Below are 138,056 nucleotides of genomic sequence, written 5' to 3'. Positions count from 1 at the left end.
CTCCCGGTGCACTGCAACACGTGTACATACACAGAAAAACACAAACGGGGATAAATTACCTTCCGGGCAAAGCCTGAGGACTTCGAAATTGCTGAAAAATCAAAGCACGTTCCGGGGGGGGGGGAAACGTGGTAAATTGAAAGGGGAAAAATGAACAGAGAGGCTTTAAATGAAACCAGAGCCAGAGAGAGGGAGCTCAGAGCCCTTTCAAGATGTTCATGAAGGGAGTGCCAGCACAGCCCTTGGGGGCACAGAGGAGTTGATGCCCCCAGCCATTTTCCAGATGGATGTGGATGTCAAAGCCAGCTGAAATCACCCATCCCGTGCAGGGAGAGCATTTGGGGTGCCCTCCCGGGCTGCTGGAGCTTTCCCAGCTCTGCTGTTCTCTGAGCAAGGCAGGAGCCAGCCCTGAATGCAGCTGAGCAAGCCAAGGATGGCTCTTCCAGCTGAAGGAACAACAAAAAAGGTGTTCCCTAAATGAAAAGTATAAATCTAAAGTGCAACCTCAGCCTTCTCCACTTCGGAGTGATGAGGTTTTAACGCTGGAAGCTGGAAGACAACCAGCAAGTGATGGAGAGGAGGAGGCTCAGCTGAATTCCCTGTTGGGAACACGGAGCCCTTCCCACTGCCCTGGTGTCAGGACGTGGATCTGGGATCAATACACCCAGCGCTGCAGCCAGGGTGGCTGCAAAACGCTGGTTTTAATCACCCACCAGCAGCAGCACAACAGGCAGCCCAGATTAAAGCCCCGCAGCCTCCTGGGGTTGTTGCGGGAGCCTGGGAAGGGCCCTGGTGGCTCTGTCCCTGCCCACCCTGCCAGGGTCACCAGGAGCAGGGACCTGCACGGCTGTCACAGGAGCGTGACTGTGTTTTCACTCCAGACCCAGCCTGCTGCTGCATTCCCCAGCCAGCCACAACATTTTCCTGGCTAATGTCAGCAGAGTTGGAGTTGGGATGGAGATCGATGCGTGAAATGGAATATGTTGAGATACATTCTGAATGTGTCGCCGGGAGCGTTTCATGACGGGAAGGCAGCAATGACTCCAGCAGAGTTTTTTGTTTTTTGTTTTTTTTTTTCCCCAACCTCAATCTTGGCACACTTTGGCTTTTCCTCCCAAGGATCCATTAGTCACTGCCCTGAATATAAACCAGCCCAAGCAGCCAGATCCTTCAGTCTTGCAAAGATCCCCCACACTGTAATTCCAAAATAACACCACACTCCTTTAATGATCAATAGCAATTACTAAGTCATTTATATCCAATAAAGGCTCCAGCAGGAGGTCTGGGTGATATATTACTGTATAAATTCACACTATGAAGCAGATTAACAAAGCATTATGAAAAGCAAGCTTATTATTTGCATGAACATGAGGCTCAAGAGCTAATTGAAGCAATCCAGCAAAATGTCAATGACTTCTTTTGTATATGAAATATTCATTAAAGGCAAGCACTTATTCATGAGTGATTGTTTATTTATACCTTTTCATTTGCATTCTGCTATAAAACTGGCTGCCTTTCCATTAGGGCACAGCCAGTATCACTTTTCTTGGGAATCGCTGGGACTTGGAAATTGCCTCCTGTCTGCAGAGAGCACTGGGGGATTTTTCTTAGGCAGTGATGGATCAGGGATGGATGGGAGGGAAGGGGAGCAGCTGCAGAAGTGATGAACATCCTCGTGCTTCCTCATCCTCCCTCTGCCCTCTTCCCTCTTCCCTGCTGCTCTGGAGTGGAGGTGGCTTTGGAGGAGCCTCATTTGGACACTGCAATTCTTTACAGAGAGACCTGGGGGAATTGCCAGCCTTGTCACGCATTTTTCCTGGGCATTAATTCAATATTTTCATATTTATTATATTTTTATTTCTGTATTTTACATTTATTAATGCTAACAAGCAGTGTTTTCCCCGCTGTGGGGTGAGGGACCCCTCTGCTCCCTCCAGACCCTCCCTGGGCACAGCCCACAGGGATAAATCCACAGTTTTCCCTGGATTTATGTCCGCTGAGGGTGCTGTGAGTGACACCACGAGGTGCCACCCCTCTCTTGGCACCTCCCCGAGGCTGGCAGGGCACAGCCTTGAGAAGGATAACCATTCCCATTCCCTCCCCCCAAACCCACTGGAAATTATTGGAATTACTGGAAATAGATTTGGTTTCCATTCCCTTTGGCCTCGTGTCCAAACACCAGGGCAGCAAGCAGTGCTGGGGGTGCAGAGGGACAGCAAAGATCCCACAGATCCATAGGGGAAAGCATCCCAAAAAAAGGGAAGGACTCAAGCCCCCCATGCCCCAGGGAGAAGGCACAGTGGGATCCCGAGGCTCTGGGCACCCTTTGCCTGCTGCTTTCTCCAATTTAAGCCCCAAATGAAGTTTTTCCCAGCCCATCCATTTGCCAGGACAGCTCCTGGGCTACAAATCAATGCAACACCGCATCTTATTTGCTCTGCAGCCAGCTGAGCAAAACAATGTAGCACCAACAGAGACATGAATCTCCCTCATTTGTCTTCGGCTAGAAAAATTTCAAGGCTGGAGCTCTTTTTCTGGCTCTCTGGCAGCACTGTCAGGAGGGTGACGTGTTAGGAATGGCTGGATGGGGGCTAAGGATTTGTTTTCTCTGTGATTTCCTCGGTCTAAATTGCAGCTTTACTCACACAGGTCCCCAAGTACCAGAGATAAATGTTTGACCAACTGCTTAGGGCGGGACGTGAGGATCAATCTTGGATCCCTGCTCCGAGGGAGGCTGCAGGGGAGATGGAATTATAATTATAATTATAATTATAATTATAATTATAATTATAATTATAATTACACTGAGGGGAAATGCCTCTGAAAGACCCCGGGGGTGAGGGGTGGCTCTTGGGATTTGCTCCTCCACAGCACTGGAAGGTGCAGGGATGAATTTCCCTTGGGGATGAAAAGCCCCTTTCCCTGCCCCTGAGCAGAGTTCTTCCTGTCCCTGCTGTACCTGACCCCAAAACCCCCACCGGACAATCCCTGCCCGACAGCACATTTTGGGGACTGCAGCCACAGGCGTTTCTTGGGGTATTTTGCTGCTCCCCTGAGCTCTGTTCCCTCTGAGGGGTTGCCCAGACCCCACCCCACCACTCAGCCAGCCACAGAATAAATCAGACTCTTAGCTGAGCCTTCCCAAAGCTCTCAGCACCCAAGCAGAGCAGTGAAACCCCAAAGAATCCCATCGGGGACCCTGGAGTGTCCTCACAGGTGGGAGCAGAGCTCCCAGTTCCCAGGAAACCCCAAGCACAGCCACCCCCACACCCCCACCCTGCCCTCACAGCCGCTGCTGTTCTGCTGCCACTCGCTCAGCAGAGACTTCACTTCAATTCTGGGAGCACCCAGCGAGCCCTGTGCTCTTCCAGAAGTGGAACTGGGCAGGGCATGATGGAAAAATCCCCGTTCCTGCTGTGGGAGCCAAGCCCTGCGAGGAGCAGCCAACACCAGGATGCTCAGGATGAGACTGAGAGGATGCAGGGGATGAACCTGACAGGGAAAGCACGGGGTGAACCTGCCCAAGGATGGCCAGGATGCACAAGGCCAAGGATTTGGGGTGCCACGCTGTCCCCCGCGTCACCTGGGAGTTCCTGATGCTGTTTGAGGAACAGCGGTGGGAAGGGAAGGGAAGGGAAGGGAAGGGAAGGGAAGGGAAGGGAAGGGAAGGGAAGGGAAGGGAAGGGAAGGGAAGGGAAGGGAAGGGAAGGGAAGGGAAGGGAAGGGAAGGGAAGGGAAGGGAAGGGAAGGGAAGGGAAGGGAAGGGAAGGGAAGGGAAGGGAAGGGAAGGGAAGGGAAGGGAAGGGAAGGGAAGGGAAGGGAAGGGAAGGGAAGGGAAGGGAAGGGAAGGGAAGGGAAGGGAAGGGAAGGGAAGGGAAGGGAAGGGAAGGGAAGGGAAGGGTGTGGGAGCTGCCGGAGCTCCGCGAAAGCGCTGACAAAGCGCGCTGGCTGCGCCCTTAATGGCTTTTAAATCACGGAGGTTCAACAGGAAAAAAAAACCAACCCCTGATGTTTACTCACACTTGCGCAGCTTCTTATTTGCATATAATTGCTTCCTGTCACAACACTCCATCCAGAACCTCTTAATCCAGGCGATCAGATGAGCCCTGCGCTGGGAATGCCAGGAGTAAATCCTGGGATGTCTCAGGGGCCGTGTTCTGAGACAGGGACATCCCAGCAGGGGATGCATTAGAGAGAGGAACACGCAAAATAAAATCAAATACAATAAAATAGGCGGGTGAAAACACGGGTTTCCCTTGGGATTTGGGTATTTATCAATCCTGGGAATGTTGGGGTCACTCACTTGCCAGCACTGAGCACATCTCCCTCCTGCAGCCTTTTTTGATCCCTTTAACAGGTAAACCCCTGTCACCCACCTTCCAGAGCAAGTTAAAAGATCCCAAGAATGGAAAAATGGTTTGGGAGAAAGAATCACTTCCCAGAGCTGGATTTGAGGTGGCACATGGATGGCACGGGGTGGCTCAGGGGATCCAGGATGTCCCAACAGCCCCAGGTGCCCGGGGACAGCAGGAAGGAAACGCTCCCTGTGCCTGTCCTACTTTCCTGCTCATCCGATGATGCACTCACGATGCATTTTTTAAAAACCTCCGTCTGTCTGGAGGATTTAACTCCAGAGACACTTTCTGAGGAGGATGCTAGGGATGCTGGAAAACATGATTTCCAAGGAGGGCTGAGAACCAGCTGAAGCCAGCCCACTGTGGACCTCTGGAGCTCTTAATTAGACAGGAATTGACACCCTGGGAAACACTGGATTCCTAACAAGGGCGCAGCTCCCTTTCACTGGGATTAGCATCCCTTGGAGTCCTCAAGTTTTACATCATCCTCCAGTACACAGATCTGCTCCCCCACTTGTCCTGGTATCAGCTGCCTGTGCAAAAAAAAAAAAAAAGTCTCTCCCCATCTTTTTTAATCAGCTTTTTGTAAGTTCTAAAAGGCCCCAGTGAGGTTTTTTAGAGGATCTCTCAAGTGAAGCTTTGAAGGCTTGGGGTTCTCTGCGTGTCGTCTCTTCCAGCATTCCTCCAGTTCAGGGGAGGCTCTGTATTCCCTAGATCCAGCATTTCTCCTGACAGGCCACTGGATATGCACAGACCATGACATTTTAACAGAGCTCTGCGTTTTCCAAGGCACGCTCAGGTTCGGCAGAGCAGGACGAGGGCACGGTGGATGGGGCTGGCGAGACACAAAAAAGGGAGCAGATTTCAGCTGCCATGCTAGAGGAGGTTGAGACGAGTTAATTGAGCTCTTAGCAGAGGGGAGAAGTGCCCTATATTTTGTTTTATTCCACTTTACTTTTCCTCTTCGCCAGTCCCACGCTCTCCCCTGGCAGACCTCACTGCGGGCGAGCACATGTGTCGGCTCCCATGATTTATTCAGGAGCCACATCGGCTCTGCCTTCCACTCCAGCGAGCAAAAATTTCAATATTTCATATGGAAATCTCCAGCTCTCTGTCCCTGTTTCTGCCTAAAGCTGCTGCTCCTACCTGGGGTGCAAATACAGGGTGGGTGCAGAGCTCTGCTGCGGCTCCCAAGTTTTTCCTGAGTTTTCTGGATGCTGTCGAGACTCTCCCTCCTCTGTCCAGCAGTGTGACAGAGCATGCGACAAACCCGTGGTGGCAGCGTGTCCCCTGCCAGTGCCACCAGCCCTGGCTGTGCCCGTGGCTCATCCATGAGCCTGGAATTCCCCAGGATTCACCTGTTAATGACCATTTTTTAAAGTTCCTGGATAAAGGAATTTCCTCCTGGAGGTTTAAGAGTTCCTGCCTGGAATTCCCCAGGATTCACCTGTTAATGACCATTTTTTAAAGTTCCTGGATAAAGGAATTTCCTCCTGGAGGTTTAAGAGTTCCTGCCTGGAATTCCCCAGGATTCACCTGTTAATGACCATTTTTTAAAGTTCCTGGATAAAGGAATTTCCTCCTGGAGGTTTAAGAGTTCCTGCCTGGAATTCCCCAGGATTCACCTGTTAATGACCATTTTTTAAAGTTCCTGGATAAAGGAATTTCCTCCTGGAGGTTTAAGAGTTCCTGCCTGGAATTCCCCAGGATTCACCTGTTAATGACCCTTTTTTAAAGTTCCTGGATAAAGGAATTTCCTCCTGGAGGTTTAAGAGTTCCTGCCTGGAATTCCCCAGGATTCACCTGTTAATGACCATTTTTTAAAGTTCCTGGATAAAGGAATTTCCTCCTGGAGGTTTAAGAGTTCCTGCCTGGAATTCCCCAGGATTCACCTGTTAATGACCATTTTTTAAAGTTCCTGGATAAAGGAATTTCCTCCTGGAGGTTTAAGAGTTCCTGCCTGGAATTCCCCAGGATTCACCTGTTAATGACCATTTTTTAAAGTTCCTGGATAAAGGAATTTCCTCCTGGAGGTTTAAGAGTTCCTGCCTGGAATTCCCCAGGATTCACCTGTTAATGACCATTTTTTAAAGTTCCTGGATAAAGGAATTTCCTCCTGGAGGTTTAAGAGTTCCTGCCTGGAATTCCCCAGGATTCACCTGTTAATGACCATTTTTTAAAGTTCCTGGATAAAGGAATTTCCTCCTGGAGGTTTAAGAGTTCCTGCCTGGAATTCCCCAGGATTCACCTGTTAATGACCCTTTTTTAAAGTTCCTGGATAAAGGAATTTCCTCCTGGAGGTTTAAGAGTTCTGCCTGGAATTCCCCAGGATTCACCTGTTAATGACCATTTTTTAAAGTTCCTGGATAAAGGAATTTCCTCCTGGAGGTTTAAGAGTTCCTGCCTGGAATTCACCAGGATTTATCAGTTAATGGCCCTTTTTTTCAGTCCCTGGGTAGAGAAATTCCTTCCTGGAGTTGTAAGGGCCCTTTCCAGAGCAGGTGCAAGGGACAAGGTTTTGTCTTTTCCTGCAAGGATTTGCTTTGTGCCTGGAAAACCACGCTTGGGATTTGGGGGATGCCAAAAGTTCTTCATTCCCAGAGCTTCCAGAGGCTGCAGCCTGACTGCCCCAGCCTGGGACATTGAGCTGGGCTCTGGTGCCACCAGCAGTGACATTTCCCTGGGCTGGATTTGGGATTGAAAACTGCTCTGTGAAATCAGCACGTCCAGCCTGATTCCATCTAGGGAGAGGGTAAAAGTGTTAATTAATATTATTCTCCATTCAATTAATATCATTCTCCATGAATGGTTTTAATCAGCCTTGCCGAAACACTTGGCAGCAGTGCTATGTTTCCAGGGATGAGCAGCCCTAAATCCACCCAAAATCTGGGAGGAGAAATGGGATGGAGAGGTCAGGGGTTGCTGGGATGAGCTGGTTTCTGCCCTGAAAACCAGCACAGAGCCTGGCCCTGCTGCTGTTTCTGGCCCAGATGGAGCAGAGGGGCTGAGACATCTCCCTTCTTAGGCTGAAATTTGGGACTTTCTAATTTGAGAGCTGCAATACTCAGAAAATAAATCTATTTTCCATGCCCACCCCAAATCCTCGCTTGCTCCAGCTTTTGAGCTGCTCGGCACTTTTTAAACTTCTTGAACTTAAATTTGGGGTTTGGTTGGAATGAGGGATGTCAATCAGCTCGATCAGAGCAGGAGGTTGATGCAACTGCTGTTATCCCATGGAATATTTCAGGGATAAGGGGGAGCAGCACATGCAGGGGGTGGGGATGCTCTGGCAGCTGATTCCTGCTCTGCACTCCCATCCCACTGCATCCCACAGCATCCATATGGAGCAGGGCCCACGGAGAGGGAGATGAGAGCCACCAGAAAGTGATGGTTCAATTGGAGAGAATAAAGGAGACAACCGAGATGATAAATTCATTCCAAGAGGGTGGAAAAATTCATGTCTTTTACTGCTCTCCCAACAAAAACATGAAACACAAACAAATCAAAGGGCTGGAAGTGCTTCCAGTCTGCGACATGACCTGACTGAACAAGAGGCTTTAATGTGGAGGAAGCTCCCAGGAGGATTAAACTGCTGATAATAAATTATTGAGAAATATTAGGTGGTGAATGGGCCCGATGCCAGATTGATTCACAGCAACATCCGTGAGGAACAAATGGAAAAATGCAAAAAAAAACCCCCCAAACCTCAAAGCAAAGCAAAGCTGAGAGTTTGAGCTGAGAAAAACAGAATAAAAGCATCTCCCAAAGGCTGTTTTGGGGGTGCAAAAGGGATCTGGGAGAGGTTTGTGTTCACATGGAGGATCTGCAAATCCACCAAGGGCAGCATCAATTTTCCTCTGGGTTCTTAGTTTGGCTGGAAAACTTTTTGGGTGCCAGTGGTGCCTTGTACATCCTGGAGGCATCCTGGGATTGACCCTGCCTGCTGGAATGAAGGGAACAAAGGAGCCAGACACAGCCATTAAAGGCAGCTCAATGGCTTTAATTTAATATTTTTTTTCTGTTCATGCTATTAATCACCATAGGCACACGTCAGGAGCCTGCTGCATATTTAAACTGGGCCAGGAGCCAGTGATTTCTTCTATGCAATTTCCTAATGTTAATAATGTTTCCATTAACCATATTCAGGGAATCTGCCAGTTTTTGTCCTCTTCTGGCCCTTACTTTTTACTTTTAATTATGACCCAGTGTCAGCCATTGAATAGGTCGTCACATTTGAAGCATCTGCAAAGATTTCTTTTTAATAATGCAATTCCTTGGCTGTAATAGCCCTATAACAGGAGTAATTAATGAACCACACATCCAGAGTGCTCTCAGAGGCTGCCCATCCATCCACAGCAAAATTTGCTGCTGGAAAAGGTGCTGCAAACCAGGAGAGATCCAGGAAAAATCCAACAGGGACTGCTGCTACCTCCTTCTTCAGAACAGAAGAGCTGGGGGCCACTCGAGCTCCCTGCAGCTGCAAAGGAGGGGGTTTGGCCTCTTTCACAACCCCCAAACTCTCCAAAAATTAAGTGTCAAGGAAAAGTGGAGGCAGGAAAAGTTCAGGAAGTGACTCCTCAGAGCAGGATTTTTTCCTTTCCTTTGTAAGGATGTGGCAGCCCATTGCACTGATGGGACACAAGGAACTCCACCTGCCACTTTGCTGCTGAGAAAAACATCCAGGAAAACAAGAAAGGGGCAAAGGGAAAAGCTTGGGGGTTTGGGAGATGGGGCTGGGAGTTGCCAGCCTCAAATTGCCTGTGGGAGCGGCCCCTCCTTCCCTGCTTTTCCCCTTTCTCTCCCAGCATGAGCCGGCTCAGAGCAGCTGAGATCTGAGCAGAGATGATCAGGTTGTGTGGGAGAAGAAAATGAAATGTTAAAAGTGGCTGGTTAGGGTTTGCAGCTCTCCATGGCGTGAATAACACAACCCCAGCCTGGTTCCTGCTGGAGACTTTGCCCACTGAGCTGCAGGAGCTGCAGAATCAGCTCTGGGGGCTGACAACCCTTGGGAAATCAGCCGAGGTTTGTGCTGTCATTGCCACCAAAGTCACCAGCCAGGGGGACACCAACACATCTGAGCTGCTGCTTTCCCCAGCTCCGAGCCCACAGCAGTGCCTGGAAACTCTGCCATCCCTCCTGCCAGCCCTGATCCCACCGATGGGAGTGAGAACTCAGATAAAACATGATACAAAACCTGATAAAACACATCAGCTGTGGGGCCAGGCTGGGAGAGAGGCAGAGCATCCCACTGGTCCCTGCATCCCACCAGGTGCCTGCATCCCACCATCCCCAGCCCCCTCCAGTGGGGCTGATGGAACATGACAGCAAACTCAAAATTAGGCTTTGGGGAGCTAAATGGGGCTTTTGGAGCAAAGAGCCATGAATCAGCCTCCTTGTTGGGAGCTATTAGCGTCTCCCTTGCCCTACTTTCCCGTGCTCCGTGCAGAATTCCGTGGCTGGATGTGTGTTACTAAACCAAAAAGGACATTAATAAATGAGGAACGACGCAGACCCCCTGCCTGGCTTAAAAAGGAGCTGGGTTTGCAGGGCTGAGGTGTTTCATAAAATCCATCCCCAGCCCCTTGTCCTTCCCCTCTGTCCCCTGAGCCACAGCCCCATCCCCAGCAGGGCCTGGGCTCCTCTTGATGAGGAATTGGGATGAATCAGGCAATTAGCTCCAGCAGTGCCTCGGAGATGCTAGCACTCTGCTGCTGCCCCAATGCACTTATCTAATAAATGTTTGCAGGAATTTAAGTGTCACCAGCAGCAGAGACAGCGTGGGGACAGCTGGGGAGGTGCTGCAGGAAGATGCTGCCTCTCCCAGTGCCACGGTGGGGACAGGGGAAAAGTCTCCTCTGCCAGGGAGGATGGAGAGGCTGATCCTGGGTGGCACATGGGACATCCCATGGTATCCCATTTATCCAAAACACGGGAAAAGTGTCAGGCTCTCTCTTCCTTCTAGAAACAAAAATCCCAAGGGGAAATATTGAACCATAAGATTAAACAAAAATTCCCACGTTGCACAGTGCCCACACCCCCGAGGTCCCTCCTTCACCCTGGCAGAATCCAAAGCACGGGATGAGGAGAGGAGGGGGAAAACCCCACCCTCACTCAGCATCTGCCTCTGCTCGCGGCTGATATTAAAAAAAAAAAAGAGTGAGAAGGGGAATGAAGAGAGCCCTGAGAAGCTTGAAAGGTAATTAAGGTAAAACTCGTTAATATTTCAAGGCAGTGCTGTGCCTATTACAGCAAAAGGCCTGGCTGGAGCTGGGGAAGTGACGGGAAGAGCTTGTCTCATTGCATAACAGCACATTATGGGATCAAAGCAATAAAACTTAAGCAACCTGCTGAAAACCCTTGCAGGGTGATGGGGGGGAAAGCCTCTGGAAAAGCCTGGGAGAGCAGAAAATAAAAAACTGCCAGTTCTTGTTAGACATGAATAACCAGGGAGAAAAATTCCCTGCAATCCTCTTGGGATTTCTCCCGGCCTGGGATGATTTTGGGGGCCACGGGGAAGAAGTTCAGCCCTGGAGGCTGCAGAGCCACAGAGCAGTGGCTCCCTGGGACCCTGTCCTGCATCCCCCTTGGGTGAGGATGGGGCAGCACAGCCCTGAGCTGGGTTGGAGGAGCTGGGACACCAGGCTTGGAGGGCTCAGGGTTGGAGGGGCTGGGTTGCTTCTTGGGGTTGAAGGAATACAGTTAATTATGGAGGTTTGAGGGGCTCCAGTTAATTATCGGGGTTGGAGGGGTTCCATTAATTGTCAGGATTGGAAAAGCTCAACTAATTATCTCTCGCAGGCGTTGTTATTCCGGAGGCAGCGGGGAGGGCGGCTCGGCTCTCCCCGGCTCCATCTCCGGTTTCATCACCTGGAGAGGAAGCAAAATGGGGCTTTTCCTTCTGCTAGAGAATTTCCCAGCAGTCTCCCAGGCTGACTACTGCTCTAACACCCTCGGAGGAGAGGTGGCAGCAGGTCCTGGGGGTCCCCAGTCCCTGTCTGAGCCCACCCCGTCCCTCCCCAGGGATGGCTCATCCTTTGAGGGAAGCAGGAGGTGCCAGGAAAGCTCAGTGCCTTGGGCTTCCTGAGATCACAGCTGGACCACAGAAGGGTTGGGGCTGGAAACAGAGCCTGGAACCTCCAGGGGTGTGGATTCCCAAAGCTCCATCCAGCTCCTTGGGTGCGGGCTGTCCTGCAGTGTTGGATCAGGAGATGTGAGAGCAGGGACCTGGCAAGGTGAGGAGTGGATTCCAGCACTCCGGTGCTCTGCTCCTACAAATTCCCGTCCCAGATTTGCCAGGAGCACATGAGCAAATGTTTGCCTCTTAAACAAACCAACCAAATAAAAAGGAATCCCCCAAATTTCCCATCTCTGCTGCAGACGGGCAGGGGTGAGGGATGCCCACACCCATCCTGCCACAGGCACGCCGCGTGCAGAGCTGTGAACTCCCAACACAGCGTGATTTATTGATGCCACACATCTCCACTCTCCTCCTCTGCGGTTTCTCCGAGAGGAATGATTCCCAAATTAAATTGCAGCATTTTTCCCAAGCACCCTCTCCCTTGAACACACAAGGCGAAGGGAAGAACAGAGTTGCAGTGGAGGAATTACAGGATGGGGAGTTTATTTGTGTTTATTTGTGCTTTAAAACATGGGGCTGGGCTCTCCCCGCTCAGGAAAGCAGCACAGAGCTGTGAGGAAAGAGATTTGGGAGGAAACCAGGCAGACTTGGAAGAGGCTGTGGACAAGAGAACTTCTCAGGGAGCTTTTAGGAATGGAAAGAAATTTAAAATATATTGAAAAGAAATAATACAGCTTTAAGGGCTGGCAAAAGGGGACCATGAAGGAATTGAGGGAACAAGCAGCAGTCCAGGAGGGGAAACCCTTTCAGGATCTCCTTTCTAAGAGGGTGAAGGATCCAACCCTTTTGGCCTTAGCCAAAAGCAGGAAACTCATTTTCCTGCTGCACTGGAGATGACACTTGGAATATTCAACTTGGATCCCTCCAGCCTCTGCAAAAACCAATTTCCCTCAAGCCAGCAAAACTGTGTTTTATTAACAGCAATTTGAGCTCCCTGATAAATCCCAGACAGGCATAATTCCTTGGAAAATGGCATGTCTGCATTGTTACTACATCCCTGCTCCTTGCTCGCAACCATTCAGGACAACACTGACTTAACGGAGTCTATGAAGCAGGATATTCTGGGATGTACCACAGCTGCTTGTGTTAAAACCTTCTGGGGGCTGCTCATTTCCTGGGCAATGGTCCCGAGCAGCAGGAGCAGCCAAGAGCATTCCCATCATCCATCCATCCATCCATCCATCCATCCATCCATCCATCCATCCATCATCCACCCATCATCCATCCATCATCCATCCATCATCCATCCATCCATCCATCCATCCATCCATCCATCATCCATCCATCCATCATCCATCCATCATCCATCCATCCATCCATCCATCCATCATCCATCCATCATCCATCCATCATCCATCCATCCATCCATCATCCATCCATCATCCATCATCCATCCATCCATCCATCATCCATCCATCCATCCATCATCCATCCATCCATCCATCCATCATCCATCCATCCATCCATCATCCATCCATCATCCATCCATCATCCATCCATCCATCCATCATCCATCCATCATCCATCATCCATCCATCCATCCATCATCCATCCATCATCCATCATCCATCCATCCATCCATCCATCCATCATCCATCCATCATCCATCCATCCATCCATCATCCATCCATCATCCATCATCCATCCATCCATCCATCATCCATCCATCCATCATCCATCCATCCATCATCCATCCATCATCCATCCATCCATCATCCATCATCCATCCATCCATCATCCATCATCCATCCATCCATCCATCCATCCATCCATCCATCCATCCATCATCCATCCATCCATCATCCATCATCCATCATCCATCCATCCATCCATCCATCCATCCATCCATCATCCATCCATCCATCATCCATCATCCATCCATCCATCATCCATCATCCATCATCCATCATCCATCCATCCATCCATCCATCATCCATCCATCCATCATCCATCATCCATCCATCCATCATCCATCATCCATCCATCCATCATCCATCCATCATCCATCCATCCATCATCCATCATCCATCCATCCATCATCCATCATCCATCCATCCATCATCCATCCATCATCCATCATCCATCCATCCATCATCCATCCATCCATCCATCCATCCATCCATCATCCATCCATCCATCCATCCATCCATCCATCCATCATCCATCCATCCATCATCCATCCATCATCCATCCATCCATCCATCCATCCATCCATCATCCATCCATCCATCCATCCATCCATCCATCATCCATCCATCCATCCATCCATCCATCCATCATCCATCCATCCATCATCCATCCATCATCCATCCATCATCCATCCATCATCCATCCATCATCCATCCATCCATCCATCATCCATCCATCCATCCATCATCCATCCATCCATCCATCCATCCATCCATCCATCCATCATCCACCCATCATCCATCCATCCATCCATCCATCCATCCATCCATCCATCATCCATCCATCCATCCATCCATCCATCCATCATCCATCCATCATCCATCATCCATCCACCCATCATCCATCCATCCATCCATCCATCCATCCATCCATCCATCCATCATCCATCCATCCATCCATCCATCCATCCATCATCCATCCATCATCCATCATCCATCCATCCATCATCCATCCATCCATCCATCCATCCATCCATCATCCATCCATCATCCATCATCCATCCATCCATCCATCCATCCATCCATCCATCCATCCGTCCATCCATCCATGAGTGACACCATCTCATTTATGGGATGGACAGTGCTCTCACTGTCCCTCAGTGTCTCAGTCACAGGAAAATGTAGAAAAATCAGAGCTGAGCTTAGCAGTGAGAGTTTGGGGGGTTGGAGAAGAGAGGTGGGAACTGTGTGGGATCATGGAATCATGATTTGGTTTGGAAGGGGCCTTAAAATTCATCTGATCCCAACCCCTGCTGTGAGCGGGGACAGCTGCCACTGTTCCAGGCTGCTCCAAGCCCTGTCCATCCCAGCCTTGGACACTCCCAGGGATCCAGGGGCAGCCACAGCTTCACTGGGCACCCTGTGCCAGGGCCCCCCACCCTCCCAGCCAGGAATTCCTTCTCAATCCAATCCCACTCTTTCAGTTTGGAGCATCAGAGGGACCCCGCAGCAGCCCAAGCACCAGGCAGGCAGGGGGATGTGGAAAAAGCCCCTGGGTCACCCCAAGGGTGCTTCAGGTGAAGGAAAACTGAAACTGCTTCAGAAGTGAAGATTTGCCCTCGTTCCTTTTCAAGCTGGAAGTTCAGGGCAGGAGAACACAGCAAAGGCAGGATTCTCACTCCTAATCCACATCCTGAGAATTCCCTCTTCCCTTCCGGGGATGGGTGTGAGCTCCTGGATGAGTCCAGGCTCGTGGGAGGTGCCTGCTGCTGTCCCCAGCCACAGCAGCTCTGCCAGAACACACCAGCAGCACCCATAGATCTTTTTTTAATTTGAAGAACGAACAGTTTCCAGGAACTGCTCCAAAGTTAGAAACAATATGATGCTACTGGTGAATAAGTCATGAAGGCTGGAGCCTAAATCTACATATTTATGTGCACACTCCCTCATGCAGGGGGATGATTTATATAATTTATACCAGTGAGAACACTCCCATGACCAAGCACAGCTCTGCCAAGGGTCCCGCTCTCCCCGGGCTGGGCTTAGGCACAAAATCCAAGCTGCCACCCCAAAGTCCTGCTGAAAGCTGACACTGACCCCCCAACCTTGAAACCACTGCCTTGTGACACACAATCCTGCTCTCAGATCCACGTTTTCCACCTCCCAGTGCTGCCAAAGCCACCAACAGGATCTCTCCTGTTAGAGAAACTGAAAATATTTTCAGTCAATGACATCTCAGAGCAGGGAAGTCAGTAGAGATCTATTTTCATACACTTTCCATATCAACACTTATTAATTTTTTTTCTCCCTTTTTTTCTTTTTGCTTTTTTAATCATTGAAAGTTTCTGCTTCAAGAAGCTCCCCCGTTCTCGGGGGGTGGGAAAATTATATTAAAATAGGCTTTTTGCTAATCTCTGCCTTTTAATGTGCAGCAGAGCTGTGCAGTTATCCTTGGGAAAGCTGCATCCCAGAAACATCAGAAAGTCTCGTGTGCCTCCAGGGTCTGCCTGCCACCTCCCCACTACTTGAGCAAGCGAACCTAATTAAATTGTAAAATTGCAACCGGCACTTTTCCTTTATTTTTCCCTTTTTTCACTCAGCGTTCAGCTGTGCCTTTAATTGCCACCTTCAATTACGTGTCACTTCAAGGCCCGAGTCCCACTTTTGAAAATCTTTTTTTTTGTTTTGTTTCAGTCAAGGGAAAAAAAACCAAAAAACTGTGAAAAACACAGGGGGCATGGTACAGGTGTGGAAGCCCAGCTTAACTTTAACCTGTGCTTAAACATTTTACAAGGCTCAGAGCAGCTCTGTGCCTCAGTTTCCCCAACCACCCCTCTGCCCCTGGTCCTTTTCTTTAGGATGGCATCATCACTGCCCTGCCAGGACATGGCCAAAGCCCCTCAGTGCCCTGCAGGGACCTGCACAAGCGCAAGTTTGGGGGCACAGAGAGCCCCAGGTCGCTCCTGCTGGGGAAGGAGATCCTCTGTCCTCTCACCCCAGCAGCAGAAATGCCCCCCAGATGTTTTCCCCCCTCCCCTGGACCCCCCTGTGATGGAGTTTAATGCATTTTCCCGAGGAAGGGCTTTCGGAGAGGCGGCTCTCCGGGCAGGAGAGGTCTCACCCCGATCACAAAAACATCGAGGGCTCTGCTGGAGATCAAACACCTTCCCTGGCTGCGTTCAAAGGCGGCCGGGGCAGCGCTAAGAGCCGGGGCTGCTCTCCCAGCACGCAGCCTCCTCCTCCTCTCCTCCTTCCTTCTGAAGCGCCTCCGGGCTTTCATGTCTCCGGCAGTGCCCCCTCCCTGGCCAGGAAAATCCAAAAAGGGCATTAAAACCACTCGGAGACGCTGGTGCTGGTGAGGCAGACCTGCCTGTCCATGCAGGGAGGAGGGGATGGGGAGAAGGATATTTAGGGTGCCTTTCATCGCTTCCCTTCATGGGATGCTGAGCAGCAAAGCGTTCAGGAGCATCCCAAGGACATTCCCACACTGGGGAGGTGCAGGAAGCTCCTGGGTGAGCTGTGACTGTCCCCTGTGCTGGTGGAGGGGTGAGCACAGCCAGTGCCTGCAGGGAATCTGCTCCTGGGGGCTCCTTGGCTCCCTCTCAGCTCCAGCCCCCGTGGGAGATGGGTTCTCCATCCCAATCACCTTCCTCTGGAAAGCTCAACCCTCCCAACCCGACTGCCTGGGGCTGGGCACGGCAGGTGAGCAGATTCTACCTGCTCCATCTCTTCGTGTGAGATCTGGGGGGAAAGGTAACAAAAAAAATATTGTGTAAGGAGCAGAGAGGAAGAGAAAATGTTTCCTGGGAAAGAGTCCTTTATGGCAAAAGAGGAAGGGGAACTACAAGGACTAGCACAGACATGAAAATTAGGAGTCAGGAATAATTAAAAGAGCCTGGATCACCTCTTAGGTGCAGAAGAACCCCTGATAATGGTCTGGGTGCTCATTAAAGAGATATAATTAGGACTCTGAAGGCACTGATGAGCCACTCCACATCCCCAGCATCACAACGTCCACAGGAGCAGCTCCTGCTCCCCTCTCCTCTCACAGGCACACGGCAAATCCTGCACAGCCCAAATCCTGCAAGGGCCTGCCCAGCCCCTCAAAAACAGAGTAGGTTTAGATGGGTATTGGGGAGAAATCCTCCCCTGGGAGGGTGCTGAGGCCCTGGCACGGATTGCCCGCAGGAGCTGTGGCTGCCCCTGGATCCCTGGAAGTGCCCAAGGCCAGGTTGGACAGGGCTTGGAGCACCTGGGACAGTGGAAGGTGTCACTGCCCATGGCAGGGGTGGCACTGGATGGGTTTTAAGGTCCCTTCCAACCCAAACCCTTCCATGATTCCATGATCAACCCTGAGGGCAGCCCAGACCTGGCAGGGGCAGGTAACACATGGCAGAAATAATTGCTCATCCCCCAGCTCGACGTGACCCTTGGGCAGCCGAAAATCGGTGCCACAAAGCTGGGATGAATTGTTTGAACACACGATGAAAACCCTTGCGTGAGTTCAAACCCAACAGGGTGTTGTGATTCCTAATTAATTTATGTCCAAAAGCACTTTGAGGGCATCAGATGAAAGAGGTTATTATAGGATTGCACAGAGATCCTTTATCCCACAAGCTGGAAGCAGGAACAGCCCCGGCCATGCTCCCACTTTAGAGAGAGAGCACGGCCAATTAGCACAAATCCCACTGATGAATAGCAGCTATTTTATTTTTTCACGTTCTGGAAATGATGCTGCATCTTCTGGTGATGACACATTGTCCTGGCACAAGAGGACAAGGAGGAGGGAAAGCTCCTGGTGAAAAACAGGGAGCTAATTATTCCCTCCTAAATGCCTGCAACGAGTTAGGACCCAAATCCTTCTTCCCCTGCAATGCCCCTGGGAGAGTTTTCCTCTGCTCCAGCATCCCACTGAGCTGATTTCAGGTGTCTGGGGTGTTTCCAAACACTGCAGTTGTTCGAGGAGGGGTAAAAGGATTAATCAAAAGGCGAGGGGAGGTTTGAGGAGTTCTGCCTCACCAGACTGGGCAGCCCAAGGGAGCCAGGATCACATCCCACCCTACAGAGCCCCAGGGTCCCCTGAGCTCCTCCAGTTCCTCCACTGAGAGCCCCATCCCCATCTCCTCCTTCAGGGTTTTGGAGCAGGGAGCTATTTTGGATACCCTGGGACAGTGACTGCTACCACTCAGGAGATCTCAGTGAATGGCCAGAAATCAGGATTTTCCTGCTGGGATAAGAAAATGGGTTAGAAATCAGTGCCAGCTCCAGGTGCTGAGTTGTTTCTTCTCTGTCTCCTTCCTCAAGCCAGTGAGGGCAGGATTAAGCCCTTCCACATCCCACTTCGTGGCTGTAGACTTAGGGAATTACAACCTGCAGGATGAACTCTTTCCCAGACCCCCTCAGAAAAAAACCCTGTAGAATTAAACACACCTGCCCAAAGCATGCACAGCTCCCCTTGCTGTGCTTGGAGGGGTCAGCAGCAGCAGGAACAAAGGGTTTGAGTACAGGAGAGCTGCCCAAGGACAAGGACAGGGACAGGAGGCACCAAGGGGTGGGAGCTGCTCGAGTTTCCCTGCTGTTCCTCTGCTGTGATGCTGGCAGGATTTGTTTAATTGCAGCTACACGACAGAGATAATTTGTAGGTACGAAACTCATCCTGGTGGGCGTTCGTTTTTGTTGCAAACAAAAAACGTTTTGTTTGTGTGAACAGGCTGAGTTCCTCCTCCCAGGCTGATGCTTCCCAGCTGTTGAGACACCACAGGGAAGGCACCCATGCAGCTGGGAACATCCCTGCCCCACAGAGCCCACCAGGGCACAGGCAGCTCAGGGATGGATCCTCCTGCTCCCACTGTGCCAGGAGGAAAAGTTCCCCCAAGGACACGATTTGCTTTTATTTGTGCCCACTTTAATTTGTGGGATGGGGGATTTGGCTGTTTGGGGCCCCCCAGCACCCCACAGCGTGGGTTCCTGAGTGGGAAGGTGTCATAGATGCAGTTGCTATGGAAAATTAAAACCGCCATCAAGATGCAGAGGGAGCTAATAATTTACAAGTATATAACTGAAATATGAAAACAGTAGTTCTTGAAAACAAGAAATAATTTGGAAGTATCAAAAACGAAAGAGGAGGATTGTGGTGGGGTTTCTGCTCTGCTGTCTGAGTTGTGGAGGAAAACTGACCCCGAAAGAAAATAGATGGGAAAAGCTGGGAAATAAAGCCCACCTAAATCTGAGCTGGGATCGTCTGAGTTTTGTTTTGCTTTCTGTCCAAAAAGCAGAAATGGTAACTCCAGGACACAGAGGAAGCAAGAGCACAGCTCCCTCCTGACCCAGCTTAGAGGGCAGGTGGTGAGGGACAGGCTGCCCTTGCTCCTCCAGGATGGACCCACGGGATGGAGAGTTCTTGGGGCTCCACAGGAGCTTCAGCCACAACTGGGATAGGGCATCTGAAAACTGAGGGGACTCTGGGAGGGGACACTGGCAGGGGAGCACTGCCTTATCTGTGCCACTGTCACAGAAGGACCAGTTTCTAGAAATTACCAACATCCCCATGGCAAAAAGGCACCCACAGGAACACCAAGTGCCTCTGTGGGGTCTCAGAGCCAGCCCTGAGCAGGGCTCTGGCTGGACACCCCACTCCCCTGGCAGCAGAAGGCTCCTTCCCACCCTGCCATGGAGCACAGCACCAGATATATCTCTGCACCAATTTATGCAGCACAGCAACGCGCTCCCTCCATCTCCCCGAGACACCAGTTGGCAGATCTGTGCTGTGAATGTCACAGCAGTCTTTCATAACAACTTCTCCCACCATCCCATCAAGTGCAGGGAGATGGGAGTACCATCTGCTGGGAGCTGAGCACGTCCCTCCCTCGCCAGAGAAACCCTGACACCCTTCCCTGGGCCCACTCAGCCTCTCTCGGGGTGGAACAGCCACACTTGAGTCTCCCAAGTCTCTCCTTGGTGGGGAAAGCAGGTCCTTTTTGTCCCCCCAAATGTCTGCAGGGATGGTTCTGGGGGTGAGGGGGTGACCAGGTATTAAAGCAGCTCCTGGTGGGGGTTTTTAGCCCTCAGCCCTAAGATCATCTCACAGGGAAAAGCATCAATAGGATTGTCTCTGTCTGCGAGACTCCTTCCCTAAAACAAGGAGTGGCAGCACTTGGAGGTGTCAGGGATAAAAGACACTGTAATCTGATTTTCTCAGGCAGGAGAGTGACACTCCCCAGAGGACAAAGACCTGATCTCTACCCAGAGCCAATCTTTGGGACAGGGGAGCTGGATCACCTGGAGAGGATCCCAGCCCCAAGCCTGTTGCCTCTTGGGGCTGCACCTCCAGCCCGTGTCACCTCCTAGGTCATGTCCCCAGGGAGAGAGGGAAGGGTCTGAACCAGCTTAACCGAAGATTTATCCCAGCCTTACAAGACAGCCAGAGAGGAAGAAGCAAGAGGAACAGGGCATCTGAATCCACAGCTGTTGATGCAAGGAAAACCAGGTTTCCAAATGCTTTTCAAAGCTGATTCAAAAGTGTTTCTTGAAGAAAACACTTGAGCAGGAACAGGGATCTTTGCAGGAGCACTGAGCATCGCTGGGGTGCCAAAGCAGCAGCAGCAAGGCAGTTTATACCTGTGTTTGCACAGGGGGTGGGAAGAGTCGGGGCTGGAGTGGCAATTAGTGAGGGAGAGAAAAATCTCAGGGCACTCCAACACAATTTTGTTGATGCTGTTGTGCTCAGTGTGAGCTGGGAAAGGCCAGCGTGGTCCTTGCCCCTGAGGAAGGAACTGTTTCAGCACTTGGATAATGAGAAAAGAAGTGTTTTCTGAGGGAAAAGCAGTGAAATGCTTTTTCTCTCGTGAGGCACTTGCTTTCTTTAAGCTGCTTGCAACACTTTTCATAATTAAAATACCCCCATAACGTCACATGGTGCTTTTTGATGCTTGCTCTTTGATTTGGATCAATGAGAATGTCCTGGGAGCTTATGGCAACAGCCTCACTCAGCATTTTCTCCACTTGAAAGAAACCCAAGAGGAAAAAAACATTTGTGGCTCTGCAAGAAGAAGGATTTTCCAGAAGGGTTATTCCACAACGTGGAAAAAAAAACGAGAGAGTGATAATAACCTCACTCCTGAGTTTTCATCAAGGCTGATTTGCATAATTAACACTAAAATTAGTAGTTCTGTTCTTTAGGGAATATTGCAAAGGGAACGTGGCGAGAGCAGAGCTTTGCCCAAGGCAAGCTGGGTCCCCCTGGGGATGTCCCCAATATTCAGCCACAGGTCCCTGGCAGAACCAGGACTGAGTTCATGCCTTGAGATGCCCAACCCTGAAGGCAGCCAAAGCCTGGAATGGCCAGGCACTCCCAGGGTGCCCAGAGCAGTGAGAAGAACTGTTAGATTTGGAAACACACTGGAATCAAACCGTATTGGATTAGTACTGAAATCCCAGAATTGCCAGAATGCAGAGCTGCCCCCTCCAAGCCCTCCTGGCTTTTCAGCCGAGTTCTCTTTGGAATGTGCCCGTCTCCCAGCCGTAGCAATTGTGCTCAGGAGTGAATAGTTATGAAAAAAGGGCTTTGGAGCAAAAGCAAAAAAGAAAATAACTCAAGCCCAGCTCCCAAACCTGCGAAGCCAAGAGCTGCACTCACGCTCCGGCACACTCGGCTACACGAGGATTTTATTTCCCACTCCCCTCACCCCCACCCCCCCAAACAAAATGTCAAAAATGTACTTAATGAGAAGTTCTTCTGTCATAAATGAAGCGGTAATCTGTCAGAAGGGAAAATCTGCTGTAAACTTAGAGCTCATCCGCCGAGTCCGTGCCAGCAGCAGCGCGGCGCTGGCAGCCGGGCGGGCGGCGGGGCCGGAGTGCCACCTACAGCGGCCAGGGGGAACTGAGCCATCCCAAAACCTGCTGCTGCCCTCGGCTTTGGGGCTGCCGGGCGAAAAACAGCCTGGTGCTGCAGCTGGAAGAGCGCTGGGAATCGTGGCAGGGATGCAGGGCAGGTCATCAGCGAATTAATCGGCTCCCCAACAAAAATAAGAGTTTACTTTGCAAGTCGCACTCGCGGCGGAGAGTTCCAGAAATTAGTGCTGTGGGGCGTGGAAAGTTCCAGAAATTAGTGCTGTGGGGTGTGGAGAGTCCCTCTTGTGGTTTTTTTTTTTTTTTCATGAGGGTAAGTCAGGGCACAGGGCTCTGGTTCTGCTTCCATGGGCAGCACACGGCAAAACCCACCCTGGCACCGGGAGGAGGGGATCCAGTCAAAGCCACGCTGAGACAGCTCCCAGAATGATCTGCGGGAGAACATATGGTGTGGTTTTAAATTCACCCATAACATTTATTTAAAATACAGGCTCTAAAGCTTGCCAGCAAAGCTTAATAGGAGGAAAGCTTTCTTTATGCTGGAATGGCCGCGATTGTTTCGCTCAAATCATTAGGTTCGTATTTATTTGGGTTCAGGCTAAACAACTGGGGAGTAGTGCAGGCAGAGCTGCCTAGGATTCCCCTGTCTGCAGGATTCCAAATCCAACCTGCCCGGCTCAGGGCAGCTGCCAAACCCAGCCGAGCTCACTCTGCCCTGACGCAATCCCTAAACCAGAAACGTCCCTCTGCAGCGAGGAGATGGCTCCGACAGGGAACAGAAGGAGGAGAAGAGCATCCCCATGGCAGCGTGTGCCCTCCTGGCTGCCGTGGGGCGGGCAGAGAGGCAGAACTGCAGGTGGGAGCCGAGGTTCTGCGTGTGCCCGAGCCTGCCCGCTGTCCTGGCGATGAGTCAGGGCATGGCAGGCGGGCGGGGGCTCGAACACAAGACGATGGTGGCATTTGGGCTCCTCCGGCCTGCCCGGCGTGAAAGGAAGCAGCCGGATTGCCGCAAGGCACGGGGGCACCCCCGGGATCCGTCCCCTCTCCTCCGCCTTCCGCTGAGCTCTGCCAGCATCTCCCGCGGGCACTGCCAGGACTTGCTCTGCCAAGGACAGAAAGGTCAGGAATAGCAGGAGGCGGATTTCTCATCCCCTCGGTGCCACGGTGCCCACGGCTGGCACAGAGATGCTGCTCCACAGGTAGCTGGCGCAGAGCTTCGGGCAGGTGACGCGCGGCGGGATGTGTCCCTCCGATTTGTCCCATCCTGCCAGGACGCTGGGAAGGGGCCACGGGGACATCCCAGGGCTGGCTGCACCCCCAGTTCTGCCGCAGGGTCGGGGTCTGGCTGCGCCGCGGTGCCTCGGTGGCGCCCAAAGGCAGCTGCACCATCTAGAGGAGAAAGAACAGAGCAGAGCTCACAGCCAGCAGGCACGGGGGCTACAGGAAAAAGGGTGACCAGGGCAGCCTGGTCAGGACTGAGCTGCAAATCCTTCGTGGAGGCTCTGTGTGAGTGATTTCAGGGTCTCGTGAGTGAGCCCAGATGGCAAATCTATCCCAGAGAATGGGAACGGGGGGATAGGACTCACAGATCCTGCCTCTGCCTGCTTGACATGCTACTGATCTCTGCTGGCTGCAAGGAACAGGGCAATGGAGAGGGGAAAAAATAAATTAAAAATCCTCAGCCTGCAATCACGCTGACCACACATCCCCGAGCTGGGAATCGACAGCCCTGAAAGCAATTTCATCGCTCAGCTGGACCTGTATTACTGCTCTCCCTCTGAACAGATGTGCCAGTGACACTCGTGAATTATCACCACAGAGATTCGAGGGGGTGAGGAAAAGCCCTCCCTCTTCCCACCCTACGTTCCAGCTCCCCCTTCCCCATTGCTGAGGCCAAGCCATGGCCCAGCACCCAAACAAGTGGCCAACTTTTGATCCCTTGTGTTGGGGATATCTCCAGACAGAGATTTTGGGGACCAAACCCTCAGGTATCCAGAGGAAAAGGAGGCTGCACTCCATGGGGTTGGCTGTGCTGGCAGCACCCACCAGTCACGGATGGCCCAGCTCCCTGGGATGGCAGGGACTGCCCTGTGCCACCCACCAGCCTGCCCACCTCCTGCCCTGCGGCAGCTGGGTGAGCCCATGCCTGGATTTGCAAGGCGTGTGAGGGCCTCACCCTCCCCTGCAGCCTCCTGCAGCACAAGGGGATGTAGGAGCTCCATTCCCACCGATTTTTTATTTTCTGTTTGCACTGCTCAGGCCCCTGCCGGCTGTGCAAGTCACAAGGGAGCGATGATCATATCCCCAACACAACCACTAACACGTCTCAGCTCTCAATCTGCCTCGTTTGCTGACACCCAGTTTTCTCCTCCTCCTCCTCCTCCTCCCACCAGCTCCTCGCAGCCAGTTCCTTCATCCCAGCACGTAGGGCTCAAGCTGCTCTGGCTCTCCCGTCCCACGCAGGCACACACAACCCGAGGTGCTGCCTCCACACCTTCCCTGCCCTGCCCGTGGCTTTCCTGAGCCCCAGCCAAGCAGGGAAGCCTGGCTAAGGGTCAGATCCAGCCCTCACCCAGCACAGTGTGAGACGCAGCGAGGAGAGAGCAAAATGAAAAGCACCTCAGGTAATGGGAATGGGCTTTCTTGCCCTCTGATTCTTCATGGCTAGTTGGGCAGTGACAAGAATTTGGGTGTTGAGCCACATTTTGGGTGAAGGTTTGTAGCCCCACACTGTCTTCTCAACATCTCTGTGACCCAAGGAGTGCTGGAAGGATCAGAAAAGGGTTTGGTTCATTCTCCAAGGAACCAGGGAATTCAAGATCAGGATAAGAAAACACTTGAAAAGGACCATCAATGCCAGCAGCACAAACCCCATCCAGGAGAAACCACACAATTTTTCTTAATGCTTACCAGGACAGGATTTGATGTCCTGCTCCGTCTCCAAAGCTCTTATGGATCTGTTGTACTCAAGGCATTTGCAGTACCCAGTCAACATTTCTCCATCCATCACTGACAGCTCCGCAGAATGGGAGGGTGAATCTGACACTGCACTTAGTACAAAATTCCCATCACTGGCCATATGTCATGGCCCTAAAAGACCCATGAACAGCAGGAGGGCACGTGGAGGGTGAGCAGCTGCACCTTGCATGAAATTGGGGTGCTCTTGTCCTCCCCCTCTCCAGGTTGGGGCACTGGGAGGTGCCTTTGGCCCACTGGGAGAGCAGAATGAAGACTGGGGGAAAAGAAATACCTCAAATATTTAACTATCAGCCTGTTCTCCAACCAATGCTGTTGTGCTCCTGGAAGTGCTCCTGGGAGGTCCCATCACCCTGCAGAGCAGCAGGGAGGCTTTGGCTCTGCAGGCTGCTCTGCTGAGAGCGATTCACTCCGCGCTGCTTTGCTGGAGAAGAACCCAAGTCAAAGCATTGCACAAACCCCCAGCTCAGCGTGTTTTTTCACTCTGATGAAAATTCAAAACAGCAGTGATCTCTGGCTTGATCCAAACTTGTTTAAGGAAGCATTTTAAGCACTGAACCAAACAGGAGCTGTTTGCAAGTCCTTAATCAAAGCCACTTGTGCAAAGAGCCCTTGGCAACTGCAAAGGTGCTGCTGGATGAGGCTGTGCATCCTGGCCCTGGTGGGACTGGACAGGCAGCATCCTGTGGTGGCTCTGTGGGCTCAGCCTGCTCCACAGGGAGCTCAGGGACAACTCATTTCCATCGTGCTGTGCTTCAGAGACTTTGAACCCCTGCCAGCTGCCCTGTTGTGAATTCAGCGCAGAGCGGTTTCACTTGTTTGCAGCCAAGAGAGTCCATGGATGCTAAAAATGGAACACTCCTTGAAGGTGATCTGAAAAGCTGAAGATGCCTCTTAAAAACACCAGTTTAGAGCTAATGGGGGCTGGGATGGGGAGAAGGATGGCTCTGCTTGGGAATCAGGAGATGCTCCACAGAAGAATCCAGCAGCCTCTGCCTCAGAGGGGGCTACAAGGATGCTCCTGGGCAAGCAGCAGGTCAGGAAAAACATTCTGTAAATTCAGGACCTGGTAATTGCAGATGGACAAGTCCATGGCTGTGCTGGGATTCCTCAGCAGAGAGTCAGAGAAGCAGTAATGAGGGCAGCTGGAACATGTTGTGTTTTCTTTCCCTCCCCCTGCCCCATTAAAGCTCTCAGCAACTGCAGCACAAAGTCAAAGCAGACTCCTTTTGAAATACAAAGTGAGCACAGCATCTGTGTTCCACTCTGGCTTTTCTTCATGTAGCAGGGCAGGTATTTATCCCAAGGTACATCTTTGATCCTGCCCTTTAAATAAGCCATTTTAAGGCTCACAGACCCCTTTTCATTACCAGCCACCTCGGCTCATGGCACCAAATGCCCGTGTTTATATCCTGGCTCATGGCTGGAATCAAAGTGTTGCTGTGGGAAGCTGCATGTGGTTCATTAAAAAGTTTTTAAAAAGCCTGACTTTCTGTCCGTGAAGGAATCCCCACGAGTTCAGCTGTGCTCCCAAGGCCTGAGGTGCAGGAAATATTTGAGCACTCGTGGTGCTGACAGGGCTTGGTGCCGAGGCATCAACACTCAGTTCCAAGTGTTCATCCCAAAAGGAAGATGGACAAGGTGGGAAGAGGTCGGTCACTGCTCTGACAACACCTCAGTGACCCCACAGAGACAAGAGCAGTGTGAGGAGCTGTTACAATAGGAAGAGCTGACCTCAGGAATGCAATGAGAGGTGGCCTAAAACACAAACGTGCTGCAAAACCCAGCAGATTTGGGGCAGGAGCCGCTGCCTGTGGATGCTCATTCTGCAGCCCAGAAATGAGCAGTAGCTCTGGAGGAATCCCAGCTGGTAAAACCTGGGACAAAACCAGCACAGAATCCCCATTTGGTGGCCCAGTGAGCACCACAGCACCCAGTTTGCCATTTCTGGGTTGGACCCACAGGTGAGAGAGCATCCCAGAAAAGCCACAGCAGCTCTGGCTTCTCATAGTCTCGTGTTCTCCTCGAAATCCCAGGAACTGGAGGCTGAATCGATAAGAGTCTGACACCTAATGGGCACAAGCAGAATTGTGACAAGCACAGGAGCCAGCTGGAAGTGTCCTTGTGGGAACACTGACAGCATTGCCTCGGAGCAAAGCCGGCGGAGATGGACAGAAAGGAGGGATTTGTATAAAGAAAACTCTTAAAAGCCCACACAGCCCATATCCAGGATTGTAAACATGAAATATTTATCATTTAACCTAGATAGGAATGAGTCATACAAAAACCATTAAAAGGCTCCAGGTACAGAGTATGAAAGAGGGGCTGTCATTTCCTTTGATATTTTAGAGGTCTCTACCACATGGTAGCAAGAAAAGGTCAGGATTACAGTTAAAACTCTTGGCACAAAATGGTGTTTTTCATTTTGTGCTCTTATGCCAGATACACTTGGAATGAACAAGGAAAAGGGACATCTTCCAAAGCAATGAGCTCTGCCCCACAGAGACCTTCAGCTGCACTTTGTATACTGGTCAGTGATCAATGGGAAGTCCACCAGGTTTGATTCAAAAATATTAAAAGCATTCTGTAACCTGCCTCTGTGCTGTAATTACACTTTAATTTGCTTCATGGAGTCGGTTGGTTTCTTTCCTTACAAAGGCAAGACAAAGCACAGCTTCCAGGACTGAGCTCCACCAAAAACTGCCCTTAAACCTCCTCCTGTCTCAGGTGCTGCTTCCCTGGGCAGCATCCAGCCCTGCTAAAAGGAAGCTCAGAACATCTCTGCTCTGTTCAGAGGGTAAATAGAAATGTTCAATACCCAGCACTACTCCCTGGCAGCTTTCACAGGCATCTCTCTTCCTTTTTTTTTTTTTTCCTAAATTAGATCTTTCTATTACAACTTCAAGGCCTCATGAGTCTCCTTGGCATTTATTAAATAACAACTAAACTCTTCAATTTGCCATGTTACTACATGATCCAGTTGTTCTCCATTTAATAAATCATCTGAGATCAGACTGAAGGAGCTGAGAAGGGCAGGGAGGTGTTGGAGCAGGGCCAGGACTGAGCGTCCTGAAGTTCAGTGCAGCCGTGTGAAAAATGGACCATAAACAGTGAGGGTGAGGGAAAATCAGACTGGGCTCCATCTACCTCCTTTCTCCACTGGTTTTTCTCCCAAAAAACCTCAATGGTTATGGCAGGATTGTGTTGTCGTAAATCAGTTTTGCCCCAAAACCCAAAGAGCTGCTTGGGGAATGCAAAACTGCCCCCAGCAGAGGAAAGGGTTTGTGGAATCTGAGGTTATTGACTACCCTTCTGCCCTAGACATGGATGTGCCCTCAGCCAGCATCAGTTGTGACTCATATTCCCAAAAAACAGCAGCACAGCAGACATAGCTGGTCTTTTAACATAACTCCATGTAGGAATATTAAGTGGCCACAAAGCCACTGGTTATCTGATAACAAAATCTGCCCGGTGAGTCCTTTCATTCCTGCTAATTTGGTTTTAATCTTGTCTTTTCTCTTGCTGGGAAAAAAAAAAAAAAGAAAAAAAAAAAAGCCATCACCTGAGCTCTGATTTCAGGTTCTGAGGTATCCAGAGGCACCTGTAATGAGCCTACCCCTGCAAAGAGCAGCAGCAGGTCCGAAGGTCGGGGCAGATGTTTCATTTTGGAAACGTGAAGGTTCCCCTGCCATTGCAGCCATTCTAACGAGGGGTCCAATTAGTGCTGGTGACTTTGTCATCCATCCAGCAGGGACCGGGACCACTGCTCTCATTTCCGCCAAGATCAGGAAGACAAATCACCCCGGGGAGAGGCTCTGCTCTTCTTTCAAGTAAAAGTGGCACACAGAGCCACAAATGCCACCTCGGCTGGGGCCAGCAGAGCTCTCCAGCAGCAGCAGCCTCCCCCCTCCCAAGCAACTGCATGTGCACAAAACATTTATCAGGCTTCTGGCCACGGCTTTGACTTTAATTTTATTTTAAAAGTGCATTCACATGTAAATTGACTTGGCCCGGGAGGATACATGAATACAAGAGCCCTTTCTTTCCCCTGCCGCGGCATTAGGGAGGAATATGGTGAGCGAAGCAAAGTTTCCTCACCTCCAGGCTGCAATTCTGCAGTGAAGGAAAAGCAAGTCCATTGTTTCCTCCTGCACACAGATGCTGGCTGTGCTGTTTTCAGCAGTCTCGTTCAAGCGAGCCAGATCAGAACATAAAAGCGTGTTACATATCCCAGGGACAAGAACACACAGGCAAAATGTTTTATCGGCTCTGTTTTATCTGTTGTAAGAGCAAGAGATAAATTAATACGAGTTTGTAACTGTGTCTGGTGGTTTGAAGCATGGTCCTGCCCAACATTCCCAGAGTCAGACTTGGTTTGGTAGTAGAGCGTTCCTGGGGGTGAGGGAAAAAAATTAAAAACATGAAGCTGGAGGTGAGGAAAGGGCACAGAAATCCATGTGCTTCCCAAAACAAGAATCTCTGGGATAAAAGCGGGTGGAAATCTATTCCTTGCCATATGCCAGCCCCATATCTCGTGATGTGTTGCCACAGAGTGAGCACAAAAAGAATGCAACACTCTCAGTCACCCCATCTCCAGCCTGGGACCATCCTTAGCTGCTGTTCCACACTTGACATCAACGCAGCCTGAGCGTTTCCCCAGTGACTTTGATGACACCCAGCCAAAAAATGCTGATTTCCTCTGCGGCATCACAGGTGCTCCAGCCCCACGGGGAAACAAAATGCGCTGACCAAGTGAAACCAGGCAGCACCTCAGGCTTGAGGCACCGGGGTTTTGTCTGCCAGAGACGAGGAATGGGAATGCTGGTGCAGGTTTATAGACAGAGTTGTGACTCACTCTGTGTGTTTTAGGAATGAGCAGGTTCAAACGGGTGTCCCCAAAGGAAGCATCCCACAGGTCGGTTCCTGGAAGCACAGGGATGATAGAACAGGGTTGGCAGTGTATCCTCGGGGAAAACCCGCTTGCCAACAAAAAGGGGATGAATCAGAGCACTAAAACTTTGCTGTTTCGCTATGTGAAACCAACAGCTCCAGGAGCCCCGGCACCGACCGCTTCAGCTGCTGAAAGCGGAGGCCTTGGCTCTCTGCACCTCAGTTTTCGTTCTGCACCCCAAACTTTGCGCCTGGGACAGCCAAGTGTTGCATCCCGCCGATATTTTGAGTTTCCCCAGTCCGGCACTCCCGCTGCACCCCGAAGGGAGCGGATGGATCATTCACCCCCCGCCAGCGCACGGTTTTGACACAAGAGCCGAGAACAACCTCGCTCTTTCCGCTGCTGTTCTCCCGGTCCCCGGTGTGGAGCCCGGCCGTGCCCGCGGGGCTGCCGCAGGAGGCCGCGCTGTCCCTTTCCCCCGGCGGCCCTTCCGTTACGATCGTTAACCGAGCTCCCCAGCTCCCGCCGCCCTCCCGAGCTCCGCGCCGGCTCTCGGGGCCGGCGGCGGCCGCCGCCGCCTTTGTGCCCCGGCCCGGTGCGGTCCCTCCCCGCCTCCCCGCCGGAGCCCTGCGGCGCATGCCTCCCGCTCCCCGGGGGCAGGGAAGGAAGCGCCGCCCGCCCCTGCACCAGCGCGGCGGGCAGCGGCGGAGCGGAGCCCGGTGGAGCCGACAGCCCGGCCCGGGCGCCGCCGATCCCCGTGTCTCCCCACCCCTGTCGGCCTCCACTCGGCAGGTGAGCGGCGGGCGGGGAGCGCGGCCGGGCCCCGCCGAACCGGCGGCCGAGGGAGGCCCGGGCCCGGGTCCGGGGCGGTGGAAGGCGGGAAGGGGGAGCCATGGCGGCTCGGGCAGGGCCCGGCCGGCCGCGGGCAGTGGGCGCGGTGCCCCGCGGGCGGCGGCTGCGGGCGGCCCCTGAGGGTGGGGGGCTCGTCACAGCCCCTGTGGGTGCTCCCCGAGCTGGGGGTACCCTCGTGTCCCCTCACATAGCCTCCGTGGGTGTCCCCCTGCCTGGTGTCCCTTCATGTCCCCTCACAGAGTTACAGAGGGTACCCCACTCCTTCTGGATGTGTGTCCCCTCATTTCTCCTAAGATTCTGTTTGGGTACTGACCCTGCTGGGTGTCCCCTCACACCCTCTGTGTGTGTCCCCTCACGTCCCCTCACACCCTCAGTGTGTGTCCCCTCACGTCCCCTCACACCCTCAGTGTGTGTCCCCCCATTTCCCCTCACACCCTCAGTGTGTGTCCCCCCATTTCCCCTCACACCCTCTGTGTGTGTCCCCCCATTTCCCCTCACACCCTCTGTGTGTGTCCCCCCATTTCCCCTCACACCCTCAGTGTGTATCCCCCCATTTCCCCTCACACCCTCAGTGTGTGTCCCCCCATTTCCCCTCACACCCTCAGTGTGTGTCCCCTCATTTCCCCTCACACCCTCTGTGAATATCCCCTGGGTGAGTGTCCCCTCATTTCCCCCCCAGGCAGCACCCAGGTGTCCCCTCAGGGTTTCCATGGGTGCCCTGGGTGGGTGCTGGGACACAAAAATTCACCCCAATCCCCTGTAATTCTTGCAGGACTCCCAGTCCAGGTGTGGGATAGTGAAAGCACCTGCCCCTTCCCTGGAAACTGTGGAAATAGGTTAATAGGAAAAACGTTGGGGTTTTATTTTTTAATGAAGCTGGGAGCTAAAGTGTGTTAATTGCGTTGCTTCAAGGTAATGAGGTATCCTAATTTCTGTCTTTTTGATCCTTAGCTGCTTATTACAAGGGAAAATGTTTTTAATTTATATTTGCCCGAGCGAAGAGTGTTGAAGAATTGTCTTCCCCTGTTGTCTGTTGCCTTACTCTCAGTAAATAAATAGAATTTTCAAAGAGTTGAGTCATTAATGCTTTAAAATATTTAATGCCACTGATTAATTTGAAACCAGAACTAGAGAATAATTGACAAGTGCAAGGTTAGGGAAGTTTCAGAGGGAAAATCATGTCCCTGTACATTGGCAGAGTCCAGCACCACTGGAGTTGGGACTCACTGTGTTTGTGTGGAGCCTGGGCTTGAGGAGCCACTCAAGTGCTGGAGTTTTTGGGAATTACTGTCACCCTTGATCCTGCCAAATTATGCTTTGACCCTCATGGGACCACGTGAAGGTGGTGTACTCTTTGGGTGTTAACTGGAGTTTTGTGGGTGGCTTTTTCCACTCTTCCACAAGCCAAAGCTTCGTTCCGTCTGTAGTTTCTACTGGAACACAAAGAATAGCTCCTAATCTTCATCCTGCTTTTGTGCACTCCCCAAGATCTGTGTTTGCCAAGAGCTTTTATCCTGCAGTGAGGCCGGATGACTGATGTCTCGGGGTTATTGCTGTAGAGTATGTTTCAGGAAGAAATAAGTTCCCTTTCCTTCTCTCTGAGCTGCCCCACATCCCTCAGCTGTGTGTGTTTAATGCCAAGTCAGATGTAGGAAAAGCTGTTTTGGGATATTGTGTGAGTACTCTGCCCTCTGGGGAGGAGTTGGTTTGTGTCCCACCATCCCAGATGATGGTCCAGGTTTCTCCACATCCACCCGTCCTGCACCATGTGGACACAGCCAGTTGGAAAACTGGAAAGCTGAGCTGTGTGATCCTTAAAAGGGGCAGTTATGCCAAAGGAAGCAACGAGCAGAGTATTTTGCTGGGCTGTCCCCTCCCACTATGAAAGAATTCCTTAAAACTGTTCTTTCTCTCCTGCCACAAAGTTTTCTGCGAAAGTATTCAGACAACCTCAGTGCACAGGGGATTGCACACACCAGTGCACTGAATACCATCACAGTGGGTCTTTGTGGGTCTGGGCAGTGCATCATTATTTAGGAGCACATGCAAAAAGGACTGGAAAGCACAGCAAGAGTTTCAGAAGTGAATTACCTGAATTGGGTTGTGATTTTGCCAGAAAATACTACAAACCACGAATGATGAGTGCTCTGCCTTATTCCCAGTGGCAGTAGTAACTGATTGACCTGTTCAAGTGATGTTGAGGAGTAACTCTGTGATTATCTGGCACAGTTGTTCTGGGTGTTAAAAATTTACAGTTTATGTTAGCGGGGTTATTGAATTTTTAGAAGGCACACGCTTAATAAATATTTTCCTTTTTTCCTTTGTTTTAGGATGGAGGAGAGACCGGTCTGAAAATCTGTTCCATCGTGGACTTTGCTCTGGTCTGCTAGAATGTTCCTTATGGATGCTCCTCCTCTAGTAGCTCTTCAGACAAAATGGGAGTCCTTTGGACCAGCAAGGAATTATAGATACCCCGTTTGCTTCCCTGAATCTGACAGCAGCGTCACCAGAACCTCTGTGAGTGCCAAAGTTCAGATGATCATCAACAACCTGCAAAGCCAAGAGCCTGCCCTGGGTATGAACAATGAGTGTGCCTGTGTTATGCAGAAGAAACAGAAGGGAGAAAAAGGCACCAGTGCCAGAGTCACATCCAGCACCGCATTGCTGCGGAAGCATCCTCAGTACACCCAGTGTGGGTGCCCTGAGGATTCTGGTGACAGCCAAGTGGAAGAGAATGTAGAATTTGGGACTCTCCTGCTGGATTCTGACAGCGACGATTCTGTGGACCGAGGTATAGAGGAAGCCATCCAAGAGTACTTGAAAACCAAAAGCGAAAGTGCCCAGTCGTTGCCAAGGAATGCAGAGCGTTCTGAGAATGTGAGCAGAGACAAAAGGTTTAAGAGAGAATTCTCCCAGAACAAAGTGGCAAGTAACCTCCTCCCTGTGAAGTTTAAAGCCGAGATGCTCTCTGAAGAGTACCTGTCTGACCACCTGGGAATTGGGAAAAGGCTTCAGCCTGCTTCCCCTCAGAGCATCAGCAGCGATGACTCCTTTGAACAGAGCATACAAGCTGAAATAGTGCAGTTCTTGAATGAGAAGAAGCAGCAAGAAATCAGTAAATGTGTTACCGAGGAGGATAAAAAAGATTCCCGGGTGAGGTCTGTCCTGAAATGCAGCAAAGAAGCAACAAACAGAACAAACTGTAGTGCTATAAAGCAGGGTTGTAATGCACTGCTCCTGAGACACCATCCCAAGCTGCAGAAATCCAGCACCCAGTCCAAGTGTTTGCAATCAAATATCCAAGCAGAGCCCAGTGATTTCAGCCAGGTGAACCAAGCATATCTAGAAATGGCCACTGCCAGCCAGCCTTGGCTCGTGGAGCAGAAAGAGGGAAGTGGAGCTCATTACTGGGAGCCAAGGGAAGCACTGATCAAGGAGAGCATGCACACGTCTGACTCGAGCAGCGATGATGGCATCGAAGAAGCCATTCAGCTTTACCAGCTGGAGAAAATCAGGAAAGAGGCAGGTCGTGGAGCAAACTGTGTCCCTTTGCAGAAGGAACAATTTGATCCAAAGGGTATGGCAGACATTTCTGCCAGCCTGACAATTAGCGCCACAAAAAGTGCCTCACCAGAAATCCATAAAAGCCCTATAAGCAACAAGAGAAAAGAAATTAATTCCAAGTCAACGGGATTAGAAAGCACCAGCAATGACTTTAATAAGCTGTTTAAACCACTGCAAAAAGCCAGACATTTTGCACTTCCAGAAAACAAGATTGCTGCTTGTGAGCTCACATTGCAGGCCTCTTGCAGAGCAGACACATCTGCAGAGCTCATGTGTGCAGAAGCTATCCTGGATATTTCCAAAACAATCATGCCATCCCAAATGGGAAGTGACAACAAATCCCTCACTGCAGACTCCTTCTTTTCTCCCCAGCTTCTCTCGTCCTCCCGTTGTGAAAGTGACAGCAGCCATGTGGACAGTGATGACAGCATAGAGCAAGAAATCAGGGCTTTTTTGGCTCTGAAAGCACAGTCAGAAAACCTTGGAACAAAACCTCCCAGCCTGTCACGCTCCATCCAGATGCCTTTGCCTTCTGATCCAAACAGCCTCACCGGGACCCTTGAGCCTGCTCTGCCCAAAACACTGAAATTATCCCTGAGTCGGAAAAGGAGACTTAAAAGGGAAGGCAGAACAGCAAAACAAGGAGGGTCAAAACTACCTGAACAGCTGGAGATGGGACTTTTCCAGCCAGGTAACAATTCCAGATTCCCTGTGCTTCAAGATGAGCGTGCCCTGAGCAACCCCACAGAACTCCGGGATGCTCAGAGTAATAAAGACCCGAGGCAGCAGCAGCTGATGGCTCCCAAATTGTCTGGCTCTGATGGCAGCAGATGTGTGGCTTTGCACTCTGTGAACCCTTTTCTGCAGGTTCAGAGTAGCACAAGAAAACCTACAAAAAACCCCATCCAAACCCCAGAGAGGGAAGGGTCAGGTGATGAGAGCAGCTCTCTGGACAGTGATGAGGACCTGGACAGTGCTATCAAGGACCTGTTACGGTCTAAAAGGAAGTTAAAGAAGAAATCCAAGGATCAGAAGGCTCAGTGCAAGAAGAAAGTCAGATTCAGTGAGACAGAAACTCAGCTGCTGGATGAGTTCAGTAGCCTCCAACAAAACGAGTGGAAATGTAAAAATCCCTCGCTGCTGAAAAGCTGCCTCTCAAAACCTAGGAAGGCTGTGAAGGAGAATGCAGTCAGGAGCCCTCCAGACAACATCAAACTTCCAAATGACAAGCCAGAAACCATGAAAAACCTGGAGTTTAACTTACAGCTTAAAAAAGGCAATAAACCTAAACCAGTTTCAAACCAGCGGGGGGCTAAGAATAGAAAATGTGCTTTCCCAGCTGTGTCAGATGCCAGTGACAGCAGCTCAGTGGACAGCGATGACAGCATCGAGCAGGAAATCAGGAGGTTTTTGGCAGAAAAGGCTAAAGACTCTGCAAGCAATTCAGTGATGCAAAAAGGTGATGCAAGTCTGGACCTATTCAGAGCGACCAAACAAACTGGTAATAAAGGAAGAGCAAAGCAGCAGCTGGTGGAAAACGAGATTGACCTCGTGCTGGGTCAGAGTAAAAAGACTGAAGTAGCTCAGCAAACTGAGGAGGTGAAGAACTCTCAGAGAACAGAAGGGAAAAGTGCAATGTTAGCTGGCAGTGGAAAATGTGCTGCCTCTGCAGAGAATGTTTCTACTACTGGTCAGTCAAAAGCTAAGCAAGGACTGGGGGGGGTCAAAGGTGGTGGTGCTGGGGAGTTACCTGGGAATGCAGCAGGTAAAAGGAATGTCCGTAACACTGAGCCCCCAAAACCCAGCAGAAATGAAGGGTGCAAAGTAAGAAGAGTCATGAATGCAAAGCCCAGATCTAAAAGGAAGAATACCTTCCAACTCAAAATCTCAAGTAAATTTATTGCGGGTCTGAAATACGCCCGGGACAGGAAGAAATTGATGCTTATGAACAAAAAGCAAAAAGCAGAGTGTTTCCTCACCCAGAGCAGTGCCTTGGGAATGGAGGCAGCTTCCCAGGACACAGATGTACTTAACCCCTCTCCAAAAGGTGAATTTAATGGGGAAATTACACCAGCGATAAAAGCACCCAGTTCTTCTCAGAAACTCACTGTGGGAGGGGTGAATCCCCATGCAGCAGAAAGCTGTGCAGGAGCTGAGTGTCTCAAAGAGGCAGCTGAGGGTTGCAGGAAGGCTGATGCTCCAGGGGATCAGTCCCACTCCAACCTCCCCTCACAGGAGCAGAGTGTGGCAGCAGGAGAAGCTGATAAGGTTTGCAGAGGAACCTCCAGAGCTGACAACACCCAGATGTGGATCAAAGAAGGAGATACCCACCAAGGCAGCTGGGCTGACTCCTCTGCAGATCCCCTACGCCCTGAGTGCAGTGTGGGAAAAGCAGATAAAGTCAGCAGAGAGCCAGCTCAGCAGAGTGCTCAGGTGGGCAGTAAGGGAGGGAATAACCAGCTGGACAAGAGGCCAGATCCATGTTTAGCTTGCCCAAGGCAGCAATTCAATGTGGCAGCAGCAGCAGTGCATAATAGAGGAGGAGCTTGTGCAGATAGCAGTGTGCAGGTGTGCATTAAGGAAGAAAAGGTTGATAGACAGGAAGAAATTCAGGTGTGCAGCTCCAAAGTAGAAGGAAAAACACCTGTCCTGCAGAACAGGGAAGCTGCTGGTGAGTTACACCAAGGGCAGGAATTTTTAACCAAAACCTGTGCAAAATTTACTGACCTACCTGCAAGGGACTGCCCAGGTTCCCTCTTGGAAAAAAAAGTTTCAAATATGTAAGTATTTTTTTTTTTTTTTAATACTAGCAGTCTTTTTATAAAATAACTGTGATTGCAATTACCTTGATAAAGCTTGAGACAGGAAAGAAGAGGCAGTGGGAGATGCTGATACTTATATATCATACACACACTAATGTGAAAATAATTCTATTTAACAGGGACATCACGGATAGACATTCGTAGCTTTTGTAGAATTTTGTAAATTATTTAAAGCGCTCTAAGGAAATATTTTTTATAATGATTTTTAGGGCTGGCATTCCTACAGGATGCTGTAGTTACTGTAGATAAGATATTGGCTAATCACACTTTAAATTATGAGGCCTCTAATTGTCTCTCAAAGGGAAACCTGTTTGCGCACAGAATTTATTTGGGAGCCTCTTAAGAGATCCTAGGAAAGCACAGCCTTGGATACCAATGCAGATAGATGATCTGACACTGGCCACATCCGAGCTGCCTCAGGACAATCCTGTGGGGTGGGTTTTGCTGGGAGCTCAGTTTTCCCACCCTGAGGACTGTGGGGTGAGGTCCCTGAGCAGAACTCGAGTGCAGCTGTGGGTGTGGAGATCCAGCCTGCAAGATAAAAATGCAAATTCACATTCAGGTAAATCAAATGGATGGCTCTGTCTGCACCTCCTGTGCAAAGTGATCTCAGCACTGCTCAAAGTCCTTTTGGATATCCAGAACCTCCTGCTAGCAGATGATTCCAAGTACAACTGCAGCCCCAGACAAGTGAAGGAGTGTGTTCAGATTTTCCTGGATTTCCCTGGATTTCTGTACTGTCAGGCCTGCAGGGCTCAAACAATTCCTCGTTGTTCTCAACTCCCTCATTTTGATGCCCTGCAGTTACCTAGAGATGGCTTTTGGTTCCCTGAATGAACTTCCTGGAACTGAGTGCCCTTAACTATCCTTTTTCAGAAGTGGTTTTTAAAATGTTACATTTCTGTGAACTTTTCACTGACAATTTTGGTGCAATAAAGCAAAGCTGGGTTTGCTGTAGGAAGTCACAACACAAACGGATTTTCTTCAGCCACGGATATTTTCAGCACTGTTCTTTCTTCAGGCTTTTTCTCTGCCTCCGTTTCCAGCGGACAGAATAAAGCAATTTTTCACTACTATCTTTTTATTTGTACTGAATTTCAACGGGATTGAAGTAGCACATTGACATCACACACACACAGAAAGTGCCCCCACGCTGGTTTCCAGCAAATTCAAAAGGTGTAAATTTGAGCTGTTGGCTCTTTCATTTTCGTTTTTGTGTAGTCAAGTCCTTGGAGGAGTTCTCACATCTTGTCCCTGTGAATTGATCTGATATTCTCTTTGTCTGCTCTTCTGCAGAACTTCTCTCAGCCAAGCCACCACTTAGCATCACTTTGTTTCTCAGTCACTTCCGGAGTCTTCCTCCAGGCTGGCCTTAAACTTGCAAAATGGAGCAAAAGCAGCCAAGACTGGATCCAGAATCCCATGGTGTCCCTGATGTGATGCAGAATGTGGGCAAAATACGGTGTAGCATAGAGTAGTAACTGTGGCATGTAGAGAAATAAACATCCTTGGTGTGTTCATGCTGTCCTGCAGCTGCGTTTGAAACATGTTTCTAGTGCTCACTTGGCATTTCTGACTGTCCAACCCCCTTTTTGTAGCCCTGGGGTTGGTTGGCCAGGTTGTTTAAAGGTCAGTGTGTTAGCTCATCTCCATTTTGTGGTAGGATACCTTGGAAAAGTTGTTTTTCCTTAGCTCAGTGCCTGCACTCCCTCTCCACAGGTTTATCTTTTGCTCTGCCTTGATTCCGTTGCAGGATTTGAGCCTTTTGTTTGGAATAGGTCAATAGGCTGGTATTTTAAACTAGAAGTTTTCCAAGTACCTTGCTTTAAAAGGATTAAACTGTACACTTAATTTTCCTAGAGATGTTGGAAGCACTCTGTACTGTTTGTATAAGAAGCTGAATGTTTCTCCTCAAAAGTTTTCAGTAAATCCACATTAAGATTTCAAAGGTGTCTCGTGCCCCTGTTGCTGTGTCTGTGTCCTCAGTACCACTCGTGACCTGATTCACTCCCAGTTAAAATGCAATTCCAGTTACCTTGTTGCTTTAAATAAAACCTGATTTCAAACAGCACTTTTTTTTTAATTGATGAACTTGATTTGTATATAGGAACTGGTGTACATTGCTGAGTTTCTAATGTTTAATAAATGGGGTTCTGCCCATGGACTGTGAAACTGGAGTGCTCCTATGGTTTGTGTCATCATCTTCAGTGAGTAATAATTTTTTGTGTTCCCTCTTTTCCCTTCCTGACTGAGGATGCCATTAATTCTTTGTAACAAAAAAAAATGAAGGAGGAGAATTTACAAAACACAAAGGAGTGGCTTTTGGGAGGTGGGAATGGTGCTTGTGGTAGCAGAACCCCAAGAGTTTTCTTTGCTGGTGTTTGTGGTCAAGAAGTGGAATCTTTCCTTGTGTAATGAAATGTGTGTCAAGGAGCACCTCTGGAATTGGAAGAGCCAGGGCTCCAGTGGCAGTGTCCTCATCCCAGCCCAGTTCTCATCACTTGTTGAGAAAAGAGAAGTCTGGTGGTTTGGAGCAATAAGAAATACCTCTACACATCACTGACCACGCTGGGGAACAAAAGAGATTATACTGAGTGGCAATAAATTCCCACACGTGGTACCAAGGGACTGCAGCACAAACCTCTCAAGGCTGAAGCTGCATAAAAGCAGTTCCAAAAGCAGATTTTATTTCCTGTTTGTAGTGCCCATGACAGCCCCAGGGAGGGCAAAGAGTGGGCAGAGCCCTGTCCCCCCAGAGCCAGCTCCGGGGAGTGTCCAGAAAACTCCTTTTCCCTCCTGAGACACCAGTGAATCCTGTATTGCAGCAGGTACATGGAGCCATAAACTCAGCTCATCTAAAGCTTGTAAAGCTGCCCTTTATTTAATGACTGCTGGTTCATATCTTCAAAAAATACACAATGCTAATTCTTCTTTCCAGTCCGAGCACAAAACTTGTTAATTTGGATATTAAGTGATTAAAACACTTGTTTTTTGTTACGGCTCTGGTGAGTTACAGATCCTGGCTGCAGTACCACAGCTGTCAGATAAATAAGAAAAAGGGTGTATTGCTTCATTTTTTACCCCACTTACTGTTTTTGGGTGCTTTGGGAGCAATCTTCAAGGATCCTCAAGGGACAAGAAGAACTCCCTTAATTTTTTAGTCCCAGTTCTTTGGTGCTATTTTAAGAACATGTGTTTTGACATGTAGCTACTCTTTATACAAGGTAGAAACACATCATCCCTGCCCCCATTTCTCTTATTAATGCAGAAGCTTTTTAATTGCTCTCCCCTTGAGCTGGTGATAGTTCAGCCTCATATAATTTTATCTGCAAACATAAAAATCTGCCTTTCAAAAGACAGTAGAAAGAGATTGTTTAAGGTAGATCCAGTGTGGTAAAATGAGTCATTTTTAGGATGGTATTTTGAATTTGTACAGGTGTTTCTTTTAAAAAAATGTATTTGGTCTAACCTCTGAACACTTAGGTACACTACATGCCAAACTCTTCAAAGGAACTGGTTTCAAGAATAAAATTGAAAGGGATGAAATTGAGGCAAGAAAGAAGAGGTGGGTGTTTTCAGATGGAGTGGGAATGTATGTGACAGAATCCACTGTTTATATTTTTAAGAGGCAGCCTTATCCCTAAATCACGCCACCTGCAGAAAAATCTGTGGATAAAAATATATGTAGCATTGTCACAAGTATTTCTCTTCATTCAGTACTTTGTTATTCTCTCATTTCAGGAGAAGAAAGGGAAGTTCTAAGAAGCTCCAGCTATTGTCTAGAGTCTCAAACGAGAATCACAGCAAATGAAAGAGGGTTGCTTATTTATTTTCAGGTGTTAAATCTTTGAAATGTTAACTTTTCAGGCCCATTTCTGCTCAGTTCATTTCTCTGTTCCAATTTATTGGTGTGTTTGCAGCAAAGAGGGATCTACCCAGCTCTTATCACAAACAGGGAGTTATTTCTCACATGTGAAGAGGATCAATTGCAGTGGTGTTTGGACATAATGTTACACTCACTATTTATATTTTTAGCAAACAGTTTGAATAATATTATGTTCATTTTTAATGTTATGTTACACTTCTAAGGTGAGACTGTTTCTCATCCTTAAACAGGCAAAGTAGTTTCTCTTAAAAACTCATTTTTAAGCCAAAAGTGTTCAGGTGTTCTTTCAGTGCAGTCACTGTCCAACTGATGCAGTTTCTTTGCTTGTACCTACAGTTGTTTCAATAAAACTTGAGAAAAAAATCTTTTTGATTACTTGTCATTATTTATTTTCTTAAAACTTTGTCATTTTGAGAGAGAAGAAACATGAACTTTCTACAAGAAATCCAAAGAGTTAACGAATACCTCTGGAAAACTTGCAGACTGATTACTCATTAAACAGTAGAGAAGCAATTTAGATCTTAATTTTTAATGAAAGTGATACATGAGGCAAGAGTGTAAAAGATCACTAGTGACAGAGAAGGGGATAAACACAGAATTTATGTACTTTTAGTATTTCCACACCGCTGATAAATCAGGTAAAATGCTTCACACGAGCTAGACTGACACTTAACCACAGAAAAATCTTTTAATACATTACACCTAATACCATTCCCTGTGTAATCTAAGGGGTCCATTCAGTAGCAGGGCTGGCTGTGGCAGTCAGACAGGAGCTGCAGCGCTGTCCTGGCTACGGCGGCTGGTCCCTGCAGTGCGAGGGGCCGCTGGGGTTGTAGCTGGGGTGGAAATCCAGGTGCTCGTAGGCGGTGATGAAGGTGTCGGAGCCGGTGCAGTGGCTCTTCTCCAGGGACGTGTTCAAGCTATCGTTCCTGTACATGCCGCTCTTGGCCAGATGATCCGAAAACTTGCGCGGCATGGAGTGGAAGGAGTTCTGCGGATGGCGAGCAAAGGGAGTTTGGGGGAAGGGGGTGGGATGTTTTAAATACCGACACGGCCAGCACCTGCAAAACCCGGCCGCAGCGGGGATGGGCACGGATAATCCGGGACAGCTCCCCGGGTCACGTACCGGCAGCTCGTGCACCGTGGGGGCTCTGCTGCCGTAGGTCTGGTTGAGGGTCCGAAACCGGGGGTGAACCGGGGGCTGCCTGCGGGGGGAGAGCACAGGTAACGCGGGGAGCGGCGCGCCGGGGCCGCGCCGGGGCCAGCGCTCACCCATAGCCACGGCACAAGGTGAGCTCCTGGAAACGCCGGGGTATCCCCGGGCTGCGGCCGGACATGGCGGAACCGGACCGGACCGGACCGGACCGGACCGGACCGAGCCGAGCCGAGCCGAGCCGAGCCGAGCCGAGGGGATGGAGCGTTACCCGGCGGCGAAACGCGGAGAGCGGAGAGCGGTGCGAGCAACCGCCCCGGGGAGAGCGGAGAGCGGAGAGCGGAGAGCGGGCTGCGCTCCGCCCCGCAGGAAGCGGAAAGCGCCTCTGACCTTCCCCTTCTCCTTCTTCTCCTCCTCCTCCTCCTCCTCCTCCTCCTCCTCCTCCTCCTCCTCCGTGCCCTGCGGCGGGCTCGGAGCATGGCGGTGCTGCGGCTCCTGCGGGCAGGTGATCGGCGGGACCCGGCTCGGTTCTGTTCGGCTCGGAGCGCTCCGGGCCGCCCGTTTGACCCGCGTGTTTCTCTCCCGCAGCAGCCCCGCGTCTCTACAGCACCGTCCCGGCCCCGGCCCCGGCCCCGGCCCCGGTCACAGCCCCGGTCACGGCCCCGGCAGGCAGCCGGCCCCGCGGTGAGTGCTGCCGTGCACCCCCAGAACCGGGCACTGCATCCCTGGCATCCCGGCCCTTGAGCGATGCCCGTGCGGGGTCACCGCTCGTGGTGTCACTCTGCAGCCCCGGCTCGTCCCCCCAAGCACGGTGATTGTTTCCCCTCTCTCAGCTAAGGATGACAAGCTGCTGACCGAGCCTCTCCGCCACCCCGACTTCTTCAACCTGAAGGAGCTCTTCACCCTGAAGGATCTCTTTGATGCTCGGGTGCACCTAGGCCACAAAAAGGGATGTCGGCACAGGTGAGTGGTGCTTTTCATGATCCGGTTGACATCAGGAATGCTTCCCCAGACCACATTTGCTGGATTGGTTTGAACCTGGAGCTGCTCACACAGGACAGGTTACAGGGATCTCCCCAGTGTGGGCACTGAGAGAGTGTGAGACTGGGACAGACACTGGGTACGAGGGCTCTCTGCAGAGAGCACCTGGTATTCTGCTCTCTGCAGAGAGCACCAGCCAGCAGCTGGGGCATGGGATGGTTCCTGCGGGGCCCCACACATCCAGAAACTCTCAGTGCCCACACACCCCATCCCCGTGCCCCCTGCGCCGCCCTCCCGCTGCCCCCGCAGGTTCATGGAGCCCTACATCTTCGGCTGCCGCCTGGATCAGGACATCATCGACCTGGATCAGACCATGCAGCACCTGCAGCTGGCCCTCAACTTCACGGCCCACGTCGCCTACCGCGGGGGCATCATCCTGTTCGTCAGCCGCAAGCGCCAGTTCTGCCACCTGGTCGAGAGCACGGCGCGGGCGTGCGGGGAGTACGCGCACACCCGCCACTGGCAGGGAGGGCTCCTCACCAACGCCCACGTCCAGTTCGGCCCCGGCGTCCGCCTGCCCGACCTCCTCATCTTCCTCAGCACCCTCAACAACGTCTTCGAGCCGCACGTGGCCATCCGGGACGCGGCCAAGATGAACGTCCCCACGGTTGGGGTGGTGGACACGAACTGCAACCCGTGTTTGATCTCCTACCCCATTCCCGGGAATGATGACAGCCCCGCGGCCCTGGAGCTCTACTGTAAGCTCTTCAGGATGACCATCATCCGTGCCAAGGACAAGAGGCGGCACAGCGAGGCCATCGAGCAGCTGCGGAGCAAAGCCCAGGGTAATTAGAGCCCTAGGGATGGGCTCGCTGCCTCTGCTCCAGTTATTCCGTGGGACTGGCTCTGTGTCCAGAGCTTTTGGCACAGCTGGCTGGCTGGGGAAGGGACCCCGCAAGTCCTGTGCACGGCGATCCCACAGCTGTGGAGGGTTTCTAGCTCTAAAAAATTGTCCAGAGCAGTGCAAGGGAAATTGGAGCCAGGCCATCCCCTGCTCCTGCCCTTGAGTTTGTCACTGTTGCAGGGAGGTGCTGCTGTCCTGAGCTCCTGATCTCACCCGAAACCACTTGTATCTTGTGTCTCTTCTGAGCAAATAAAGGAATTTATCCCCATGATCCTTTCTGGGTTTTTTCCTTGTGGAATGGGATGGGGAGTGTGGCTAGGGCAGTCAAGGCAATGGGAGGGAAAGGATGTCCACAAGCTGGGGACATTTCAAGGTGGCTGAAGCAGGGGGAGAGGGTCCCCGCTGGAAGTTGGAGGGTCCCTACTTTGTCCCGGGACACATTGGGAGTCCAACCTTTGCTACCATGGGAGGTGGGGGACTCCAGGAGCAGCTGAGAAAAGGGATAGAGGGATATCCATCCCTTAGTAGCCTTGTGTCTCTGTGGGAGGCCCTAAAGTAGTCCTGGGCAGGGCTCCGTGTCCCATCCCATGTCCTGTTCTGTGTTCCATACAGTGTCCCGTACAATGTCCCATCCCGTGTCCCATCCCATTATCCCATCCCATCCCGTATCCCATCTCATGTCCCATCCCATATCCCATCCCGTATCCCATCCCATATCCCATCCCATATCCCATCCTATATCCCATGTCCCATCCCATATCCCATCCCCTATCCCCTATCCCCTATCCCCTATCCCATATCCCCTATCCCATATCCCCTATCCCATATCCCCTATCCCCTATCCCATATCCCATCCCGTATCCCATATCCCATCCCCTATCCCATATCCCCTATCCCCTATCCCCTATCCCCTATCCCCTATCCCCTATCCCATATCCCCTATCCCCTATCCCCTATCCCATATCCCCTATCCCATATCCCATATCCCATCCCGTATCCCATATCCCATCCCATGTCCCCGGCCGCAGTCCCAACCCCTCCCTCTCCCGGCTCTGGGTCCTCCTGCCCGCCAGGGGGCGCTGGCGGGCGGAAGAGCGCCGCTCGCCCGCGCCCGTTCCCGCACTATATAAGCGGGAGGCGGGAGCTCTGCCGCCCTTTCTGCGGGCGCGGGGCGGCGGGAGCGGAGCCACGGCATTGCCTCACGGGGACCGGGCCCGGCCTCGGCCTCTCCCGGCGGCAAACCCCGCGTCCCTCAGGGGCAGGAAGCCTGTGCTGGTTGAGGCGGCTCCGCAGCTGCGCCTTCCCCAGCCATGTTACGGCGAGGTTCCCTCAGGGCCGGAGCCGCTTCCCCCGGGCCCCGGCGCTGGGCGGCGGCAGGACACGAGCGAGGTGAGGGCACGGGAATGGCGCTTCCCCCTCAGAGCCCGCCCCGAGCGGCCCCGGCGCTCTGTGGGCTCCGGGAGCTGCCGCGTGCGCTGGAAATCGGGCATATCGTGGAATGCACGAGGAGATAAAAAAAAAAAATATATATATATATACACATAAACTATATTTTGGAGTGCACAAGGAGAAAAAAATATATACATCTAAACACACACTAACTATATATATTGTGGAATGCAAAAGCAGGAAAAAAAATTACATATGCACATTAACTATATATATTCTAATTAATTATATATATTAATATAGACTACTTTAGTAATTGTTATGTAATATATTTAAAATTATGTTGATATATAATTTTGTGTTATGTAAATAATATAGTATATGGAACTAATATATAATTGAATATGTAATATTTAATTATTATTTAACTATACTAATATTTAATGATATATTCATATATAGTACTTTAATATAAAGCATACACAACTATATATATTTTAATATGCCCTCCTGAAGAAAGGAAGAAAATTTAGAGCCTTCAGGAAAATGTTTTCAAATATTTCAGTAGCTAACATGCAGTAGCTATCCTTTTAGCTGTTGTAATTTTCTGGTTTTCAGATGAGTGGTGTGTTTCACAAATTAAAAAAAAAAAAAGGTTGTTGGGTAATTATTGACAGTATTTTTCCTGTTTCTTTCTTAGCCTGGCAGTGGACAAAAGCATGAGGTGACTTCAGAAATGTAGGGTGGTCCTTCAGAAAAACGCTGCCCAAGCAAGCTTCAACCTTTCTGACTGTAAGTGGGGTGCTGCATTGGGTATCTCCACGTGCAGCAAGTACCTTTGTGGCACTGCTTTTAATAGGTGATAAAAATCTTGTTTGTATAAATACCACAGAATCCCAGAATGGTTTGGATTGAAAGGGACTCTTTCCACTGTCCCAGTTTGCTCAGAGGAGCATCCACCCTGGCCTTAAATGCTTCCAGGGATGGACATCCACCCATAATTCCTTTTTTTTTCCCAGTCTTTCTGGGTTATTTGTGCCCCCCAGGCTGCCACTGGCGTTGCAGAGATGGCTGCTGTGGCATCTTTGTGTCAAAGAGTGGCAAGAGAGACCCAGGCTATGTTCTACGCTCGTTTGTTCTGCACCCCGTGAGCACTCAGAGTGATTGATAGCCTGACATCGTTAATCAGCCTGATGGGAGACTGGGGAAGAACTAACTGTGGGCTGCTGGGAATGTGAGATCTGGCTGTACCAAAATGGGAAGTGCTGCTCTGAGCAGCAGAGGGTTTTTTGATCCGGGAGTCACCAACTTTAATCCTATCAGAAAATCAAAATACACCCGTGCTGTTAATTGATATGTTTTAAATCTCTGTTTTCAGTGAAACAGCAGCGGTGTAACCAGGCTCCGGGGTGTGGCTAAACCCTGTCCATGTGTTTCCCACTTCCCCAGGGGCAGCCCTGAGCCCTGGCAGACCCGGAGGAGCCCCAGAGCAGGTGAGCTGCAGTGCTGGGAGCTGCCCAGTCCCAGTCCCTGCCCCAGCTCGTGTTGCAGGCGTGGCTGCAGTGCCACGTCTGTGTCATTCGGTGGCAGACAGGAACAGGCGATGTCTTCCCTGGTGCTCTGAGCCCTGTGAGCTCTCAGGATTGCTCAACAACCTGACACTGATTGCTTTTCCTGTTCTCTTGCCTTTAATGGGGAACGCTGAAGGATGGACAGCTGACACTGTCCTTAAGTCCTCCTCCTAATCAGGGACACTTTCCACTCTCCCAGGTTCCTTCAAACCCTGTCCACAGGTGTCCCTATATCCAAATCGTGCAGTGTGTCACTGTCCCTTCTTGAGGGACACCAGAAACTGAGAGCAGCTGTGGGCACACAGAGATTGTGACCCCGAGGCTTAGCAGTGGGTAACGATGGGAAACCTCATTAAATGGCCATTACAGGGCCAAAGGTGCCTCAGTGCTGCACAGTGAGCCCTTTAATTGGCAAAAGTCACTGGCTTTGGGAAGGAATGTTAATAAGGTTGTGGGGATGTGGTTATGCTTGAGGATGTGGCTCTTTTATTTAAATTTCTTGACTTCTTTTAACCCTGCAATGCGTGTTTGGGGTTTTTCATCAGGCTTTCCTCACTCCAGGAGTCCTGCATGGGCACTGAGTGCTAATGAGTGTCTCTTTAGAGCTTCCCTGTGTGAGGCCCAGCAGAACCATGAACATCTTCCTGATGGCATTTACTGGAACTGCCCTTCCCCAAGCAGCACTCCTGGGCCATGAATATTGCTTCACTGAAGGAAAAACTGGCTCTCAGCTGTGGAAAACATGAATGTTTTGCATGAAAGTGGTTTAGAAAGAAATTTAAAATCTTTCTGCACATAGTACAGCCCTTCATCATCAAGGACTGGTTTGTGTCATGGCTTTAAAAGCTGGAATAAACCCAGATTTTTTTTCCCTGCACTATTAATAGCTTGGCTCTGCACCAAGGTTGGCAAACTCACCCTGGGATTTTTAGGGAGTGATGGAATAACCCAGAGCAGGCTCCAGCTATCCTGCTCTTAAACTACCCCTTTCCTAAACTCCCCCATCCAGATATTTTTCCAAAATCTTTCTGATGTCATGGCAAAGAGCTTCTCTTAAATTTGTGCTCTGGACTGAAGGAAATCCCTGTCTAAAAGTTTCCTTGTGAACCCTGACAACAGAGCCTTAAAATGTGGTTTCATTTTATATTTTATCTTTATTTCCTCTGGGAGGTGAAAAATTGTGACACAATCCCAAGACAATGAGGGCACTAGAGGCTGGATGGCAGGAGTTAATTAGCTCATTAATAGTGACTTCATTTCTCCCTTTTCCTGCCTGTTTTTCAACTTTTCTGACATTCTGGGGCTATTTTTTTTTTTTTTTTATTTGCAGATCATTCCTTGAGCTGCAGGATGTGTGACAAACGTGGCAGCTGAGAACTGGTTGGCAGCATCCACGTCTGAGGGTTTGGAGATTCCTAAAACTTGATCATCTGTGTTTTCTCTACATGGTTAAGAAGAATTTAAATTAAAAAAAAAACAAAAACTAAATAAAGATACCACCTACAAAACTTAAAGGATTATGCTGTGTGTTTGTAGCACCCCAAGTAATGCTATTTTTTAACCATTCTAGTATTTAAGACTTGGTGGATATGAAAATTTAGGATTGTTTTAAAGCAATTAAAGGTTTTTACCTCCATCCCCTTGGGCACCAAGGGCATCCAGTGAGATCAGATTGTCAGTCTTGAAGTGTCCTGGTTGTTTTTTTCCATCTCCTGTGGGGAATCTGGAGGAATTGGAGTGTAAAACAGCTTTGCCCTGACTCATTTCTCTCCTGTATCCCGGTGTGGTTTGTAAACTGCACTCACTTTGTGCTTTTTTTATTAGAGACAAGCAGAATTCCTGGCAGCAATTCCTGGGAGTGTCCCGGGGACACGGATTAAAGGAAAGATTGTTGTCACAAGTGTCTTCACTTCAATTAAGCTGTCAGGGCTAGGTCTCCCAGCTACAGGAGCCACCTATTCATAAATATTTAGAGAGGTTCTGATATTGGGGAACTGTTTTCCTCTACTTTTCCAGGTGCTTTGAGGGAAGGGAGCAGCAGGGATTTAGTGGGAGTAAACCAAGGAGGGAAGGATGAAAAATGGCTTTTCTGACACCCTGAGGAGGGGATTTTGGCAGGAGGAGATGGATTTGTCAGGGGAGCTGTTGCCATGGGGATGCAGGACAAGGGATGAGGAGCTGGGGTGGCTGCCTGGAGCCTCAGTTCTGAATTCCAGTGAGTTCCAGCCCTGGCTTTCCCTCGCATGCAGCTGAACCTGCAGCTGCACAGGACCTTGGCAGTGTCCAAACCCAATCCAGGCTGAGGAACCCTTCAAACACAGAATCCTGACGAGTGCTCAACTTTTCCATGGATACATCACATTCCAGAGGCAGCTCCTCTGCAAGGAGAACTCTGGTGGCTCTGCTGGATACAGAGCACTCCTGACACCACAGTGCCCCCGCTGAGAGGTGAGGAGGATCCTAAAAACCAACAGAAGGAAAATCCTGATCTTTCTCCCCGAAGAGCTCCTAGAGCTGCAGCCCTGGTGTTGCAGTGTCAGGTGTATTTTTGTTTTGTGATTGCACATCAGCTGTGAACGCTCATTTCCCTAAGGAATTGTTGGCAGCAGAACCAGCACATGCTCCAGCAGCAGGAATACGGCTGTGCTGGGAACAGAGCAACCTTGGGGGAGTTTATGCAGCTCTTCCTCCCTGCCCAGAGCTGTAAGATTGCTATAATTAAGCGTTTCAAGGAAACAGCCATAGTTGGAGCCCTGGGAGTGCAGACACAGCCAAAAAAAAAAAAAAAAAATTAAAAAAAAATGTCTGGAGACCTGCTAAAAGGCTTTGCCTGGAAATTCATTTTAATAATGAGAGAAGCACTGGATTATTCTGGTATTAACCTTCAACTTCTGCAGGGCAAACCCAGCTTAGTTTTTGGAGAATTAGACAGAGGGGTTGGCTTATCCCTGCTCTGAGTGTGGCGGGCAGTGACACCCGGAGCAATGAAGGGGTCACGACGGTTCGTGTTTAGCCCTTTGCCTTTAAGCCATCCTTGGCCTCGGCCGCTTCCAGAGCGGACACGTGAGGGAATGGCTTGTGCTGCCAATTCCAGACTGGGGGCAGGAGCAGCTGCGGGGAGCCTCTCACAAGCCACGGCATCACCGTCAGGATCAGGCACTTAAAAACGGAACCAAAGAACTGCCACGATTCTCCACGGCGCAGCAGACAGCTGATCTGCTTCCTGTGTGACAGCTGGATCTGATGGCAGATGACTCAGACACTTCAGGAGACTTCTGAATGGGGAAATCTACCTTTTCCTCCTTTTTAGATCACAAACAAACTGGTACTTAACAGGCTGCTGTTTGGCTATTGATGGACGGGTGTGATTCACGTAAAAGCTGTTTATTTACATCAGAGCCGTTCCTCAAAAGGAGATGTGACAAGTACAGCATGAATGATTCATTCCCATCGCTTTGCTCTGCTTTCCTGCTCATCAAGGAACAGTTTGATGCATCCAGCTGGGCTCTGCTTCCTTTTCCCTTTCTGTGTGTTCTTCCTCCCCCAAGCCTGCTCAGCCCAGCTCCGTGTCCCAGCTCTGCTCCTGCCGACCCATCCCTGATCCTGCTGGCTGGTGGAAGTCACGATGCTCGGTTTTCCATGAAGGAGAAGGGGCTGCAGCTCTGCTGAACTCCCTGTGCAGGGTGTGTTTTTCCTGGGGGCAAGAGGATGGAGAAACAGGCCTTCAGCCCTTGGACCTCACTCCAAGCTCACAGATTGGAAATTCCAGGGCCATGCTTCCCCCGTTAGGAATATTTGGTGTTGGAAATCTTCTTCCAGAGCAAGGTCTTGAGGTTGTTGAGCACGAGGGAGTGGTGCACTTCCATCTGGCTGGCCAGGCCACTGAGGGTCATGCAAGTTCGGAGCTGCTTCTGCAGCTCTTCCTTCAGCTCCAGGGGAGCTCCATAGAGCAGATAGTCCTGCAGCAGCCCACACACCTTGGCCAGGTTGGGCTGCACCATGTCACTCTTGCACTGCTTCAGGAGCTTGTCGCACGTGGCCGTGCAGTCCCTGCCGTAGGTGCAGTCCCCGTTCTGCTCACAGTGCCGGCCCTTGAGGAAGCCTCTGATTGTCATCTCCGTCGCCACCTTCCGCAGGTTGACCATTTTGAAGTCGTACTTGTCGTTGTAGCCCACGTTCCTGAGGCTGCTCTCGCAGATGTAGAAGCTCCCGTAGGTCCCGTGGAAGATTTCCTCCACGAACTCCAGGAGGCCGATGGCGATTTTGGCACGTCGGGGCCAGGCCGGAGCAAACCACTGGTGGATGAGCTGGTGGCCGATGGAAGGCAGCAGGGACTGCAGGAAAGGGGGGACATCCACCCCGTAGAGGGAGGTGTGGGGGATCTTCTCGGTGACATAAAGGTCCCCGCAGTGCCCCAGCAGCTTGGCCGTGTGCTCCTTCTCGTGCAAGGAGAACATGAGGAGGAACTCGTTGAGCTGAAGCAGTGCCCAGATGGATTTGGCTTCTGCCAGGGACACCTTCCCATCATGGTTCACATCTGCCATGGTGATGGTCCGGCTCACCAAGGCGGGAAGAGATGGCTGATCCCCCAGCTTGGACTGCAAACAGGACAAGAAGTGGCATCAGACCCTCACAGCTCTGTGTGTTTGTGTGTCAGGTCACAAAACCCAGCTGAAGGAGCAAAGAACCGAGCTGGGGAGAGGAGGAAATGGTGACACTCCAGAAAATCCAGTGCCACACCATGTGTGGGCAGATCCAGCTCCAACAGAATTTTGCCAGCCTCAGGGCTGCTCTAGACCCTCCTGCCAGAGCTGCCACCCCACCACTGCTGCAGAAGCCCCAAGAGGGGTAAATACCAGGTCACCAAATCAGCTCTGCCCAGCACAGATTCCCCCCACAGCTGTGGCACAGCCACCTCCGGGGATGCTGCTACTGAAATCTCTCAGATAAGAATTCATGGGAGAGAATGGAGCTTTGGAGGTTTTCCTTGTGACACTGGCACCCAGCAGTGGGTGAGGGGCATGGGCGGGAGGAGCTCTCTTCAAAGGGAAGGAAAAACACAGCTGGTGTTTCTGGCTCACAGCAGCCATCCCAGGCCTGTGGGATCACACGGGGCCCTGCACTGACCTTCAGGAAGTTGAGGAGCATTTCCTTGAACTCGTCCATCGAGGTCCCCCGTGTGGGTTTGTCAAAGAGCACCACGTCCCTCCTGGGCACAGAGTCCGGGTGGCTGTCAGCCCTCAGGGCTTCCCCGATGCCACATTTGATGATGACCTCCCTGTCCCTCCAGAGCCCTCTGTAAACCTGGAGCACAGGGAGGGGGACAGCAAGTGGAGGGAGCTGGGTTCTGGTTTAGGATGGGCAGAGGGGGACATCTGCAGGGTTTGATGGTGGTGCCCAGCCCCTGGCATGGGTGGGGGGCATAGACCTACCTGCTGGCTGGGGGAGGAGGAGAGGCAGTGCTGGAACAGGAGGCTGCGCTCCTCACACAGGTCCTTGCACGTGGAGCCAGAAATGATCCCTTTCTTGTACTGGTCACACTGGGGAGGGCAAGGAGTGACAGGAGCTCAGCAGGGACAGATTTCTACCAGCACTTAGGGATGGCTCAGTGCCTTGGGTGTGGTGGGGCTGGGCTGGCAAGGATCCCTGTGCTGCTGGAGGGACCTTAGGGATTTGTTCCTGGACAATGCTGCTGCAAATCCAGGGGTTTGGGAGAACTTCCTGGGCTGGAGGAAAGGGCAGCGTGGTGTTGGGTGAGGATGCACAGGCTCAGGTCGCTCAGCAGAGCAGCAGTCCCTCTTGTGAACCAGGCTGGCTCCAGGCCAGGGGGTGGCAGGGACAGGGACAGGGACAGGGACAGTGGCTCTGATTTGTGGCCGGGCTGGAGCTGGAGACATCCCTGGGCAGGGGAGGCTGCAGCTCTGCAGCTCCTCAGTGAGGGTACAGCAGCCTCAGCTGGAAGCTGGAGCTGCAGACATTCACTGCATCTTTTCCCTTTTGTTTTTTTTTTTTTTTAATGCTGTGGATGGGAATTAACCCTTGGACCTGCTCACAGGGGACACAGCCAGACACGGTGTCTGGAAGCCCCAGCTCAGAGCAGGAATTAGCTCCCAAGACCCCGCGGTCAGAGTCAGGCAGAAAATCAAATTAAACGATCGTCGCTGTTGTTATGGCAATTCCTGCCTCCCTCCTCTGCTGCGGGATTGATCAACGAGGCTTGTTCTGACACAGCCCAGCTCCCCCTCCTCACCTGGGCTGGGCTGAGGCCTGCTCCCATGCCAGGGGCACACGAACACAGAACATGCACCCCCCTCCAACCCCGAACAGGGGCAAAACACACAGAGCCAGGCTGTCACATGGAGCTCTGGTGCTTTCCTTAGGGCTCAGCAGCAGTCACAGAGAGGTACCATGGACTGAGTGCTCCCCTTTTTCCTCCTGCTCTGCAGAGCCCAGAGGGGACTGGTGCGATGCTGTCCCTGCCCCGGCATTGCAGCTTCATCTGCACAGACATGGACCTGCCCACATCTGCCCTGGCTGCTTCCCTCTGGCATCTCATTAAATTGTTTCACCGTCATCCTGGCAGGGTAAGGTCACCCCTCCTGCTCCGAGCTCCGTGAGATGTCAGAGACAGCACCAGGGCAGCAGCTGCCAGGAGGGCTCCTCCTCACAGCTTTGGGGCTTGGGAGGCTGGAAATGGGGTTCCCACAGCCCCTCTCAGCCAAGCACCCCAAAGAGGAGCCACGGGGCTGTGCTGCCACTCACGATGATCATCCGGCAGACGTGGCCGCGGCACAGCTCCGAGTAGGATGAGTAGTGCATGTAGGCCACCCAGCTGCCCACAAAGATGCCCAGCCACACCACCAGCAGGTACTTCACCTTGATCCCCGGGAGGCGGCCCTGCAAGGGAAAAGAAATGCTTTTGAAACCCTTTTTGAAGGGCAGGGCTTTCCCCAGGGCAGAGGCAGCTGGCCAAGGACGGCTTCTGCAGCACAAACTGGCCTGAGCACTGGGGAAACCTTCAGCCTTTTTTATATATATTCATCAGTCTCTTATGCAACTCCTGCTGCAAGTAGGTCACTTAAAATTCCCTAAAAGCAGGGGGGATTACAGGGCTGGGCTGCAAGGAGCTGGATGCTGTGTATTCCCGGGAGCTGTGGCCACTGTGCTAGCCTGGGGTACCCCAGTGGGGCTGCAAGAGCTCTGCTCCTGTTTGGGGAAACCCCTTTTATCAGAATCCCCCTTTACAAAACCCCATGAGCAGGGGAAGCTCCCAACAGCAGTTCACGTGTGGGAGTGGGTGAATAACAAACCTCGTGGGTTTGAATAACAAAGCTCACGGGTGATGCTCTGTGAAAACAACTCAGAGCCTCTCAGTAGGATTTTGTTCTGTTGGGTTTGTTTCTTCTCCCCTGACCGTGCAGCACTGCTGCCATCTGGCCTCCTGCATGAGAGGCTGCTCACCTGGCCGGTGGAATGGAGCAGACCCCAGCAGTGCTAAAGGGCAGGAAATGAATCCTTGCATTAAACAAACCCTTCTGTCCCATTTCTGTAGGTAATTCTTGGCCTTTGGCCACCTCCAAACCTTCCTCATGACCTGCTGCTGGGATAGAGCTGGATCTGGCCGGGTGCAACACCTTTAAAACCTGCCAGGGATCCTTGCTTGAGTCTTGTAGCCTAAAACCACTCCCCACCTCCAAAATGCTCCTCATCAGCTCCTCTACAGGAGCTGTCAGGGCTCTGGGAGCCACAGGAATGGGCAGTGAGGGTGAGAGCAGGCAGGTCTGCCTTGAGATCATGACATTTCTCCTATTAATTGGAAACCCCAAAGTGTGAAGCTGGCCAGGGTGCCTGGTTTGCCTGTCAAGCAATGGCACAGCTAATTAATGTGAAATTAAATTAAAGAAAAGCCAAGCACAGCCAGGACTTGGCAAAAATGTAGTGTGGGTGGCTGCTCCTGTGAGCTGAGAAGCAGCTCATGGCCCTGAAGTCAGACACACTGAGACCTTGAGATGCCCCCCAGCACAGCAGCCTCCCACATCTGCCCAGGGTGGGTGCCCTCAGCAAAGGGGCTCTTCCAGGGATTTCCCACTAGACATATGTCTTGGAAAACCCAGGAACAGACAAAATGTCACTTTTTACTTATTCTGACTTAGAGTCCATCATGTTCCTGTGGCAGAAGGGGGATCAGGACTGCAGCCTGAGCTCTGGGGAGATGGGGAGCTCTGGCTTCATCATCCCCTAAATGATGGAAAGATGTGGGAGTGGGGGATGCATTTCAATGAGACGTTCCCCTGAGCTTTGCTTTGCTTACATTTTGGATTTTGAGGGTTCCTCAGCACCTCAGTCTCAAGGCACAGAGGTTTCTCTCTCCATTGCCTTCCCTGCACTGAAGGGTGTTACCCTGTGAGAGTTGCTGTGTTTAGTTCTAGAGTGACTCTGGATGATCTGGAAGTGACTTTGGGCTGGGGCTGGCTTCAAAGGCAAAATGGATGCATCATCAACAAAATCCCGTTCCATCCCTGCAGCTCCCCTGGGAACACGGGGGTTGTTTCACAGCAGTCCCAGCTCTGCACCCACCTCCTGCCAGCACCCTCTTCCCACTGGGTATCCCCTCCCGTGTCCCCTCATCCCCTCCGGGATAACCCCTCTGGTCCAGGATCTTTGCCAGTCAGGGTTTCTCATCTCGGGGCTGCAGAGAAAACACCCATTTCAGCATCCCTGACATCCCTGGCTTCAGCATCCTTGGAGATCTGAGGGAGGTGCCCTGTCCCTCGGAAGCTCAGGGAAGAGGAGGGAAAATAAAGAAAGAAAGAGAAGGAAGGAGCCATCCCTGCCCTGCTGCATCGGCGGCTTCACCCAGCGTTGCGGGCTGCCGGCTGTGCTGCCCCGGTGCTCCCAGGCTCCGGCACGGCGGAGAGCGGCGCGGGTTATGCAACCGCTGCGGCCCCCGGTACCGCTCCAGACCCCCGGTACCGCTCCAGACCCCCGGTACCGCTCCAGACCCCTGGTACCGCTCCGGACTCCGGTACCGCTCCAGACCCCTGGTACCGCTCCGGACTCCGGTACCGCTCCGGACTCCGGTACCGCTCCAGACCCCCGGTACCGCTCCGGACTCCGGTACCGCTCCAGACCCCTGGTACCGCTCCGGACTCCGGTACCGCTCCAGACCCCCGGTACCGCTCCAGACCCCCGGTACCGCTCCAGATCCCCGGTACCGGTGCCCGGCCCCCAGCTCCTTGCATCGGCGTCGGGGGTGACCGAGGCGGAGCGTCCCTTTGTGCACGGCCGGTGCCAGGATGCAGAGACGGGCATCCCCGAGCCCGCATCCCCCATCCCGGCGCATCCTCCCTTTCCGCCGCATCCCCGAGCCCGCATCCTCCATCCCGGCGCATCCTCCCTCTGCCGGTACCTGCAGGCCCTTGGAGAAGGGGCAGAACAGCACCAGATGCACCAGCCGCCGGATCCTCCGCATGCTGCGGGCGCCCCGCGGCCGCGGGCCTCAGGCTCCGGGGGGCATGGCCGGGGCGGCCGCGGCCCCCGCACCGCCGCCGGGGCCGGGGGGGTCCCGGGGAAGGGGGGGCCCAGCCGCGCCTCCCGCTCGCTCCGCCGCAGAGCCCGGCCCGGCCCGCGGGGCTCGGCGGCTCCGCCCGGCGCGGGGCGGTGCGGGAGGCGGGGGCGTTGCTCGCAGCTCCGCCGCAGCCCGGGGAGCCGGGGGGATGCTGCCCGGCTCGGCCCCGCTGGGTGGAACCGAATCCAGCGCTCCGCATCTGGGTATCCCAGCCGGGGATGGGTCTCATGTTACAGCCCGGGGGTTCCATCCATCCGCGCGTCCCACTTGAGGATCTCTTCCACCCGGTCGGAGATCCCATCCCCAGGCTCGCTCAACCACACGGCCCTGGTTTGATGATCCTGGCAGAGCAGGGAGATGCTGATCCTACCTGGCCCCCAGCACTCACAGCAACTCCAAGTTTACTAAAAGCCGTTTTGGGTGACAGACGGCCAGACTCCCTCCTTGTTACCCATAGCAGGTAACCTGCGAGCACAGCTCGGGGGCTGCATCCCCTCAGGCCTGAGCCCTGCCATCACTGCTGCTGCTCCTCCTCGCTGTGTCCTTTCCCCATCCCGAATCACAGCAGCAGCACTGGCTGATCGTCCCTGTTTGCACTGCGGCTGGGCAGGGAAACCTCAGGGCAAGACAGGGGCTGCCTTGTGTCTGACAGGCCGGGGACAGCCCCATCCAGGGGGATCCTGTGTGCACAGGCAAGTTAGAGCAAGGTGGACAGAGAGCAAATAATATGATGGGAAATTATCTGGGAGACTCCACTTCAAAAAGAAAAGATCAGTCACAAGGTCATTGTTAAGATAATTCCTTGCTTGCTATCAGCAAATCTTCAGATTATCCATTTGCCCCCTTTTCATAGTTCAGGTTGTTCCTTCCTTTTGAATTGGGCTCAAAATGACCTTTGAAAACAAACTGGTCTCTGAGAGCCCAGATCCCTGCTCAGTGTGAGTGCCAAGCACCAAGTAATCAGGGCCTAATGAGCAAAAACCTTTGCTGGATTAATCTGAATAGTGGTGATGAACAAGGAGCATCATACCAAACTGAATGGAACCTCCCAAATCCTGCAGCGTGTTTGCTGCCTGCTTTTAACCCCGAGGAGGTCCCTGCTGCTGCAGTGCTGTGCCCTGACCTCCGCGTGGTCTGACATTGCCCACGGCGCGGCTGCAGTGACAGGGACAGTAAACATCACCTCGGCCACCCACAGCCCCCCTCCAGGCAGGTTTTACCATCCCACTGAAGCCAGAATAGTTCTCTGGTGGGTTCTTATTTTTAAGAAGTGTTAATTAAGACAGGAAAAAAAGAAGAGCCTCTGAGATTTATTTTTGATGGTGGGGTTGGTAACTTGGGAAACAGCAGGGACAGGAAGGTGCATTCCTGGATGCATTCCATGCTCCCTGCTCACCCTGCTCCTGCAGCTCCTTGTGACTTGAACCCTCATTTTGGAGACCAGGACTGAGGGAAGAATCCTCGATGGAGATGGGAAATTACACATCTGGGCCAGAGCTGAGGGTGGCTTGAAATCCACAGAACTCTGCTGCAGGGCTCTGCAAAATTCAGGGCTGGGTTGTCCATCGGATCTAATTAGGAATGAGCAGACCATCCCAAGCTGTAATATGCCAAGTAATTAAGTGATTAGTATTGATTGCTAGAATGCCTAACGAGCAGTTATCACTGAATGATTAATTAATCCAATCAAAAGAGTAATAAAAATTCTGCAGGTGTGATGATACCTTATATTAAATGCACAAGAGAAGTGAGATCTCTCCCCACACTGTCCATCTCTGGTGTCCATCCCAGGCACTGGGGATGCACTGCCTGAGCTGCTGCTCCTGTGCAAGGGATCTCTCCCCTCCCCAAAATTCCCCTGGCAGTGCCAAGATGGGCTCCAGCATCAGGCAGGCACCCAGAGCTCTGTAGCTTAAAGGTGGGGAAAATGCACCCGCAGGCGCTGTCAGCATCCAGGAGATGCTGGGATCAGTCAGTGCTCATCTCCTCTCTGGGTATTCTTTCACTCACTGCCTTGATTAAGTCGCTTCAGTTTCTCCTGGTCAAAGCCCTGTTAATCCCAGCTAAGCCCACAGAGTGCCGCACGCTGGCCTCTGCTCACTTCCCTGCCAGGCGGTGGCTCTGCGGGCACGTCCCCAAGAGCACTGTGCCCTCGGGACACGGGAGCTCGCAAGGCAGCCACTGGAGCGGTCATTTGCTGGCCCGTAATATTTACCTGATTAAATGATAATGAGTAAATGATCTCCAGCCAGAGCTCTGGCAGGGACCTCCAGCCACACATCCCCTCGTCCCCTCCAGAGTGCTCTCTGCTGCCCGCTTTGCTCTGGGTGGGATGTCAGAGTTGGATGACAGCTGGGGACAGCACAATGCCATCACCTGCAGTGCCCAGAGCTGCTGCTCGGCAGCAGGGTGCAGAACCCCGAACCAAAATAGGGGCACATGCTCACACCCCTCTCCTTTGCCATCAGGATCGGCTTTGTAGCCACAAACCAGAGGGATTGCTGCCCCGGGTGGGCTGTGATGGCACCCGGCATTCTCAGGCAGCGCTGCAGCTCCGGAGATGATGGATCCAGGCTTTAATGCTCTTTTCTGTGTATCTTTGAAGGATTTGAGGCTGATCGCCCGCGCTTCCTGCGTGGCATCCACAGCTGGCTCTGCACAGCCCATCAGCTGCCTCTGCTGCCTGCCGGGCCCTGCGGGGCTGAGCACATCGGTTATAATTAGAAATGCTAATCAGCTCTTGTGTTTCTGGCTTGACAGCCCTGCCACCCCCAGCACAATCTTCCCTCCAATCTGTCCTGTGCTCGCCCCCTCCGCTTCCTCTCTGAATCCCTGCTACTTGTAATTAAGCACTACGAAGTTAAGAGGAGGTTGAATGGGGGTGTTGGGACTCGTCGGGTGCTTTGGGCCAGGATTGCAGCCCCTACAGAGCTCCTGGCTTGCTGAGAACTGTTTGGGGGTCTCACCTCTCACCCTTCATTCACCACCAGCCCCTTGGGCTGGGGACTCCCCAGGGATGGCCCTGAACTATGATGTGGAAGAGAGGGAAGCTCAAAGGCAGTGCTGGGGTTAAAGGCAAAGGGTGGTGGCTGAGGCTGGGAGCCCTGCGGTGCTGGCTCTGGAAGGGGAGCTTCTCTCATTGGGATTTCCATCATGTGCCAACCGTGGGTGCTTCCCAGCCAAGGAGGAAAAAGAGTTTGAAAAGGAGCTCAGAGAAGGGGGCTGAGCAAGCAGATCCCTGCACTGGCTTAGATTATGGAGTTATTCGTCATCAGGGCTTGCTCTGGGAGACACAGCCGAGGGGATTCCTGCCCCTGGCAGCCCCCAGCCCCTCCACGTGAGAGCCAGGGCATGACTTTCACCCTGGGCATTTGGCACCAAATTCAGGCTTGGCCAAGGAGACATTCCTTATAGTAGGCACGGGGCTCAGCTGGCCTCAGAGGAGATGGAGATGCACAGGTGGGATGAGCAGCTCTGGACACAGTTTTTAAGTCAACATTGACCTTCCAGGCACTCCCTGTTTATCAGCTTCAGTGAGGAGACAGGCTGCAGTTTGGAGGGTTGATGTGCAGAAGGTTTTCATGCTGCAGTTTGGAGGGTTGATATGCAGAAGGTTTTCAAGAAGGCAGTGGCTGTCTGGGCAAAGGAGAAGCCCCCTCACGTCCTCTGCCCAGGGACCTCATGCTTCACATGGGGCACACCTGCTCACTGCAGCACCTCTCAACATGTGAACCAACAAAGGGTTCTCCCTCCTTAGTACAATTTCTCCCTGGAGAAAGGGAAATAAGAGAAATAAGGAGTTATCACAAAAGAGCAGGAGGGACAGGGCATGGTGGCTTCAATGACGATGCACTCATGAAAAGGCACCAGCAGCACAGGCAGCTAACTGGGAAAGCTCTGGGGAGAAGTCAGATTGGATTTGTCATGACTAATTGACTCCCTCCAGCACTGTGGTCCAGCCTTCACGCATGGCATGAGCAGGGTCCCAAGCATCCAGGAATTAATGAGGGTCTGACCCTGTCTGCTCAGCCACTTGAGTTTTGCCAGTGCAGACAGCTGGCTTAAGAGGCCCTTTTATCCTTTACATATCAGATCAATTTGGGTAGTTATAATCTAGTCCCGGTGAAAGCTCAGAGCAGACTTTATTGCCCAACCAGCTCAAGGAGAAAAAAAGCAAGCAAGAGGGAGAGGTCATGCTGAACTATTGATTGTGCTGCTCCCAGATTGGCCTCGCAAAGAGCTCACCCAGGACAGCTTGCCTCTATCTCCTGCTAATGCTGCTCCATTGATCTTCTGTGGAGGTGGCACCTACAAGATTTTTTGAGGTCGGAGTCATTAAGAGGCATTAATCAATAACAGAAGAAACAGAAAGAGAGCAACTGTTTGTTTCATGCAGACATATTCCCCATGTGGATTTTAGCCTGCTGAGGTGCACGTGGTTTATTTCCAGGGAGGTCTGCCAGGAAAAGAATTCACCTTGTGCTGGACTCTGGCACTTGGAGGAGATCCTGAGCCAGTTGCAACACACTGGCAGATCCAGCAGCACTGTGCAATGAGAGGGCAGCACCTGGGGAGTTTGTGTCATCCAATTCCAGGTACCCCAGCATCCCACCCAGCAATTACCCAGACCCTCTGTTCCCACACAGGCACCCCAAGAAAAGATGGGTACTGATTTCACATGCCCAAAGACCTGGGTGCTGGTTTCACTTTGTGTTTCTACTAAACAAAGCTGCTGCCTGGCTGTGGTGCAGCCAATCCCAGAAGCCTGTTCTGGGATCCAGCCCTGTGTGAGCTCAGCCCCAGCCCAAATTCATTCCTGTGGCAAGACTGGAGTTGTTCATAAGAAAAACGGTCTTTGTGCTGAAAGCACCCCGGGCTGCTCCGCTCCCTCCCGCCCTGCCCAGTGGTGTCAGTACATTTCCACTGCTCCGTGGTGGCAGCACACCTTGCTCTTCTCCAGCAGCTCCTGTGCTCAGGCCCAGCAAGTGTCTGTGCAGGTGCTGGAGCCCATTTACCCTTGGAGGGGCAGAGAAGGGGGAAGGAGACTTGCTCAGGAGCAGGAGAGTGGGATCATCTTCAAAGGTGGTGGTTCTGGCACCAGCAGAGTAACCAGCAGCCTTGGGGTGATCTGGGGCTGGGGAGGTGCCTCAGCTACCCATTGCTGAGGTCAGCTGCAGAAACAGCCCTGTGATGCAGAAATAATGTTTAATTGCATACCTGGACGTAACCCAAAGGCCCTTTGGTCCTGCTGTGTGTCACAGAGCTGGCACACCCTGTGGCACAGTGCTGGCAGGTCTGGCAACCCAGGAATGCCGCATTCAGCCCGGGGAGAAAACATGGCTCAGCCAACAGGGCCTGCACCCAGCTCGTGCCATGGGATGCTTCAGAGTAAGGGAAATGTCCTTCAGGAGGCAGGGATGGAGATTCCAGTGGAGATCAGTGTCCCTTTCTGGACACACCCTCCCTCTGGACACACCAGAGCCCCAATGTGTCACACTTTGCAGTGGTCAGGACTACAGATGCCCAAGGAAACAGGATCTGCCCAGTTCCTGTAATTACAGCCACACTTCCATAGCACAGGCATCAAGGGCTGCAGGAGAGGAGGGCATGAGATTGCTGGCTCGGGTTGCACAGGTGGGGCACGCACAGCCCATAAACACATGGCAGTCCTACCCTGGAGACACAGCCAGAGGTCAGCACCATGGCTGAATCCAGACCAGGTGGGACACCTTATGATCATGGGCTCCCTTAGCTGAGAAGCTCTGATGAGGGAGATGCAACAAACCCTTCTCCAGTCCCAGGTTGTCCGCCAAGAGAAGCCTTTGGCTCACAGCTCTGCCTTCCATGCTCAGTTCATCAGTCTCCAGGTCAACCACCCAGCCCCTTCCACCAGCCCAAAATCCATCAGAAACAATTTGATTTCCTTTATTTACACATGACATTTGGGAGACAGCCTAATCGTATTGCAACTTGGAAAAAAAAAACGTGATTCCAATTTTACATCCCTGTGCCTGAAAGAGCTCAAGAGCTGCAGCCAGACAAGATGTCCTGTACTGGGCACACTCTCATTTCCGAGCATGGTGCAGAGGCCATGATGTGCAAGGGGATTTCCAGCCTGGGGTTATAAATGTAAATGCAACAGTAAGATCTGGAAGTCTCATGCTTTTGCGACCTCCTGTTTTTGGCAAAGTCTACCAGGAGCAAAAAAATAAAAGCCAGTGCTGGGAGTCTTGGTGGCGTGTTAACCCAGCTGCAATCCTTGCCTGACGCTCACTGACTCTGCAAACACCAAACTTCAGCCTCACTGATAGCCCTGGCACTCTGTGGGGTGCTGGTGTGGCATTCCTCTGTGGATCAGCATCCTGCCTTGTGTCCTGCATGGATTTAAATCCACACCTGACTGATATGAACATCCTAGCAGATGATGTCTTTTTCAATACAGTTACTTGTAGGTGAGTAAAGGTTACAGGAAGGAAGGTTCAGATCATTTAATAGCCTTTTAAAACACATTTCTCTCTTAATTGTATGTTCCCAGAGTCAAAGTCCCTTGGGCTCTTTGCCCTTCCAGTGGCCAGTGGTGGCTGTGCCTGCCAAAGCTCTGGCAGTTTAGCAATCTCATGCTTCTTGTTCTTGTGCAAGGCTCTGTTTCGAGCGGGGAACTGCAGAGCTCACACTGAAACCACGCTGAGTCACCAGCCGTTCCTCCCCGAGTGTTTACTCTGTTGTCACCAGAGCGCTGACGTGTGATGACCGAGCCCAGCAGCCACAGGGAGCGTGGCCATGGAGCAGCAGGAGCCAGCGTGGAGGCTGAGGGTCAGGCTGAATCTCTGCCCCTGCCACTGTGGGCTCACCATGAGCTTCCCTGCTGCCCACACAAGGAGCAGCAGGAAAATTTCACATCCCATGTGCCCTTTTAGGTGACAAGAAAATGAGATTCACCCACATCCTTTGCACAAACCACTCTTAGCACCATCCTCATCAAGCAGATTGTGGTGTTCTCAACCAGGGCAAACCTCTTCACTGTCTTTGCCAGGGCAACACTTCCAGGAAAATTGATGCCAGCCAGCGATGTCAGCCCTTGGGGCAGCCTTGCTTATGGATGCAAAGTCCAGGGGTCCAGCCAGCAGCCCTTCCCGTTTGAGAGTGTTATACAGGGTAAACACATCAGTGCTGTGATGCTGGGCTGTCCTGTGTAGCCCGAGCTACATAGAGGTGACACACAGTGACATCAGGCTCTGACACATTTCCCAAAGCCAGCTGCTAATTCAGACAGGTGAGGAGGTGGATGGATGGATGGATGGATGGATGGACTGACAGAAGTCTGGAAGGAGTTACAGCAGATGCCTGGATCACCTCACTGCCCCTGAGCCCCTGACAACGGAGGCTGCTGTGCAGCACCCAGCACGAGGGGTTGGTGCTGAGAAGTTTGCACAGCCCACAGCTTCATGCTCTCCGCCCTTCCTGAGAGGGCTCCCAGCCTCACACATGCGTGCCACAAAAAGGCCACGAACGAGGATGTTTGGCTGGTTGCTTCCTCCTCCCCCCCAGTTTAATGTCACCAAACCCAACTGCTGCTTTCAACACACAGCCCTTGGCAGGAGGCAAAGGGAAGCAGGCCGATGGGTAGAGTTGCCAGAGGCGCTGTGGGAAGCCAAGGGCAGAGAGAGGCAGGGTGAGAGATTCTCCACAAATCCAACCTTCCTTTGGCACAGCCGGCATCTCCAGAGGGTCCTGCTGAGCACCCACCCACCCAGCCTTGAGCCTCCTGCTGCTCTACAACCTGCTCAGCCAGGAGATGGACACATCCCTCTTCCTTCCTACTCCTCTGAGTGCTTTCCCTCTCTTCCCTTCTCCGTATGTGGGAGATGCTTTCCCTGGCTCTGTTTCTTTTCCAGTCAGAAGCTAGTGATCCACAGGGAGGTCACATGTTGTTGCCAAGGGAAGCAATAAATTTAGGCAAATAAAAGATAAAAGAACACAGCCAGATTACTGTAAAACAAGGGTAATGCTTTGGGCTTCATGGCTCTTCATGGACCCAGGCACAGAAATCCCACTAGCAGTGATGCTGCGTGGACCCTTCTGCTTGGCATTTGATGGGTTCTTGCTCCTGCCAGGGATCCTTCTGCCATGTTTAAATAACCTAATCAGTAGCTTAAATATGCAAATAGTAGCACAATCTAGCAAACCCATTTTTTTGGAGAATTTGGAACTGTTTCATTCCGGCTGCTGCAGCTTGGGAGGACAGGGATGGGGTCACCTTTGCCTCTGCCCCAAAATGGCCACGTTTCAGGGTGATGAGGTGATCCTAGCATTGCACAGCGGTCAGAGGCTCTCAGGCCTCTTCCATCAGGCAGTTTGTTATGAAAATCTTAACGCACAGGCTGTCGTCATCTGGCAGCACCACCGCCTGCCTTATGAAATAACTCAGCATGACAGCTCTGCTTGCTCGCAGGCAGGCCCATGTCTGGCTTCTAATCTGACATCAGAAAGCACTCCCCTTCCTTGAGCTACAGACTAATATCAAACGTTTCATTTGCATTACTCCAGATAACGCACTGAAGAGCGTGGGGAGAAGGGGATGACAGCCAAGCTTCTCCAGGAGCCCACACGTGGAACATTGCACCAACCCTGCCATGCCAGATCTGTTCACTCCGCTTGCTGCCGGCACCGCGGCCCTGCCGGAATTTACATTTCAGATTCCCAACGTCAGCCAGAGTTTATGAGCTCTGCAGATCGGGCCGCAAGATGCCCTGGTGACAGATCACCAGGGACTTTCTTCCCGTGTCAACAAAAGCAAAAAGTCACAAGGATAACACAGAATCGCTCCAGGCCCAGCATCTGCTCAGCTGCAAAGGTCTCGGTGACTTCCCAGGCATATGTTGGCTGGCACGGTGCTGGAGCGAGGCTCTCTGAACAGCCCACACAACACAGGCAGCGGGGATTAATCTAATGCTGTGTGGAGATGCTAATACAATAAGGGTTCTTTGTGGCATTAACTGGAATCATGAGACCAGCTCTGAGATGTCATTGCCTGGCAGCCATAGGGAGCCGGGTGGGAGCTCTCCGTAGAGAAGGAGCTTGTGTGCTGCTCCCAGCCCTAAAGCTGCTGCGGGGCAGGGAAAGTGCAGTGAGCCCTCCCTTTTCTGGTGACAGCTCGTTTGGGAACAGTACGCAACCTCTGTTGGTGAATCCAAAGACAGCTGAGGGAACAACGGTTATTTTAACAGGGCTAGCACTTTTCCTTGATTTTTCCAGGAGCTGCAAAGCTGTGGATGCCAAGGGGATGCTCAGAACCACAGGGTCACATCTAACCCCAGTGGAGTCTCCTCAGAGACTTGCGGGACTTGGGTTTTGCTACAAAAAGTGTTGCAAAACCAGCTGAGGTCAATGAATGGTTTGTGTTGGTTCCAGCAAACACTTTCATCTGCCATATCAGCTTTGAACCCACAGAGCTTCAGGGCCCGATCCTATCCTAACCCCAATGCCAGCAGGGAAAGCTCCATCCCGCTCAGCACATTTATGCCACTGGAAAACCAGCATCAAGCACCAGCGGAGAAGGTGGGCAAGGGTCCATGAGGGTCCCCAAACCTCACACAGTGCCCTGAGGGACACAAACTCCCTCAGAGCATGGAGGACCCCAAAGCCTTTCCATGGTACCACACAGGCAGTGAAACCCCCCTACATAGCACCATGAGGGTCCCAAAGGCCCACAAGGGTTCCATGAGTGCACCAAACCCCCTACAGGGTTCCATGAAGGGACAAAATAAATACCCACAGAGCTCTGTGAGGGGACAAAATGTCCACAGGGCTCTGTGAGGGTCCCAAACATTCACAGGGCTCTGTGAGGGTCCCAAATATCCACAGGGCTCCGTCAGGGTCCCAAACATCCACAGGGCACCATGAGGGGACCAAACCCCCTTAATGGGTTCCATGAGGGGGAGAAAATATCCACAGGGCTCCATAAGGGGACCAAACTCCCCACAGGGCTTCATTAAGGGACAAAACGCCCCTACGACTTCATGGGGGTCCCAAAACTCCACACGGCTCTCTGAGGGTCGCAAACTTCCACAGAGGACCGTGAGGGAATGTCCACAGAGCTCCGTCAGGGTCCCAAACATCCACAGGGCTCTGTGAGGGGACAAAATGTTCACAGGGCTCTGTGAGGGCCCCAAACATCCACAGGGTTTCATGAGGGGACAAAACGCCACTACAGCTTCGCAGGAATCCCAAAACTCCACATGGTTCCCTGAGGGTCCCAAACTTCCACAGTCCTCCATGAGGGAACCAAAGCCCCACACCGCTCCCCGCCTCCCTTCCCCTGGCCATGGCCACCGAGTCCCGCCCAGCAGTCCGAGGAATGCCCGCTCCACAGGGAACATTCCCTCCGCTCCGGGCCCGCCCCGCTGTGAGGGAGCGGCCGGGCCGCCCACATAAGGCGGGCTCAGCGCGGGCTGCCCGGGGAGGAGGCGGCAGCGGCGGCAGCGGCGGCAGCGGCGGCGGCCGGTCCGGGTGGCGCTGTCATGGAGCTGGGGTGGCTGCTGTGGGGCACGGCGGTGCTGCTGCTCCTCCACGTCCTCATGGAGCTCAGCCCCACCGTCAACTTCGCGCTGCGCATCGGCTTCTACTGCCTGCTGTGCCTGGTGTCCTCGGCGCTGGCGGCTGTCGCCTGCCTGCTGGTGAACGGCGGCCGCACGGTCAAGAACATGAGGTGAGGGGGCACTGGGGGGAACGGGCGCTGGGGACAGCGCTGTCACCTCCCCGCCGCTGCCCGGAGCCCCTGGGTGCTGGCAGGGCACATCTGTGGCATCGCACATCTGTCCTATCGGTGGCAGAGCAGTCCCGAAGGGCTCAGGCTCAGGGGGTGCTGTCCTGGCCTCCGTGGCAGAGCCCTCGGCAAGCCGCGTTTGGGGATGAAGCGCCTGGAAGGTGGTGGTGATGGCTTTTTTTTTTTTTTTAGGAAAGACACCTTTTTTGGGAAAGCTGCAGGAGAGCAGTGTTTGCTGATAGTGGTGGAGCACTGGAGTGGGCTGCCTGGGGAGTGTGAGGGATCTACCTATCTGGAGACATTCCAAACACACCTGTGTCACCGGGTGACCCTGCTGTGGCACATGTAGCTGACCTCTGGAAGGTCCCTTTTGATGCTAACAACTGGGTGGTTGTGTGGGGGGTGTTTCCTGCCCCAGGAGCAGGATGTGTGCCTTGTGCTGCTGGGGTACAGCTCTCCTGCAGCTGCTGTCCCACCCTTTGTCCCCTGGCAGGACACCTGTAACAGGAGTCGAGGGGCTGCTATCATCCAGCACCTCCTCTCCATGCCAAGGTACATTCTAAGGGCAGAGCTGGCACTTCTGCCAGCTCATTTCCTGGTTTTGCTCTTCCCTAGGCAGCTTTATGACCATGTTATATGGATGCCGGGGAAAGGAGAGCCTTAACATCCTTTAGGATCAAAGGTTGGCAGCATCTGAGCAGGTGGAGCTGGACTTTGCTTTGCAGTGTGGCTTTCATACGTCGGACTCGGGGTGGAGGGAGCGGGCACAGGGCACTCATGTGCTTCCTTGAGGGCTGTGCCTGCCCGTCCCAGCTGGTGCCATGGCCCCAGGGAATCTGCTCTGCCATCTCCAGCCTGGCTCTCTCTCCAGCTTTGGCTGCCTTGGCTCACTCAGGAGCAGCTTTCCCCCCCCAAAAAATAATTTTCTGTAAACTTCAAGGAATTATTTGGAAACAAGAGCTTGCATTGCTGGTGTTGAAACCCAGGACTGAATTTTGGCCAGAACCGCCCTGTTCCTGTAACTCAAGCCTGTTGTTTCCATGTAGTGGTACTGGCTGAAGATCCTGGTGATGTATTCCAGCCCCTGGGAGGTCTGTGGCTGAGGTGATCCAGTGAATTCCTTATTTCTCCAACATCCCAGGCTGCTTATTCCAGCTTGGGAAAGGGGGCTGGAGCAGAGCATGTGCTGGTGGACAGACAGTGATAATGGTGTTGTTGCCTGGCGCAGAACACCCCGTTCTTGCTGTGCTGCTGGCTCCAGTATCAAGCTGGTGTGACTTGGAAGAGGTTACCCAGGGTGTCTGATAGAGATAGAACTGTTTATCTGTGGTAAAACATCTTGCAAGAGCTTCCAATCTGGTAAGCAGATTTCAGTAGTCCTTGAAAATCAGAGTATCCTAAACAAACCTCTGTGACTAGCTGTGGAGCAGAGCACGTGAATCTGGGGGCTGCTGGCTTTCCTACTCAGACTGTTAGGGATGCACTGAAAAGTGCCATTCCCTGTCATTTTTGTCCTCCTTGTGTCTGGCAATAAGTGCACTGGTTTTACAGCTCCCTGCAGCTGTGGCTGCACTGCATCGGGGTCGTTGATTCCAGCAGAGAAGCTGCTTGTGGGGTTGGAGGGGACTCGGATCCATCCTTTAACCCTGTGGGTGACGTGGCCAGCCCAGCAGGGCTGCTGGTCACCCCATTCTTCTTTGCCTGCTCTGAGCTCTGCCCCTTTGCCTCTTTCAGTGGCTCACACCACATCTTGTGCAAGGAAAGTCTGTCTCCGGGCTGGCAGGAGGAAACTGGATGGTTGCTCTTGAGTAATGTGTAACGAGCCTCTCCCAGCAGCCACTGGGCACTGTGACTTCAAGAGCGGTGACCTCTTTTTTGGTTGGCAGTCAGAAGGGAGGAGAAGTGTGATTTAGGTCACCCTGGTGGCCTGGCATCCCCAAGACCTCACTGTTTGGTGTCACCCTGCCTCTTCTCACCTGTAAGCCTGTCTCTTCACCTGGGCTGCACCCCTGTAACGGTGGAGCGGGCTCTGGAGCTCAGGAGCTCAGCATTCCACACACCTCCCCGTGTCCTTTCCCTGGGTGTGGCTCTTTGCAGCAAGTTGAAATGAGGACTGATAGCAGTGTCACCTTGGGGCACTGGCCTGGCCTGAACTCCAGTGTCACAGCCAGCTTGGGTTGTCTTCATGAGGGGGACAGCCCATGGAGATGTGAACCCTGACATGGGTAGGAGCAAGCTGGGGGAAGTCCTGTGGCTCAAGAGTTTATGGAGACTTTGGAGAGCAGATGCTAGGAGCTGCTGCCAAGCCAGGATGAGATGCTGTCCAGGTGCTCGCATCCCACCTGGGTGATAAGGATGCTTCTCAGGGGGATGGTGCTGCACAGTTCCCAAGCTGGACCCTGTGGTGGGGACAAAGCTGACGCTGTCCCTCAATCTGCTGCAGGAAGGGAAGCTCCATCCCCTGTCTGCCAGGGAGAAGGTGGCCCTGAGGCAGGACATCCAGGTGCTTGCTGGAGGGCAGGTCAGCTCTGGAATCTGCTCTAGGGGAGCGCAGAGCCAAGCTGGTGGCTGTTCCTGAGAGTGCTGTTCACGTGCAGGCTCCTCTGCCACCTGTCCTGGTAAATGGCTGTTCTCTTGCCCAAAATAGCCTCTGTGTTCTGCCAGCTTCTGCCTGTGTCCTTTGGCCTAGCTGGAGAGTCCCCAAGTCCCCAGGTCAGGAGGTGGCATAGATGGGCCCTGCTCCCGTGGGCTGAAAAGGGCATGGAAATGTGCTCCAGTCTTGGCATGGCTGAGTGGAGCTGCTGGAGTCTCCCAGCTGGGAAAAGCTGGGAGCTCTGTCAGACCTGTAGATCTGCTGGGGAAGGGCAAAAGCTTGAGCATGGGTTTGCTTGAGGGCACCCAGCTTCTGCCAAGCCATGTGGGAAGCATCCTGTTTGCTGCCTGCATCCTTGCCTTGTATAGGGAAGTGTTTCTCACTTCCATTCCCCTCCTTCCTTGGGCACCCCAAGTTTGTTTGTGTCACTGAGCAGCATCTTCCAGCACTGCAAGGAACAGACCTGGCAGAGCCTTCTTTGGGTCCTGGGTGTGCTGGGGAGTGGCAGCTCCTGGGAGAATTGTTTAAACACCTTTGTGGGGCCCTGCTGCTTGCAGGAAGAAGAACCTGGTGGCACCAGGGCAGCCCAGAACCATGGCACTGAACAGGGCAAATGAACAGCACCTCTGGAGCACATGGGACAGTGCAGGGCATACAGCTGGGTGGACAACAGCACAAATAGGACTGGAGGGTCTCTGTCCTAGAACTCTTCTTGTCTCCTCCCTGCCCCACTGGCTATAGCAGCCCCTGCCCTCCCTGCCCTGCTGCTGACTGCTTTTCTCTTCTGCAGAATCATCAGAGCTGTTGTCAGGACCTTCAAGTATTTCTTTGGCCTGAGGTTTGAGGTGAAAGGACTGAAGAACTTCAACGTGGAGGGCCCTGCTATCATTGTGTCCAACCATCAGAGCGTCCTCGACATGATGGGTGAGGAGCTGGTGGGAGGGAAGAGGACATTCCTCCTGCTCCCCACTGGGAGAAGTCCTGCTTTTACCTCCTGAACAAGCAGCCCCTGGTGCAGCTTCCCCATCAGTGCTGGTTGTGGGAAGGGTCTCCTGAGCAATGCCAGTGCCAATGTCACTCTGAGCAATGCCACACCTGTGCAGCACCCCAAGTCCTGCTGTCCTTGAGGTGCTGGCCCAGCGTGTGTGCCAGTGGCCCAGCTGGACACCCTGGGGCTGGGGAATGAGCTGCCTCTTGGGGGTTCCTGCTGTCACCTGCTGCCACCCTGCCCCACTAACTCTGCTGTGTGCCGAGCCTCCTGCTCTCAGAAGCCAGGCACCAGCCTGTCCCTGGTACCCCTGTCCTTGTCCTAGCTGAGTGCAGGCAGGGGGGGTGACTGCTGGGTCTTGCCCTCTGCCATCCCATTAGGGCTGATGGAGGTCCTGCCCGACAACTGTGTCCAGGTGGGCAAGAGAGAGCTGATGTACATGGGCAGCGTGGGGCTCATCATCTACCTCGGCGGCGTCATCTTCATCAACAGGAAGAGCACCAGCAGTGCCAAGATGGTGATGTCAGAGGTGGCCAAGACTATGGTGGCTGAGAATGTGAGTGTCACTGTGGAGCTGGGGGGGTGGTATGGGGACTTGTGGCACTCCTGGTACTGGCTCAGCTTGGCAGAGCTGGCTGGTATCTCCCACCACTGCAAGTGGATTGCTGGAGCAGAGCCTTGTCTCTCCATGTGCAGGTGAAGGTGTGGGTATATCCAGAGGGCACGAGGAACTGCACTGGGGATTTGCTGCCATTCAAGAAAGGAGCATTTCACCTCGCTGTCCAGGCACAGGTAACGGTGCTTTGCCCCTGCATGGCAACCCTGAGTGCTTTTGCAGTGGCACTGCACACTGGTCATGCAGTGTGTGGTTTGTTTACTCTCAGCTGAGCTGTATTCCCAGGTAACACCTACTCAGGTAAACCACTGATGTCAGGAGAGCTGCCCAGCAGCAGCCAAGAGTCTTTTTCATCCCCTCTAGGAATGAGCTGACCCTGGGCATGAGTGGCTGCAGACAGTGGAGAATTGCTCTGTCCTCTCTCCTGCCTGCCTCAGCCCAGGTCCCCTCTGGAAGGAGGAGTGTGAGGGACAGGCACATTTGATCTTTATCCCCAGGCTTTCCTGGCAGCATGGCAGGGGAGTGCCTGTGCCCAGGGGTACCTGGGGGGATGGCTGCACCCCAGAGCTCACTCCTGTCAGGGAGCCCAGTGAGTTCTTTCCTGGGGAAACCCAAAGCTGTCGATTCTTTTGTCAATCCCCCAGGTTGCAATAGTGTAGCGGTGATTCAGGATTGTTAATTCTTGTGCTTTAAAGCAACATCTGGGTTTGCTCTGTGTGAAAATAGCTGATGCCTCCCTGGCAGCCATATGTCAGTTCTTGGTATGTCTTTTCTCTCCAAAATGACAGCATCTATGAGTGCTTAGTGGGGGAGCAGGCAAACAGCTTCAGCCAGCCAGAGCTGTCTCAGGAACAGGGTGCTTGCCTGGGCACAGTGCTGGGGCAGTGTGCCAGAGACTGGGATGACTCGAAGCCTCAGGGGAAACTGGTTTCCCAAGGAGAGGTGTTATTACAGCAGGGATTTTGGGAAAGGGAAGAGGTGCCAGCTCCCTCACTGTGTTCGTTTGGCCAAGTCCAGGGTGTAGCCTGTGTTGTACCATCCCCATTCCTGGCTGGGTGATGCAGCCAAGGCAGAGCCTGGCAGCTGCTGGGAGGAAAGGATGACATGGAGCTGGTCCCTGCCTCTCCTACACCCCCCTGAGTCACCAACTGTGGATCCTGGCTGTGTTACCAGCACTGGAACAGCAGCTCTGCCTGCCCTCCTGGGCCTGTGTCTGTCTGAAGCTTCCCCGGGAGCAACTGATAACAACTGGTGACTTGGTGACTCCTTTTCTTAGAAACTGAAAGCAGAGCAGCCACCCTGCCCCAGACACGTGCCTGTACAGCAGGCAAGGCCTGTCAGAACAGGTAGCCTGCAGTGTTTGATTGCAGGACAGAAAATATCTGGGGTTTGAAGCCTCACTTGGGTCAAGGAGCCCTAAAAGACAGTGCTGAGCTGAGGCTGGAGTGGAGCTTGGCCCTGGTTCCTTGTGTATCCCTTGAGTTTTGGGGGAGTGGCTTTAATTCCATTTGACTGCTCATTGTTCCAGCCATTGGAAGTGGGTGTTGTTTGTGCCCTGTGTGTCTGAGAGCCAAGCCAGGTCTGCTCTGTTGTGTGGGATTTGCTGCCTGTCTCTGGCCTGCCCTGAGCTGCTGAAGTGCCAGTAACTCCTCTTTTTTTTCCCTTCCCCAAGGTCCCAGTGATCCCTGTGGTGTATTCCTCTTTCACCAGCTTCTATAACCCAAAGACAAAGCTATTTACATCAGGTAACAAAGAGTCACTTGGAGATAGGGTTGCTGTTGTTCCATGTGGAGATCTGGCTCACAGGGGTGTGGGAGGGAAGCAGAGCTGGGGTGAGCAGGAAGAGCCCCACTGGGAGATGTTTGGAGGCAGTTCAAAGCACTTGGCACCACAGCCTGGGCTGGGTTAACTCAGGAAGGGCTGTAATTAAATACATTGAGGGATGTTTTCATTAAAAATTGGTTACCACCTCCTTCTCTGGGTAGGCTCTGGGTGGGATGGCAATTTGGGGCACAGGGGGATTATTCTGGGTGTCACAGCTGTTGGAGCTGGGATCTAACTCTGTGCTCCAGGGATGGATGCCTGAATCCCTGGGTGAGGTTGAGGGCTGTGCTGGGGCTGTCCGGGGTGGGGAACAGGGCAGAGAACAGAGTTCCTGTGGTGTGTGGGTTTCTCACAGGCTCCTCTCTTGTCCCCAGGCAAAATCAAGGTTGAGGTTCTGCCTCCAATAGAGACCAAAGGGCTGACGTCAGACGATGTGACCGACCTCACTGACAGATGCTTCAACACCATGAGGGAGACCCTCTTCAGGTTATCAGGCTATCCAAGCAAGGCAAAGGACTCATCCTAGAGGCTTCTCCAGTGGTGTCACCATGTGGTGGTGGCTGAAGGGACCTGTCCTTGCCAAATACTGAAGGAACTTCTCCTCTGCAGTGATTTCTAACTCTTGGGAGCACCACAGACTGGCACACACAATGTGTCAAGCCAGCACTAAGTCTCCCCTTTGAGTGGATTTCTCTTATGCGTTCATTTTCTCACTTTGAAATGTCTCCTTTTTCTGAATTTCTCAGGCATCAAACTTGTGCTACCAAAGGGCTCAATGACCAGATTGGTGAGTTCCCCCAGCTCTTGCAGCTGGCATGGGGTGACAGCAAAAACCTGCCTGGAGCCTGAGCTCTGTCCCTGCACCTGTGTTCCTGCAGGCTCAGCTCGTGCTGGCCTGGCCCTCTGATGTCCCAGCTGGAAACCACCAGGCAGCAGTTTGTATCAGCACAACCTTGATGCTCAGAAGGGCTGAGAACTGGGTGAAAATCCACATTTTGGCTTTGCAGCAGCACTAGGAGTGTGGTGTCCACCCTGGACAGCCCAGAGCACAGCCACCCACCCACCAGTGGAACTCGCAGGCCTGTCCCCTTGAGATGCCCTTGTGTCAGAACAGCATCACGTTGGGAAACTGCTGCCGGCTCCCTGCTGTGCTGGTGGCTCAACCTGGTCACATCCCGTTGCCTGCAATGCCCCTCACTGAGGCAAAGGGCTCTGTCGTGCTCGTTTTGTCACTTGTCATGGTCAGCACTGGCCGAAAGATGGTGCCTGTCCTGCGTCTCTGCTGCTCTGCGAGGCGGAGCTGCTGCTCTCCGAGGCCTGTAAAACCCGTGCAGAGCCACAGGGTGGGTGAGCTGCCACTGGAAAGAGGCTGGGAAGGCTTGGAAGGCATGAACCCCTTTCCCAGACAGATAAAAGGGCAGGTGATGGACCAGCAGCACTCCTGGGTCCCTCACCGGGAGCTGTGGAATGTTTGATGTCCTTAGTGGCTGGGGTCAGGTCCGTGGTTCCTGCAGCTTTAACTCTCCTGTTCATGGCACAGGGGACCTTGGGATAAGCCACACGAGGCTACTCAGGTAACCAGCACACCCAGCTCCTGCAGCCCACATTGGTGGAGTTGTGTGTTTCTGGCATTTTGGGGCTAAAGCCTCAGCTGGGAAAGGCAGGGAGCTCTGTGGAAGGAGCCCTTGGGCTGAGCTGGTGCTGCCAGGGGCTTTACTGGAGGGGCCTTACAGTACAGACTCAGGGGATGGGAAGGGTTGGGGTGGGAGGATGGGAACCAAACCAGCACTTTGTGAGAGTGGCAGACAAAGGGTTGTCATGGAGGGTCAACCCAGGAGGGCCCTGGGAGGGCTCTTGGGGAAGGGAATCATGTCTGACTCCTCCTGGGAGGAGGGAGTAGTGCCTCTGTGTGCAATTGTCTGCTGTTCACTTTTAATTAGGCTGAAAATGTGATGTGCTTTACCAAAAAAAAAAAAAAACCCAACAAAAAGAAATTACACCTTTTGGTTATTTAAATAAAGGAGCGTCCTGGTCTTGTGTGGGGGCTGAGGGAGGAGGATGGGGGGTGCTAAGCCCTGAGCTCTTGCAGGGGGTGGGTTTGGTGATGGAGGGGCAGGGGGGTCCTTGTCCCCAGCCTGTGCCCCCAGGCAGGAGGGCTGTGCTTCACCCAGCCTCACTGGTGAGGAATCATCCCAACTCCAGGGCTCCTGGAGAACAAAACAAGAGGTGCAGGGATGGGCACCCACTTTTGCAGTACCTTTTCAGGCACCAGGGATGTAGCATCACCTGCTGTGCCACCTGGCTTGGGTCTGCAGGGGCTTGTCCCCACCTTCTCCATGTGAGAGCCTGAACCAGGTCTGTGCTCCACAGGGCAGCCATCACAGCCAGCCCTGTGCCTGCTGCTCCCTGGGACATGTTATCCCAGGATAATGCTAAGGAAAAGCTAAGCACAGCCAGTCTGGCACAGCCAGGCGCTCATGGCACGAGATAAGGTGTTTATTTGTTGCCTCTCCAGCAGGGAGAGGGCTCAGAGTCCACTCTGGCAGGAGCTGGGTGCCCTTTGGTGAGGTGAGCTGGAAGAGAGAACGATGGAGATGCTGCTGGGAGCCCAGCCTTCTCCTGCTACCCCGTGCCTTCCTGTGGGTGGTGTGGCTTCACCCCCAGCCTGGGGCTGGAGAGGGAGATAAGAGCTGTGGATGGACTCAGCTTGCTCCAGGTCCCCAGGCACTCTGCTGGAGTTCGTTCTTGCAGGAACCTGGGAAGATTGGAAAAAAGAAATAAATTCAGCAAAATAAATTCAGTCATTAGCCTGGCTTTGGTTTGTGTCTTTCCCAGGCAGAACAAGACTGACCTGAACCTCTGGGAATGTCACCCACACTTGCTGTTCCATTCCCCCCACACTCAGGAATGTCACTCTCACATCCCTGGCATGTCACAGTCCTTGCCTGGGCCCTGTGCACAATGTCCCCAAATCCAGTGACAGTGACAGTCTGTTCTGGATCAGGGGGAATTCAGACCTAGAGGGGCCAAAATCGTTATGGCTTAAAGAACTCCAACCTGGTGCCTCTGCTGATGGTTTAGATAAGAGAAAATGGGGGTTTTGGTCACTGCACACATCCCCATTGAGCAGTTAATTGGGAAGTACAGTTGTAAGGTAGCATTCAGTTGGGAAATGCTCCACCAGGCATGGAACAGGGATGGCTGAGTAACTCCATGGGATGCCCTGTGAGCCCCAGAGCTTGCTAGGATATGACAAGACAGCTTTGTGTCCTACAGGGACCATGAAAAGAGACAAAAATAGGTTTTGCTTGCTGAGACAGACTTGGTAGAAATTAATTGCGGGACTTTGGAGTCATCCCTTGGAATGAATCCATGTTACCTTGTGATACTGCTCACATTCCTCTGTGCTGTCACTAATATGGAGGGCACTACTAGAAAACTCAGCCTGCTGGAACACTCAGTGGTTCTGGTAATTACCCCTTTCTGAGATGGTTTTTAAGTGTCTATTTGCAGCTACTTTGTCTTCAAACAAGTTCTTTAAATTCTTTTTCTAGCTCAGCCATTACTTCAAGCACTGAACTGGGACTGGATATACCCTGAACCAGTTTCTCCTGAGTCTTTCCAAGACTCCGCAATCTGCTGTTGCACACATGCCTGGTTTCTGGAATTATTTAATGGGAAAAACGAGCTGCAAAGAGCTGCCTATCAAAATAAAAGAGTTCAGACAGTTGTGTTCTGCTTGGAGTCAAGGTGAGCAGCACAGGGACCCGAGAGGATGCTGTCCCTCTGCGTGGTGGGGACACCAGTGACCTCCAGCCATTTCACACATGACAGCTCTCCCTGGGGTCCCTTCCTCAGTTTGCTACTTCAGAGACCCTCTCTGGCTCCCTCACTGGTCTGTAAACTTCCAAAAGAAATGCCTAAAACTTCTCAGGTTCATAAATCTGCCAACTTCTGCACGCTCCCTAAACTTCCCTGATTGACTTTTTGGACTGTTAATTTCCTAAGGGATGGGTTTTTTCCCTAAGGACCAAGTGACCAGGAAGGGACAACAGCTGTGAGGTGCTGCCTGCCACTCGTGACCCACTGCTCCCCTCTGCTCTGCCCCACTGCCACCTTTCCATGTGCCAATCCTACAATTTTTGGCTGCTACAAGGGCAGTCAGATGGTGCAGCCATAGAAACAGCATTGAAATGAAGCTAATGGGCTGTTTGTGTTCATCCTTTATTAATTACAGGCTGCTGAACTGGAGGCAGATCCAGATTAACAGTGGCATATGTGTTACTGATCTCGCTGGCCCACATCTGCTCCCTGTGGCCAGCATGGCTGGAGGGAGATCCTTCCCCACTGCTTTTTCCAGGCACTCACAGGTCTCCAGTCGCTCCTCCAGGAAGGAGATCTGCTCACTCAGGGAGTCGATCCTGTCCAGCTGCTGCAGGGAGTGGGACAGGCGGCTGATGGGGTCTGCACCGACATCCTCCGGCAGCATCAGGTTGTGGAAAGGGGCCAGCACCAGCTGCAGCTTCTGCAGGGAGAAGAGGAGCTGTGAGTGCATCCCCCCTCCCCAGCCAGGAGGACCACCCGGGGGGAAGCAACACCCACCAGGGAGGGCTCAAGGGGCTGTGGTTGTGTTCAACGGGCTGGAAAAGCCGCGGCGTGGGCGCTGCCGGCACAGCTGGGATTGCTGCTGGGATGTTAAAAATAGAGCCAGGGAGAAGGGAAACCCTGGCTGTAAACAGCCCCAGGTGGGAGGTGGCTGAACAGAACAGGGCAGGGGGGATATGCTGCAACTCACCTGCTCCAGCGCTTCCACTCTGCTCCTCAGGTCCTTCATTTCTTCCTTCATTTCACTGGAGGGACCTGAAAATGTGACCAAGGGAATGTCAGAGAGTAAAAGATCACTGCCGAGGTGAGGTGGAAGCCGCTGAGGACAAAGACATGGCTGCAGGGCTCTGGCCAAGCTCTGCTGCTTTTCATCCCCAGGCTCTGCCTGACTGGGATCATGCCCCAGAGCATCTGCAGGACCTGCTGGCATCTAGTCCAGCTGCTAAAGGTACAGGCTGCTCCTGCTGCTGCAGCACCTGCAACAAAGTGGGGAGGGTTTCAGGCACTGGGGTGATGCTTAAAGGACAAGAGATCTGGTGGATCCTGGCCTTTTGTGTCCATGCTGCCAAAAAACACCCAGCTCTGGCCTGTGCTGTGATGGGAATAAGGGATTGTCCCTGCTGAGGGCCCTGGGCAGGGATAGAGGCAGGTGAGACATGTGCCCTGCTGTCCCAGATGCTTGCTGCGTGATGCCCGTGCTGGCCACAGCGCATTATTACTCACGGTACGAGTTTGAAGTGTCACAGCGCGTACCAAAAGTAATAATGGGCCGTCACCAGCGGTGCCCGCCGCTCCTCGTGGCTCTGGACCTGCCCTGAGGGAATGAGGATGATGATGGAGAAAACACACACGTCCCAGACACCTCCAGCCACAGCCAGGTCACCCTCACAGATGGGTTTGTGCTCAGGGGAAGTTGTTTGGGTGGGAGAAGCACTCCTGGGTCAGTGAGAATAAAGCTGAGGGGCTCTGGCTGTTGTCCTCTCCCATCTCCTGCCACTCCCGCAATGCTGAGTGTTGCCCCAGCTCTCACTGCAGGCCCCCAGCAGCTGGGACTCAATTGGGGACAGGTTACCTGCTTGGCTGGAGGTGTCTGTCCCAGGCAGTGGCACCGAGGGCTGGCAGCCCTTGTCATCGGCAGCGAGGCTGAAGCCATCCCGGCAGGCACAGTGGAAGCTCCCAGCTGTGTTGATGCAGAGCTGGCTGCACCCGTGGCTCTGACTGGCACATTCATCCACGTCTGGAGCACAGGAACAGCTCAGTGAGGATGGGGACAGGGTGAGGGGTGCAGGTGGTTTAGGTACATGGGGCTGCAGTGGAATCCCAGTGAGTGCTCCCCCAAGTGAGCTGGTGTTTGTGCCAGGCACAGCTCTGGGTGTCTCAGCACCACCAGTGCCTGGGACAGCCCTGGATAAACCTGGGCTAATCTGGAGGGGGTCTGGCCTCCTCCCCTCCTCCTGCTCCCCACATAACACAGCCAGAAGTGAAAGCTGTGGTCAGAAATGTCCCATCTCTGCCCAGGAGGGCGCAGGCAGTGCTCAGCTCTCATCTCGGATTTACGGCCGGGGTTTTGGTTCCAGCCAGCTGTGGCAAGGAGCTATCAGCCTTTCAAGTGTGTACAAAACCCAGTAACCTCTCCTCACACGGGGGAGTTATTAAAGCTGTTCCCACAAAGCAGAAAGAGCTGAAGTGCTTCCCACGCCCGAGCAAATCTGTTTTAGGCAGTGGGAAAATCCTTTCCCCTGGAGCCAGAGCTGTCAGCGATGGGCTCAGCACTGCCTGGCCCAGCATGGGTCAATGCCACACGCTCCTCCTTTGCCTTACAGGAGGCTGGAAAGCTGGGAAAAGCTGGAAAATGCCGTGGCAGGGATTTGCAGCACTGGTGTGCACCAAGCTGCCTGAATTCCCTGTGCTGTGAGGAGCACCGGGCTGTTCCTGTGCTGGAGAGGAGCCTGGACATCACCAGGCTTCCCCTCCACCACCGGATATTTTTGGTTTATGGATTTTTAGTCTTTGCAGTAAAAGGGCGTTTCAGTTTACAGCAAGAGTTTACAAAGCCTGGGAGGGATGACCACGAACACACAATCTCAGGCTGGCCCTACAAGGGCTCTGTGCTGCACAGAGGCTTTTGCTGACGTGCTCACAGCTCTGCTCACACTGAGCCAGCACGGAGCAGCCAGCAGAGAAAATGGGGATGCTAGAGCTGCACAGGAGGGGTGGGAGCACTGAGGCAGCCAAAGGGAGGTCAGACTTCCCCTGGGAGCCACACTTCCATCCTTCGCTGGACTAGGTGTGCCTGTGTGTATGCAGAGGGAGAGGATCAGACACGGCCCAAAGTCTGATGGGAGCCACAGCTCTGGTCCCTGTCCCCCTTGAGGGGTTGGTGTAGGGCAAAGGACACCCAGACCCCCATAGAAGCTCTCCCAGCAGCAGCAGGGCAGGTATGACACAGGGAGCAGGGACAGGGGGGACATGGCCAGTACCTGTCTGGCAGGCTCGCCCCATCCAGCCAGGAGGGCAGGAGCATCTCCCAGGGAAATCACAGCTCCCTCCGTTCTGGCATGGCTCCCAGCAGAGAGCTGTGACAGGGAACACCAGCACAGCATCACCCAGCAGCTTCAGGAGCCCCCAGCTCCCTCCCTCCTCCCCAGATGTGTGCACACCCCAAAACACAGCAGCATCACACAGCGGGGTTGAGTTGCCCAGGGGGAACAGGGCTCAGGATGGGTGGAAGAAAGAGGAGCTGGAAAGAAACTGAAGGGCCTGCAGGCAGCAAAGATGGGAAGAAGGAAGGCAACGAGCAGCAAAGATGGGAAGGAGGAAGGCAACGAGCAGCAGCAGCCCCTGGTGCCACACTCTGAGCTCATCTGGAGACAGACTAGCTGCTGCTGTGGTTTGCATTTGTGGCCTCCTGAAAGCATTTCTCATCCGTTCCTGCTGATTTAGATGGGAAGGACTTGTTTAATTTATCCTCTGGTAACTATAAATGTTATAAGTGACTTCAAAGGAAAAAGTTCCAAGAGGCAGCAGAGAAAAACTGGGAATTAATCAGATATTGAACAGCATTTGGACTGTGATGCTGAAAATTTAATTCAGGGGGAATCCACCTGACAGGCAGAGGGTTGGCAAATGAGAGATGTGGTCCTGGGGCCTTGTCCAGAGACATGGAGGGGCTGGGGATGGGCAATGGCACCGGGGTGAGCCAGCAGATCCTTACCTCTGTTACAGCCAAGTGTGTGGCCGTTTGTTCTGCTCCAGCCAGGACAGCACGAGGCCATGGGCTCAGGCACCTGCCTGTACCTCTGCCTGTAGGCAACCCTGTAGATGGTCCTGCAAGGCAAGGACGGGCTGAGCTGGGTGCCCCAAACCCAAATCCTGCTCCCACAGCAGCTCAGGGCACTCCCAGGGGCTGGAACGCCCATCCCTGTGGACGGAGCAGGATGTCTGCTGCCACAAGCCCCCGTGGCACAGGCAGCTGGGCTCACCTGTAGGTGCTGCAGAGGCGGTGGCCCTGGCAGGTGGTGAGGTAGGGCTGGTACACGGGCTGCACGTGGGACTCGGCGTGGGCACTCAGGTGGCTCGGTGGCCCCGCGGCACACACCCTACGGCTGAGCACAGAGGGGTCAGCCCCACAGCCTCAGCTCCCCTCTCTGCACAGGGCTAGTGGACAGCAGTGGGGCTGGTTGCCCCAGTGACCTGGGAAGCCACTTCAAGCTGTTTCGGGTCAGTGACACAACTGTGAGCGCCGTGAACGGCGCGGGCGCTTCCTCCCCCATCCCGGGGGAGCAGCTGGGACCCAGGTTTAGGGATTATTTACTCCCTACGTTCATTTCTCCCTTACCCTAAAATCAATCACTTTCTGGGCAGATTTTTCCTTTCTGAGGTTTCTGCATTCCTGAAACGGATGACCCAGTGGTCACCAAGAAATTAATGATTTCAGAGGAAGGGTCAGGCTCACCGCAAAGAAAATAGAGGTTGGATAAAAGGCACTCCCCAGCCTTCCTAAGATAAGTGTTATCCAGTCAAAAACTTTCCCAAGGTTAACAGCCAAAGTGGTCTTGGTTAAACATCCTTTTTTTTCAACAATTTCCAGCCCAAGCAGGTCAGCCCCACTGAGGAACCCATCTACTTGTCTCAGCCTCCCAGCTCAATTAGAAACTAAAATAAAAAGCTTGGGAATTAGCATGGACATCAGATGGTTTCCATTAACTCCAGAAAACTCCTCTCAGCCTCATGATTAATGTTATAGAAGATGCAATTTTTAAATGGCAATTGTTTGCTTTGTAAAATTCAGAACAAAGTTTTAGCTGAAGCCTGTGCGTGTGAGAGAGGAATTCAGCTGTGGCTTCAGTCCTGGACAGAATGTGAAAGGTTTGATGCTGGAGGAGCATTTCAGTGTAAAAACAAACTTTGCAGAAAATGTGAGCTGTGTCTGGGGGCGGGTTTTGAGCTCCAGCTCCTCTCAGCTGGGGAAGAAACTGGGGCACTGAGCACTGGGCTTCCTCAGACCCAGCAGGAGCTGAGCTGTGCCTGCCCAGGCTGTGCTGGGATGCAGGGAGTTCTCCCAGACCGATTTCCCAGAAAGGGAAAGGGAATTGCTGGAGCTGCCACTGCTGGGATTGCAGGACCGTGAGCCCCAGCAGCATCCTGGGGAGCACAAAGCACAGCCCAGGGCTCCCCACACCTGTGTCCCTGGATGTCCATCAGAGCTGGGAGCTGCATCCTCCTCCGATGGGAGCTGCACCCTCCAATGACAGCTTGTTCACAAGGCTTGATGTGTGTGCTAGCAGGATTTCACGCATATTTTCATGAAGGATGTGCTTGAAAGAGACAGGAATAATTCCTGAACAGCTCAGGGCCTGACGAGCTTTTGATTTTCCTGGACAAAATGCCTAGAAAAGTCTTTGTGTCCCTGCATGGAGTTAAACAGAGCTGAGACATTTCCTCTGAGAGATGTTTTAGCTTCAGTGAGAAAGCAAACAACCAGCAACAGAGAGAGCTGGGAGAGCTTTGTCCACCTCCTCACCAGCCCAGAGAGCCACACAGGGCTGTTCCCCCCCAGAGAAAGGACGTGCCTCACCCTGATGGGTAGAGAACACACCTGAGAGGTGCAGACAAAACAGGGCCTTACCCTGCCCGGGCAAAACCCTCCGTGCTGGTGGTGCTGAGGATGAGGAGGAGTCCCCAGGGGAGGCAGCCGAGGTTCTGCATGTCCCGTCCCTCCCGTGGGTCCTGCTTTTCCGTGGGATGTGCTGGCTCCTACTGCATGGCTCGTCCTTCAGTGGGGATCCCTGCAGGCAGGAGAGCAGCACTGTGACCGTCAGGAACTCCAGGAAAAAAATTCTTCACAGAGAGAGTGATTGGGCACTGGAATTATCTGTCCAGGGAGGCGGTGGAGTCACCATCCCTGGATGTGTTTAAAAAAAACACTGGACGTGGTGTAGTTGATGAGGAGGTGTTAGGTCAAAGGACTTGATCTCAAAGGTCTTTTCTGACCTAGTTCATCCTTTGATTCTATGAGGTGTCCCTGCCCTGCTGGTGACATCTGACAGAGCCATGGGGACAAACCCCTGGCAAGGCTGGAGCTGCTCCAGGCACAAGCCCACCTCACCCCGCTCATCTCATCACCACGACACAACATTAATTCAGGAATTATTCTTAATTTACCCCCTGGAGATGATCTCAGGGCACCAGGGGCTGTGCAGTTGTGTGTTGAGGGACATGTTTTGCCTGAAACTTGCTGCCAGTTCCAGGCAGTGAGGGCAAAACAATGGCCCATCATTTCTTAATGCACTCAGCATTGTAAAGCTGCGTTTTCCCACCACATAACACACTGAAATATGATCTTCCTCTCCTAAAAACACAAATTCGTGATGGAGAAAAGTGCTGTAAGGGCCATATGTACCATCTGCAGAGTCAGTTCTGAGGCACAGAATGAGAGGTTTTGATTTTCTAACAGAAGACAAATAGGAAACAAGGCTGAAGAGGGTGACTAACGATATCCAATTTAAACAATATCTCATTTAAACAAACCACACGGCCTCCGGATGGCAGCAGCTGTAGGAGAAATAAATAAAGAAACCCACCTTAAATATGCACCAATTAAAGAAAGAATCAGACCTTCTGATTAAATTTTCTGAAAGGGGAGGCTACACAACAAGAAACCTTCTGAGACTGCAGATATCAAGCTGCAAATCAACTTTCTAAAATCCCTGAGTGCTGTGGGGCAGGATTGGACTGGAAAATTGCAGTTTGATCCCCAAATTCCATTGGCAAATCCCAACTCTGCAGCCCTGCATGTCTCCAAACCCTTCTCCAAGGCACTCAGGATCATCCTTTCCTTGGTGCAGGAGAAGAATCTGAGGCAGGGGGAGATGGAGATTCACATCTGCAGAGAAACCAGCCTGGTGCCTTCCTGGCCCTTAATATCAAATGTCAAATATCAAATATCCCAGCAGATTTCCATGCAAGCCCAGCCCCTGAGGATGGAAGGAGGATTTTTGGTGCTTTAAAGCCTGTAGTCCTCCATTCTCCTTCAAACAAAACAATTAATTTCATTTCCTGATTATGAATTTATGGTACTTCCACCATGAGGAAAGCAAATCTTGCTTGTCCTGCAGGAAAGTGATTTTAAAAATAGTGAAGGAGCTTTCCCTCTCCCTAGTCCTCCTGGAGATATTCCAAGGACACCGATGTACAGACAGAAACCAACTCCCCTTTGCTCCATCAGCCAGCTTTTCCCAGGCCTACACTGGGACACAAAACCTCCCTCCAATCCCAGATCCCAGGCTCTCAGTGCTGCTCCTCAAGTCTGGAAGTCAAACTCTGCCAACCATCTCCATCCTCCCACAGGATTCCCATGGCTGCCATGGGAGCTTTCCTTGTGGGGATGGCACAAAACACAGAGCACGAGCCTAAAATACAGAGGTTTTGTTATTTTCACTTTGAACTGGAGCAGCACTGCCCTTCCTTGAGTGCTCAGAGGATTCCTCTGGGTGATAAAACTATGGTTGTTTCATACCAGAAAAAAAGATGTAAAAGTTGAAAACATGATCGTCTGGGCTTGTCTTTTTTATGGGTTTACAAAAATCAACCTCTTTAAAGCTGCTGGAGATCCTCCAACCTGTTGCCACCATCGATTCCATGCTTTTTTAAAGCACAGAACTTAAGGAAGAAAAAAATTATGCTCAAGAAAAAAGAAATACTTTTTTTTGTCTCTGCCTTTTAAGCCTCTCAAACAAAGAGGTGAAGCCCTGTGGTCTGACAAGTGAAATTATATCTTAGGGGTCAGCAAACCTTCCTTGGCTGAGCACGTGCTCCTGCAAGTCTGGGGACCCCTGTCCCACCAGGCAGAAGCAATCCCAAAATTCTCCTTAATTCCCAAAATTCTCCTAAATTCCGCTCTTGCCTCACCTGCCGCAGCAGCCAAGGGGACACACAACCCACGGCACAGGTGAGCAGCACTTTCCCCAGCTCTGCCCAAGGAGCCAAGGCTAAAACTCCAGCTGACAGCAGTAGGAGGAATGGTGTTCTGGCTGTGAAGGGATGACAGAATCCAGCCCCTGGAGAGGATGCGATGGCTCTCCCGGGACTTTTCCAGACACTCTGCAGGTGAAACCGCGGCTCCAAACCTGTCCTGTGCCCCCAGAACCAAACCCTCCCGCAGAGGGTCAGCACCAGCCTGGTGGGGATGGAGTCTCCCCGCCAGACACCTCCAGATGTTCCCTGCACAATCTGGAATGCTGGACCGAGGCATGGAGCGGGACACGGCCACGGTGACACCGCGGAGGGGGCAGTGGCACTGCCTGGAGGGACACGGGGACACAACGAGGGCTGCGGGGACACTGCTACCATGCAGAGAGCCCGCACCGCCGGGGGATGCGGGGATGCGGCTGTCCCGGGGGGCTGTAGGGACACGGGTGTCCCGGGGGGCTGTAGGGACACGGGTGTCCAAAGGGCTGTAGGGACACGGGTGTCCCGGGGGCTATAGGGACACGGGTGTCCAAAGGGCTGTAGGGACACGGGTGTCCCGGGGGCTGTAAGGACACGGGTGTCCAAAGGGCTGTAGGGACACGGGTGTCCAAAGGGCTATAGGGACACGGGTGTCCCGGGGGGCTGTAAGGACACGGGTGTCCCGGGGGGCTGTAGGGACACGGGTGTCCAAAGGGCTGTAGGGACACGGGTGTCCAAGGGGCTGTAGGGACACGGGTGTCCAAAGGGCTGTAGGGACACGGGTGTCCAAGGGGCTGTAGGGACACGGGTGTCCCGGGGGCTGTAAGGACACGGGTGTCCAACGGGCTGTAGGGACACGGGTGTCCCGGGGGCTGTAAGGACACGGGTGTCCCGGGGGGCTATAGGGACACGGGTGTCCAAAGGGCTGTAGGGACACGGGTGTCCAAGGGGCTGTAGGGACACGGGTGTCCCGGGGGCTGTAAGGACACGGGTGTCCCGGGGGGCTATAGGGACACGGGTGTCCAAGGGGCTGTAGGGACACGGGTGTCCAAAGGGCTGTAAGGACACGGGTGTCCAAGGGGCTGTAGGGACACGGGTGTCACAGGGGCTGTAAGGACACGGGTGTCCCGGGGGCTGTAAGGACACGGGTGTCCCGGGGGGCTATAGACACACCGATGTCCCGGAGGGAGGCAGGGACGCGGATGTCCCAAGGATGCTCCCCGCGGCCGCAGCAGCCCGAGCCCCGCTCCCCCGGCGTTGCGCCCTCCCTCCGGCCCAGACTCCCCCTCCCTTCGCTGGGTACCGAGCCCCGCTCCGCCGGCACCCCCTTCCCCCGCCCCTCCCTGCCGGGGATGCGGCCGAGCCCCCCCGGCCGTGCCGAGCCCCCCCGGCCGTGCCGAGCCCCGGGCGGATCCCTCCGGGACTCACCGGTGCCGGTGGCGGAGCCGCGGAGTCGCCGCCTCGCCTCGGCCCCCCTCGCATTTCCTCCCCCGGCCCGAGCCGGTCCCTCCGCCCCGGCCCAATGAGCTCCCGGCGGGGAGGAAAGCGGAGCCTCCCGGCCGGGGGGAAGCGCCGGGGCCCGGGGATCTTCGCCTGCCCCCGCCCCGCTGGCCCCCGCCGGTCGCCACCTGCCCCCGGCTCGCCCGGGACACAGGGACAGGGGACAGGGCAGCACCTCCGGAGCCGCCGGGTCCTGCGGGGGAGTCCTGCGGGGACAGGGCAGGACCCCCCGAGACCGCCCGGGGTGAGGGGACACGCTGCTGGAGTGTCCCAAACGTTGTCCCTGTTGCCCCTGATGGGGACAGGATGGCGAGGGAATCCTGCGCTGGGTCCCAGAATTCTCTTAGCTTTAGATCTGGAGCCTTACCTGGTGACCCCTGGGCAGGATGAGCCCCCAGCCCCACAGCCCCACGCTGCGAGGACACGCGGTGCTGGACCCCCAATAGCCCAGCCCCCCTCGGGTGGGCAGGGGATTAACAGCAAGAGATCCCGGCCCCTCGGCCAGGGATGTGCAGATTCCCCGCAGGAATGGTCCATCACCACTGCAGCGACCAGGGAAAATGTAATTCTTTTTACTAAAAATTACTGTCCTGGTCCGCACACCGCACCGTGAGCACAGAGGATTTTAGGAGGAGACACCACCCCTCCCTAGGTTAGAGACCTGCTCCAGACCCTCCCGCTAATCTCCCTGTGCTCATCCCAAAGCCCTCCAGGAGCGAGTGATGAACCGCCAGCTTTCCAGTAAATCATGAAGGATGCTTAGAGAATTCCTCGGAAGCCCCCGGCTGCAGAGGGATTCTCCAGGGTGACACCCAGGGCTCAGCTCCCGTTGCCCAACACCTGCCCCGGGACAGCCCGAGCCCAGCTGCCTACAGGCTTCTCCTCTTAAATGCCCAGTAATTTATCAAAGCAGCTCGGTTCGTGCCAAATTGCCACTTGTTTTGTCTACATTTTTGTCTGGAAAATTAAAGCACAGAGGGTTATTGTTTCTCAAATGACTTAGGCGCCTGCCCATGCACAGAACCATTCTTAAAGATAGCAGGGATCTGACGTGCAAATGAATGGCAGGATACAGCCCCCTGGGAATATTTGTTCCCATTAAGCCCTGTAAATTTTTTGAAAACATGTAAGCATTTAAAGGAAATATTTACCAGTTCAACAATAAAGGCTCCAAGAGAACAACTGAGATCACTGACCCATCCCTTCTGCTTCCTCATGGATAGCTGGGGCTGCTGATGGAACTGGAGCTGCCTCGGGCTGTGCTGCACCCTCTGGGGGAGCTGATGGGGACTTGGGGCTCTCAGTGTCAAAGGAGCTTTGGTGGGATCCTCCCTGAGAAGGGAACAGAGCGGAATCCTCTGGAAGTGGAGATGGAGATCTCTCCCAGCAGCAGGGAAAGGTTTGCTGGTGCTGGTGGAAGTGCAGCTCAGTGTTGCACAGCATCTCACACGGGTTTGCTCACCCTCTGGATCCATCCTACCTCTGGGGAATGATTTCAGCTCCCTTAATTTCATCAGCACAGCAACTTCTCCCAAGAGCCTTGGAAGCACAATAATTATCTTGCTATGCAGAGAGCGTTATTGTTTTTTTGTTGTTTTTTTTCTGGAGTACGGGGGAGATGAACAGAGCCTGAATTATTGTCTAATAATTGCAAAATGCCTGTGGAAGCCAGAGCTTCTCTGTGTGGCCATACTGAAAGCACAGGATCTCATTTTACAGCTGAGACAACTCACCTCATCCACGGTGCTCCATCAGGTGTCCTGGGCTGGGATCCTTTGCTTATGGAACATCTTGGTTTCTTTCTGTGAGGACAGAAAAAGCCCAGTGTTACACTCCCTTTGTCAGGCAGACAAGAGAGCAGTGACCCTGCCCTTGCCCACCATGGACCTGGAGTTGCCTGGACACTCCCAAAGATCCCTACAGAGCAGAGTGGAGGATGAGAGCAGGGTGGTGGCCACAGAGTCCCTGTGGCACTGAGCTCACACCTCTCTGGTGTGCCAGAGAGGCACAGACACTGTCACACCCGTGAAAGGGCTTGAGGAAATCCATCCCCATCCCACAGTGGGTGTTTTAGGAGCATCTTATGGCCCTGATCCTCCCTCACCTTGCTGTGATCCCAGTGGGAATCCAGGCAGAGCCACGGTGCCTTTGCCTGAGCAAGCTGGGGGATGAGCAGGGGCTGAGCAGAGCAAGAAGGGATTTGCGGAGCAGGATCTGTCCCCTCCAGCAGCTTTGCCAGTGCTCAAGGCTGGGATTTTCCAAGAACCCAGGAGAACAGGAGTGCACCTGACGCATCCTCTCAGGTGTATCCCAGCTCATCTGCCTGATTTGGGATCCCATCTGCTGTTCCCCAACACTCTATTTTACCATTACACTGTATTTTACCATTACGTCGTATTTTGCCATTTACCCTCATTTAAAGACAAACACTCCTCATTGCCCAGGAAACCTTTGCATGAATCCCTGGGATTCCAAGTACAAATTTGACGGTGAGGAAGAGGATGGACTCATCCTTCAGCTCCTCACAGGACACCACCACACAGCATAGGACCCAGCACGCTCCTTCCAGAGACTCCACTGCCATAGGCAGCGATTCCCTAAGTGCACTGAGCATTTTAAAATTCTGCCAGTATTTTAATTGCAGAAAGTTTCCTTCCCAGTTCCATTCATTGGGTCAAATCTCTGCTCGAGCAAGTGCCCGTGTCAGCTGCTAAAGAACTGCATACAGCCCATTAAAAGAGCATTTAATCCCCCGCTCTCAGGGAGGGTTCTGTGTCTTCTGTGCTGATATTCATTATGCCGGGAGGAAAATCCCCCAGGACAAGGCCTGGCAAAGTTCCCTTGGAAGCAGAGGAGTTATGCCAGTTCAGAGTGGGGGAAGATCAGATCTGCTGGCACTGTTAATGGCAGTGTGATGAGCTCCTGACAAAGGCAGCAGGAGATTTTGGCTCCTGCCTGCGTGGCCGCCTGAATTCAAAGTCCTCCCTTGCCCGATGTTTTACATTTTTCCCCCACAGCTTTCTCCCTTGCACACCAGAAGTATACTCCCACGACATCTAATATTAATGCTTGTGTCCAGGCCAGGAAAGAAATGTTTCTACCCAACCTCCCTCTTAGATTCAACAATGTCAAAACCTCCTTGTCTCCCACTGGTTTTACCACCAGCGTGAGCTGGGAGGGACAGCGAGTGCTGGCCCCGAGCAGATCTCAGGCTGAGCACCAGGCTGGCTGTTCAGGTGAGATTTTCACCCACCTCCCAATTTCCTAGAGCCTGCCAAGCCCACTGCACCTGTCTGGGCAACCAACATCCCCCTGAGAGCATCTGTCGTGGATTGAGGGCTGGAAGCATTTCCCTGTTTGGTAGGAGAGCTTGGAGGGTGGGAGGTGTCTGGGGCATGAAAAAGGAAGGATTAATTAAGGAGAATCAATAGATCAGCATTAAAGTCCCACATCAGGAACCTGCTCTTTAAAGAGGAGCACTTCCAGCCCCTCACAGAAAATGGGACGTGCCCAGGCACACGAGCTCTCCCCAAACTGGAGTGCTGGAGTGACAGATGGGTGGGGAGATGGGGACACAGGCAGGAGAGTGACACACATACAGATGCAAAACTTTTCAGCCCCCACAAGCCGTGGCTGACCCCATACCTGCGATGCACAAAGGACTCTCACTGGTCTCCACGGGGGTCTGGCACAGAACTGGAAGCACTTGCTAAAGCAAAAGGGAATTTTTGGTGCTTCTCAACCAAAAAATGGAAAAAAAAAAAAAAAAAGGGAGGAATGGCTTTTGCTGTTCTAGGACAAATCCTTCTGCTCAAGCTCTTCATGAGGCTGTTTGTAAACTTTGCACTTCAGTTTAAGCTTTGGAGCAGCCCCTGTTCTGCAGAGCTCTGTGAGGAAAATGACCTCCCACTATTCTACTGTGGCCTATATTGTTCTCAGCTGCGTCAGCTGCACACCAGATATCTCAGTGGAAATCTAGAGGAGTCCACTGATGGCAGTGGGATAAAACCAGGTCAAACCAAGAAAAGGACTTGACCCATAACTCTCACTCTGTTGTCACCAGTGGCTCAGGACTCTGCATATTAAAACTGAGACCTGAGTCCCACAAAGTGATTTTTTTTTTGGTTGCCCTGAGTAATGACTTCACAAGCATTAATTGTCTCAGGACCAGAGTGTTACAACTTAAGGTGCCCATGGGGACAACCAGCAGCTGAGCTGGAGCTGTGCAAAAACAAATGCATGAACAGGGCACCATCCCATAGCCAGCTTTATTTTCCCTTACATGCACACTGGGATTTTTATTTACATTTAGAGGAGGCTGCAATGACTGCAGTGTAAAAACTGGGAAATGATTCACCCCACCCAAGAATAAACTGAATTTTGTGGCTTTCTGTAAAATTTCACCGGCAAAACCTGGCAGTGGCCCCCCACCCCACTCTCCCAGTGAATCAGCACATGGGAAGTGTGCTGGGATAGCTGGGAACTGCAGGATGGCTCAGCCCCTTCCCCATCCCAGGGAACAGCCCAGCAGAGAGCCTTTCACACAAGAATAATTTCTGATTATCTTTCTCTTCCAGGGGAAAGTCTCCAGCTGCAGGAGCCTGCCCTAGGCTGCAGGCAGGACGGGGATGCTGGCGCTCACTTTAGGAGAGAGGAAAGAACAGTTCTGATCCCCCTTTCTCTTTGCAAAGACAATTTTGTTTCCCTGTCTGCTCTGGGACCCCTTCCCTGGTGTTTCTCCCAGCCCTCCTGCTGCTGCTGGGACTCCTGGGCAGGCTCGTTTACCCCAATTTGTTGCAGTTTGTAAATCTGCCTCCCCCGGGCCATCCCCATCTGCAGCAGCAGAGCCTGGGAAAAGGCTCAAATGAGCCTCCAGACCAGATTCAATTTCTCGTCCTTACCTCCAGGGAAATTTGGGAGAGCTGGTAGTGGAACAGCAGAGAGGGGGGAGTAGCTCCATCGGCAGATTCCAGGGAAGAACAGTGAGAATCTGCTGGGGCAGATCCGTGTTTTCCACTGCTGCCCAGAGGTGAGGTGGATTTTTGAGGATGCTCCAGCTCCAGCCACAACAGCCTTCCACAGCCTCCCAAGCACTGCCAGACCTTCCCAATCCAGTTTGGAATTAATCTAATCACTGACAAAGCCTTGTTGTTTCTCTCTGTGTTTGAGTCTCTGCTCAGGGAGTTGGTTCCATAAATGTTGGACCCTGGGAAAAAAATATGCTGGGTTATTTCTACCAAGAGCCCTTCACTGGTGTGGTTCTGCTCCATATTCCTGTGCAGCCAGACAGTGCCTGGGTATCCCAGCTGTTCCTTTATCCCAAAATACCCTGAGTGCCTCACTGAGAGCCTCCTGCCTGCACTGTGCAATGTCACAGATGAGGACAACAGGACCCACAGGTAGCTGCAAACAGCATGAAAACCACCCAGCTCCGTGGTTATAAATCTGGGAGGCTTTGCTGAGCTCCTGGCTTGCACACCCAGCATGATCCAGGCTCGGCTGTTAGTCAGGATGAGCCTCGGTGGGAGAGCCAGGACAGTCCCTGCCCACATCCCTGTCCTGTCCCGCATCCTACCCAGGTCTGGGGTGAATTCAGCAGCACACAGAGGAGAGCAGAGGGCAGGGAGCAGAGCAGGGAGGATGGACAGCGTGGTGATGGATCAGAGGTATCCAGAGAGCAGGAAGATGGAAACCAGAGGGAGTTACAGAAAGAAAAGAGATTAGCCAAGAATTTCCAGCTATCTCACAGGAATTTGTGCAAGTGTTTGCAGCCTCTACATGCACAGGAGGTAAAATTTACCCACTGGCTTCTCCTCCCTGTGAAAACAGCCCGAGTGCCAGTGGGGTGACTTAAAAATAGCAGTGCTGGAGGCTGGGCTCTGCTCAGAGCAAAGCCATGCTCAGCACGTGGTGACAGCAGATCCAGCCTCGCCAGGAGCTGGTGGAGGCTGCCTCACACACCTGTGTGCTCCAAGGGATGCTCTACACACCTGTGTGCTCCAAGGGATGCTCTACACACCTACTCACCCCGTGCTGGGCGTTCAACCACCCCCAAAGCTCCCAGCACCACGAGCAGGGGCAAAACCCACTCAGAGCTCATAAGGACACGCAATCCCGCTGCCTGCAGTGCCAGCTCCCCATCCCATCCCATCCCATCCCATCCCATCCCATCCCATCCCATCCCATCCCATCCCATCCCATCCCATCCCATCCCATCCCCGCTGTGGCTCTGTTGTACCTTGGGTGCCCCGCTGTCCCCTTGCCGTGCTCCCTGGTGGCTCCTGATGGCCATCCCAGCCTGGCCACCCCGTGTCCAGCAGCCCTGGGCACCGTCCCGGTGTCCCCGGCGTGCCCGGCATGGCCGGCCGTGCACAGGCAGGAGGTGGCTGCCGAGGTGGAAGGGCGGCTTTTTATGCTTTTCTTCCTGTATAAATCAGGCCGGGGATGGACAATCCCAGACAGGACTTCCTGTGTGTGTTGTGAGCTGATAACGGGCGCCGAGAGGAGAACAAACACGGCCGCCCCGAGGGGGAGAGGGGCCACGGGGCGGGACCCCCAGGCTGAGCCCACCGGGGCTGACACGGAGAAGAGGCAGCCACGAGTCCCTGGGGACATGGCGAGGGACAGGGCTGCTGGCCCAGGCTCCCTGTTGAGCCTCACACCAGGCCTGAGATGGGTGGGACCCCTGTCCCACCTCACCGGGGCACGTTTTGGCAGCTCCCGCTGCAGTCACCTCCCATTCCCCGCTGGGGACCCCCACAGCACCAAGCTGTGCCAAGCATGGCAGGGCTGGTGGCCATCTCCTCAAGAGGGGCCATGTCGATGTTGACCACCAGTGGGAACGCTTTCTGGGGTATTTGTGACCCCCCAAAATTTGGGTTGCAAGGCTGTGCTCAGGTCATTGTCACCCTGTCACACTGTGCCTGTGTTGGGAAAGACAGAGGCACATGGTTTGGGTCACTAAACCTGCAGGACATCACCTGACAAAGGTGCTCTCTTCAGGGCCAGGCAGCAGAGAAATGTGGAAACAACTGCTCTGATGCCCTAATTTTCAAGCCCATTCAGGTGTAAAACTGATTATATTTTAAATTTAATCTGTGTGTGTGTGTGGCCTCAGTTATGGCCAGCCCACACAGGAACCACACAGTTTTTAATGGGATTTTAGAACTTCAATCCACACTGAAAGCAGAGGCATTTTGGAACTCAAGGGCTGTGGCAGCGGCAATTATTTCTCGACTCTCCAGACCCCCACAGCAGCCCGTGGGTTCTGCTCCTGTCCCAGCAGAGTACCTGGCATGGATTTAGGGCCACGTAGCACCTGGGGCTCCCCTGTGTGCCCAGCTCGTGCCAGCAGCTCCTGCACAGGCTCACGGAGAGCAGGGAATTGCTCCCACCCTGATTCAGCAGAACAGAGCTCTGGGCAAATCCCCCGGGAGCTGCAAAATATTCCTGTGTTTATTTATATAAATGCATGGCTAAAGAAAGCCCCCTCTTGTTTTCCTTGGCGGAAAAGGATTTTGGAGGCTGCCCATCACCCTCCCCAGCACCAGGTGATTGTGGACCCCATGTGTGAGCATTCCCAGTGTGCTGGCATTCCGTGCTGAGGGAATTTTTGGGAGCACAGCTGTCCAAGGGAATCTCCCCGAGGCAAAAAAATGTGTGCTTGGGTGCTCAAATTAACTGTAGGGAGGCTCAATCTCCCTCTTTTCCTCTCAGTGATGGGTTTTAAGCAGCAGCTCCCTATGGAAAGGCACATGGATCACGTGGATGGTTTGTGCCACCTGTGGGATGAAGGATTTGGGATCTGAGAGCTCTCCCCCCCGTCAGCACACACACACACAGGCTCAGCCCTGCGATGCCAAACATCTCCCTAAAGCTCTACACCCGAATTTTCCCGTCTGCAAGAAGCCCTGTCTGGCCCTTTGCCATCTGTCCTGGGATGGGTGCAGGTCGCAGGGCACGACGGGGACATCATCACCCACACCTCTGAGCACACCCAGAGCCACGCACGGAGCAGGAGCAGGAGTGAAATGGGATGTGTGGAAAACCCTTTCCTGTTTACCCGGGGTTTGGAGCCCTGAGCAGCGGCTGTCAGTCAGCAGGGGCCACATCAATGGAGGGGTTTAAATCTGAATTTGTGACACTTCTTGTCCTCCCAGGGAGGTCGGTGCTGGGGGAAAAACCTGGGAGGCAGCCAAGGCTCAATTATGGTGTGAGGGAGGGAGGGAGGGAGGGAAGGATGGAACCAGAGCGTGTTGGTGCCTCACATTCAGCCATGCCAGCCGTGCCCTCACCTCTGCCTGCACCTCCCATTGTCCCCAAATCCTCCTGCTGGCATCTCCACTGAGGCTGGCACTCCCCAGCCATGCCAAGGTGACCTCCTGTGTAGCCCACAGGGGCAGGTGGTGGGGACCCCCCAGAGCAGAGCAGCCACTCTCTTTGGGCAGGTCTCCCGCTCCTCCTGCAAGTCTCACTTCTGCAATAATGACATTCTCCAAAGCCGCTGACACCCACAAGGCCTCCTCATTAACACCAGAAGCTAATCACTAGCAAATTGTTAATTAGATATTTGACATCACATTGCACAAGGAGCTGGTCCTAATCCCATTTTCCAGGTGTGGGTGCTTCAGCAGCTTCTTGGGACAGCTCTGGTAGGACCCAGCGTGGGCAGAGTGACACACACAACCTTTGGAATGCTTCATCTGCACTGGGAGGGCTCAGCCTCCCCTCTCACTCCTGACACACAGCTCAAGGAAAGCCTGATAAGAGAAGGGGAGAAAGTGATGGAGCGGAGATTTAATATTGTGCAAGTGTGTGTCTTGAACACAGGCAGCAAAGGTTGGGGAGCAAACTCTCCTACCTGGGACACCAAGGTAGGCAAGGTGGGGACATGGCCATGCCCTTCTGCTGCTGCTGCTGTTCCTGCAGGGAGCACAGAGCTGGGGAAAAGCCCCAGAGCCTCCCTTTGGCCAAACCAGCGTGCTGAAGGGCTGTTATCTGCCTTTTGGTGGGAGATAAGATTTCAGTGCTGTCCTGGGGGAGCAGCTTGTATCACTCACAAAATACTGCAGCCAGGCTCTGTCTTTGAGAAAAGCCGTGTGCAGTGGAAAGACACACAGGATGGATCAGCTCTGCACTGCAGGGGTGCAGTGTCTGCTGCCCAGAGCACGTTTCCTCAGCCTGTAAAGCTGCACGGTGTCTCCTGTTGCAAATCCCTGTGGAGAAAAATTATCACAGACCAAAAAAAAAAAAAAAAAAAAAAAAAAAAAAAAAAGTGCCTGGGCTTATTGCTGGGCTGGGAATCCTGCCCATTGCCCCCCAAATTCCCTGAGGTATGAAGTGATGTGGTCTTTACACACCCGTGTTGTCTGCCTTGGAGCCAGCCTCTACCACCACAGAAAGATGGGAAAACATTTTCCAATACAAAAATTATTAATCCAGCTGCCCCTTTCTTGCACCAGAAACATCTCTGTGGATGCATCAACAATCAATAATTTATTTTTGCTATTTTTTGACAACAGAGTCCAAATCCTAAATGCAGATTTTTGCTTTCAGCAAGGATCCACAACTCTCATTTGGAATTCTCTACCAAAAGTAACACCAAATTATTGACCATGTAAGGACTCCCACAGACCTGCCATTTATTTCATGGAATCCCAGACTGTTTTGGGTTGGAAAGGAACTTAAAGCTCATCCCATTCCACCCCATGCCATGGGCAGGGACACCTCCCACTGTCCCAGGCTGTTCCAAGCCCCAATGTCCAACCTGGCCTTGGACACTTCCAGGGATGCAGGGGCAGCCACAGCTGCTCTGGGCACCCTGTGCCAGGGCCTCCCACCCTCCAAGAGATTAATTTCTCCCTAATATCTAATAAAAATCTACATTCCTTCAGTTTAAAGCTATTCCTCCTTATCTTTTCACTCCATGTCCTTGGAAATGTTTCTGAGCTAGTCCATCCTCAGCAGAGTCCTGAGGCTGAGGCTGAGCCCTCCTCTTCCTCTTCCCTGCCTGCAGCCAACAATCTCTTTCCCAGCAACTCTCACTGGTCGCTGTAGACGACAAAAATCGACATTTTAAATCTTCCCAGTGGCAGCACAGAACACCTGCAACTGATTAAAAAGTTTTCTACCTTGAAAAAAACTCCGTGCGTGGGAAAAAAATGCACTCCAAGGGCTGGTTCTGATCTGGCTGTGTGGGACAAAGCCCAGAGGAGCTCTCCATGGAGAAGACCTGAGAAATGGACAGGATGTTACACTAATGGTCCTGCACCATTTAGAAAAGATCCAGCCAAATAACACCCACCTGAATAGAGCTCCACAAGCTTTTTATAAAATTAATAAAGCGTGTAAGAGATAAGTGTCTCCCATTAGTGGATTTAATACCTTGGCTTAAAAGTCCTACCCAGAAAACTTCCATGGCTTTTTTTGCTGACTTTGATGGATTTCAGCAGCATAAGAGAGAAGTGGAACTCACCCTAAAAGTCAGACAGCGAATGCAGAAGTCAGGACTTAGGAAAAAGATTAAAAAAAAAAAAAGAACTGTTGATGTTTCTCCTCTCTGACACGTCCCAGTCTGTCAAAATGGCCACTGCCTTTATTTTGTTTAATCACTTATCTCCATGGAGGGAAGAGGAAATTCCCAAGAACGCACGGTCGTTAAAAATATTAGCCAGGGCCTGGTGATTATTTTTGGTAGCTAAAAACTTCCTGGCTGAGGGTTCTGGGTTTGCATTGGACTCGAGTAAATGTTTTAGGATAACTTTCATAAATACCCATTATACTCAAACCAGTGGGCAGTTTACAATTCAGCTGGGAAGGGCGGGGACATGTTTCTCTTTCTTTTGTTCTGCCTGGCCGCATGCTAAAGTGCATAGATCCACACTGAATTAGCATTTAGCTATTTTCTTGTATCCTTAAATAAAGGACCAGTTCACACAGTCAGAAATCTCTGTTTCCTTTAGGGCAGGAAAAAGGAAGTGAATGCAAGGGGCAGATTTGGAGTTTGCTTGCAAGAACAATTGAACTCCCATCCAGAGGGGAAGGGGATCTGCGTCAAGAGGAATTCACTTTTTTTCTCTCTCTCTCTTTTTTTTTTTTTTTTTCCTCTCCCTCTGAAAGGGAAGAGAAAAAATGACCTTTAGTTTAAAAGCCTGAAAGAATAAAGGTCTGAGCCTTCAGAGCTGCCTGCACAAATATAGCCATAAAGGTTTTTTCCTGACAAAAGGCTCCCGGGGCTGTTCACGCCGTCCTTCAGCGACTGCGGACGCGGCTCTGGCTGCTCCTCTCTTACTTATCCCAGGTGAAGGGCGGCACCCAAAACCTGTCAGCAGTTCCTGCCCACCAGGGACAGGCCCTGGCTGATTCTGAACAATATCTGCCATTTTTCTCACTGTCCCTCCCCATGCTGGTGGGGCGGATGAGGCTTGGTGGATGGGATTTAGAGGATCCCCTTGCTTTGTTCCCCCAAAATTTTGTTTGTAGGTGTGTGTGCAAGCAGGCAGGGCATTGAGTCAACCTGTTGTGGGGCTGTTTGGTCCTTTTACTGTACACCACAAACCCTTTCCTAGCTTCTCTGGGCAGAGGATGTCCACTGAGCTCTCAGGGGCTCGACTAAGTGTCAAAACATTATCTGTGCGGTCTCACCCAAACCATTTCAGCCCTCAGCACTACTCTCCATTTAGTTGACCTTAAATATCTACAGAGTATTTTTGTCTGTTTTTCCCTCCACCCATGCAAGCTAAATTTCCAAGACAAGCTTCCAAGGAAGCTCCAGAGCTGGAGAACACAGAGGCTGAACCTTGTTCAGATGTTTGAGCATCTCCAAGGGCATGAAGGACTTCGGGATGAAGGTGAGTGCCACAGGCTGGAGCATCCCCATGGTTCCCTGCTCTTACCAGAGCAATCCTGAGAAAAGATGGACTCATCACCTTCCCCTCCTCTCCACACATCAGCCAGATCTGTTCCACACCCCTGAGGGGTCTGTGCCCCAATCCAGAGCCAGGCCAGCAGCTCCCATCCTGCAGAGCATTGCTTCCCCAGCGTAATGACCAGGGGCCCAAGGGAGCACAGGGGATCCAGCTCCTCTTTGGGTTCCCACACACTCACAAAAGCTCCTCGGAGCAGTTTTCCTCCCATCCAAGGAAAATATTTGCTCGGACCATGAAGCCACGGCTGGGCAGCGTCAGCAGCAAATGTCAGCGATTGTCGGCAGGAGAGAAACTAATCAGGCAAAATGGGCCAAATTTCTCCCGGGAGGAGCTGCTCTGTGATCACTGAGGAAGGATGGATGTGGCCTAATGGTTAAATGGATCATTCTGTGCTCTCTCGTGGCCTCTCTCCTGGTTTTATCTCAGCTGCTTTGCTGCCTGCCCAAGAGCTCAGAAGAGCTGGTGACCCTCCTGCCAGCACATCACATCCACCTCCCAGATGAGCTGGGCTGAAATCACCTCTCAGTGCTAAAGCTGTGGGTCTCCAAATACATTTTGGCAGGTTTCCACTTCTGTTCTCTGGAGCTGTCCGTCCTCAGTGAGTGCAGCTGGAGGGATGTCCCCACCAGCACTCAGAGGGACAAACCAGAGCCAGCAGAGACCCAGAGGGACAAACACAGCCGGTCCCAAAGCATCACCTCTGCTGAGGTCAGATGTCTGCAGAGCCTGGCACGAGGCAAAGGTGCATCTGGGAAGGCTGGGATGACTCAGTCCATGAGGAAATGGTGTCACCTCCAGCCCTGTGCAGCAGCTCCTCTCCCTTACTCTTTTCCAGCTCCACACACGGTTTTACCCTTTATTACCAAAACTTCCTGACCAACCCCCCCCCAGATGAGGTTTGAGGGAGGTTTCAGGTCCTACTTATGGGTCTGTAATATCATGGGAGCCCATCCCCACATCCAACCCAAGACGGGAACAGAACAGCAGCAGGAGAGGCGCATGGAGAAGGGGAGGATCACACCAAACACCTGGGAATCTGCCAGCCCCATGGATTTCTAATCTTATTCCTGTTCCTCTTGAGCTCCCAGCATGGAGCATGCATGGACTGCACCTCCTACCTTGGTGCATAAAGGTAATTCATTAACCTGCAGGAATGAGGAGCCTAAACTTTCCCCCAGTCCCTGTGACAGCAGCAGTTCCCCATGGTGCTGCTGGGGTGGGGACAGTCCCCAGGGTGGGGACAAGCTCCTGGGCTGTGCCAGCCAGGCAGGACATGTGTACACAGCTCCTGAGGAATGCACCCTCCCAGCAGCAGCTGCACAACAACAATGGAAAGGCACAAAGTCCAGGAGAGCCCATGGATGTGTGGAGCTGGGTGCCAGGAGGGGTTTTGTTCCACTCACGGGTTTTTAGCAGAGTCACAGCCCTGGGTTTGGGATTTCGGGCCAGACTGCAGTGGGACCAGGCAGGTTGTTCCCGAGGCAGGGCAGATTGTGACAGAGTTCTGAGTGCTTGTGCAAGGCCAGGGATAGTGGCAGAGCTGGAACTGTGACCCCACAGCACCTGCAGGGCTGCCAAGTCCCCAGTGGGGATGGAATAAACTCATTCCCTCCCCAGCCCTTGATTTGTCCAGCAGAAGCAGCAGAACCAGTCCCAAAAAGACCACAGCAGACATTGGGATTACTGCCCCAAATGTCACCTGAGCACCCCAACAAAGAGGATAAACTCATCTAGAAGAAACACTGGGAATGACCCAACCTTAATTTACAGCAAAAGAGCACTTTCCTTCTGCTCCTGGGGGATCCAGGGCTCAGGGATGCTGCTGGAGGCTGTGCCAGCCCCGTGGGGAGCCTTCAGCTGTTTTATTCATAGAAATCTTCCCTGGCAGCAGCCCAGAGAGGGTCTGTGCTCCGAGGAAGCGGGCAGGGCAGCACAGGCAGCATGGCCAATGTCCCAGCAGGACAGATAACATCTGGACCAGCCAGAAATGGAGCCATTGGAGCAGGACCTCATGACGTGCCCAGTTCCTCCTGCTGCACACACGAACGCTTCAGGTTGGATCATCTTATTTTCCATAAACACACCAGGTCTTTAATCCTGGATTTGCAGGACAGCGCTGCTGGGGTGGTGCTTTGAGCTCCAGTGTCAGCCTTAAACCTGAGCTTTGCTGAGATTAGCCCCAGGTACAAAGCCAGCAGCACTCAGCAGGTTCTATATGAGCACAAAAATTGGTTGGATCAGGATTCCTGTGGCACACAGTGAGCAAAAACACTGCCCTGTTACTTCTGAATTCCTTTTCTTTTTTTTTTTTCTCTCTGTTTTGATTTTGATTTATTTTTCTCCCGTAGGAAGCAGCTCAGAGATTGGTTGTGACATACCCCAGGCTAATTCCATGGAAAGCCTGTTTTCCAAAGGAAACATTTGCCATCTTACTCCCAGCTTTGATTTGCCTGTCCCTGCTCACTTGCCAGAGCTTGTTCTGCAACGTTAATAGGAAAGTTTCTTTGCACAGAGCCAATTGTGCCCGAGTGATTTTGTTCAAGGGATAAAAAGCACATTCACTCGGTGTTTGAGATGACATTTATTTGGTGGGTGAGCTGGAGAGCTCGGTGGGCTGAGAGAAAAAAACATCCTTGTGAGGAGATCTTTCAAAAGAAAAGAAACAAGAGCCCAGGAGAGATAAGAAAATGAGCACTTGCAGAATCTGGGAAAGCCTCGTGCAGAGGGACGGAGACAAAGCACCAGAATACACTTTATTTGTGACAAGCTTTCCATCCTGGGCAGCCAAACAGGACATCCTGCTTCAGTTCTCCTTCCTCTCTTTAATTAGAGTAGCGTTCGGGACACTGCCATTAATGTCATCTCAGCATTTCCATGACAAAGCCCTGTTTTTGCTGGATTTTAGGAACTTGGCCCCAGAAAAGCCTGTTATTAGTGTGGAACTGTTCAGCACAGAGGCTGGAGCAGGTTTGCAGCCAGTTCTGTGACATTTCAATCACTGGGAGCTGCCACCAGCTCGGAGAGAGGTGTTTCCATCCAGGATGTGTGAAGGAAATCAGAGCCCATCTCTGGCCACAGCAGCATTAGGGGTGTTTGTGCTCCACTCCAGGCCTGAATTGTGGCACCTCTCTGACATCTAAAAGTCACTGAAAACACACCACCCACGTTTTCAAATCTGTGAGTAACCGTGGAAGCCTCTGTGGCTGCAAATAACTAAAGTAGAATCTGAAAAGAAAAGCAGATTTTCCAGCAATGGTGTTTGCACTGCCTGAGAACAGGGCCTGGCTATAGCGCCCCAGAAAGGAGCCCCCAGAAATCCCTGTCAAAGGGACACAAACACCAGCCTGGCTGGCCAGGGAGCTGTAGAACACCCATGTTTGAAAGAAGCTGAAATGCACCTTAAACACCAGAACAGCCTGGCAGAGCTCAACCAGCTCTGCTGATAAACCAGATTCCTGTCGTGCTTGTTGTGCTGTATAAACTCCTCCCTTGGGGTCTCCAGGGCAGGACCTGGGGTTTGTGCACAGCTCTGAGCACAGGGACAGGAGAAATCCTTATTCCCATCCCACTGAGAACCCTGTCACACCAGACTGTGCATCCCTGAGCAGGGGAAGCCAGAGCTCAGTCCAGCCAATGCCTCAGGGGCTGGTTTTGGCTTGAGATGTGCTAAATATTATTAGCAAAAAGAAAACCACTTTTTTTTTTTTTTCATGGTGGAAAAACTGGTCCTTCCAACCGAAAATATTAGTCAGATCCTTCCACTCCTAAAGGGAGGGCAAACAGATCCCTTTGTGCTCCTGCTGCAGTCCCAGGTGCATTGCTGGCATCCAGAGCAGGGCAGGCTCTGGAAGAGGCTGTAAAGCAACATTTCATCACAGGATACTCCAAAGCAGACAGGGTTAAGCCAAACATCCTTTTACTGCTCCTCTTTCACTTCCCATTTGAGGGGAGAGCACACAATGGCCCTGCACCTTGAGCTGGGGGATCCCCTGCCTGGGATGAAGGAGTGGGGCTGCATTTTCTCCTGGCTTCCTGCATGGCCAGGCTGGTGTGTCCCCCTGTCCCACGTTCCCACGAGGAATTCCCTGCCTTTTCCCACCTGTGCTGCCACCCCACAGCTTCCTTCACTCGCTGAGGAGCCAAATCAGAGAAATTACCAGATTCAAACAGACTAACAAGAGTGAGGAAACGCTGGGAACGGGCTGTTTTGGGTCTCTGCAAGCTGTTTGGAGCTGTTTCTCCAGTTTCCCACCTGCTGGAACAAACTGCTTTGGCTGAAAGGCACCGATGCTCCAATGCCACCACATGGCAGATGCCCAGTGGCTCCTGGCTTTTGGCTGAGGAGATTTAGGATGTGCTGCCCACTGATGCTGGACACCCCCGGGAAGGGCTCAGGGCTCCATCCCCCTGCCCTGGCCCTCAGCAGAGCAGAGCAGGGCAGGGCAGGGCAGGGCAGGGCAGGAAGGGAGCAGCGGAGATGAGGAGATGAGTGTTTCCTGCCCCTCTGCAGCCGCACAGAGCAGCGCTGTCACTCAGCGGCCCCCGCAAGTGCAGCAGCAAGATAACTCCAGACACAGCCACCATCACTTCCCCCCTTTGTCCCCGGCTTTTTTCAGGCCTTCCTGAGCACAAACGTCCCATCTCCAAAGGAATGTCACTGCTGCTGGTCGCCCCTGGGATGCCGAGCGGCCGCGCTGCCCACGGGATCCGCGGGGATTTGGGTGCTCCAGCACCCCGGGGTGGGGAGCGGCTGGCAGCCCTGAGCTGGGAGGTGACATGGGAGGACATGGAAGGCATCCTAACATGGAATTGAATGGCCACATCCCCCAGTTTCCTGACCTGAGTCACTGCCGAGTGCAGGAGATGAAAGGAGCTCGGGGAAAACAACCCGCTCAGGAGCTCAGGGCAGCCCGAGAGCCAGCAGACCCAGAGTGCTGCACATTCCTCAGGCTCCTGGGACCGCACAGTTCCTCTCCAGCCTCACTAGATGCTCCAGCCCGTGCCTGGGAGGTGCTCACAGGACGTTTCATGGCTGTGACAGTCCCTGCTCTTTGCCCGTCCCTTTGTGGTGCCCACTGAGCCAGCCTGGGGTAACCCCCAGGCACTGCTGGCCCTGGCACAAATCCCACAAGAACCCTTCTGATCTGAAAGCACGGAGCACTTCCAGCCTTTATATTAGGCTGTATTTTCCCCCAGATTCCTTCTTCAAAAAGAGGGCTCTGGATTTGGCTTTTTTGGATGCTGTCCCCCTGCAGAGTTCTCCCTCTGACTCTGCACAGCCACAGGGAATCAGCCCCACAGGAGATGTTCTCACTCCCACAGCACTGTGGGGTAAAGAGGGACTTGGCAGGAACAAGGGGGAGATGTGGCACCCCCAGAAAGGGCCCAGTGTCCCCAAAGCCAAGGCTGGAATGCAGCGAGGCTGTTTCGTTATCTCCTCCCCTGCCTCTCAAGGACAAAATAATCTAACGGTTGTAAAAACACATTTTTCACCAAGGGATTCTTCATTAGTGCTTGTTTCCTCTCCCAGCCCGTTTCCTGGAAGCAGTTTGTGCTGATAGGGGTGGGCAGGAGCAGCCACGGGATGCAGGAGCTGCGTGAGGGAGCTCACGCATTCCTGCCACGCTCCTGGCCCAGGATTACACCTGGAATGCCACTGGCCACCAGCTCTCCTTGCCTGGAAACACAGGCAGGCAGGGACAGGGTGAGGGGGGAATGGTGTTAAACTAAAACAGGAGAGATTAAATTAAGTATTAGGAAAAAAATCTTCCCTGTGAGGGTGGTACGGGGTGCCCAGAGAAGCTGTGGCTGCCTCGGGATTCCTGGAATTGTTCAAGGCTGGACGGGGTTTGGAGCAGCCTGGGATAGTGGAAAGTGTTCCTGCCCATGGCAGGGGGTGGAATGGATGATCTTTAAGATCCTTCCAACCCAAACCACTCCACGATTCTATGACTGTAAGCACCTTGCAGGCAGGTCCTGGTGTTCCCAGCCCAGATCCTCCTGGTGTGAGCAGGACATGGATGGCCCATGACTCCTGCCATAAAACCTCCTGCACAGCTGTTTATGGATCAGCCATAAATATTTGCTCCTGGCTGCAGTTTTCACAGGAAAGATTTCAACCCACGAGCGATTCCTCCCTGAGCCAGTCCTTCCCTGGCTGTTTACTTTTGGAGTTCCTCTGAGTTAAACACAGCTTTAGTTCTAGAACAGCTGGAATGCGATATCTTATCATCTCCATCAATTGCAATGAACCGAGCAGCAACCAAACAACAACAAAATGGCGCTGTAAAAATGAAAAATAAATTTTAAAAATTTTAAAAATAATAATAATAAAATATAAATTCAGCCACCAAACTGCTGCCCCAGGGAGGGAGGGAGTGAGCTGGCAGGGGGAGGAAAAGGATATGGTGCTTCTGGGAGCTGTGGCCGTTTGAAGGCTGCGAAGGGAAGCAGGCCAGAGGGTTATCCAATCTCTCGGAGCAGACATTTCCGCCTGGCACGCCCCAGCAGCACAGTCCCTCCGTTCATTAATAAATCACCGATCCCGCCCGCTGCGGCTGCCCCGGGGAGGAAACGGGAGCGGGGCCGGCAGCGAGCGTGTGCTCTGGGGAGGGTGCAGGTCACAGCCAGGAACCCCCGAAAGTCCTGCACAGCTCACCTGCACCTGGCCAAAAAAAAAAAAAAAAGCTGCAGACCCCATGAGCCGGCACAAGAACTCTTCTACCAACTGGCTGTCCTCCCTTCCCAGCTGCCTCTCTGTATTTTATAGAAATCCTGAGCTTTCCAAGGGCTCCCAGGCTCTCCAGGATGCTCTTTCAGCCCCAGACAATGCAAGCAACATTGGATGTATTTAAAAAAAAAAAAAAAAGAGAGAGAGAGAGACTTTATGACCTTGGAAGTCTCTTCCAACCTAGTTATTCTGGGATTCTGGGATTGTGGAATTCTGGGATTCTGTGGTTCTGTGGTTCTATGATTCTGTGATTCTATGATTCTGTAATTCTGGGATTCTGGGATTCTGTGATCCTGGGATTCTGGGATTGTTTCCCCGGGAACACAAGCACGGTTTGTTACACAAGGGCCACTCGGCGTTTTGGGCAGATGATTTTGAGCAGATTTTGGCAGATATCTGAGCACAGGTACCAGGGACTGTCCTGCTGGTGCTGCTCCCCATCACTGCAGCATCCGAACCCATTCCCTGGTGGCACCCACAGTGCCCTGAACCCCGTGGAGGTGGATGCAGGGATGCCAGGGGTGAATGGCACACCTCGTGTCACCCTGTCCTTGCAAAGACACCCTGGCAGGTGGGACAGGAGGGACGGGGACACCCAGCGTGTGGCTGCTCGAGCCTCCAGCAGGGTGATGCAAACATCCCCAGCCCCACACCTCCCTGGGACGTGAAATGCTAAATGACACAAATTCCTGCCACCAGCGCTTCCTGTTTTCCTACTACAGCAACTCACGCTTCCCCGCCGTCCTTGACCCCTGGGACTGTGCTGGAAAGGATGTGAAATCCCTCTCCTGCAGCCTGAGGCTGGGCTTGGGGCTGCCCCGAGAGCCCGGCTCCCTCTGTCTGTCTGTCTGTCTGTCTGTGTGTCTGTGTGTCCGTCTGTGCACACACAATGGTCACATGGGCACAGGTGCCAGCAGCCTCGGGGGACAGGATCTGATAGATCAGGGGGAGAGCAGAGCCACAGAACAAAGCAAAGCCCAGCAAGGCTGAGTCTTTGATTCCAACCCTCTTCCCCCCCTCTCTGAGCAAGGAAATGCAGTTGTTTTCTCACTTTCACTCCCCCCCAAATTTCAGGTTGGTGTCTCACAGATGGAGCCAGGCTGGTCAAAGTCAAGAGTTTTGCTTTCTCTGCACAGCTGGAAAGACATTCTCAAAATCCCTTCCTGGCACATACTCCCTCATGGCATAGACTGGGTTTCCCAAAATGTCAAGCAGAGGAAGGTGGAGTTTCTGTGAGAGCAGGAATTGCTGCCCCAGGCTGTGCAGACCCTCATGGACACATGTTTAAGGAAAAGGCCCAGCCAGGGCAAGTTGTTGCCTTTCAGAAAGTCACCACCTCTCATCCCTGCTGGGAAATGATGCTGCTCTAGGGTTTCAAGATTTCAAAGTGTAAAGTAAATGTTGATCAAGTCAGAATGATGAGTGTTTCACTCTCCCTTTCTTGGGGTGACATGATACTTCAGCTCTGGTTTTATTTCATGTTTCTGTTACGGGAGTGCCAAGAGTCAGAAATCCCTCCACAAACAAAGCCAGGTCTCCCCCAGCAGCTTCACCACAGGAAACTCCACATACAGACATTATTTCTGTGGGGACAAGAGACATGAGCAGGGCTTTGGGGAGAGGGGGAAACACAAGGGCAATGGGTACCAGTTCAGCCAGTATGGGCAGATCCAACATTTACCACCTTCCTTGCAAAAAGGAGCTGTGATAACCATTTATTTTGAGGCTTTGCTAGTGGAGATCTTTTCATCTAACCACTGTTAAAGGTTAGATTAACCCAGGTCTAGGCCAGACCGCCCAGCAGCACCAGGATGTCCCTCGGGGACATCACCAAAACCTCTGCAAAAGGACACAGAAAACAGACATGAGGACACGGTGCCACACGAGTGCCCCGAGAGCCCTCTGAGCCATCCCCTGAGCCCTTTGCACAGGTCAGGGAGTCATCCCAGCCCTGCTCCCACTGTGCAATCACAGCCAGATAAAAGTCTCCCGTTCCCAGCTCAGGGCTCCAGTTACAGCTCACTTAATCCTGGATCCAGTTTGACACTGCGGCTCGGGGCTGATTGCGTGACCCGGTTGTGAGACAGCCCCGCTGAGCTCAGAAATGTTAAATACATTGTAATTGGACCCCCGGTGCCTCCACTTTTCTCCCGATGAAGAGGCCCTGGTAAGTGAATTTTCCAGAGCGCTCCCAGCGTGGAGGCCCTGGAGAGCGGCTGATTCCCAACCCAGCACGGACACATTGGGAAGCTCTTCTCCATCTGTGGGGTGGTCTAGCTTGGCCACATCAATCACAAAGCCAAGGAAACCCAATCCAGCCATTCCTGGCTTATCCCAGAAGGAAACAGGAGTGGGGCTAGATAAGGAGTGAGCTCCCTGGGGAAGGGAGGGGAGAGCTGTGCACTCCCTGTTCCAACTTCTGCTCTTTACTTTGCTGCACCTTTAATATCAAATCTCGCCCATGATGCTGCCAGCAGGCAGGGCCTGGTGAAGGGATGTGGCATCAGAGCCCAGGGAGCCTCCAGGGACACCCAGCTCTGCCCTGGTGCCATCAGGAGTGAGCTGCCAGCACGGATCCGCTGGCTGCTGTTGCCTGTCCCCACTCCTTGTCCATTCTGGGGCACTGGGGACAGCATCAAATTGGGAACAAAGCAGCCCTGATGTGCTCGAGTGGCAGGATGGACACTTGTCCCCACTGTCACCTCTCTGCTATTGCCAGGTGAGCCTGGAGGCTCCTTGGGGCAGGGCTATCTCCATGGCCATGGGGCAATGCTCCCAGGTATTATTTTGATATAAAAAGCAGCACTTCCCCCAGCTTTAAAATACTTTTCCTCTCTGGTGAGTGCAGGTGAGTGCTCCTCTTGCAGCTGCTGTCCTCTCCAGAGGGAGTTGGAAGGCCATGGTCACAAAATCAGCAAATTGGGGCAAAAGGCTCTTCCAGACACACAGGCAAAGGAAACAGATGCAAAGGGAGCTCTGTAACAGCCTCACTCTGCTACCAAACACTCTGAAACCTCTTGAAGACAAACCCAGCAGGAGCATGGAACTTCTTCTCCGCCTCTAGGGGACTTTAAAAAAAGCCATTTCATTCTCCTGAGGTTTCCAGACTCACAAGTAACAGCCAGAGGAGAAAGTGCCAGACAGAAGGTGCTCCCTGGGGTGTTGGGGCAGAGCTGGGGGCACAGAATGTCCAGTGGGCAATGGGGAGCAAGCTCCAGTCCTGTTCCCATGGCTGTTGTGGGCCAGACCTCAGATCTAGGAGTAGGAAGAGTTTTGATGCTCCCAAAAATCCTTGACATGGCCCACAGAGGCATTGCACGCAGGGAGATGCTCTCGTGGTTTGTCTTCTTTTGAAGTAAAAGCCCTGGGAAAGGCAGGAACGCCTCCAAACACACTTAATTAATCCAACTTGTCACATAAACGACATCAAAACACAGCAGTTGCAGCAGAGTCTGGGCCTCATCTCACACCCACAGAGCTAAGAGGGCTCTGCAGAGCTTCCCCAGAGCTCGGGCAGGATGCAGAGGGCTCAGGGCACAGCTTGTGCCTCGACTGGTGCAGCACTGGGGACAGCAGCACCCGGTCCCCATGGACCACTTGGAGCACAGACCCCGCAGTGTTCCCTGCTGTCCTGCACCCTCCAGCTGGGAAGTTTGGTCCCCCTTCAGTGTTTCTGTATCCGTGCATGTGTGTGAGCCCTTTCCCAGCTCGGGGAGCAGCTTGAGCTCATGGTCACAGTCCCCATGGTCCCCCTGGGCTCAGGGGTGGCTGTCCCTGAGTGGGGCTGAGCCCCTCTGTCCTGGCACCCCAACCTCTCACTGCCTTCCCCCAGTGCCTGACCCCAGCTGATAACCTTGGGAAGCTCCCTCTGACCTGGAGGAGCTGGGAAAAGGAAAGATGTTGACTTTTAACCTCCTGCTGTGCTTCATCCTCTTCCTAAATGGGCTGAGCTCCCCCCTGCTGCCTCCTCTCTACCCCGAACCCATCCATCTCCCTGCTGCCAGAGCTGGAGACCTCCGGGTCTTCCCACGGTCCCGTCTTAGAATGGGGAGGAAAGCGCTTCACTTCCAGCTTCAAACTCACCTGGACCCAGAGTTCCCTGGTGTCCCTTCACCCCTCACCTCAGGGCAGCAGGACCCCAGCAGCAGCTCCCGGGCCAGGCTTGGGGAGAGCTGAGCGCAGACAAATTGTGACAGGGCTGCTCAGCGCCCAGACTTTGGCCAAGTCACCGAATGAGACAGCCCTGACCCTTTCCCCTCACAGCCTGGCTAAAAGGAGCCCCACACCCAGCCGGGAGCTGGCGATAAACTCGTGGCTTTGATGTGGAGGGGAAAGGAGACATCCCATGCCAGCCCTTATCTCCTTGCCTTCTGTGGAGGAGAGGCGTGGGAAAACACTTCCCTAAAGGCATCCCTGGAAGGGAGGGGGACTGGACAGCCTGGGCACCCCAAGAGCCACGGGGTGAGGGGGTTGTGACTGCAGAACGATGTGACAGAGCACAGCCACCCCCGTCACACGGGCCAGGACACAGAGCTGGGACACGCAGCCACCAGAGCAGGCTCCAAGGGATGCTCTGCCTCCTTCTGCCCTCCTCTGGCGTCCGTGCGAGGTTTTCCTTGGATCTTTCTCATCGGCTGAATTCTGTTTGGAGGCAGAACCCCCATCGTGGCAGGGGCAATCAGTGGTGCGCTCCAGGATCTGCCCTCATTATTTGTTATTAATACTGCACGGAGCACGCCCTGCCCCAAAGACCACCCGGGCTTGGGACTCCTCGGGAGCTGTGCAAAAGCGTTTGGGACTCAATATAGACCATGAGGAGGAGGAGGAGGAGGAAGCAAAACCAAAAGTCGAGAAGGGAAGAGACACCCGAGTGGTTCCTTGGGAGGACCGGGATCTGCCTGTCCTCGCTTAGGAAGGGGAAGCACACCCCGCTGTGGCTGCTCCTGCACTTGGAAAAGCATCCACGGTCTCCCTGATGGAGATCTCCCATCTCCAGCTCCCAGTGCCTTCCCTCGAGGGTTCTCCAGGATTTTCAGTCTGGAAAGCCCCAAGGAGAGGGAATGTTGAGGCTGGAGGCTGCACCTCGCACAGCACTGCTGTCCAAAGGGAGAGCTGCTGCTGGGGGGTTATCCCTCCTCCACCCCTGTCTGCCTCAGAGAGGTGAAAATTCTGGAAAGAGGGAGTGCTCTTGTGCAAAAAAATCCATGTATCCCACTGCTGGATAGCGCAGGGAATGTCCTTCAGTGGGTCCCCCCCTCGGGGACACACCACAACATCTGGGAAACAGCAGGGACAGCACTGGAGGGCCAGAGGCTTTTTGTTCGGTTGGTTGTTGCATTGTTTGGGCTTTTATTTTTGTTTGGTATTTTGTGTGTGTGCCTGTGTGTATTTTCCTTTTTCTGGGGGGGACATGTTTTTAAGCCCCCAAAAAAACACATTTCGGGAAACTTTAGATGAGAAAATATCTATAGCAAGCAGCAGCATCTCCAGGCGACAGGAAGGTGGAGTGGGAGAGCCACGCTAGCGGGAGCTGGGCTGTGCAAGAGCAGAGGTTTCTTTGGTTTCACAAACAAGAGGTTCAAAGTTGGAAAACGTGTGAAGCTGTCTGCTGGTGTGGGTCAAATTGAGGCAGCAGCTACACAGGGAAAGAGGAGGAAGGATGGATGCAATAAAAACATTGAAATACTTTGCACCAAGGCTTGCCAACAAGAAGTTTAATTCTCAAGCTGCTAAATGGTTTTTGTCTCATCATTGTCAGATATGAAACGTGCTTTTGGTGAGCAGCATTTTCCCTGAGAAATTGCTCCCAGCCTCAGAGAAAAGAAAGACAAAAAGCCTTTAAAGGGTATTGAATGGCCCCCAAGAAAGAAAGAAAGGAAGGTTTTAATTTTGTGTGGAACACAGCATTTGCACAATGAACCAGAAAAGGAAACATGGCAGAGATTCTCCCTTTGGGTCTGTCTGACTTTGCCCTTGTGGTTTTTGGTTCAGCTACAGAGCAGAAATTTCTGTTTCCCTCCCATTTCTCTCTCTGAGCCCTCAAGAACAGCATTGCCACGGACACAGAGTAGGAACTACACCTGGCTGTGCCCACGGAGCTGCAGTGGGACGTGATTCACCCCCTTTGGGTGCTGTTGGTTAAAATCCCTCCCCAAATCTGCTGAAAATCCCTCCCCAGAGCTCTCAGCCGAAGCTGTTGCTCTTCCAGGCTCAGCCATGTGTTTCTGTTTACTTGCTGTGTGTGCCAGCAGAGCCTCGGCGTCCACACACATCATGTTTGCATATAAGCTGCAAATTTGAGTTTGATTTGGTGGGCTGGAGCCCCGGGGGCCTCTTGGATGCCTTTGAAAGAGTTGCTGGGTCTGAAAGGTCTTCAGTGCGTGGGGATGCGTGGTCCAGGAGAGATGCTGAGAGGGGGAGTGTGGGAAGAAGAGCAGGAGGAAAGAGAAAGGAAAAGGAGATGAAAAGGATGAGGATAATGGAGGAATTCCAGAGAGGAGAGGAATGGCACCCAGCGCCAGCCAGTGCCCAGGTCACAGCACTCACAGCCCCATCTTCCCACATCCTGTCTCCAAGGACGTGCCGGGGTCTCAGCATCCCCAGCCCGACAGCAAAACTCCCTCCCTCGAGGCAGCAAAGACAGAGCCACCCAAGCCTCGCAGTGACCTCCTGCTCTGCTCTCCCTCTGCACTCTGGGGGTGTTTTCACAGACCCCATCCCTGTCCCCCCACTCTCCCCCCACACCCGGGGGCCGCCGTGCCCTCGCATCCTCCAGCTCTCCCGTCTGAAACACCCAGCAGGAGGCTGGGAACGTTTGGCTGCTCTCCCAAGGAGATTTTCCTTCATAAAACACAAGGCAGGCGGGGGCTTTTCACAAGCAGTGGGCACGGCTGAATCCCTTTTCTCGGCAGCCAGCGGGAGGAAAATGGAAGGGGGACAAGAGCCGGGAAGGCCGCTGCCTTTGTTCAGTTTTTGAGGAGGAAAGAGGATGGTGTGGGGGATTTAAAGATATGATGATGATGATGATGATGGGCCTGAATGTGCTGAAGGAGCAGCTTGGAGTGGAGAGGTTTCAGGGACAGGCAAGGTTTGGTTGTCACTGCCAGTGGCTCACGGGACAGGGGTGAGCCCCTCTTGCTGGGCATGCACAGGGTTGGGATTTCCTTCTGGGCTCATCCTGCTGCACTCAGGGTGGTGTCCAGGGGGGAGCAGGCTGCTTGGGAAGTGTCCAAAAGGTTTGTGGGATGTTTTGACATGGTGGACAGGCTGGTACTGGGTTACCCATGATCCTTGAGGGCTTTCCAGCCTTAATGGTTCTATTATTAAATAAATCAATAGCCCAACACTGTTTTGCACTTCAGGGGTTATGCACTGCCTCACCCTGAAAGAGTGAGGAGAAGAGACCCCAGTCCTGCTGCTGCACCTGGCTCTGGCTTTGTTTCCCCAACCCCGAGGAGCTGGGGATGGTGGGGACAGGGACAAGCACAGGGCCAGGGCCACTACTGCCCTGGGGACCCGTTGGGGAAGCCCATCCACGTGTCACTAGATGGCGGCTCCACCTCAGGAATGGCTGCAGGGGCACTGTGGGGGCCAGCCTGGGGTGTCCTGTCCCCCCATGGGGGCCCAGCACAGCCCCCATGTACCCCTGCCACCCGTGTCCCCAGTGGAAGCCACCACTGCCAGGCAGGAGGGTTTTCTGTTCCTGCTTACTGCAGCCTCCCCTGACATCAGCATTCCTCAAGTTGCACGAGAGGAGGTTTAGATTGGGTATTAGGAATAATTTCTTCACTGGATGTGGGATTCCCTCTGTCCAGCTCCTTCCCAGGGGGCTGCTCCTGAGCCACAGCTCAGCCTGACCATGGCTGAGGTCAAAAAACTGTGTCCTTCTCATTCCCCCTCAAGGAAACTCAGATGGAGACATGGAAAAGATCTCATCTCATGCCTAGACCACCCCGGGCTGAGGGTGTGAGCCTCCCGTGGTGGTCTAAAACACCCTGCAGCACGAGAGAGAAAGCCCCTGGAGCCCCAGGCCTGGGCAGATGCAGGCAGGGAGGGTGGATGTGCATCCCACTGGGGCATGGTCCAGGATCATCATCCATGCAAAACCATCAGGAATTCCCTGGGAGGTACAGAAGCCTCAAAAATGGAAAGCAAACACTTCTACCAGCAGCACACATCCCCCCAATTTCTGTGCTGCCCTCAGCCAGCCCCATGGTGCTTGCATTCCCAGTATGGCCAGTTCCTTCCCAGCGCCAGGTCCTGTCTCTGGACACACCGGCAGCTTTGAGGCACAGCCAGGCTGCAGCAGGTTCCTCTTCCCAACCTCCAACGCCCTGCCAGAGTCAACTTAGCTGTCAGTAATTAGTGTGGTTATCAAGGGAAGAGGTGGATTAATGTGGGAAAGTCATTGATGAAGGCAAAGAAGGGCAGATGCTTTCCTGGAGTCCCCAATCAATACAGACCTTGGAGGATGAATGAGGGCTTCAAAGAAAAGCATCAGTGAACAATTGAATGCTTTTAGCTCCCGAACGGCTGCTCTGCCTGGAGCAAGGAGTGAAACACGGCCCAGAGCACCCGGACACACTCAGGGATAAGGCAATTATCCCCTCCTGTGCCCAGGGAGGAGCCTCTGCCCACCGGGTGCCCGTGCAAGACGGGAGGATGATGATGGTGGGGCGGCCTGGAGATGGGCACCAAGGATGTGGAGGTGGCAGTGAATCTGTTGAAATCCAAATTTCTGTCCCCTCTCGGTGTCCCTTGACACCTTCCCTTCCCGGCAGGGTGAGGGGACACCGGCAGCAGTTCCTGGGACAGCCACAGCCTTGAACGTGCCCCTGAAGGGCAGTGGGTGAGAGAAAACCATCCTTGCAAGCTGAGGTCGTGTGTCAGAGGCCGAGCAGCTTCCAGAACCTCCGTGCCCTGCCCTGTGCCCTGCCCTGTGCCCTGCCCTGTGCCCTGCCCTGTGCCCCACAGCGGTGCCAGAGGGCTGTGCTGCTGTCACCATGTGCCCCCGGCCTTGCCAGCATCCACTCCCCCTGCTCCATTTGGCTTTTTCTTTATTGTGCAATGCAAAAGTGGGTCGGGAGGAGCTGCTGGGAGGGGAGGGAATGATGAAGCTGTGCTGCAGCCCCTCGGGGACAAGCTCTGCTGACCAGTGACACCAGCCTGGTGGCCACCACAGCTCCTGTGTGCCACCACTCCTGGATGTGAGGCACACACGGACATGTCCCCATCCCCAAAGCTGGTCCTTTCCGAGGCAAAGTCTCTGCACACCAAGGTTTCGGGGGAAACTGAGTCACGGAATGGGAAGCAGCTTGCACAGAGTCATCAATCAGCCTTGGCAGTGCCAGCCCGGGGATGGGCGCTGAGCCACCCGGGTGGCTCCTGGCACATGGGCCATTGATTGCCCGCGGCTCTTGGTGCTGTCCAGGAGGCAGAAGGGTCTGGCTGGCCGGTGGAGCCGGTCCCCGTGTCGCAGGGAGCATGGCCGAGGTGTGAGAGGGGACAGCAGAGCTGTCCTTGTCCCCGGTGCCACCAGTCCCTTGTCCCCCGGCTCCCTCCGTGCTGCCCTGCTGAGCACCCAGGGCTTTACTCGAAAGCCAAGCGGGGCGGGACAGCTCTGCAGAGAGGGAGAAAAACCAAAACAAATCGGAGCATGTTGGGTTTTTTGGGTTGTTGTTTTCTTGGTGGTTTTTTTTTTGTTTTTTTTTTTTTCCTCTCCCGGCGCAGCTCCCAGCCCCTCCTCTGTCATCCCCTCTGGAATGCGACTCCAAATTCCTCCCTGGCTCGCTGCGTGCTGCTGCCGGCTTTGCCTCTGATTGTTTGCAGCGATTGCGCTTTTCCCACACTCCAGATCATGGCTCGGGATCACCGTGGCTCCGTGCCGGCTCCGCATCACCCCCAGCACCGTGTGCGAGCGCAGGCTGGGGCGAAGCGCAGCTCCGGCAGCTCTGTGGGCGCTGAGTGACTCTGCCCTGACTCACACCTGAGTCACCTGGGCCCCTCTGATCCCACCTCAACACCCGCAACCAGCGCAAGGTCGGCGGGCAGCACCTCCGGCCCCTCTGCCCCGGCTCGGGCACCGCTGCGGGGATCGCTGGGGTGGGAGGTTGAGAGAAGTGCCTGCTGCCCTTCCGTGTGTTCCTCAGGGAATGATTCCTTCAGCTTCCGTCACCATTTCAGCATGGTCACAGTTTTAGGTGTTCCTCTTCCCCCGTGTGCAGCCTGCAAACGTTGGGATTTCTTCACTTCGGGAGCGTTTTCCCGTCTGGGTTTTGCTCTGTGCAGTTCTTGGAGGGGCTGGTGGGTGGGTGCAGGGACACGTTTGCGTCCTGCACTTTGTTTTTCCTAGCTGGAGCCACGTGGCCCTGCCCGGGGTCACCTCCCTGTTCCCTGTGCTCAGGCTGCTGTTTCCATCAGTCTGGAGGCTCTCAGGACATCCCCAAGCTCCAGTGCTGGGATGGCACAGCAGCAGGATGGCCCCAAAACTGTGAGCTGTGCTCACACAGATCCCGTGTCCATCCCAAGGCTGAAGCCACCTACCCAGCATGGCATCAGCAGAGTTGATCAGAATATCCACTTCTCCTTCCAACACCCCAAAACTCCCTTATCTGCATCATAAACCGGGGAAGAAGCCCTAAGGAGAGGTGTTATCTCCTGCAGACACACAGGAGGAGGTCAGGAAACACCTGGCAGTCCGTGGCCTGGCCTGACAGGCTGAATCCAGGATTCCAAAGCCCAAACAACCTCAGCTCACTCCCATTAATGGACTGTGTTTTACAAGGACTCCATAAAGCAGTTAATCCTTATCTGCAATTTATAAAAGGATAAACTGCACGTGATTAAGACCATATTGTGTAAGGCAGGCAGCTCCAACAGAGCAGCATCACAGCCCTGCAGCTCCTCTGAGGAAGCAGCACAGGATCCCAGGTACCTCGAGCCCCTCCTGGGACATCCCAGGGGTCACCCACAGCCCTGAGCACCCTCTAGCTCCTGTCTCCCAGCTCTAATCTCAGGGCTCAGGACTCTGAGCGTGAATAAACTCAGCTGTTATTTGCAAACAATTCACCCACAAGTACTCGTCAAACAAAACCCTGTAATTAAGCAAATAACGAGAACCTTCTCCCCCATTATACAGCGCTGCAGAGCGGCTTCTGTTTGAATTGTTTTATTGCAAAGGCTTTTAAATCACTCTTTTTATTTGAGATGAGGTAAAAGCTAAACATAAATTTAAAAAAAAAAATTAGGGGAAGGAGCTGCATGGGTGCCTGCCAGGACTCTATCACTGCTTTTCCCATAGGAAACCCCCCTAAATCTGCTGAGAACAGGACAGCCATCGCCTCCTGCTCTGCTGCTATCACAAACCAAACACAGGGGAAGGTGAATGTAAACAATTTCTTCAGTCCCATCAAATGAACACAGTTAAAGCTCAGCCCTAAGAGCTCCTGGAGCAGGGGGTGGCACACAGCACAACATCCCCCAGCCCTGGGGGCACAAAAAGCAGCACTTTGTCCCCCCAAAGCAGCACTTCATCCTGTGGATGAGGGGTGAGGCAGGATCCCAGCTGAGAGAAGCCTCCAGGAAGCGATTTCCCACCCTGTGCCCCCAGTTTGGGGACAGGGAAGAGCCTCTGCAGACTTTCCCTGGAGCAGCTCCCCAGGTGAGCCTCCTCCTCCTCAGCTCTCTCAGTCTTGACTCTTCTCTTTTCCTTGGGCACCATGATCCCTTCTGCGTCCAGCCAGAGCCTCTGCTGCCATCCCAAACCACCAGAACTCCACATTCCCCCTGCTGCTGAGCACGGACAAACTCACTGCATGTGCAGGCACGTGTGGCTCCAGCCCAGCGTCGATGTCACCCCCGGGCAATCCTGATCACGTTTTCCCAGTCGCTCCCTCCTTCCCCACACAATGAAGGTCAGGGTGCAGAGGGACATTTGGATTCTTGCCATCAAAACAGCCCGCTTTGGGTTGGTTTGTTTTATTTTTCTTTTCTTCTTCCTGCCCATCAAAATCCCAGCTCCCCATACCCAAGGCTGACAGAGTGTGGGGATGTTGGGATGGGGCAGCCCTGAGCCTGCTCTGCCCTGCACGGATGGAATCTCACTCACTTCCACTGGGGAGAGCCTGGAAATGACCAAACTTTGCCTTTTTTTTTTTTTTTTTAACTGCTCAGAGGGTTTTGTTTTTAAAGGCTCAGCTTTTTCCAAGGGTGGGAAAACCTGCCCCAGAGCGAACCTGCTGGGATAGCCAAGCCCAGGGGAGCAAGAGAGTTCTGGTAATTTTGAAATAAAACTATCTTTTTTTCTGTCAGAAAAACAAGTCCTAGGCTGGCCAAAGACAAATATTCCAAGTGTTTGCTTTTAACACTTTCAGTGCCAGCCAGCTGGGACTTCTCATTTTACAGCAGATCCTCACCTTGCACCACTCCCTGAAGGGGGGTGCCAAGTTTTTGATTAATAAAAAAACACATTGCAATGTTTGGCTTTGTGAAGAGAAGCTTCCTCTGGCCTTGTGGGTTCTGCAGAAGCCAAAGCAGCTTCCTCCTGCTCTCAGGGCCCCCCTCTGCCACTCCAGCAGCCCTAAAATCACCCCCTCCCCATGCCCAGGACTGCTCTGTGTAGGAATCAGGGGGCAAATCCAGCCTCCTGTGACCCAGAAGTGACAATCTCAGAGCTGTTTGCTGCCAGCTTCGTGCACGTAGGAGGTGAAATAAGAGGTCAGAGAGGCACTCTGAGTGTCACTGCTGGTGTCACCTCAGAGACACTGCGTGGGGAGCTCAGCCTTGTTCGACAGCAGAGCACCCACGCACGAGAAACCATCCAAGTGATGAGTGTGGAGGAAACCAGGAGGGTTTCCTGTCCTGGCTTGGCTGCTCCTGAGCCCCGTCTGAGCCCCAGCTCCAGCCATGCCAGCCCCCGTGCAGCTCTGCCATCCCACCACGCTGCCCCTGGCTCTGCAGCTCTGTCAGGAATTGCTGCAGTGTGACATAAAGCTTTGCTGAGCTCTTTTTTTCTCCCTGTTGATAAAAGAATGTTTCTGGCCAGTTCCCAGGGGGATGATTTTCTGTGAAAAGGGGGATCCATATGGCAGGCACCTGGCCTGACTTGAAGCTACCAGGATGGAGTCACAAACTTCCTTGGAAACTGTGGGATGGGACATCTCCTTGGGCATAACCAGAGATAGGAAGGGTGAGATTCTTGTGGCCCTGGTGACAGTGACCACCATGCTGTCATCCTCAAAATGCTGGTGCCACGTGGCCCAGGCAGGGGAGAGCAGCTGGCACCACAGCACTTGCCCAGGATGTCAGGAGTTTGTGTTGGAAGCCATGGGCAGCTGGGGCTGGGGAGGTGTGGAGAAGGGTGGCTGAGTTTTCAAATCCATTGGTTCACAGAGAAGCCAGCAAGGGAGGAGCGAGGAGCAGCCTGCCTCATCATTGTAATTGTGTTAATTACCCAGGCTGGCTCCGAGCAGCATCCCACACTGAGGCAGGTGCCTCATCATCCCCTACCTGGCAACTGTGCCACCATTCCCTCCTGTCCCCACCATCCCAGCAGAGCATCCAGCCGGGCCTGGGCCATGCTCTGCTCCAAAAGTGGCTCCCAACCAGCATCCCCATCCCTGTCAGAAATCCAGGATCACCCTGAGCGTGCAGCTCTTGACACGATGACTTTTGGGAGAGTCGTACAAGGGTTCCTCACAGGAAGTTGGGAGGGCAGGGCAGGGATCCCCGTGATGCTCAGGGCTGTCACCGGGGTCCCTGGCTGCTGTCAATCATTCAGGACACTGCTGTGCTCTGCAGGAGCAGGCAGGGCGGTGTGTGTGTGGGATCTGGCCCCGGGGCGCTCGCTCAGCCCGTGTCCAAGTGACGCAATGGAAAGCAGCAAGCAGGAGCGTGCCTTGCCCCTACTTGCAGCTCTTCCAGCTCTAGGGCTCGATGCTGGAGATAAACGGCCTTGATGGGACGGCAGGACAAGTTCCAACACTGCTTCCCAGTGTCTGCTGCCAGCTTCAGAGCGTGAGAAAATACCAGGCAGGGAGGGAAGGATCAGCATCGCACGGATGTTTGGAGATGATTGATATTTTTATGGCGAAGTTGGGATTTTTGGGTTCCTCCATCCCCTCCACGTGGCAGGTTCCTGGGCTTGGGCGTGCAAGCACGTGTTGGGCACTATGCTGCCCACGGGTGCTCAGGGACACGCCAAGGGCTGGGCTGCACCCCAGCTCCTCACCTGGGCACCACGGCTGGGTGCAGGCGCCCACTTCTGTCCCCACTTGTCACCAGAGTCCCCCAGGCTGGTTAGGATGGACCCTCAAAACCAGTGAGTTTGAAAGTAAATCAAGCAAAACACTAAAAGCACAAGTCCCCCATGGGTGCCCATCCATCTCCAAGGACAGGGATTCCCTGGGTGCCTGTCATGGGTGTCCATCCATCTCCAAGGATTCCCAGGAGCTGCCACCTCCCTGCCCATGGGGCAGCCAGCTCCAGGGACTGACCATAGCAGAGAGCTCTGGTTAAAGAAGCAGCACAGAGGACTTGTTGCTTCTCAAGCAGGCAGTGAAAAACCCTCTCCCCTTATCTCCCAGAGCTGTGGGGATCAGAGAGTCTCACTGCTCCCACGTGTTTTGGCTGTTTGCATTTACAACAGCTCCAGCAGTGATTGAGGGAGTGAATTCTCGCTGGCTGGGAAGGACCAGACTCTTCTCAAGATGTTTTTGGACATGTCCTCCCTCTCCTTCCACCAGTGCTCCCTTCGTAGCACTGGGAAGAAGGAAAGCAGTGCAGGGAGCACAGCTCTCTCCTAGCAGGTTGTGGAACATGTCTAGGCATAAACCATCTCCAGCTGCAGACGTGGAACCACCGTGTGCTCCAGGGATGCTGCTTCCATGTAGGGGTCTGGCCTGGGCAGGAGCTTCAGGACACATCCCCAAGAGGGTCCTGTGCCCATCAGGATCCCACTGGAGAGGGGAAACCACAGACAGCAAGCTCAGCTGTCTGGGAAATCTGCCTGCCTGCATCCCTTGGGGTCGTGTAGAGGAATTCTGCCTGATTATCATTAGAATAAAGGCCAAAGGAGCTCAGCTCACCCTGGCTCCCTGCTCTCAGGTTCCCACCGTGGATCCAGCTCAGGGACCTGCTCTGGGATGCAGCTGGGAGTCCTGCCTTGTGCAGGAGCTTGCTGTGGGCAAGCAGGGCTGGTGAGAAATAGCAGGAGATGGGCCACACTCCCAGCAATCTCATTTCATCAGCTCCCTCCAAAATCAGCCACGCTCCTGCTCCCTGTCACCTGCCTGATCATCACACATGAAATTCAGGAACGGGGAGATGTTGAAAGGATGCACTCTTGAGCCTCCTGCAGCATCTTTCCAGTGCTTTCACTAGGACAGGTGGGTCAGGAGCAGGTGAAGCCGACTGGAGGGAGTCATGGAGGGAGTCTGCTCCTTCCCAGACCTACGTGCCTTCCTTAGGTGAGGCTGCAATTGCTAAAAGGGAGTTTTTTCCTGAATAAAGATGAGGCTTAACCACAGAAACGAGCTAAAAAAGACAGAGTCTGCTTCAAAATTAATGTCCAGAGCAGGCACTCCGAGCAAGGAGAGCCTTTGCAAAGGCACTCCCCATCCAGCAGTGCCCCCGGCAATCCTCCCCCATCACCTGTGGACGCTCCAGAAAAGAGGGAGACAAACCTACCAGCGGGTAGCTGAGTGTTTTATCAATTAATTTATGTCTGAGTGTGCAAAAACAACAAACAACCACCACGCACTTTGGAAGCCGGGCACGGGCTTTTTTTTTTTTTTTTTTTTTTTTTTTTTTTTTTTTTTTTTTTTTTTTTTTTTTGCCTGCCTGGGGCTCTCTCAGTAAACTCCGCATTTCCGACGGCTCCCGGGGATTTGCTCTCACCTCCTTATCAGAGCCGGGACGCGTGTGGTTTTTTGATGGGGAATTGTGGCCCCGGGCACTCCACCTGCCGGCTCCCCTCGGCCGCTCCCTGAGGAGGAGGAGGCTCGGCACCGTGGGATCCTCATCCTCCGGAGCAGCAGCCGGGGAAGCGGCTGTGCCCGGGCAGGTCCCCGCAGCAGGCAGAGCTCGGCTCCCGCAGGCACTGGGATGTGCTGCTCCGTGGTCATGAGCTCAGCCCAGACACTCAGCCCAGCTCCCCCCCTCTCCTCTTTTCCCTTAAAGGAATCGGGGCTTCTTTGTGCAGGTGTGGTGAGGAGGCTGGATTTGGGGGGGTTCAAAGCCCAGCCCCTCACTCTGCCCTCAAAAACCTGCATAATCACACTTTAATCCCACTCTAGTTCCTCTCCAGCTCTTGGGTTGTTTCCTTGCAGGTCCAAAATGTTTCTATGAGTATGATGATCTTGTAATGGGGCTGGAGCACATGAAGTGTTTATACCAACTTTAAACCAGTGATTTTCAAGGAAGTGATCTGCATGGACACATCCCTGTGTCAGTGATGCTGTCAGGACTGGAGGGCTTGGAATGTCCCCCCTGTCCCAGTCACTGCTGCACTGGCCCAGGTTGGGGGCACCCTTCAGGCAGCACCTGATACGGGCACACCTGGAAAGTCCCAACCAGCTGTGCCAGGACAAGAGGAGGGGACACTGGGAGCTGCCCTCATGGATTGTCCCTGTCCTGCTCCCTGAACAGGGCTCGATGCCGCCCCAGCTGAAATGGGGCTGGGGATGAGGTGCCCAAGCCTGGGCAATGCCTTGGAACAAAAGGTTGGGAGTTTGATATTACACCAGGAAAACAACTGGCTGGAAAGCTGCCACCGTTCCTAAAAAAACAAGGGATGAGCCCTGACAGGTCCAGCTCACGGCTCTGATGACACAACTGTTCTTCCTTGTGCCCTTTGAAAAGCAAGAGTGTGGACAGGGAGCATCCTCCCTCCTGCACGCTCCGGAGTCAGGGATTGTGCCAGGCAGGCAACTGCTGCACCGGCCAGGGACAGTGGCTTTTTCCCAGCCACTGGCCATGGCTCATCCTGGCGAAGCCACAATTCCTGTGGCCCATTCCCTTTGCCCATCCCACATTCCCCATGCTGGACACTGCGAGGTGGGGAGCAGTACCTGGGAATGGTGATCCTTACCTGCCCTCGCACCACCAGGGAAGTCCAGGACAGGAGGAAATCTGGTCTCTAAAGCATGATTAACCCCTGGAAAGCAGAGGGGACTGAGTGGTGACCGACAGCTGCCAATCAACAAATGACACAAAGTGGGCTGGGAATGGCAATTTGGGTGCATCTGGCTTCCAATGGGGGCCCAGGCCAAACATCTGCCTGCCAGGCTACTGATAAAAAATGGTGTTTTCATAAAACTGAGATTTGGGGGAAGGGTGCGTGGGGGGTGACATTTCCAACAAAACTCTTCTCTGGTGCCGGAACAGCAATCATTTTTATCACTTTTTGGCAGCCAACCAGATTTACAACGGCCTTTCACTGAAGAAACAGAGCTGCTGTTTGTTTTCGGGACATCCACATTCCCAGGGTTTGACAGAAATTATTATTTCCCCCCCTTTTCTTCCAAATGTTGACACAAGAGTGAAACACTGTCTTTGCTGCCAGGCTGAGAAAAGGAAATGTGCTTGGCCAGAGGAGAGCCCAGGCCATGGCCCTGGGATGCTCCACCCAACCAAGGTTGCTCTGAGCTCAGAGCAGCTGCTCTGGCCCTGCTGTACCAGAACTGATCTCTCAGGGCAGAGCTTAGGGAGGATGAGCCACTGGGAGCTCATCTGACACTGTCCCCACACCGGGGCTGAATCCAGCTGTGGAACGGGTGTTGGTGGGAGGCCACGGGCTGGCCAGACATGTCCCTTCACATCTGCCTGTGTCTGTGTCTCGTTGTGCAAGGATTGGGAGCTGCACCAGCCTCCCCATCTCCTTCCCATGCTGGGTGTTTGCATCCCCTGGGATGGGGGAAGCAAATCCCACTGGCCATCGGCTTCCCCTGCTCCTGCCAATGCTGGGTGTGGAGATCCCAGAGCCATGCAAGGATAAATCTGCAGTCTGAGGGTGCAGGGCTGATGGCTGGTCCCCACAGGACTGTGGGTTTGCATTTCGACTCTTTGGGGATGGTGTTTGCAGAACCAGACCAGAGCAGTGGGGAGCTCTCAGCTCTCTGCCCACCATGGCAAAGCCCCGGCGCTTGGGAAGCTGGAGGCACCTTTCCTCTGGGAGACACCAGTGCCAGATTCCCAGGGAACTTGAAACAAAGCAAATCCAGTCCAAGACACGCATCTCCAAGCTCTCTAGCTGGAGGGCACCGGGGGGAGCTCAGGGGGGAACAGGCTGAGGGGAATCAAAACTCCTTTTTGCAGCCAAGTGCGCGTTTTCCCAAATCCTTTGCAGCGTTTGCACCAGAGGCTGCAATTACCCAGACTTGCCCTCTGTGTCTGCACTAGGCTGCCGTGCTGGATGCTGCCCCACTCTTTGAAGTGAAGGTTCATTAACTCTTTGGGGATGAGCAGAGAGCCCTCCACCATCTCCTGGATGGTCAGCAGAGAGAGCACCTGCAGCACTAAACTCAAAGCTCTGCCTCCATCGCCACGGCCTCGAGCTGATGTGCTGCACACGGGTGCCAAACACCTGGTCCTGCCACAGCTGTGCCTGGCAGGGCCATCCTGCCGTGCTCCTGTGCTGCTGCGAGATGGGGACACCAGCCCAGGGAGGGTGCAGCCCACATCCTGCCAAACTGATGCTTCCTGCATCCTGCTCCCGCTGCAAAGGGTGACCAGCGGCACGGCCGGGGCCAGCGAGTGCTCCCGGACGTGTCAGCAGATGGCAATGTTTCTGTGCTCTGCTTATCTTTGCTGGTGGCTCATTTCAGCCCACAGCCCACTACCAAACCCCGGTGGTATCAGCAGGATCCTCCCATGGGCTCCAAGCATCACTCAACATAGAAAATGCCGAGCAGCAAGGCACGATGACACCTCCAGCACCCTGCTCGCAGGATGACCCAGCCCTTCTCTTCCATCCATGCCCTGGATGTGGTCATCTCATCCTCTCCGTCGTGGTGTTGCTGTTTCTGGTCACAGCCCCGGCCAGGAAGGACAGAGGCACTGACAAAAATAGCCAACAAACTGTTCGACGAAGCTTTCTCAGATGTTTGGGTGTGGTGCGACTTTTTGGGCGAGAGATCAGGGGTTAGCTTTTCCCGTCCAGCACTGCTCCCCTTCACTGGCTTGGCTCGGCTTGGCTCAGCTCGGCTTGGCTGCTCCAGGAGTTTGGGAGCACTAAGGGAAGCAGGGAGAGGCTGGGAACGGAGGAGGAGGTGGAAGAAGTCTGTTCCGGTGGTTAAATGTCAGCCAAAACATCCCTGTGGGGAACTCTGCAATGCAAGGTGTGAAGGGCAGCAGGTCACAGGTCGGGGCTCTCTGTCCTCATCCTCCTCTGGCCACAGCAGCCCCTGCTCTGTGCCACCGCCCCAGCCCAGCCCAGCCCGGCTCGCCTCGCTCTCAGCGGCAGATTTCGATTTCCCAGACTTCCTCTTTCGGGTGAGATTTATGAAGGTCTGATCACAGCAATTAGGAACTGGGAATGACCCGGCGAGGCTGCCCCAGGGGGTAAAAATAGCCCTGGTAGTGACTCACTGGCTGCAGTTCGGGGAGCCCTGAGGCTGTGGACGCGCTCCCGACCTTGTGTCACCCTTTGTGCCCTTCTGTCACCCTCTGCTGATGTGTGTCCCCACACTGATGAGAGGTTCCAGACGCATCCAGGTGTGTGCAGTGGGGACAGTTTGCATGGTGGGGGGCTCCAGGAGTGACCCAGCTCCCTGGGGCTGATATCCCACTGAAGCCACATCCCTGTGTCCACATCCTGGCCGAGCCTCACCGGGGGTGCCCATGAATGGGAGCTGCTTTCCCAGGAACGTCACACCGTGCTTGGGGAAAACACCACCCCAGCGAGGATCTGGAAGATGATTTTGGGGATTTCACTTCACCTCCTGATGCCAACACCTGCACCCCAGCAGCTCTGTCCCTCCCTGCCCGCAGGCTGGGACTTGGAGTGGGGTCAGACCCTTCGTGTGAGCACTGCATGTCCCTGCCACATCCCCGTGCTGTTCCATTTCCCTGTCTGATCCCATCAGGCACCAACCTGCGCTGAAGCAAAGCCCCGAGCAGCCGGGCACGCTCAGCCGTGTGTCAGCTCAGCAGAGCAGAAGTGTCTGCCGAGGGTGGGTGCTCCCGCAGGGTAATTGTGCTTCCTCCCTGCAAGCTAAAAATAGGTGGCAGAGCTCAAAGAACAAGGTGCTGGGTGCACCTCTGCAGCGCAGGGCACGGGAAGCAGGATCTGGGGAGATGTTGCAAGAACAGCTCGATTCAACGCACCGAGTTTCGGGACTCCCGTTTGTTTTCACTGGAGATTTGCACTTGAAAAGCCACTGTCAAATCTGCGTGCACAAACATGCAGCCAGGCCAGGAGCAGGAATGGTGCCCTCTGCTTTCCAGAGCCACCCCAGTGCCTGCTGAACACCCGGGGAGCAGCAGCAGGCTCCCGAGCTGGCCCAGAGTGGGCAGGGAAGGAAGGCTCCACGGCACATCCAGCACCAGCGCTGTGTGCTCAACCCACAGCCCAGCACGGGGCAGGCAGAGCTGCCCTGCCCGGTGATTAATGACCCTCTGCTGAGATTTCCCAGAAGGAAACCAGCGTCTTCCCATTGCAAGGAGCTCATGTCTAACGGCTGCAGCTCCCGCCATCCATCGCAAAAGGGGTTTTGACCGTGAACTCCCACCCCGCAGGCTGGCTTTGCAGTCCCTGCTTGGGAACAGCAGCGATGCCAGCCCCTCCATCCCTGCGGTGCCCTGGGAGCGCTCTGGAATGGGCTCACATCACCCTGGAGCGGAGCAGAGCTGATGCCTGGCTCAGCCCTTCTCTCCTTTGATAGCGAGCTGTTCCCTCGCGTGGCGACACGTCCCCAGCCGAGCCACCCGGCACACACAGCAGCGGTGCCAACTCGTCTTTAAAGCCGAATTTTCAGCGGCTTAAGGGAGCTGTGTGGTCTGAACATCACCGCAGGGCTGCCCCGCGGGAGCTCGCTCCCAGCACACGAGGAGGCACGGGGCGAGCGCTGCCGTGCCAGGACCTGCGGGGAGCAGGGATGCTTGGGCTGGAAATGTTGAAAGGAAACACTTTTAAGGGCTCTGGGACCGGTGTCCCCACACGCATGGTTTGCGTTCCTGCAGATGGTTTTGTATCTGCACGGTGAGAGGGAGCAGGGGAAGCCACAGTCACGACCTCAAACCATCCCACTGCCTCGGCTGGCACCTTTGGGACTGGCCACATCCAGGGAGAATTTGCTCCAAGTGCTTTTGGTCAAGCACAGAGACCTGTGCCAAGAGCTGGTCCTCTCCCACTCGCTGCTGGAAGGGTTATCAGGACAGGAGTGAAATCTGGAGCTCAGCCGAGGTGGGAGAGGTGTGGGAACACAGACAAGGCAGGGTTATTTCCCCTGCACTGTGGAGAAGCAAGGCAGGAAAGACACACAAATAGACGTAATTGAGGCTAAATGTCTTAGGTTTTTGAATCAACATGCACCACAACATGCACAATCAAAGGCTCTTCAGTAATTTATTGACTTACCCTGAAGTAAAATTATCTGCGTGTATTTATCACACCCACAGCCACCCCCACCCTTTCCTATTAGGTAACTGAGTCCTTCCAGAGCGATCAGTTCCCCGGTGCCACACACCAGGGGGAGGAGGATGGGATGTGGGACAGGGAATTCTGTGCAGGAACCAGCCTCACAGCAGCCAGGTGCACATCAGCGCCCACAAGGTGCAGATGTGGTGGTCGGTGGACACAGCTGGATCCTGCTGCTCTGAAATTCAGCTCACATCCAAACACAGCTCCATAGACATCCCCAGTGGGGGCTGTGGTTCTGCAAGCACTGTGGGCATGGGGGACAGGGAAATTCCTTGGCTGGCATCCATCACACCTCCCCGCCCTGCTCAGCAGCACTGAGGCTCCCTCAGAGTGATGAGAGATGGCTCAAAATTGGTTTGAATTCACCAGCCCGCTATGTCCCAGCTCCCTGTCCTGGTGTTCCTTGTGGGAGTGATTCACCCTGTCCACACTCAGCTGAGCCCAAGCAAACTCATGGCAGGGTTGTCCCTTCCTGCCTCCAGGCCAGCCAGAGTGACATCTCAGCCTCCTCTTTCCAGGCAGAAAGGGGAAGGTGGCAGTGACAGGCGCGGCCACCGAGCCCCGAGGTCAGGCTCAGTTTCAAAAGGCACGAGCAGGTTCTCTGTGCTTGCAAAACTTCCCCATCCCTCTTCTTGCGAAAAACCCTCGGCTTGCAAAAGAGCAGAGCCTCAGGAGCACGCGAGAAAATAAACAAATGGCAAAGAAAAATAACACTCCAGCTACCTGGCTCTGATTTCCCCACCATACCAGCAGGGAGTAGCTCGTGCCTCAGTTTCCCCTTCAGCTGAGGCAGCAGAAGGCTCAGGCTGTGGCCATGCTCCCAGTCCTGTTCCCATTCTGGCACCCAGCCCTGGCCCAGGGGCTCAGAAAAACCTTCCCTCCCCACCCCACAGTGAAGATTCAGAACACTAATTCTGATTACTGACAAATGAGGAGGCAGATGATGGAGGAGGAGGAGGCCAGTCCTAACCTCGCATCCCTGGAAAGCACCAATTGCAGCTGTGGGCAGCTGGGATGAACACTTCCAAAACAGCTCCAGCTCCCACAGAAGGGGAGATGAATCACCAGGAGATGAAACTTCTCCAGTGGGAAACCCCAGCACCAGGCACAGCCCTCCCACAGGGCATCACCACACCTCGGGGTGCTTATAGGGGGGAAAAATACATCTCTGGGGGCAGAAGGAGTTTTACATCCCAAGGATTCATCCCTGGGCACCAGTGTGGGGTAGAGCCAAGCCAGGGGGCTGCTCCAAAGAGTAGGGGCTGTGCAGGCTCCAGCTGTTCCCAAGTGTGGGGAGAGGTGCAGGATCCAGCCTGGCTCATAAATAAGGGGGAACCATGCACATCAAAGCCTGCAGGCTGGGAACTGGGGTGTTTTCCCTCTGCTTTGCCCCAGGCCTATCGCCCAAAAACAGCATGGGAAACTGTGAGTGTGACAATGATAATACCCAAGGGCAGATATCAGCCACGCTTCCTGCACCACACTCAGCCCTCCACCCACCCTGCAGTCCCTCCAGCTCACAGCTCACCCACCCTGGCATCAATTAGCCTGATTAACACCAGAACTTCGTGTAGTGATAGAGGGAGAGGCCCAGCCTGCTGGAACAAAGCCTGCTCTGTGCACGGATGAGGGGATGCTTCTTCCCAGGCCAGTGTTACCCCCAAAAAGGAGGAGAGCTGATGGCCCTGCTACATTTTGGTTGCAACAACCCTCGAGGCTGGCCATGGATGGACAGTGTCTGTCAGTCAGCACATGACACAGCTGGGGCAAGCCTCAGGCTTCCCTCCAAACCATCTTTGCATGTGCCCATAACCACACTGCCCAACCATGTGGCCCCAAACCTCTGCCAGACTCCCAGTGAAGGTGCTGATGTCCTGACAGGGAGAGAGTTTGACCCAAAGACCTGAAATCTCACATTTCTGAGCAGAGTCAGATCTGAATCCCCCTGCTCTGCCCACGTGTCATGGGCTTGAGAGGGCACAGGTGAGTGTACAAGGACAGGTGAGTGTGCGTACCTTGGGATGTCATTGGAGGCAGGCAGGAGTTCAGAGCCCAGGCCAAGCCCTTCCCTGTGAAAGCTGTGAAGCTGAGGAGCAGGGTTGGGGCAGGCATTGATGCTGGCGTTGTCCCCAGTGACAAATCCAACCTTGGGAACAATCAGCAGCAGCTCGGCTCGAGCTGCTGTGAATTATGGACACCTCGACGCACCGGTCCCCGTGGCAGAAGGCACTGCTTGGGTTCAGCCCTCCCAGCTGCCTCCTCAGGGCTCTCCAGGGATGGCAGCCCTGGGAACGGGCACGGGGGGAGCTCAGCAATCCCAGAATGGGACCTGCAGTCGCTGCTCTGCCCTGGCAGCATCATTTCCACAGCCCCCAGGCCGTGCTGCAGAGCCATCCTGGAGCTGCTCCTGCTCCTACCACAGCCCATGGGAGTCCTGCAGCTGGGAAAGGGATATCCATCCTATAAATCCATCAGTTTTACCAGAAAAATGTCTGAGAAGATCAAAGAATCACAGGATCACAAGGTTGGAAGAGACCTTCAAGATCATTGAGTCCAACCCATGCCCAAGCACCTCAAATAGACCATAGCACATCCAGTCTATTTTAAACACATCCAGGGATGGTGACTCCACCATCTCCCTGGGCAGACCATTCCAGTGCTTTATCACTTTTTCCATTGATGTCATTGTTAAAGTTACCAGAGTGCTGGGCTCAGCTGGGAGAAGATGTGGGGTGAGACGACGACAGAGCTGCACGAGGGATCCCAAAACTCTGGCAGCAGGAAGGCAGAGCCCCATCTCCACATGTAGGGTTGGACCCATAGTGAAGGATTCATCCCTATCCCCAGGGCCAAGCTGTCCCTTTGGGGTTTGCTCACCCAGTCCCACAGGTCAAAGCATGGATGTCCCTGTGCTGGCTTACAGCAGGACAAATCCTGGCCCTGGAGCAGTGAAGAGCCCTGCTCAAGGCAGCTGGGGACAATCCCTGGGCGAGGAAGATGTGTGGGGGCAGGAAAACACAAGGCAGGGAAATGAGGCAGCACTGAGAAAAGTCAGCGCTTTTTTTTTTGCTTTTGCTTTTTTTTTTTTTTCTTTTATTATTGTTGAGGTTTTTTTGTTCTTCTTCTTCTTTTTTTTTTTTTTTTTTTTCGGAAGGTGCCTGGGAAAGGAAGCGATTGTTTGGAGCAGATCTTGATGGCTCCAGGCCCCTCAGTGGGGAGATAACCAGGCACAGCCCCTCCACCACAGCCCAGCCCCAGTGGGAAATGTCCCTCTGCAGCTGGGCAGCTGTGGGGGGGGGCTGGGGGGCTCAGACACCAAAACCCACCCCCCTCACTACCCTCAGAGCTGGAGTGACTCAGGGAAGGGGGTGCTTGGGGTCCCCCAGCAGTTCCCACCCCCACACCCACAGCTCCAGGCTGTGTCCCTACCTCGGTCCTGCCTGTTTGAGGCTATTTTGGGGGTAAGCAGGAATTAGGCAGATTTAACTCCTTTCTGATGTGGCTGCCAAAAATCTTGGCTAAGCATATGTAATTGGGGACTCCGTCATTCCTGGAGATGTTACCCCCCCTGCCCAGCGCTGATTTGCAATATCCACGTCTCAAACACCACTGGCCTGGCCCTCTCCTCTACCTCCCACCATCTCTCACGGCTGGAGGGAGATTAGGAAACAGGAGAGGGGTTTGGGGCCTCGCTGTCAGCCAGGAGGTAGAGCCGGGTTTGCTCTGAGGAGGGAATTATTCTGGGTATGAATTATGTCATTTTCCTCTCCGGAAACGGCGCATGCTCCCGTGTGCCACAGCTGGCGAGGTGCAGGGGGAGGCTCCTTCCCCAGCACGTCCCGGCTCCCCAACCTCTCTGGGTCTCCAAACCACGAGGAGAACAACGGGAGCAGCCAGAGGGGGAAGGAAAACGAGCAGTGGCTCCTTTTCCCTGTCCCCCCTCCGTCCCAGCTGCCTGGGGAAGGACGCGGCCGCAGTTGCGGCGAGGTCGTGCTGGGCGCCACGGGCTCAGCTGTGCACGGAGCAGGGGAGATTTGGGGAGGATCAAAGGCCCCCGAGCCCCTCTCCCACCCCCCCCCAGGGAACCCCCACCGGGGTCTGGGCTCTGCGGCACGTGGAGCATCCCAAGAATCAGAGCAAATGGTGGGGGGCTGCATCCCCCCTGTGCTTGGCATTAAGGAGAGGAATGAGGGGAAAGAGCTCCTGGGTGGGATGGGAACATCTACCCTGCAGTGAGCTGAGCCAGGTTGGGGTGCAGCACCCCACGAACCCCACTGGGCGCTGCTGAGGAGCAACCAGCAGCCCCCAGCCCCTCTCCTCACGGGAGCTGTGGTGAAAGGGAGCATTTAGGGCCACGCTGGCACCCTCGGCAGGCGCCGGGGCACACGGCCGGCCCAGCTGCTGCTGCTGGTGCCAGAGCTGGCGGCGAGGGCTGGGGGCAGGTGGACGCCTGGCTCGGCAGCCTCGCTCCCCACAAAGGAGCCCCTTTCTCCGAGGCAGCATCGGGTCTGAATGAGTCCGCCTGATTTATCTGGCGTCGTTTCCTCAAACGGGTTTTCCTCCCCTGAGCGTGTCCGTGCTGCCATTCTCCCTCCTGCTGCTGGCACAGCCCTGGTGTTCCTGGACCAGCAGTAGGTGAGGGGTTCTCTGAAACACCCTGCAAATACCTGGAGGACACCTGAGCATTTTTGGGGTTTGTCAGCTCCCAGGGAGGATGCTGGGGGCGCATGCGAGTAGTGAACTGCTGGTGGGACTTGCTCCAAACTTGCCCACGTTTGCCCCAAAGTGCTTAAAAAATGCACTGTGACCACCCCGTATCCCCCCTGGGTGCTGGGCATGCAGAGGAAGGAGCACAGCAAAGCCCTGCTCCATCCCTGTGGGATCTCACCCTGCCCACCCCATACCCTGACCCCAGCAGCACCCAGGGACCTGGGATTCTGCAGGAGAGTTGGAGCCCAGACATGAAAAGTGCCCTGTGCTTTTTCTTCCTGGTGTTATCCCAGCATAATATCAATTAAAACCTGCTCAATTTGAGGATGCAAATCCTGCCTGGCGTGCCGGTGCAGACTGAGGGATTCGCCTCATCTCTGTCAGTGAGGGCCCAGATCTGCTCATTTCACTATCTCACCCTGTCAGAAATCTTAATTAAACACTGCCTTTGATTTGGGCGTGCTCCTGCACCCTGTGCAGCTCCTGCCGGGGCGTGCAAGCCTCCCCCAGCACCCACACGCTCCTCCTGCTCAGGGGAGCACCCCACACCCACAGATCCTGGGGGTTGTGGGTGGAAAACCCCCCTGAATCAGGGGGTCCCTGTGCCTCCCTTAGCACCCTGACATGGCACCACACACGGGGCAGGCGCGGTAAAACGGGACCCGAGATGGGAAAATCTTCATCAGCTGTTGAAGGCTGGGATTGGAGCCTGGTTGGAAGTGCCTTCTCCTTCCAGGGTTTTCCACTTCAGTTGACTTCCACACATGGCTGCTTAAAAACTTTTAAAAAACGAGACATATCAACCCCAAGAAGACGCCAGGGCTCAGAGCTGCTGTTTGCACACCCTGGTGACAGATAAAAGGCCATCCACGCTTATCAGAGACGCCTTCCCCCAGCATCCCCCCAGACCTGATGACTTTTGCCGGCGCAGCCCCCTCCTCCTGCTCGGCTCACGCTGCCTGCTCGGGGGGGTTTCCAGCCGGAGAGAGAAGCGGGCCGGGTGCCTGACAGCTCACAGATGGGACAGAGCAACAAAGTAGGACAGCTTGGGGTGGCAGCTCTGCCTGCCCGGCCCCATTGTCCCCTTTTTCTTCGCGGGAGGACGCGCGGGGCTCAGCATCACGCCGGCGGGTTTCCATGGCATTTCCCTGCCAACCCCATTCCCGGCCCCTCCGTGCCTGCTGCTGCCTGAGTCCCGCGTGCTCGGCACGGCCGAGCCTCCCTCCCTCCCTCCCTCCCTCCATCCCTCCATCCATCCTTCCCTCCGAGCTGCACCACGAGCAGCCGTTGGGGATGGAAGCTGCGGGCAGGAATTCATTGACCTGATGGCAGCCGTTCCAAGGATGTGTTTCACCTGCCTGGTGAAATCTGGGACTTTCCTACCTGGCTAATTTGGACCAAGCACAGGATCAGCTCGTTTGCTGCTAATTTGCTGTTTTGTTCCTGCTGCTATGGCAAATATTTGTGTGTGGTATGTGTGGAGAAGTTCCTGCTTTGTTCCGCAGCCTCTCCCTCTGCCAGTCCCTGCAGCAAAGGCAGTCTGGGCTGGCTGTTGATGTAAAGTGGTTTGGCAAAGAAGATCCTGTCTCTCCCCAAAATCCCCATCAGTGATGGGCTCGGAATGGCACCAGGCTCCACTTCCCATCTCCCCCCATCCACACAGACCAGGGGAAGAGGGGCTGAGAAGGGAAGTGAAAAGTCTGTTCTGTAGGAATCCACAGCCAAGTTTACAAAGATTTCAGGCATGCACTTCTGCAGACTCCTCTGTAGCAGAGCCACAGGAGCTCCTGCTTCCCAAGCCATGGGAACAAACTGTTCAAAGACTCTTTGCTCGAAGTCTTGATGACCTGAGAAACCCCCAAATCACAGCTCAGGGCACCTGGGCTTGCTGGAGTTACTGCCCTGTCCCTCCTGCAGCCAGTGTGCTAGAGCAAAAGATTCCTTCATGGAAAATCAGGGGTTTTATTGGATGCGGAGCTGCCCCACAACTCCTGGGGTCACCCCCAGCTACAGACAGTGTCTGCTGCAGTGCAGGGAGGGGTTGGAGGGATGGCAGGGGTGGCTGGGAGCATTTACACACCCTGGTCCACCCTGTGCTCCTCACAGAGCTCCAGAACGAGGGCAAGCACCGTGCCAAATCCAGCCCTAAAGACAGAAACTGAAATTCATTTGCTTTGTTAATTACCTAATTACCCTGGAGATAAACAACAGAGAGCATCTCGGGGGCCTTTCAGTCTGTTGGATGCCAGAGCCCTCCAGCCTCCGAGCCCACCCATGGCACAGCAGATCGATTTTGGGGTGCCCTGTTCAAGGGGCACTGCTGCTGAGCTGGGCAACAGCTCAACTCCCACCCGCCAGGGCCAGAAAAGGAATTTGGCCTCCAGGACCATGTGAATTAGGATTCCTCCTTGCCGCTTCACGTTTTTTTCTTTTTGTCTGTGAGCTTTGCAAACACCCATGTCCCTGGTGTGGGGCTGTGGGACATGTGGAGCCTGGGATGCACCAGCCCACCTCCACAGGTGCTTCCACATCCACCTGCTGCCCCATCCTGAGACAAAGGGCAGCTGCTTCCCGCACCCTCCCGCTGCTGGGATGTGCTGGGGCAGATCCCCCTGGCCTCGATGCAGCCAGCCAAAACTCGCTCTGCTGGAGTTCAAATGTGCAGGGATGTCCTGGGGCACACGGAGAGGGGACTGTGCCGACACGTCGCCCGCGCGTGGGGTCCTCGTGCCTCTGTTGGGAGCACTACAAACCCTCTGGAGCTGGGAAGGAAGGATCCCAGCTGGGATAATCCCGGCCACCCCTCACCCCAGCGTGGCCAGGCCTCCCCATCCTGCCAAACCCTCCTGCGGTACCCGTGGAGGTGCGTGGGCAGGGGGTGTTTGGTGCTGGAGGTCCCCGAGCCGGCTGAGCCCGACGTTTCTGCAGCCGTGCTGGTTTCATGGGGCAGGCAGGATTCCAGCTGGGGCCCAGCCAAAACCAACCCATTCGTTCCAGTCCGGATCTCAGACTGGGCTTTACAGCACCTGAAGTCCCGGGGTGGAGGGGAAGATGCCCAAACCTACAGCTCCTGCCCTTCCCTGCCTGTGTTCCTCCAGAACCGGCTCCAGAGCCATGGTGTCAGAGCCCTGGTGGGAGAACAGAGGGTGGGGCTGCACTGATTTAGCCATGGGAGACGATTTCCTGCTCCCAAGGACCCGGCTGCTCCCAGGAAAGCCTCGTGGTGGAGGCACAGCGGGCATTCCTGCTCCCGCGGGGATCCTCAGGAGACAAACCCCAGCCCAGTGTGGTGGCAGGGAGAGTGCAGGAAACGCTCAGGCTGGGACTGAGGGGGGATCACGAATAGGGAAAGACATCTCAAACCCTCCCTCCACTGGGATCCTTTCGCCTAACACTAAACATCTTTGGCACAAACGTGCCGGTTGCTCAAGCCCTGAGGAGGCTCCGGGGGCGTGCAGGAAGGCGGCTTGAATTACCCCAGCGACCTCTGCAGAGCCAAGACTTTGGAAAGACTCTCCGGAGCCTGGGAAGCGTCTCTGCCAGGTGACGCTTTGTCGCGCAAACCTTCTCTCCGCATTTTGCGCTCCCCGCATCGCAGCCAGCCCGGCGCGGGGTGAGGATCCGGTGCTGGGGAGCAGCAGCAGAAGAACCGGCGGCTGCGGAGGCACGAGCAGCTCCCGGCTCGCTGCCCCGGGGCTGGGATGGCTCCAGCTGGAGCGAGAGCAGCCCGGTTCCCCGTGGGCCTGGCGAGGGAGCGAGCACGGGCCGGGGGGAGCGGGCACAGCTGGGCACAGCGGTGGCACTGGGGACAAGAGACACAGCTGCCGTCCCACAGAGTGGGGCTGCTGGAAAGGCTCAGCCCCCCCCCATTTTTCCTTGCCGTAGTTTGGGGTTTTGCTCGTGGAAAGGCGAGAAGCGGCCCCCCCCCCACACCCCCCCAAAAAAAGTTGGATTTTCTCCGCCTCTCCCCCTCCCACTCTCCCGCATCCTTCTCGCAGAAGCGCGAGTTGAATTTAATGTTGTTAGTCAGGCAGTGCCTGGCTGGCTGTGCCGCTCTGCAAGCTGATGGGGAAACCAATTGAGGGCAAAATTGCTGCAAACAATTGTCCTTTTGTCCCTTTCCCCGGGGTCTGTCTGCCAAGGTTAGTGAAGCTGAATAAAACTCACTTGAGCTGCAACTCACACAACATACCAAGGGCTCCTTTCGGGGCTCGGCGGGGCGAGAGGAGGGGGAGAGCAGAGCAAGGGAGGATGGGGAGCAGGAGGGAACGGAGAGGGCAGGACACTTCACCGGGCCCTGGGATGTGGAGGTGGGACAGGGAGCATCCTCCAGCCCCAAGCATTCCATGGCCGTCCACCAGCAATGGCTGAGCCACTGGGGTTGGGGCTGCTCTGGTAGCAAGCCGTGACTCTGCTCACCCCTCAGCACCCCAAAACTGGCAGTGCTGCCAGTCTGGGGAGCCTGGGGGGGGGGGGGGCAGGTTCCTCTCCCATTCCCCCTTGGCCGGTGCCAACCCAAAAGCAGTTTGGCCGGTCCCTCCTCATGCACCAAGGAATCGTTCCTCCGTGCCCGTGGGCAAACCCCTGTAAAACACACGGAAACCGATGCCTCCTCCAAATAAATAATAGCACACTTGTTTGATTTCCTGAGCACAATAATTAAAAGGCTGGGGGCAGGAGGCATTGTCTGAGTGCCCCTGGGACCCAGCTCCCTCAGCTGACTCTTTATATTCCCTCAGTTATTCTTTGCATTTTTTTTTTTATTAGCTTCTCCGTTGGCGAATGAAAAATAAAAGCACTTTTTTTCCATCAATCTGGCTTTGTTACTGGAAGCTGATGCCTGAAAAGAACTTCTGTGGGGTTTTTTTCATGAGTAATGAGCACTTCTGTTCTCGCTGCCCAAACATGTATGTGTTTTCCCATGGGGATGCCCCTGGCTTCCTCTCCCCCCACTCCTACAGGTTTGTCCCAGGAGATTTACTGCACTAGCCATGTGATGTGTTAGAATCACTTTTCCCTTTCCCTGCCATGGTGCTCGTCTTTAGGTGTTTCCTCCTGGTGGGACCAGCAGGCTCGAGATGAGGGGCTGCTAAACTTCTGGGCTGGCGCATCTGTCTCAGCCCCATCCAGGGGAAAAGTGGCATCTCAGGAGGGCAGGAGAAGAGGCTCAGCCTCGCCAGCACCTGACACAATTCTTGGTGCTCCATTGCTCTGATACAGAGACCTTTGAGTCACAGGGCTGTGGGTGATGCAGCCTCCAGCCCCCACCAGACCGTGGTGGGAAGCTGCAACGTGCAAGAAAAATAAAGCAAAATGACACCAAAGAGAGACTGGCTGCTTCCCTATTATCATTCCTGAGTTTGTTTGCAAAGCTGCACTGGGCAAAATCCAATTTCTGGGACTGTCTGGGAGCTGGTTTTCTAGGAACCAGCTGCGGGAAGGACGAGGGACAGGCAGGCTGGTGGCGGCTGTGCTGCCGTGACAGGAGCGTTTCCCTGCCAGCACAGACAGGTTTCAGTTCCTCCTGGGATCGTCTGCTCGGAGCAGAGCGGGGCTGTTCCCCACCTGTCTGTGCTGGCAGCCCCACGAAAGGCTCATTCCCACCCCTGGGCTGGGGTCCCACGGGTGCAGGGGATATGCAGGAGAGGGAAGAGGGGCCGCTCCAGCTGCTGGGATGAGCATTCCCACAGGTGACACACTCCGGGTGGTTTCATTCCACCCCTGGAGGCCCCGATTTGCCGATGGATGAGAAATCTCTCGCCTGCCTGTGAAGAGCAGCTGGGACAGCTGCCCCCAGCTCAGCGCTTCCAGTGCCCCAGCACAATCCATGTGGACACAGCTCTGACCCAGCCACCCCTGGGACACCCCATTTGTACTGAAACATGAACCAGAGGACACCAAGCCCTCGTGCCGGAACTCTGCACACCCCGTTATCTCCAAAATCCTGAGGCATTCCCAGGAGAAACCTCCAAGAGGGACGTCAGGAAGGGTCCCATCTCCTGGCCCCACCTCGGAAATATTTTGCCTTTCCATTTTTAGTTTTGCTGATGAGGAAAACCAAGAAACACCCCCAAAGGAGCTGCGGGAAGGGGGAAATGCCTGAAAATGAATCAGCCAAAGCCAGGCACCACAGTTTGCAGCCAGGAGTGCTGGGAAGAGCTCGGTATGTGCTGCACCAGCATGG

The 138,056-nt window shown here is 53.5% G+C and overlaps 5 protein-coding genes, 2 long non-coding RNA genes and 2 other non-coding genes across 11 annotated transcripts; 6 read left to right on the top strand and 3 right to left on the bottom strand.

Annotated features, from left to right (window-relative positions):
* Positions 1-33,081: 33,081 nt before the first annotated feature.
* PPP1R26 (protein phosphatase 1 regulatory subunit 26) lies at positions 33,082-39,085 on the top strand. The gene is made up of 2 exons (XM_062505737.1): positions 33,082-37,034; positions 37,681-39,085. The coding sequence occupies exons 1-2, from the start codon at positions 33,082-33,084 to the stop codon at positions 37,736-37,738; spliced, it is 4,011 nt and encodes a 1,336-aa protein (XP_062361721.1). The 3' UTR covers positions 37,739-39,085.
* Positions 39,086-41,937: 2,852 nt separating this feature from the next.
* LOC134051768 (uncharacterized) lies at positions 41,938-42,442 on the bottom strand. Its single transcript, XR_009933810.1, has 3 exons — positions 42,387-42,442; positions 42,089-42,167; positions 41,938-41,953 (listed from the first exon to the last, which is right to left on the bottom strand). It is a non-coding gene; the product is annotated as an uncharacterized LOC134051768 (long non-coding RNA).
* Positions 42,443-42,577: 135 nt separating this feature from the next.
* MRPS2 (mitochondrial ribosomal protein S2) lies at positions 42,578-44,271 on the top strand. 2 transcript variants are annotated; one of them, XM_062505739.1, is made up of 4 exons: positions 42,578-42,620; positions 42,707-42,799; positions 42,949-43,078; positions 43,406-44,271. In XM_062505739.1, exons 1-4 carry the CDS (start codon positions 42,593-42,595, stop codon positions 43,947-43,949), a joined length of 795 nt encoding a protein of 264 aa, XP_062361723.1. In that variant the 5' UTR covers positions 42,578-42,592; the 3' UTR covers positions 43,950-44,271. The 2 variants fall into 2 exon arrangements, with proteins under 2 accessions (XP_062361723.1, XP_062361722.1); XM_062505738.1 differs by having other exon boundaries at positions 42,580-42,620; positions 42,704-42,799.
* A 749-nt stretch (positions 44,272-45,020) lies between these two features.
* Positions 45,021-48,452, top strand: LOC134051769 (uncharacterized). Its single transcript, XR_009933811.1, has 4 exons — positions 45,021-45,389; positions 46,090-46,181; positions 46,768-46,882; positions 48,291-48,452. It is a non-coding gene; the product is annotated as an uncharacterized LOC134051769 (long non-coding RNA).
* Positions 46,436-46,569, top strand: LOC134051883 (small nucleolar RNA SNORA17). Its single transcript, XR_009933817.1, has one exon. It is a non-coding gene; the product is annotated as a small nucleolar RNA SNORA17 (small nucleolar RNA).
* On the top strand, positions 46,919-47,052 carry LOC134051882 (small nucleolar RNA SNORA17). The gene has a single exon (XR_009933816.1). It is a non-coding gene; the product is annotated as a small nucleolar RNA SNORA17 (small nucleolar RNA).
* A 2,293-nt stretch (positions 48,453-50,745) lies between the features above and the next one.
* Positions 50,746-56,432, bottom strand: DIPK1B (divergent protein kinase domain 1B). The gene is made up of 5 exons (XM_062505736.1): positions 56,370-56,432; positions 53,723-53,857; positions 52,393-52,500; positions 52,088-52,264; positions 50,746-51,558 (listed from the first exon to the last, which is right to left on the bottom strand). The coding sequence occupies exons 1-5, from the start codon at positions 56,430-56,432 to the stop codon at positions 50,746-50,748; spliced, it is 1,296 nt and encodes a 431-aa protein (XP_062361720.1).
* A 10,616-nt stretch (positions 56,433-67,048) lies between these two features.
* AGPAT2 (1-acylglycerol-3-phosphate O-acyltransferase 2) lies at positions 67,049-74,034 on the top strand. Its single transcript, XM_062505625.1, has 6 exons — positions 67,049-67,236; positions 70,677-70,810; positions 71,255-71,430; positions 71,571-71,666; positions 73,163-73,235; positions 73,689-74,034. Exons 1-6 carry the CDS (start codon positions 67,049-67,051, stop codon positions 73,838-73,840), a joined length of 819 nt encoding a protein of 272 aa, XP_062361609.1. The 3' UTR covers positions 73,841-74,034.
* Positions 74,035-75,802: 1,768 nt separating this feature from the next.
* EGFL7 (EGF like domain multiple 7) lies at positions 75,803-109,663 on the bottom strand. 2 transcript variants are annotated; one of them, XM_062505727.1, is made up of 11 exons: positions 93,107-93,127; positions 91,770-92,074; positions 88,602-88,670; positions 83,048-83,207; positions 81,402-81,524; positions 81,134-81,246; positions 80,400-80,495; positions 78,992-79,156; positions 78,110-78,174; positions 77,683-77,839; positions 75,803-76,069 (listed from the first exon to the last, which is right to left on the bottom strand). In XM_062505727.1, exons 4-11 carry the CDS (start codon positions 83,125-83,127, stop codon positions 76,017-76,019), a joined length of 852 nt encoding a protein of 283 aa, XP_062361711.1. In that variant the 5' UTR covers positions 83,128-83,207; positions 88,602-88,670; positions 91,770-92,074; positions 93,107-93,127; the 3' UTR covers positions 75,803-76,016. The 2 variants fall into 2 exon arrangements, with proteins under 2 accessions (XP_062361711.1, XP_062361712.1); XM_062505728.1 differs by lacking the exons at positions 91,770-92,074; positions 93,107-93,127 and adding an exon at positions 109,609-109,663.
* Positions 109,664-138,056: the final 28,393 nt, after the last annotated feature.

The sequence above is a fragment of the Cinclus cinclus genome, chromosome 19 (genome assembly GCF_963662255.1).
Source record: "Cinclus cinclus chromosome 19, bCinCin1.1, whole genome shotgun sequence".
Classification (NCBI taxonomy): domain Eukaryota; kingdom Metazoa; phylum Chordata; class Aves; order Passeriformes; family Cinclidae; genus Cinclus; species Cinclus cinclus.
Note: the sequence above shows the minus strand (reverse complement) of the source record. Positions and strands in the feature narration are given on the sequence as shown.

What these genes read in the sequence shown, in the direction of transcription:
- PPP1R26 (XM_062505737.1), top strand. Translation starts at nt 33,082, where the DNA reads ATGTTCCTTATGGATGCTCCTCCTCTAGTAGCTCTTCAGACAAAATGG. An exon ending in GAAAAAAAAGTTTCAAATAT is followed by an intron (nt 37,035 to 37,680) that starts GTAAGTATTTTT and finishes TCCTGTGCAAAG; the next exon opens with TGATCTCAGCACTGCTCAAA.
- MRPS2 (XM_062505738.1), top strand. Translation starts at nt 42,593, where the DNA reads ATGGCGGTGCTGCGGCTCCTGCGGGCAG. An exon ending in GCTGCGGCTCCTGCGGGCAG is followed by an intron (nt 42,621 to 42,703) that starts GTGATCGGCGGG and finishes TCTCTCCCGCAG; the next exon opens with CAGCCCCGCGTCTCTACAGC. An exon ending in GGCAGGCAGCCGGCCCCGCG is followed by an intron (nt 42,800 to 42,948) that starts GTGAGTGCTGCC and finishes CCCCTCTCTCAG; the next exon opens with CTAAGGATGACAAGCTGCTG.
- DIPK1B (XM_062505736.1), bottom strand. Translation starts at nt 56,432, where the DNA reads ATGCGGAGGATCCGGCGGCTGGTGCATCTGGTGCTGTTCTGCCCCTTC. An exon ending in CCTTCTCCAAGGGCCTGCAG is followed by an intron (nt 53,858 to 56,369) that starts GTACCGGCAGAG and finishes TTTCCCTTGCAG; the next exon opens with GGCCGCCTCCCGGGGATCAA. An exon ending in ACGTCTGCCGGATGATCATC is followed by an intron (nt 52,501 to 53,722) that starts GTGAGTGGCAGC and finishes TGCCCTCCCCAG; the next exon opens with TGTGACCAGTACAAGAAAGG.
- AGPAT2 (XM_062505625.1), top strand. Translation starts at nt 67,049, where the DNA reads ATGGAGCTGGGGTGGCTGCTGTGGGGCACGGCGGTGCTGCTGCTCCTC. An exon ending in CGCACGGTCAAGAACATGAG is followed by an intron (nt 67,237 to 70,676) that starts GTGAGGGGGCAC and finishes TCTCTTCTGCAG; the next exon opens with AATCATCAGAGCTGTTGTCA. An exon ending in AGACTATGGTGGCTGAGAAT is followed by an intron (nt 71,431 to 71,570) that starts GTGAGTGTCACT and finishes CTCCATGTGCAG; the next exon opens with GTGAAGGTGTGGGTATATCC.
- EGFL7 (XM_062505728.1), bottom strand. Translation starts at nt 83,127, where the DNA reads ATGCAGAACCTCGGCTGCCTCCCCTGGGGACTCCTCCTCATCCTCAGC. An exon ending in GAGGGTTTTGCCCGGGCAGG is followed by an intron (nt 81,525 to 83,047) that starts GTAAGGCCCTGT and finishes CTCTGTGCTCAG; the next exon opens with CCGTAGGGTGTGTGCCGCGG. An exon ending in CGCCTCTGCAGCACCTACAG is followed by an intron (nt 81,247 to 81,401) that starts GTGAGCCCAGCT and finishes CTTGCCTTGCAG; the next exon opens with GACCATCTACAGGGTTGCCT.